Here is a 144,179-nt window from a genome sequence, read left to right on the forward strand (position 1 = left end):
TTACAATTGGTATCAGAGCAGGTCATATCTTCGACCTAGCCATGAAATATTATAAGTATTCCTTTCTACCTCATATGTGGGTTGTCATCATTGTCCTTGATGTTATATTCATAGTATTGAGCCTGATCAACCTAATTCTATTTGTATGACATTCAGGATCATGGATGACAGACGCAGAGGTCGTCGTAGACCCAGAACTCAGAATTCAGATTCCGAACCGCCAAGTGGTAGTGAAGGTTTCCAATGGCCTCAGTTTGTGCAACAGATGCAGCAACCACTGAACCAATTCATGCATCAGATGATGCAACAGTTGAATGATGGTCTTCATCCTCAAAGGGTTTCACAAGAAGCTGCAGGTTGTAGTTTTCGAGACTTCTTTCGCATGAATCCCCCTGAGTTCCATGGTGGATTAAATCCTGTGAAGGCTCATGACTGGGTTACCAGCATGGAGAGGATTTTTCAGATAGTGCATTGTAGTGAATAGAATAAAGTTGTGTTTACTTCTCACATGATCAAGGGTCTTACTGTGAGGTGGTGGGAGAGTGCTTTGACTCTTAGGACCAATCAAGGAGTACCTAGGGATTGGGAGCATTTTAAGACTACATTTCTAGATAAGTATTTTCCTAGCTCTTTGAGGACTCGAAAATAATTTGAGTTTCAGCAGCTTAGGCAGGGTACTATGTCAGTGACTATGTATGCTGAAATGTTTGAAGATATGGATGCTTATTCTCGACAGGTCGAGTACGCACCAGATGATAAGTGAAAGATCGATCAATTCCTTTTTGGTTTAAGAGGTGAAATTTCTCATTGTGTTTCTAAAAGAGAATTCACTACTTATTTTGAATTGCTAAGGCAATGCTATGTGGCTAAGAACAGTTTGAAGAAAGTTCAAGAAGAAATGGATCAATTTAGGATAGGACGGAAGGACCAGGGAATGCCGGGTAACCAGTTTAGGCCTAGACCTAAATCTTTCAAAGGAAAACAAGTGCATCATGCAAGACCTAACCATCCTCCGCAATGTCAAGTATGTAAGAAGTCTCATTTTGGAAGATGTGCCAGAAGTGGAATTAAGTGTTTTACTTGTTAGAGGGAGGGATACATGGCTAGGGATTATCCTCAAAATTGGAATAAGATGCAAGGAAGGAACACTGGTCGAGTTTATACTTTGGATGCAAGGAAGGCTAAGAGCAACAATGCTTTGATTACTGGTACGTGTCTCATCAATGATCACCCTTGTTTGGTATTGTTTGATTATGGGGAAACACATTCTTTTGTATCAATTCAGTGTATGAAGTGTCTTGGCTTGAAAGCAATTCCTTTGCCTCCTCCTATGGTGGTTACTATCGCCATCGATGATGTGGTTGAGACACCATTAATTTGTGAAAATTGTTCGCTCTGGTGAATGGTAGAATTTTCCAGATTGATCTTATTTGTTTACCACTTAAGAAGGTTAATGTGGTTTTGGGGATGGATTGGCTTTCCGCCAATTCAGTGTTTATTGGATGTAAAGAGAAGTTAATCATCATTCCATCTAGTGAAGCTACTCCAAAGTATGTATTAACTACTATCTTGGAAGGTACGGTTGGCATGGTTATTTTCTTATTTGAGAAGAAAAAGGCAGTTCTCTTGGTTCTCACCGAGGAACCTAGCGACAATCTAAATGTTACACAAATTCCTATAGTTTGTGAATTTCCAGAAGTTTTCCCTGAGGATGTCACTTCTCTTCCTCCTGAAAGGGAAGTTGAATTCTCTATTGGAAGAGTTGTTAACCAAGCACTTCATCCGACCAAGTGTCTCACCATGGGGAGCTCAAGTGTTATTAGTGAAGAAGAAGGATGGTAGTATGCAATTGTGTATCGATTATCGCCAGTTGAATAAAGTCACCATTAAGAACAAGTACCCCCTTCCAAGGATAGACAATTTGTTAGATCAGTTGAAAGGAGCTTGTGTGTTCTCGAAGATTGATTTATGATTGGGCTATCATCAAATCAGAGTTAAGAATTCCGATGTACCAAAGACCACGTTTAGAACCCGATATGGCCATTATAAGTTTCTTGTAATGCCTTTTGGTGTGACGAATGCCCTTGCTGTTTTCATGAACTATGTGAATCAAATATTTCAACCTTACTTGGACCAGTTCGTGGTGATCTTCATTAATGACATTCTTATTTATTCTTGTATTCCACAAGACCACGAAGAACATCTAAGGACTGTTCTATCAGTACTGCAAGAGAAGCGACTTTTTTCCAAGTTAAGTAAGTGTGAATTTTGGATGGATGAAATGAAGTTCCTTGGTCATGTTATATCACAAGGAAGAGTATCAGTAGATCCATCTAAAGGCGAAGCAATTATTAATTAGGAAAGTCCGAAGAATGCTTCCGAAGTCAAAAGTTTTTTAGGTTTGGCAGGCTACTATCAAAGATTTATTAAAGGGTTTTCTCAGTTAGCTTTACCAATGACTAAACTTACTCGAAAGGAAATTTCTTTTGAATGTGATTCGAAGTGCGAGCAAAGTTTCATGAGTTTGAAGGAAAAACTAACAACTGCTCATGTTTTAATCATCCCTGATCCTAGTAAGTCTTATGAAGTATTTCGTGATGCCTCTAAGAAGGGATTAGGAGGGGTGTTAATGCAGAGTGGTCATGTTGTAGCATATGCCTATCGTCAGTTGAAGACTCATGAAGAGAACTATCCAACTCATGATCTTGAATTAGCTGTTGTTGTTTTTACATTGAAGGTGTGGTGACATTACTTGTATGGAGTATGTTTTGAGATGTTTAGTGACCATAAGAGTTTGAAATACTTATTTGACCAGAAAGAGTTGAACATGAGACAGAGGAGATGGATGGAGTATTTGAAGGACTATGATTTTGAGCTTAAGTATTACGCAAGGAAAGAGAGTAAGGTTGCAGATGCCTTAAGTCATAAACAGATGCATAAAGCCGAATTATTGATGTTAGAATACGCATTGTTGGAAAAGTTCTGAGATCTTAACCTTCAGTTTGATTGGACGTAAGATGGTGTGATAATGGGAAATTTGAATGTTACTTCTAACCTAAAGGAAGAAATCCAGCAAGGACAAGTGATAGATGAGAAGTTACAAGAGATGTCGACTCAACTAGGCTTCGTTCAATCACTAGATGGAGTTGTTCTTTTTAGTCAAAGGATTTGTGTCTTGAATGATGTCGAACTGAAAATAAAAGTTTTAGAGGAAGCCCACGAGGGCGCATTTACCATACATCCCGGTTCCTCGAAGATGTATCAGAACTTAAAGAAAGACTACTGGTGGCCTGGAATGAAAAAGGATATCACAGAGCATGTGTCGGAATGCATCGTGTGCCAGCAAGTAAGGATTGAACATCAAAAGTCAGGTGGTTTATTGCGACCTTTAGAGATTCCAGTTTGGAAATGGGAAAGTATTTCAATGGATTTTGCAGTAGGGTTACCTCGTACCCAAGGTGGTTATGATTCAATTTGGGTGATTATGGATCGGTTAACTAAGTCCGCGAACTTCTTGGCCGTGAAAACTACTTACAAGGAAAGTCATCTTGCATGGTTGTTCATTTCAGAAATCATAAGACTGCATGGTGTTCCAACTAGTATTGTGTCTGACAGAGACCCAAAGTTTACTTCAAGATTTTGGAGGGAATTCCAACAAGCTATGGGATCGAAGTTGTGTTTGAGTACGTCTAAGAATCCTCAAGTGGATGGTCAAAATGAGAGGACGATACAGACGCTGGAGGATATGTTAAGAGCTTGTGTACTTGAAAGTGGGGGAAATTGGAAGGAGCTCTTACCATTGATTGAATTCGCATACAACAACAGTTACCATGCAAGTATCGGGATGGCTCGTTATGAAGCCTTGTATGGACGGAAATGTAGAACACCTTTGTGTTGGACGGAAGTTGGTGAAGAAAGAATCTTGGTACCGGAGATTATTCAAGAGACTACGGAAAAGATAAGGATGGTTCATGATAAGATAAAGAAAGCACAAGATCGCCAAAAGAGCTATGCCGATTACAGAAGAAGACCATTAGAATTTAATGAAGGTGATCATGTATTTCTAAAGGTGACTCCGAGATTGATACTGAAGGGACCGTTTAAGTCACGAAAGTTAAGTCCGAGATACGTAGGACCATACCAGATTATAGAGAGGATTGGTGAAGTGGCTTACAAATTAGCCTTACCACCTTCTCTCTCAGAAGTGCATGATGTTTTTCCAGTATCTCAACTTCGAAAGTTCATTCCAGATTCTCTTCAGCCTATTCTTCCAGATTCAATAGTAGTAAAAGCATGCATAACTTTCGAACCTCTACCAAGTCTTAATGCAGGACTGGAAATTAATGTATTGAGGAATAAGGAGATCCCTCTTGTTAAGGTTCAAGGGGATGAATCACATCCGGGCGATGCTACCTGGGAACTGTAGTCAGAAATGCGAGAAGTTTACCCTTATCTCTTCTAGGTAATATTTAAATTCGAGGATGAATTTTTATTTAAGGGGGGAGGATGTAATACCCCGTATTTCCTTAAATACTCAATTCCTATTAATTTAGATTAATTGAGTTCCAATGTGATCTAAAAGTTATCAATTGAGATAAATAGAGTAAATAGTGAATTCAGATTGACTTAATTAATATTAATTGGGACATTTTGGAAACACTAATAATGGGTCAATTGCTCTGGTAGAGTAATTATCTAAGTTTGGTATCACTCAAGACATTCTTTCTATTACTCCTACCCACTTTCTATCCACACAAATATTTCATGGCTTGTTGTCCACATGTTCTCACTTAGTGGTCTCTTACCAACCACTCTTATGCCATGCTCATTTTTCAACTTATCAGTAAAAAGGGAAGATAGAGAGAAAGAAAAAGCTTAAGGGAAGAAGAGGAAACAAGCTAGTAGAGAGAAGAAGGAGGAAGAAAAGCTTGGAATCCATCATCACCACTTCATCACCATCGCATCTCATCATCTTCTTCAACCTCCTCTTCTATTCTTAAGGTGGGTTCTAGGTAGAACTCTAGATTTAGAAGTTAGGGTTGATAAATCATGGAATTGATAGTAAGATAAATGATATTGTGATGAATTTTTCCATGAATCATGTGAATCTTTATTGATGATGCTTTTGTGTGTTCTTGTAGTATTTGGATTCTTGTGTTAAAATCATGTGGTTGTTTTCTTGAAAGTGTTGTTGATGTGTTTTCATGATTGTATCAAGAGATTGGTTGCTGGAGATAAAACAACGTTATGCAGGTTGGAAGTTGTGTTGTTATGCAGTAGAAATCATGTTTTGTGCAGGAACCGATTGATTGGTTCTTAGTAACAATCGATTGCACAAACTTTCTGTTTTGAAGAGAATGAAAATTTGGCAGGACCAATCGATTGATAGGGGGCTCCAATCGATTGCACAAACTTTCTATTTTGGAAAATGAGAGATTTTTCAGGTGCCAATCGATTGACACTGAGGATCAACCGATTGATCCTCTGCATTCTTTGAAAAACAGAAATGTGAGATGGACCAATCGATTGGGCTTCCACAACCAATCGATTGGCTCATACCAAAAACTTCAAAATTCATTTATTTAATGTTTCTAAGTGCATTTCGACAACCATTAATCACTTGTTATGTTATACTTGAATTGAATCAATGTTAAATGTGAGAATTACATATTGAATCTAGTGAGTTAACCTAGTGATCATCTTAGGCCATAAGTTAGACTTATAACTTAGATAACTTTAGGAAGCGACATTTGTTCATACGATGCTTATGTGAAGGTCATAAAAATCATTGAGAAATATATCTTAAATCTCCCTCTCAGATATCTTTGATCACATGTTCCTTGTAATACAACAATACATATGTGTCATATGGGCCTCCTAGATATATCTCTTCCCTAGTATCCTTCACTATAGGCGCATACACCTTAGGAAGCCCCAGTTTGGGTTACTTTCCTTAGCCTCTTGCACCTCAGACTCTTGAGGTTATGTTTATGGCTCAGATGATCTAACTTCATTAAGCCTCTTGCATTAAATCATATATTCAAACAAATATGTACTAACCTATTATGAAATATGAAAGTGATGGATACTTTAGTAATGTTCAGTATCAACTGATTCAGTTTTGAATTTGATGTGTTTCAGAGACTAGAATTGCTAACAAAACAAGATTCTTACTCTAAAATTCAAAGGACATTTTTATTATGTCAGAGGTTTCATGGTGAAAACAGAAAAACTCAATAAGATATACATATAATCAATGTTGATTTTCTATAACATATTTCGTTGAGGTTAGAAATTCTAACATGAAAAAATAAAATTGGTTCAAATATGTCATTTAAATTATTATTATGAAATGATCTAATTTATAATATAAATAAAACAGGAAACAATGCAATAGTTATAGAAGTTATTAATAGTTCATTTTGAACTATTTTTTAGGTATATTTTAGAATCACGAACGAGAGAAGCCCTTTTCTTTTTTATGATTAGTGCTAAATAAAAGATATATATATATATATATATATATATATATATATATATATATATATATATATATATATATATATATATATATTTAAAGTTTTATACTATCTGTATATCAAAATTATTCATAAATATAATTTTAAAGATAATTCAATATATAATTATTTAGTATTTATAATTGGCTGATTGAATAAAAACAATTTATACCAATAGCATTTATAAATTAAATTTTAAATAGAATGACATTAATGTTTATTGAATATATAACTAATCCCGTCGAGAGCTACATAATTGTGATATACATATTTCTTAATTCGCCTTACTAAACTATCTTGAATGCTTTCAGACTATTTGAAAAGGAGCTGGTTTAAGTGAGGGATAAGCAAAAGGTCATTCAACTAATCCTTTTGCTAATAGTTTATATGCTACTTCTGTAATGAACTCCATCCCAATTTATATTTTTAGAAGGGTCAGAGCAAACAGTTGTATTAGGACTTCCACACCCCATTCATGGATCAAAATTATGTGGCCCACCGCCTCCAAAACATGCCTTGAAAGTCTCATCCTTATCAAAACCTACATAAAAACTTGTACTTGATTTAAATATTGTACATGTATATATAAATAAAATTTGCAGAAAAACAATTATTAATATATAAATGAACAACTTAATTAACAATCATTATTGCTACCTGTATAATAAGTTAAATATTAAAAAAAATATCCACCGTATTTTTGCGGTTCTTCATACAAACGTTTGGCATTATTATAATAGTCAAAGTATATTATCTTGACATCAGGGTAAGTCTCTCTTAATATAGTTATAGAATAGACTAGATTGTCATTAAAATATTGTATGACAGTATTAAATGCCTTAAAGCATCCAAATTCATCGTAGTTTTTTGTATTATTAGTATTCACCACTGCCAAAAGGGAGGCACTACACCCCACTGGAAAGTTCCTTGGAATAACTATCTCTATAGCTCCCTCTTTGATTAATGACTATCACATGGAAAGAAAAAAAATAGTTACTACATTATTATAACTTATATTGAAGTAGTTATTAAAATACATAAATTTTATATAACTTACTATGGTTGTTTCTGTAATTTTATTAACCACTAAGGGAATAAGATTTCTGAAGTTTGAAAATTTTGGTGTAATATGAGAGAAAATATCATTTCCACCAATTTCTCCGACTAAAAATAATGATTTCTTAAAGTAGTTACGACAATCTGTATCATAAAAATAACAAATATTGTTAACTCTTTGATTAAAAAAAATATTTTGAAAATTACATTAAATGTATATGCAAAAGAAGATGTGACAATACCTTTTTTGTTTTTACATAGTGAAGGCTTGAGTCTTAAACATCTTAAGTTGAACACTCAATGAGTTATTAGTTCCAGGTAGAGCAACCATACTTTTATTGAAATAATTAAAATCAAGTGCAGTGGCACCAGCAAATGCAAAGTTCACTCCTTTCGTGATATCTTGGCTTTCAATGAGATTTTTATAGGCTGGCAAAAATGATAATCCATATGCTTGAGCTACAAAATAAAGTGAGTATCAGGGAATATATCTAATAAAATACTAATAACACAATATAAAGGAATATATCTTAATTCTCTTTAGCCTCACTTTTATATTCAGAAATATACTTTTACCCTCCAAGGTTAAAAGTATATACAAATAAAACTAAAAAATAATAAATTTACCTATGAAATCTATAATCAAGCGTCCATTTGACAAACGTCCTGAGGGATGTTTAAAATACGTTGATCCATAAGGACTATTGATAGGTATAGGTGGGTGAAGAGTTGCTTCATTTCCTGTGTCGCTTATTGAATCACCAAAATTAAATATAGCTTCATAGGGAAGAGGATTGACATTTGAAAGTACATTTCTGAATATAAAAGTGAGGCTAAAGAGAATTAAGAACTTCATGTTATTATTATAAGTCATGAGTTTATCAATGTTGATATATGTGATGATGGTAGATTGAATTTATATATATTATCTCACAAGCCACTTATCTTGTCATGCATCTTTTGATCTTACACATTAACTAATATTTTCCAACACATAAACAACTTTAAATACATATTTGTTATTTTTACCATATTTTTTCACCTTTGCTTTTGTTGTTATATAACTATAAATACACTCACATAGCATCCTATAAAAAGAACGATATTTTAAATAAAATGTTATATCCATGGTTTTGTATAGAATAGTCGATGACACCTTTATTCCCCAACAAACCATGTTGGATTTTTATTATTTTGTTATGACATAAAATTTGTGGCTCAATTGGGTTTGAGCTGTAACCATGGAGAACATGGGGGAAAGGTGGACACCTAAGGGTGTTAGAGTCCCATACGGTGAAAGATACTTAAAGTGCGATAGAGTCCCATACGAGTGACGGTCACTTGAACTGAGGATTAAGCCTCATAGAGGACCCGATATCCACCACGAAAGTCGAATCATATGAGCATGTGTGAACTGATCCTGGCTTAGACGTAGGTCCGTTCGGGGATTGATGTTTCCTGAATCCAAATAGTGATTTATTGAGTTATGAAAACTCAAGTGACATGTTTCCACACACTGTGAGTATCCCTCAGTTGCTTAAGTCATAGTTACATTGTATGAGTGATACACAAGTAACAGAAGGTGAATACTTGAGTTAGAAATCAGGAAGTAACCCTGTCGAGCCGAGTGGACCCATAGGATAGGGGAACTCACTAATATTATTATCTCACCCCATAAATGTTGTTATTTTTCAGGTGTTTTTGTAGGTACGATTAAGAGGATCGTTTTGATGATGTTTCGACGTTGTTGTGATGATGTGATCTTCCGCTGTGGATTTTGTATAATGGTAGATATTGTACATAGCTCTTAGATTTTAATTTAGGAACTTTCCATGTCTTGTACCATAGGTTGTATCTTTTATTTTGGTCAAGTATGTAAATGATGCCTCTCGACTCTTGTGTTGTATCAGTACCAAATAATAACACTTGTATGATATTATTCTAGATATATATTACACGGGTTGTTACATAATCAATCCTCTTAGGGATTATTCATAGTGATGGCCTTCTTCCTATTGTTTATACATTTTAAGGGGTCATTACTGGTCTAGAAGAATAATTAAATAAATTAGAGAGACAACATAAAATAGGAATAAAACAATAATTGAATATAAAAATCATTGAGAAATATATCATACATCTCCCTCTCAAGTATCTTTGATCACATGTTCCTTGTTATACAACAATACATATATGTCATATGGGCCTCCTGGATATATCTCTTCCCAAGTATCCTTCCCTATAGGCGCATACACCTTAGGAAGCCCCAGTTTGGGTTACTTTCCTTAGCCTCTTACACCTCAGACTTTTGAGGTTATGTTTATGGCTCAGATGATCTAACTTCTTAAGCCTCTTGCATTAAATCATATATTCTAACATATATGTACTAACCTATTATGAAATATGGAAGTGATGGATGCTTTGAGTAATGTTCAGTATCAATTGATATAATTTTGAATTTGATGTGTTTCACAGATTAGAATTGCTAACAAAACAAGATTCATACTCTAAAATTCAAAGGACATTTTTATTATGTCAGATGTTTCATGGTGAAAACAAAAAAACTCAATATAATATACATATAATCAATGTCGATTTTCTATAACATATTTCGTTGAGGTTAGAAACTCTAAGTTGAAAAAATAAAATTGGTTCAAATATGTCATTTAAATTATTAGTATGAAATGATCTAATTTATAATATAAATAAAACAGGAAACAATGCAATATTTATAGAATTTATTAATAGTTCATTTTGAACTATTTTTTAGGTATATTTTAGAATCACGAACGAGAGAAGCTCTTTTCTTTTTATGATTAGTGCTAAATAATATATATATATATATATATATATATATATATATATATATATATATATATATATATATATATATATATATATATATATATATATATATATATACTAATAATAAAAAAAGTTTTATACTATTTGTATATCAAAATTATTCATAAATATAAGTTTAAAGATAATTCAATATACAATTATTTAGTATTTATAATTGGCTGATTGTATAAAAACAATTTATACCAATAGCATTTATGAGTTAAATTTTAAAAAGAATGACATTAATGTTTATAGAATATATAACTAATCCCGTCGAGAGCTACATAAATTGTGATATACATATTTCTTAATTCTCCTGACGAAACTATCTTGAATGCTTTTAGGCTATTTGAAAAGGAGCTGGTTTAAGTGAGGGATATGCAAAAGGTCCTTCAACTAATCCTTTTGCTAATAGTTTATATGCTACTTCTGTAAAATGAACTCCATCCCAGTTTATATTTTTAGAAGGGTCAGAGCAAACAGTTGTATTAGGACTTCCACACCCCATTCTTGGATCAAAATTATGTGGCCCACCGCCTCCACAACATGCCTTGAATGTCTCATCCTTATCAAAACCTACATAAAAACATGTACTTTATTTAAATATTGTACATGTATATATAAATAAAATTTGCAGAAAAACAATTATTAATATATAAATGAACAACTTAATTAACAATCATTATTGCTATATGTATAATAAGTTAAATATTAAAAAAAAAAAACTACCCAACGTATTTTTGTGGTTCTTCATACAAACGTTTGGCATTATTATAATAGTCAAAGTATATTATCTTGACATCAGGGTAAGTCTCTCTTAATGTAGTTATAGAATAGATTAGATTGTCATTAAAATATTGTATAACAATATTAAATGCCTTAAAGCTTCCAAATTCATCGTAGTTTTTTGTATTATTAGTATTCACCACTGCCAAAAGGGAGGCACTACACCCCACTGGAAAGTTCCCTGGAATAACTATCTCTACAGCTCCCTCTTTGATTAATGACTATCACATGGAAAGAAAAAAAATAGTTACTACATTATTATAACTTATATTGAAGTAGTTATTAAAATACATAAATTTTATATAACTTACTATGGTTGTTCCTGTAATTTTATTAACCACTAAGGGAATAAGATTTCTGAAGTTTGAAAATTTTGGTGTAATATGAGAGAAAATATCATTTCCACCAATTTCTCCGACTAAAAATAATGATTTCTTAAAGTAGTTACGACAATCTGTATCGTAAAAATAACAAATATTGTTAACTCTTTGATTAAAAAAATATTTTGAAAATTACATTAAATGTATATGCAAAAGAAGATGTGACAATACCTTTTTTGTTTTTACATAGTGAAGGCTTGAGTCTCTTAAACATCTTAAGTTGAACACTCAATGAGTTATTAGTTCCAGGTAGAGCAACCATACTTTTATTGAAATAATTAAAATCAAGTGCAGTGGCACCAACAAATGCAAAGTTCACTCCTTTCGTGATATCTTGGCCTTCAATGAGATTTTTATAGGCTGGAAAAAATGGCAATCCATATGCTTGAGCTACAAAATAAAGTGAGTATCAGGGAATATATCTAATAAAATACTAATAACACAATATAAAGGAATATATCTTTATTCTCTTAAGTCTCACTTTTATATTCAGAAATATACTTTTACCCTCCAAGGTTAAAAGTATATACAAATAAAACTAAAAAATAATAAATTTACCTATGAAATCTATAATCAAGCGTCCATTTGACAAACGTCCTGAGGGATGTTTAAAATACGTTGATCCATAAGGACTATTGATAGGCATAGGTGGGTGAAGAGTTGCTTCATTTCCTGTGTCGCTTATTGAATCACCAAAATTAAATATAGCTTCATAGGGAAGAGGATTGACATTTGAAAGTACATTTCTGAATATAAAAGTGAGGCTAAAGAGAATTAAGAACTTCATGCTATTATTATAAGTCATGAGTTTATCAATGTTGATATATGTGATGATGGTAGATTGAATTTATATATATTATCTCACAAGCCACTTATCTTGTCATGCATCTTTTGATCTTACACATTAACTAATATTTTCCAACACATAAACAACTTTAAATACATATTTGTTATTTTTACCATATTTTTTCACCTTTGCTTTTGTTGTTATATAACTATAAATACACTCACATAGCACCCTATAAAAAGAACGATACATTAAATAAAATGTTGTATCGATGGTTTTGTATAGAATAGTCGATGACACCTTTATTCCCCAACAAACCATGTTGGATATTTATTATTTTGTTATGACATAAAACTTGTGCCTCAATTGGGTTTGAGCCGAAACCATGGCGAACATGTAGGAAAGGTGGACACCTAAGTGTGTTAGAGTCCCATATGGTGAAAGATACTTAAAGTGGGTTACAGTCCCATACGAGTGACGCTCACTTGAACTGAGGATTAAGCCTCCAAGAGGACCTAATATCCACCACGACAGTCGAATCATACGAGCATGTGTGAACTGATCCTGGCTTAGACGTAGGTCCGTTCGGGGATTGATGTTTCCTTAATCCAAATAGTGATTTATTGAGTTATGAAAACTCAAGTGACATGTTTCCACACACTGTGAGTATCCCTCAGTTGCTTAAGTCATAGTTACATTGTATGAGTGATACACAAGTAACAGAAGGTGAATACTTGAGTTAGAAATCAGGTAGTAACCTTGTCGAGCCGAGTGGACCCATAGGATAGGGGAACTCACTGATATTATTATCTCACCCCATAAATGTTGTTATTTTTCTGGTGTTTTTGTAGGTAAGATTAAGAGGGTCGTTTTGATGATGTTTCGAGGTTGTTGTGATGATGTGATCTTCCGCTGTGGATTTTGTATAATGGTAGATATTGTACATAGATCTTAAATTTTTATTTAGGAACTTTCCATGTCTTGTACCATAGGTTGTATCTTTTATTTTGGTCAAGTATGTAAATGATGCCTCTCGACTCTTGTGTTGTATCAGTACCAAATAATAACACTTGTATGATATTATTCTAGATATATATTACACGGGTTGTTACATAATCAATCCTCTTAGGGATTATTCATAGAGATGGCCTTCTTCCTATTGTTTATACATTTTAAGGGGTCATTACTGGTCTAGAAGAATAATTAAATAAATTAGAGAGACAACATAAAATAGGAATAAAACAATAATTGAATATAAAAATCATTGAGAAATATATCATACATCTCCCTCTCAAGTATCTTTGATCACATGTTCCTTGTAATACAACAATACATATATGTCATATGGGCCTCCTGGATATATCTCTTCCCAAGTATCCTTCCCTATAGGCGCATACACCTTAGGAAGCCCCAGTTTGGGTTACTTTCCTTAGCCTCTTACACCTCAGACTCTTGAGGTTATGTTTATGGCTCAGATGATCTAACTTCTTAAGCCTCTTGCATTAAATCATATATTCAAACATATATGTACTAACCTATTATGAAATATGGAAGTGATGGATGCTTTGAGTAATGTTCAGTATCAATTGATTCAATTTTGAATTTGATGTGTTTCACATACTAGAATTGCTAACAAAACAAGATTCATACTCTAAAATTCAAAGGACATTTTTATTATGTCAGATGTTTCATGGTGAAAACAGAAAAACTCAATATAATATACATATAATCAATGTCAATTTTCTATAACATATTTCGTTGAGGTTAGAAATTCTAACATAAAAAAATAAAATTGGTTCAAATATGTCATTTAAAATTATTATTACGAAATGATCTAATTTATAATATAAATAAAACAGGAAACAATGCAATATTTATAGAATTTATTAATAGTTCATTTTGAACTGTTTTTTAGGTATATTTTAGAATCACGAACGAGAGAAGCCGTTTTCTTTTTATGATTAGTGCTAAATAAAAGATATATATATATATATATATATATATATATATATATATATATATATATATATATATATATATATTGATAATAAAAAAAGTTTTATACTATTTGTATATCAAAATTATTCATAAATATAACTTTAAAGATAATTCAATAGACAATTATTTAGTATTTATAACTGGCTGATTGTATAAAAACAATTTGAAATTCTGGTGTAGTCATAGTTTAGATGTTCTACTCCAAGTAATGACATCTGGTCTAACATTGTTACTAATACAGCAAGACTGTTATACAAATTAAAACCTAGTACTGATATGCACACATTCACAGATGTCACGACATCTGCTAATATATCACCATAGAATGGAAGAACACCCAGTTTTGTCCATCTGGTACAAAGACACAGCAGAGATCAAACATAGCACTTACTTCTGTTGAGCCTGCACAGTTATCAGCATGATGTCTCAACATTGATTTGAACATCACCTGTTACAGCATTACAGGTTTACCTTATTTTATAACAGACAGAATTATAACGAACAGAAGGTAAAAACACAGGTAATTGCTAACCCAGTTCGGTGCAACATCACCTACATCTGGGGGCATACCAAGCCAGGAAGAAGATCCACTATCAGCAGTATTAATTCAGAGTTAAACTCCCACGTTTACAACTCTTCACTTAATCCCTACTCATTGCATTCTATACCTAGGAACTCCTAGATAGAAACCTTCAGTTTCCATTCCTATCACTACAATTCCAATGTAATGCTAAACAACTTGAACTTGCTTCACAGCTTCGTTCAAGAACATAATCACTCTTGCCTACAGGCTTTGAGTTACAAATACTCTCAGCTTTGAACACTGAGAAACACATGGTAACCTTCCCACAGATTGGGAGGTTTACCTCACACACACCCCTAAATTTTCATTCTAAGAGGCTTACAAAGACTAGGTTACAATATGCTATTTATAACCTAATCACCCAACTGGATTTGGGCCTTCAGAAATCGCAGTAAACTTGTTCTTTGCTGTTACAAAATCAGCAGAAAGTTTCTGCTACAATCAAGGTCTTCAATCTCTTAGTTCCTAAAATATCTCCATATTTAGTTCCTAAAATATCTCAAGGCCTCCACAAATAATGCCACATAGGATTCTAACTAATTTCCACATATTAGTGTGCTAACAAATAGGCTATTTGTTAGGTTCCTTAATTGTAGCTTGGTTGTTGGTCTCCTGGATTTTAGCCTGAGATAAATGCTGAAACAGAAAAACTAAACAACCTACAATATAGCATATGCTGTCAGGAATGAATGTCACAACATTCAGCTTGACATCAAGGTCCATATGCTAAGTCTGTTTTTCCTGAAAACAGACTGTACAAATTTGCTGAACTGTACAGGACCAATCTGTCCATTCTACAGTAACAACTTACATTAATAAATGTCAAAGCATCCAATTTGACATTTACACATTTAGCCTTAAGTCAGTTCTGTTATCCTCTTGAAGAACAGACTGATAAACATACTGAAGTGTAGCAGAACACCACTCTGTCTATTGTTCAGTATATGCTGTCAATGATGAATGTCATAACATCCAGTTTGACATTCAGACAGTAGGCCTTATGCCAGATCTGGTATTTCCTTGATCACCAGACTGAAAATAAATAATGAGTTCTAACAGAACACCAACTGTTATATTCCTCAGTATCTTCTGACAGGGATGAATGTCATAACATCCAGTTTGACATTCAATGAATCCTGTATTAGTTAATCCTGCAGTAAACTACTCAAGTGTGTCATGACATCAGTCAAGACATCAGAGTACAACTAGATATTCTAACCTACAATGCAGTCACACAAACACCTTCACAGCATGTCATGACATCAGTCAAGGCATTAGAATCCAGCTAGTGTTTTACCATACAATGCAGCCAATCAAACATCTACAAACTCCCCCTTTGGCAAATTTTTGGCTAAAACACTTTGGCTTCACAACAGAGTCCATAGCAGCGGAAAACACACATCTAGCAGGAAATTAACCTAGCTAATACACTCAGAGTAACATCACACTCACACAGATGGAAGTTAAATAAAAACTTCACATAACAGCACACATACAGAAGTTAAATAAAAACTTCTAATTGCAGCACACATACACATACTCACACTCATAGAAGTGGAACCTCAGCTGCAGCACTACCTCTGGCTTGGAGGATCTTCAATATCTGTTTAGCAAAACACTCTGTTGTCCTGGGGCATCACAGGTCTGGGGCATCACAGGTGTTACTCCCCCTTTTTGTCAAAAATGTTGCCAAAGCAACACTTTAAATTACAGACCAACATAAACAAAATTACACACAAGTGACAGATACACAATCTTGATTTTACTTCACAGTTTCAATCAAGAATACCCCCTCTTGATCTTGCTTTACAGCTTTGAGCAAGACACTACCCACTTGATCTTGCTTCACAACTTTGATCAAGTAGTCACACACTGTCTTCACAACAGGTATATCAGGTGTCATACACTATGCCAAATAAGGGAAAAGAGGGCGCTTTTTTTGGCCTATAACAGCGCTTTAAAGCGCCCTCTAATCTGGCGCTGGCATAGGTAAAGACAGAGCTTTTTTTCCTGGTGAATGCGCTCTATAAAGTGGCTCTTTAAGCCCTTTAAGGGCCACTTTAGAGAGCGCTTTAAAAAGTGCCCTCTAAAGTGGAAACTTTTAAGGGTTTAGAGGGCGCTTTTACTGGAAAGCGCCCTCTAAAGTGGAAACCTTTAAGGGTTTAGAGGGCGCTTTTACTGGAAAGCGCCCTCTAAAGTGGAAATTTAAAGGGTTTAGAGGGCGCTTATTTTGGAAAGCGCCCTCTAAAGTGGGTGGTTATTTAACATTTACATGCATCACATGTCTCTGTGACCATATTCTCATTTCAGGTTATGTTGCAGCCACAAGAGGTAACCAGAAGAAAATGGCATACAGCTGCTTGTTATAATTCACAAGAGCAACTAAAGGTTCTTTTTATGCTTTTATAATATTAAAATACAAATACTGATATATGCTTATTGTTTATATGATCCTCTTGCTATTTGAAATGTCATGAACCGAAACCACTGCTACTCTAATTGAAATGTATAATAACCACTCTCTTTCATTTATTTGTTTACAATCAATCAATTACAACAAAAATGCAAGTATGCTGCTAGATTAGAAAATCACACTGTTTTGGTATTTTTCATATTTAACAAGACCAAAGAGCACAAAAATGAATTGAGTTGATTCAGAAAAAAAAATATGAATGTGAATACATGAGTGAACACTAGCTGAAGTGCTACTCGAAAGGAAACTTCATCTGAAAAACTGTTGTATTTCTTCAAGAGTTTTTCCCTTTGTCTCGGGGACCCAAATGGCAACAAATCCTGCTGTGAAAACACACACTGCAGTATATATTATGAAGGTTCCTGATAAAAACATAGGAAGCTTCTGGTTAGAAACAATAGATATTTATAGAAAATTAACATAGGCAATGCACACAAACCTCCCGAACTCCAATCCAAGAGCAAATTTGTTGTTAATGTAACCAACCAGGAAAAGAACCAATTGGCAAGTGTTGCAAAACTTCCAGCTAGGCCTTTGATGTTAATCGGAAGAATCTATTATGTAAAATATATTCAACACATCAACTATCACATTATTACAATAAAGGTTTGTTCATATAGGGTTGTCATGCATATTATTATTGAAGAAAATTGTACCTCAGACATTATAATCCATGGCATTGCTCCTAATCCCAGAGAGAATGCAATAACCATGACCTGAAAGAAATTGAAAGTTTATAATAATGAAGTTAGGGAAACAAACAATAGAAACCATCATTTGTGTAATAAAGTTGTATTTACACACCACAACTCCAGCCACCGATACGAGGCTCAATGTCGCATATAAATCAGAATCTGGTGATATATATTCCTGAGAGCAAATTCAACATAAAATATATTATCCATATAAAAAACCAAAAATATAAAGAAGAATTTACTGATATATAATCCTGTGAATCTGTGTTACAAATTTCTGAACATTTATGCATGAATGCATGTGTAATATCTAGTTAATGTATTATGTATATATAAAAATAAACAAAAAAAAATGTTCAAAAAATATAACAAACAAAAAAATTATTATTACCTTCAAGTAGAATGATATTGAAACAACCAAAAGACTCAAAGCCATTGCAGATGAAGAAACCTGCAATAGGAGATTTTGATTAATCTCTTATTACCCTCCAAACAAATAGTAATGTGAATGCAAAAATTATCGAAAAAGCTCAAACTCACAATAAGTAAAAGCTGGCGACTAGATTTGTCTGCTAACCACAAAGTTAAAATCGTAGCAAGAACCTAAATGACATGTAAATATTGTTCAGATTATGGTCTGATAAATTTGGAACGTTACAAATTTAGTTTCCTTTCGGTCGAACCTGAACATCACCGACTCCAAATGTTGCTACATCACTCGAAACATGCGTCTAAATCTCGGAATAACAGGAAAATACCACAAGACTTTTGTTGGAGACAACTTGTTCTTATATCGCGAGACACCGCATTTAGGACACTCATTTAGCGAACGTCAGAAGAGAAACCAAGTAATATGAAGATTAGAAAAATACCTATGGTGTCAAAATCGAACAGCTAACAACGAATTAATAGAAGGAGGAAACGTCGTAGATCTAACAGAGGTGGAAGGAGAACGCCTTAGAAGTAGCAAAAATCGTAGCGGTGAGAACCCTAACGTGAAAAAGAACGAAAATAACAGAGAGTGAAATAACAAAACGCGCAGTATGTTATAATTTTAATGTTTACTAAAGGGGACCTTAGAGGGTGCTTGTGGAAAAAAAGCGCCCTCTAAAGGGGGCCTAAGAGGGCGCTTATGAAAGCGCTCTCTAAGGCTTTCCAAAAGCGCTTTATAAACTGGAAATGCACATGGACTTATAGAGCGCTTTTTTAAAAGTGCCCTCTAAGGGTAACCTTAGAGGGCGCTTTCTAGAAAGCGCCCTGTATTGTTGTCCCTCTATCTCCTCCTTATTTTTTCGCTTCACCTTAGAGGGCGCTTTATTACAAAAGCACCCTCTAAAATGCGCTGTCTATTCCAGTTGTTCGCTCCTTATTTTTTCGCTTCACTTTAGAGTGCACTTTTGTAATAAAGTGCCCTCTAAGGTGCGCTGTCTATTCCAGTTTTTGGCGTAGTGATACCTTGTTATCTGAGAACACATTGACCACAAGCTTGATGATTACTTGCAGCACAAAGACAAAACTCCCCCTGTCATGAACAACCAACTCTCCTCTTGAAACTTGGAGATCACACATGAACATATCCAACACCCCAAAGTTGGACCTTCACATACTTCCTGATTCAAAGAGAACCCAAACCACTTGATGAATGGAAAACATAAGACTCATCTTCATGTCTTCAAGAGCACACCCTCTGTTCAACCCTCTTGGCTGAACACATCCACACTCTGTGTCAATCTCTCTTCTAACCAGAACAGAAAACCACTTCACAAAATGTTCTAACATTCGTTTGGACATCCTTCACAACATAACAAGGAACACCATCTGATAATCTTCAGATATCACTGAGTCACCAACTTGATCCAAAAGAACCCAGACATAAATTGGGACATATACATTCTCATCCCATTACGAGAGATAATCTTCCATAGATAGCTCAGAGCTCCTACCACAAGCTCCAAGAGATGAATAGAAAACACCTCCTTTTGTCTTCAACTTACTACTTTTCTGCTCAAAAGTAATTTGTCTCAGACTTTCCTCAAGAATAATCAACTGCCATATGTGGATTATCTTGATTCTTCGAACTCACTTCTGAGATAGACCAAATGCCACTGGTTGATTACCTCCTTCATGAATCCTCATATGAGAAAGTCAAATGCCATTCTTTGACCTCTCCACGTCTATCAGACCTCTCCCAAAGATATTCTGACCTTCCAAGTGAGACTTGACCTTCAAGCTACATGTTGAACAAAACTTAGATTTTCTAAGACATGAACATGTAACATCCTTTCTATCCAGTAACTCCAAAGAACTGCAACGAGGACGACCTTTTTGAAGTATCCAATCTACAACCCTATAGACCCTTCTATCTCAAGTTGATGTGCCACTTCACCAACTAAGAATCTGATGTTGAACCAAATGTCACAACATTGTGTTTTGACATCTAGCTGTTGAATTCAGCTCCTTCTTCTGCCACTTGAAAGAACTTCCTCCCTTCATAGAACAAGAGTTCGATGTTCTCATAGACTTGATTGTGGAACCAAGTTTGAGTAAACAACCTCCATCCTGCAGGTTTGCAGTTAAGTCATCCAAGCTCACACCTTGATGAATTCCTGCTTCTTTTCCAAAGACATCAGACACTCTGATGCATGAGTCTTCAGAAGGACCAGTTAGAAACTAACCCTTCAGATATACCAAGGATTCCACTTCCTAAAGCAAGGTTGTTTCCATGATGTTAAGAGTGCTGCCACTTGTTCTTAACTTCACAGTGTGCATTAGCCAATGCACTTCCTTACTTAGATCAGAGATAAACTGATCCAAGTAACCACCATCAAGACTATGATGTCTTCTTCTTCTTGTACACACCAAGGCTGAACATGTTTCTTGCCAGGAAACCTTTTCAGAGATCATATGCTTTTGCTGCCACCAAAGAGATAGATCATAAACCAATGTACTATCCTTCTTGTGATTCTGCACAGGGTCTTGAAGAAGAGATGTTCCAACATCTTTAAGAACATCAGTTATCTTGAGCTCCAAGGATAATCAATTAAATACTTGTACTTGGCACAAGTTGACATTGATCTTAAATCCTTTCCCAATATTCCTTTCAAATACTTCCACCATAAGACTACTTTGAAAATACTCTTCTAGTGTCACATTTTCTGCTTGCAAGCACTTCAACAGTTTTGAAAATCTTCTCAGATTAAATTCACCCTTAGGAATGAGAGAGATGAATTCTTCCTTGCAAATGTGTCACACAACCACCAGAACCCATGTGACACAGGTCAACAGCCAACCAGACCCTAGGCTGACCAAATGTGAGGAGGTTAACCAAAACTCCCCCTCAAATTAACAATCATGGAAACTTCACACCAATATCCATGCATTGTACAGACATGTCTCAACATGACATACACCATCCCTACCAGTGGCACCTAACTCTATGAGTTATACCTATACATACTCCAATCACACCAATCAGACTTCAGCTGACCATAAGTACTAGTGAAACACAACAACACCAGTCCATATTAGATATGCATTGCCAGAGCATACTACCTCAACCAACCTCTGAATCTTCATATTCTCACTCCTTGAAAGAACTGCCACTTCTGATCGTGGTGTTTGAATAACAAGATTCATGGTCCCAATCCTCTTAAATGGAATAGCAGTCAGGTTACCCCATTATTGACTTCTATCATCCAGGGGACTTGTCTTCCAATACACCATAGTACTTCAGGGAATAACTATCCAACCCTGATCAGTCTACAGGAATAAGGCACACAGCAGGGATTGCACAATGTCACATCTCAACCAGCTCCACTTCTAGAGATCAAACTTCTAAAAGTGACCTTCTTGAGCATACACACAGTTGACCCTACCCTTGTCAACTTAGCTCACACAGATGTCTCCTCTTCCAGGTCAGGAGTAGGTTCCAAACAAAAGTATCTCTTTGTTTGACGCCTAAAAACATCTGCTCTTCAACCAGTAGGTGCATACTTGTTGAACAACATGTTCTAACATCACATAGAACATTAGTTCCACCTGCTTGGAACAAACCCTCCTTGAAAATCTTCAAGGTCTTCATATACACTACCCAAGAGTGTAAAAGAATCAGTGATCAGGTGATTCTTACCATCCTGAAGAGAGAACGTCATGATGGGTGGACTTGAGGAGACTCAAGTATCTTTGACATCTTCAGTAGGTTATGATGAAATCTTGAATACAGCAGCCTTTCATCCACAAGAGGAGAAACTACATCAGAGTTTGAGTTTTGCCAGGTATTATGCAGCGGAAATCATAATACAACTCAACTTATGTACACACCCTTCACCAGATCAGCCTCCAAGAACATACCAGGCTTGAATATGATTCAATACTAGCACAGCTGTTCCACACATAGGCCAATTGCCAACCTCCAGAGACAGGTACACACCATTCCAGTCATGAACAGTCCATCCACCTACTTCAAGGGACCATTCAGGGGAATCACAGAACCTTCCAACGGTTCCACCATCAGTACTAACATAACTCCTTGCAAGATACTAGAAAGTATCACCCATGGATCTCATCCAGAAACAGAACAGGATGCCTGCTCTGATACCATTTGAAATTCTGGTGTAGTCAGAGTTTAGATGTTCTACTCCAAGTAATGACATTTGATCTAACATTGTTACTAATACAGCAAGACAGTTATACAAATTAAAACCTAGTACTGATATGCACACATTCACAGATGTCACGACATCTGCTACTATATCACCATAGAATGGAAGAACACCCAGTTCTGTCCATCTGGTACAAAGACACAGCAGAGATCAAACATAGCACTTACTTCTATTGAGCCTGCACAGTTATCAGCATGATGCCTCAACATTGATTTGAACATCACCTGTTACAGCATTACAGGTTTACCTTATTTTATAACAGACAGAATTATAACGAACATAAGGTAAAAACACAGGTAATTGCTAACCCAGTTCGGTGCAACATCACCTACATCTGGGGGCATACCAAGCCAGGAAGAAGATCCACTATCAGCAGTATTAATTCAGAGTTAAACTCCCACGTTTACAACTCTTCACTTAATCCCTACCCAATGCATTCTATACCTAGGAACTCCTAGATAGAAACCTTCAGTTTCCATTCCTATCACTACAATTCCAATGTAATGCTAAACAACTTGAACTTGCTTCACAGCTTCGTTCAAGAACATAATCACTCTTGCCTACAGGCTTTGAGTTACAAATACTCTCAGCTTTGAACACTGAGAAACACATGGTAACCTTCCCACAGATTGGGAGGTTTACCTCACACACACCCCTAAATTTTCATTCTAAGAGGCTTACAAAGACTAGGTTACAATATGCTATTTATAACCTAATCACCCAACTGGATTTGGGCCTTCAGAAATCGCAGTAAACTTGTTCTTTGCTGTTACAAAATCAGCAGAAAGTTTCTGCTACAATCAAGGTCTTCAATCTCTTAGTTCCTAAAATATCTCCATATTTAGTTCCTAAAATATCTCAAGACCTCCACAAATAATGCCACATAGGATTCTAACTGATTTCCACATATTAGTGTGCTAACAAATAGGCTATTTGTTAGGTTCCTTAATTGTGGCTTGGTTGTTGGTTTCCTGGATTTTAGCCTGAGAAAAATGCTGAAACAGAAAAACTAAACAACCTACAATATAGCATATGCTGTCAGGAATGAATGTCACAACATTCAGCTTGACATCAAGGTCCATATGCTAAGTCTGTTTTTCCTGAAAACAGACTGTACAAATTTGCTGAACTGTACAGGACCAATTTGTCCATTCTACAGTAACAACTTACATTAATAAATGTCAAAGCATCCAATTTGACATTTACACATTTAGCCTTAAGTCAGTTCTGTTATCCTCTTGAAGAACAGACTGATAAACATACTGAAGTGTAGCAGAACACCACTCTGTCTATTGTTCAGTATATGCTGTCAATGATGAATGTCATAACATCCAGTTTGACATTCAGACAGTAGGCCTTATGCCAGATCTGGTATTTCCTTGATCACCAGACTGAAAATAAATACTGAGTTCTAACAGAACACAAACTGTTCTATTCCTCAGTATCTGCTGACAGGGATGAATGTCATAACATCCAATTTGACATTCAATGAATCCTGTATTAGCTAATCCTGCAGTAAACTACTCAAGTGTGTCATGACATCAGTCAAGACATCAGAGTACAACTAGATATTCTAACCTACAATGCAGTCACACAAACACCTTCACAGCATGTCATGACATCAGTCAAGGCATTAGAATCCAGCTAGTATTTTACCATACAATGCAGCCAATCAAACATCTACACAATTTATACCAATAGCATTTATGAGTTAAATTTTAAAAAGAATGACATTATTGTTTATTGAATATATAACTAATCCCGTCGAGAGCTACATAAATTGTGATATACATATTTCTTAATTCTCCTGATGACACTATCTTGAATGCTTTTAGGCTATTTGAAAAGGAGCTGGTTTAAGTGAGGGATACGCAAAAGGTCCTTCAACTAATCCTTTTGCTAATAGTTTATATGCTACTTCTGTAAAATGAACTCCATCCCAGTTTATATTTTTAGAAGGGTCAGAGCAAACAGTTGTATTAGGACTTCCACACCCCATTCTTGGATCAAAATTATGTGGCTCACCGCCTCCACAACATGGCTTGAATGTCTCATCCTTATCAAAACCTACATAAAAACTTGTACTTGATTTAAATATTGTACATGTATATATAAATAAAATTTTGCAGAAAAACAATTATTAATATATAAATGAACAACTTAATTAACAATCATTATTGTTATATGTATAATAAGTTAAATATTAAAAAAAAAACTACCCACCATATTTTTGCGGTTCTTCATACAAACGTTTGGCATTATTATAATAGTCAAAGTATTTTATCTTGACATCAGGGTAAGTCTCTCTTAATGTAGTTATAGAATAGATTAGATTGTCATTAAAATATTGTATGACAGTATTAAATGCCTTAAAGCATCCAAATTCATCGTAGTTTTTTGTATTATTAGTATTCACCACTGCCAAAGGGGAGGCACTACACCCCACTGGAAAGTTCCCTGGAATAACTATCTCTACAACTCCCTCTTTGATTAATGACTATCACATGGAAAGAAAAAAAATAGTTACTACATTATTATAACTTATATTGAAGTAGTTATTAAAATACATAAATTTTATATAACTTACTATGGTTGTTTCTGTAATTTTATTAACCACTAAGGGAATAAGATTTCTGAAGTTTGAAAATTTTGGTGTAATATGAGAGAAAATATCATTTCCACCAATTTCTCCGACTAAAAATAATGATTTCTTAAAGTAGTTACGACAATCTGTATCATAAAAATAACAAATATTGTTAACTCTTTGATTAAAAAAAATATTTTGAAAATTACATTAAATGTATATGCAAAAGAAGATGTGACAATACCTTTTTTGTTTTTACATAGTGAAGGCTTGAGTCTCTTAAACATCTTAAGTTGAACACTCAATGAGTTATTAGTTCCATGTAGAGCAACCATACTTTTATTGAAATAATTAAAATCAAGTGCAGTGGCACCAGCAAATGCAAAGTTCACTTCTTTCGTGATATCTTGGCCTTCAATAGATTTTTATAGGCTGGCAAAAATGGCAATCCGTATGCTTGAGCTACAAAATAAAGTGAGTATCAGGGAATATATCTAATAAAATACTAATAACACAATATAAAGGAATATATCTTAATTCTCTTTAGCCTCACTTTTATATTCAGAAATATACTTTTACCTTCCAAGGTTAAAAGTATATACAAATAAAACTAAAAAATAATAAACTTACCTATGAAATCTATAATCAAGCGTCCATTTGACAAACGTCCTGAGGGATGTTTAAAATACGTTGATCCATAAGGACTATTGATAGGCATAGGTGGGTGAAGAGTTGCTTCATTTCCTGTGTCGCTTATTGAATCACCAAAATTAAATATAGCTTCATAGGGAAGAGGATTGACATTTGAAAGTACATTTCTGAATATAAAAGTGAGGCTAAAGAGAATTAAGATCTTCATATTATTATTATAAGTCATGAGTTTATCAATGTTGATATATGTGATGATGGTAGATTGAATTTATATATATTATCTCACAAGCCACTTATCTTGTCATACATCTTTTGATCTTACACATTAACTAATATTTTAATACACATAAACAACTTTAAATACATATTTGTTATTTTTACCGTATTTTTTCACCTTTGCTTTTGTTGTTATATAACTATAAATACACTCACATAGCACCCTATAAAAAGAACGATACATTAAATAAAATGTTGTATCGATGTTTTTGTATAGAATATATAGTCGATGACACATTTATTCCCCAACAAACCATGTTGGATTTTTATTATTTTGTTATGACATAAAACTTGTGCCTCAATTGGGTTTGAGCCGAAACCATGACGAACATGGAGGAAAGGTGGACACCTAAGTGTGTTAGAGTCTCATACGGTGAAAGATACTTAAAGTGGGATAGAGTCCCATACGAGTGACGGTCACTTGAACTGAGGATTAAGCCTCATAGAGGACCCGATATCCACCACGAAAGTCGAATCATACGAGCATGTGTGAACTGATCCTGGCTTAGACGTAGGTCCGTTCGGGGATTGATGTTTCCTGAATCCAAATAATGATTTATTGAGTTATGAAAACCCAAGTGACATGTTTCCACACACTGTGAGTATCCCTCAGTTGCTTAAGTCATAGCTCCATTGTATGAATACTTGAGTTAGAAATCAGGTAGTAACCCTGTCGAGCTGAGTGGACCCATAGGATAGGGGAACTCACTGATATTATTATCTCACCCCATAAATGTTGTTATTTTTTAGGTATTTTTGTAGCTACGATTAAGAGGATCCTTTTGAAGATGTTTCGACGTTGTTGTGATGATGTGATATTCCGCTGTGGATTTTGTATAATGGTAGATATTGTACATAGATCTTAGATTTTTATTTAGGAACTTTCCATGTCTTGTACCATAGGTTGTATATTTTATTTTGGTCAAGTATGTAAATGATGCCTCTCGACTCTTGTGTGGTATCAGTACCAAATAGTAACACTTGTATGATATAATTCTAGATATATATTACACGGGTTGTTACATAATCAATCCTCTTAGGGATTATTCATAATGATGGCCTTCTTCCTATTGTTTATACATTTTAAGGGGTCATTACTCGTCTAGAAGAATAATTAAATAAATTAGAGAGACAACATAAAATAGGAATAAAACAATAATTGAATATAAAAATCATTGAGAAATGTATCATACATCTCCCTCTCAAGTATCTTTGATCACATGTTCCTTGTAATATAACAATACATATATGTCATATGGGCCTCCTGGATATATCTCTTCCCAAGTATCCTTCCGTATAGGCGCATACACCTTAGGAAGCCCCAGTTTGGGTTACTTTCCTTAGCCTCTTACACCTCAAACTCTTGAGGTTATGTTTATGGCTCAGATGATCTAACGTCTTAAGCCTCTTGCATTAAATCATATATTCAAACATATATGTACTAACCTATTATGAAATATGGAAGTGATGGATGCTTTGAGTAATGTTCAGTATCAATTGATTCAATTTTGAATTTGATGTGTTTCACAGACTAGAATTGCTAACAAAACAAGATTCATACTCTAAAATTCAAAGGACATTTTTATTATGTCAGATGTTTCATGGTGAAAACAGAAAAACTCAATATAATATACATATAATCAATGTCGATTTTCTATAACATATTTCGTTGAGGTTAGAAATTCTAACATGAAAAAATAAAATTGGTTCAAATATGTCATTTAAATTATTATTATGAAATGATCTAATTTATAATATAAATAAAACAGGAAACAATGCAATATTTATAGATTTTATTAATAGTTCATTTTGAACTATTTTTTAGGTATATTTTAGAATCACGAACAAGAGAAGCCCTTTTCTTTTTATGATTAGTGCTAAATAAAAGATATATATATATATATTGATAATAAAAAAAGTTTTATATTAATTGTATATCAAAATTATTGATAAATGTAACTTTAAATATAAATCAATATACAATTATTTAGTATTTATAATTGGCTGATTGTATAAAAACAATTTATACCAATAGCATTTATGAGTTAAATTTTAAAAAGAATGACATTAATGTTTATTGAATATATAACTAATCCCGTCGAGAGCTACATAAATTGTGATATACATATTTCTTAAGTCTCCTGACGACACTATCTTGAATGCTTTTAGGCTATTTGAAAAGGAGCTGGTTTAAGTGAGGGATATGCAAAAGGTCCTTACCCTAATCCTTTTGCTAATAGTTTATATGCTACTTCTGTAAAATGAACTCCATCCCAGTTTATATTTTTAGAAGGGTCAGAGCAAACAGTTGTATTAGGACTTCCACACCCCATTTTTGGATCAAAATTATGTGGCCCACCGCCTCCACAACATGTCTTGAATGTCTCATCCTTATCAAAACCTACATAAAAACTTGTACTTTATTTAAATATTGTACATGTATATATAAATAAAATTTTGCAGAAAAACAATTATTAATATATAAATGAACAACTTAATTAATAATCATTATTGCTATATGTATAATAAGTTAAATATTAAATAAAAAAAACTACCCACCATATTTTTGCGGTTCTTCATACAAACGTTTGGCATTATTATAATAGTCAAAGTATATTATCTTGACATCAGGGTAAGTCTCTCTTAATGTAGTTATAGAATAGATTAGATTGTCATTAAAATATTGTATGACAGTATTAAATGCCTTAAAGCATCTAAGTTCATCGTAGTTTTTTTGTATTATTAGTATTCACCACTGCCAAAAGGGAGGCACTACACCCCACTGGAAAGTTCCCTGGAATAACTATCTCTACAGCTCCCTCTTTGATTAATGACTATCACATGGAAAGAAAAAAAATAGTTACTACATTATTATAACTTATATTGAAGTAGTTATTAAAATACATAAATTTATTATAACTTACTATGGTTGTTTCTGTAATTTTATTAACCACTAAGGGAATAAGATTTCTGAAGTTTGAAAATTTTGGTGTAATATGAGAGAAAATATCATTTCCACTAATTTCTCCGACTAAAAATAATGATTTCTTAAAGTAGTTACGACAATCTGTATCATAAAAATAACAAATATTGTTAACTCTTTGATTAAAAAAAATATTTTGAAAATTACATTAAATGTATATGCAAAAGAAGATGTGACAATACCTTTTTTGTTTTTACATAGTGAAGGCTTGAGTCTCTTAAACATCTTAAGTTGAACACTCAATGAGTTATTAGTTCCAGGTAGAGCAACCATACTTTTATTGAAATAATTAAAATCAAGTGCAGTGACACCAGCAAATGCAAAGTTCACTTCTTTCGTGATATCTTGGCCTTCAATGAGATTTTTATAGGCTGGCAAAAATGGCAACCCATATGCTTGAGCTACAAAATAAAGTGAGTATCAGGGAAGATATCTAATAAAATACTAATAACACAATATAAAGGAATATATCTTAATTCTCTTTAGCCTCACTTTTATATTCAGAAATATACTTTTACCCTCCAAGGTTAAAAGTATATACAAATAAAACTAAAAAATAATAAATTTACCTATGAAATCTATAATCAAGCGTCCATTTGACAAACGTCCTGAGGGATGTTTAAAATACGTTGATCCATAAGGACTATTGATAGGCATAGGTGGGTGAAGAGTTGCTTCATTTCCTGTGTCGCTTATTGAATCACCAAAATTAAATATAGCTTCATAGGGAAGAGGATTGACATTTGAAAGTACATTTCTGAATATAAAAGTGAGGCTAAAGAGAATTAAGCACTTCATGTTATTATTATAAGTCATGAGTTTATCAATGTTGATATATGTGATGATGGTAGATTGAATTTATATATATTATCTCGCAAGCCACTTATCTTGTCATACATCTTTTGATCTTACACATTAACTAATATTTTCCAACACATAAACAACATTAAATACATATTTGTTATTTTTACAGTATTTTTTCAACTTTGCTTTTGTTGTTATATAACTATAAATACACTCACATAGCACCCTATAAAAAGAACGATACATTAAATAAAATGTTGTAATCATGGTTTTGTATAGAATAGTCGATGACACCTTTATTCCCCAACAAACCATGTTGGATTTTTATTATTTTGTTATGACATAAAATTTGTGCCTCAATTGGGTTTGAGCCGTAACCATGGCGAACATGGAGGAAGGGTGGACACCTAAGTGTGTTAGAGTCCAAGTGGGTTAGAGTCCCATACGAGTGACGGTCACTTGAACTGAGGATTAAGCCTCATAGAGGACCCGATATCCACCACGACAGTCGAATCATACGAGCATGTGTGAACTGATCCTGGCTTAGACGTAGGTCTGTTCGGGGATTGATGTTTCCTGAATCCAAATAGTGATTTATTGAGTTATGAAAACTCAAGTGACATGTTTCCACACACTGTGAGTATCCCTCAGTTGCTTAAGTGATAGTTACATTGTATGAGTGATACACAAGTAACAGAAGATGAATACTTGAGTTAGAAATCAGGTAGTAACCCTGTCGAGCCGAGTGGACCCATAGGATAGGGGAACTCACTGATATTATTATCTCACCCCATAAATGTTGTTATTTTTTTGGTGTTTTTGTAGGTAAGATTAAGAGGATCGTTTTGATGATGTTTCGACATTGTTGTGATGATGTGATCTTCCGCTGTGGATTTTGTATAATGGTAGATATTGTACATAGATCTTAGATTTTTATTTTGGAACTTTCCATGTCTTGTACCATAGGTTGTATCTTTTATTTTGGTCAAGTATGTAAATGATGCCTCTCGACTCTTGTGTTGTATCAGTACCAAATAATAACACTTGTATGATATTATTCTAGATATATATTACACGGGTTGTTACATAACCAATCCTCTTAGGGATTATTCATAGTGATGGCCTTCTTCCTATTGTTTATACATTTTAAGGGGTCATTACTGGTCTAGAAGAATAATTAAATAAATTAGAGAGACAACATAAAATAGGAATAAAACAATAATTGAATATAAAAATCATTGAGAAATATATCATACATCTCCCTCTCAAGTATCTTTGATCACATGTTCCTTGTAATACAACAATACATATATGTCATATGGGCCTCCTGGATATATCTCTTCCCATGTATCCTTCCGTATAGGCGCATACACCTTAGGAAGCCCCAGTTTGGGTTACTTTCCTTAGCCTCTTACACCTCAGACTCTTGAGGTTATGTTTATGGCTCAGATGATCTAACTTCTTAAGCCTCTTGCGTTAAATCATATATTCAAACATATATGTACTAACCTATTATGAAATATGGAAGTGATGGATGCTTTGAGTAATGTTCAGTATCAATTGATTCAATTTTGAATTTGATGTGTTTCACAGACTAGAATTGCTAACAAAACAAGATTCATACTCTAAAATTCAAAGGACATTTTTATTATGTCAGATGTTTCATGGTGAAAACAGAAAAACTCAATATAATATACATATAATCAATGTCGATTTTCTATAACATATTTCGTTGAGGTTAGAAATTCTAACATGAAAAAATAAAATTGGTTCAAATATGTCATTTAAATTATTATTATGAAATGATCTAATTTATAATATAAATAAAACAGGAAACAATGCAATATTTATAGATTTTATTAATAGTTCATTTTGAACTAATTTTTAGGTATATTTTAGAATCACGAACGAGAGAAGCCCTTTTCTTTTTATGAATAGTGCTAAATAAAAGATATATATATATATATATATATATATATATATATATATATATATATATATATATATATATATATATATATATATATATATATATATATATATATATATATATATTGATAATAAAAAAAGTTTTATACTATTTGTATATCAAAATTATTCATAAATATAACTTTAAAGATAATTCAATAGACAATTATTTAGTATTTATAATTGGCTGATTGTATAAAAACAATTTATACCAATAGCATTTATGAGTTAAATTTTAAAAAGAATGACATTAATGTTTATTGAATATATAACTAATCCCGTCGAGAGCTACATAAATTGTGATATACATATTTCTTAATTCTCCTGACGACACTATCTTGAATGCTTTTAGGCTATTTGAAAAGGAGCTGGTTTAAGTGAGGGATATGCAAAAGGTCCTTCAACTAATCCTTTTGCTAATAGTTTATATGCTACTTTTGTAAAATGAACTCCATCCCAGTTTATATTTTTAGAAGGGTCAGAGCAAACAGTTGTATTAGGACTTCCACACCCCATTCTTGGATCAAAATTATGTGGCCCACCGCCTCCACAACATGCCTTGAATGTCTCATCCTTATCAAAACCTACATAAAAACTTGTACTTTATTTAAATATTGTACATGTATATATAAATAAAATTTTGCAGAAAAACAATTATTAATATATAAATGAACAACTTAATTAAAAATCATTATTGCTATATGTATAATAAGTTAAATATTAAATATAAAAAACTACCCACCATATTTTTGTGGTTCTTCATACAAACGTTTGGCATTATTATAATAGTCAAAGTATATTATCTTGACATCAGGGTAAGTCTCTCTTAATGTAGTTATAGAATAGATTAGATTGTCATTAAAATATTGTATGACAGTATTAAATGCCTTAAAGCATCCAAATTCATCGTAGTTTTTTGTATTATTAGTATTCACCACTGCCAAAAGGGAGGCACTACACCCCACTGGAAAGTTCCCTGGAATAACTATCTCTACAGCTCCCTCTTTGATTAATGACTATCACATGGAAAGAAAAAAAATAGTTACTACATTATTATAACTTATATTGAAGTAGTTATTAAAATACATAAATTTATTATAACTTACTATGGTTGTTTCTATAATTTTATTAACCACTAAGGGGATAAGATTTCTGAAGTTTGAAAATTTTGGTGTAATATGAGAGAAAATATCATTTCCACCAATTTCTCCGACTAAAAATAATGATTTCTTAAAGTAGTTACGACAATCTGTATCATAAAAATAACAAATATTGTTAACTCTTTGATTAAAAAAAATATTTTGAAAATTACATTAAATGTATATGCAAAAGAAGATGTGACAATACCTTTTTTGTTTTTACATAGTGAAGGCTTGAGTCTCTTAAACATCTTAAGTTGAACACTCAATGAGTTATTAGTTCCAGGTAGAGCAACCATACTTTTATTGAAATAATTAAAATCAAGTGCAGTGGCACCAGCAAATGCAAAGTTCACTCCTTTCGTGATATCTTGGCCTTCAATGAGATTTTTATAGGCTGGCAAAAATGGCAATCCATATGCTTGAGCTACAAAATAAAGTGAGTATCAGGGAATATATCTAATAAAATACTAATAACACAATATAAAGGAATATATCTTAATTCTCTTTAGCCTCACTTTTATATTCAGAAATATACTTTTACCCTCCAAGGTTAAAAGTATATACAAATAAAACTAAAAAATAATAAATTTACCTATGAAATCTATAATCAAGCGTCCATTTGACAAACGTCCTGAGGGATGTTTAAAATACGTTGATCCATAAGGACTATTGATAGGCATAGGTGGGTGAAGAGTTGCTTCATTTCCTGTGTCGCTTATTGAATCACCAAAATTAAATATAGCTTCATAGGGAAGAGGATTGACATTTGAAAGTACATTTCTGAATATAAAAGTGAGGCTAAAGAGAATTAAGAACTTCATGTTATTATTATAAGTCATGAGTTTATCAATGTTGATATATGTGATGATGGTAGATTGAATTTATATATATTATCTCACAAGCCACTTATCTTGTCATACATCTTTTGATCTTACACATTAACTAATATTTTCCAACACATAAACAACTTTAAATAAATATTTGTTATTTTTACCGTATTTTTTCAACTTTGCTTTTGTTGTTATATAACTATAAATACACTCACATAGCACCCTATAAAAGAACGATACATTAAATAAAATGTTGTATCGATGGTTTTGTATAGAATAGTCGATGACACCTTTATTCCCCAACAAACCATGTTGGATTTTTATTATTTTGTTATGACATAAAATCTGTGCCTCAATTGGGTTTGAGTCGTAACCATGGCGAACATGGAGGAAAGGTGGACACCTAAGTGTGTTAGAGTCCCATACGGTGAAAGATACTTAAAGTTGGTTAGAGTCCCATACGAGTGACGGTCACTTGAACTGAGGATTAAGCCTCATAGAGGACCCGATATCCACCACGACAGTCGAATCATACGAGCATGTGTGAACTGATCCTGGCTTAGACGTAGGTCCGTTCGGGGATTGATGTTTCCTGAATCCAAATAGTGATTTATTGAGTTATGAAAACTCAAGTGACATGTTTCCACACACTGTGAGTATCCCTCAGTTGCTTAAGTGATAGTTACATTGTATGAGTGATACACAAGTAACAGAAGGTGAATACTTGAGTTAGAAATCAGGTAGTAACCTTGTCGAGCCGAGTGGACCCATACTCATATTATTATCTCACCCCATAAATGTTGTTAATTTTCTGGTGTTTTTGTAGGTAAGATTAAGAGGATCGTTTTGATGATGTTTCGACGTTGTTGTGATGATGTGATCTTCCGCTGTGGATTTTGTATAATGGTAGATATTGTACATAGATCTTAGATTTTTATTTAGGAACTTTCCATGTCTTGTACCATAGGTTTTATCTTTTATTTTGGTCAAGTATGTAAATGATGCCTCTCGACTCTTGTGTTGTATCAGTACCAAATAATAACACTTGTATGATATTATTCTAGATATATTTTACACGGGTTGTTACATAATCAATCCTCTTAGGGATTATACATAGTGATGGCCTTCTTCGTATTGTTTATACATTTTAAGGGGTCATTACTGGTCTAGAAGAATAATTAAATAAATTAGAGAGACAACATAAAATAGGAATAAAACAATAATTGAATATAAAAATCATTGAGAAATATATCATACATCTCCCTCTCAAGTATCTTTGATCACATGTTCCTTGTAATACAACAATACATATATGTCATATGGGCCTCCTGGATATATCTCTTCCCAAGTATCCTTCCCTATAGGCGCATACACCTTAGGAAGCCCCAGTTTGGGTTACTTTCCTTAGCCTCTTACACCTCAGACTCTTGAGGTTATGTTTATGGCTCAGATGATCTAACTTCTTAAGCCTCTTGCATTAAATCATATATTCAAACATATATGTACTAACCTATTATGAAATATGGAAGTGATGGATGCTTTGAGTAATGTGTTAGGGACCAATTAGTACTACTTTTTATACCATTTTATTGGTCCCTTTTGCCAAGTTTTGATGTAATTACACACTTTTATTCTCACTATTTTGTACAAATGCAATTAGGTTTAATTTATTTTGTTTTGAATAGTTATTTCACAATTTTTGTTAGTTTTGTAGAATTGTTGGATAAGCAGGACTTTGGGTTCAACATTACAATTTGGAGGAAGCTTGCCAAACAAGGAAGCTGGAGAAGCAACAGTTCGCGCCGCGAACTTCCTTCGCGCCGCGAAGGCTGCGAATCCAGCAAGCTGACCAAGGGTCAAATGTGTTGCTGTGCAGAAAAAGTAATTGCCATTTTGATGTCTGCCTGGGAAGTGCTTTTCTGCTGCTGATGACAATGTCCAATTAGGGAAATGCCAACCTTTTTGGTAGAGACAAAATAGTTTAACCTAGGGTATTGATGGATTATTCCAGACATTGATACATTGTGCTGTAGAGCTTTGGTAATGGAAAAAACCAGAGTTTTTCTGCAAAATCCTTCTGTTTTGTAACAATGGTGATGAGGAGCTAAACTCCTTTTGTCAAGATTGGAGGTAGTAGCTATTCTCATCTATCTATGTATTCACTTTGATTTATATATGAGATAAAGATTGTTGATGTATTGGAACTGTTTTTGCTTTACTTTGAAAACCAGATTTGAGTAGTTGTCGAGAGAGATTACTCGAGTTTAGACATAAAACAGATTTTCAAGTAATGAATAAGTTGTAGAGATAGATTTATTCATTACTATTCTTTGATATTGAACGTTCAAGGTTACTATATTGATAGTTAGGTGGAGAGATCGTCTAAGGATCAATATAGTAACTATCACGATATCATTTAGACATAAATGACTTTGAGGGGATATTTGAACATCATCAATAATCTTGAATCTAATTATTTAACATAGGGAATCATAGATATTTGAAATAGTGAACTCCAATCTTGCCAAGCTTTTATATTTGTCTAAAACCACTTAATAGTTTTTGTTAACATTTATTAACAAGATATTTTTCCAAACAAAACAACCTGTTACTTTCTAAACTTATAACATTTGAATTATAGAACGGCGGTAATATTACCCAATCTCTGTGGATACGATACAAAAATATTTGCCAAAGATATACTCTTTCAACAAATTGGCGCCGTTGCCGGGGATTGGTGTCGATATTACAAGCATTGCAATAATTCTTTGTTTTTAAGTTTTGTTACTTTTATTGTTATCCCTCTTTTGTTTCACTTGGTTTGTTAGTTTTGTAGATTCTAGTGCATGCGAGGAAAAGTAACCGAGGAGCAACTTCAATTCGATCCTGAAATTGAAAGAACACTTCGGAAGCTCAATAGCAAAACACGAAGAAGAAGGAAACTAGCCGAAGAGAGGAACCGGAGAGAAGAAGCATCTACTTCCGCACTTGTTCCAATCGAAGAAGTGGTTGTAGAAGCTTGTGAAGGAAACATGGCGGAGGATAATCGTACTGAAATGTCCGCTAATAGTCCAAGAAGGAATGCTCAATTTGCCCGTGGAGGAAGAAATACGGAGATGAAGACCGGAATCCTCCAACTTCTCTATGCAACTCCATTCACCGGAATGGATCACGAAGATCCGTATACCCATCTCATCAAATTCTATGAGATTGCGGGTTCTACGGGAATAGACGAGGCGGGTGAAGAGACGTTATTCAAGAGGATGTTCCCACACTCATTAGTGGGAAAAGCAAAGGAGTGGTACCTTGATCAAGAATCAAGAGTGATGACGGATTGGAATCTATTAGAAGAAAAGTTCTTAGAAAGATACTTCCCTCAATCCCGATTCATGGAAGCCAAGACGGCTATAGCTGTATTTACTCAAGGAGGAAACGAATCTCTAAATGAAGCTTGGGAGAGATTCAAATCAATGTTGAGGAAGTGTAAGGGACATGGTTTTGATGAGCTTACTCAAATCCACATCTTTTTGAATGGTCTCCAATCAACCCATAAGACACTTCTGGACGCCACTGCGGGTGGTTCGCTTATATCAAAAACTGCGGAGGAAGCTAAAGTCATTATTGAACGGATGGCCCGTAATGATCATCAAGGTCAACATGATCGTAGCCCTTCACAACGTAAGCCCGGAGTTTTAGAGTTGAATACCAATGATGCCATCCTTGCACAGAATAAGCTACTCTCTCAGCAAGTGGAGCTTCTTACTCAACAAATGGCCAAGCTTCCACAGCAAATAAAAGAGATTCAAGGTTTTCAAGTTCAGCATCAAGTAGCATGTTGTGAGTTGTGTCAAGGGGATCATCCTACTGGTTTTTGTCCCCCACCCCAAGAAGAAGTCAGTTATGTGAACAACCAAAACCAGGGATATCAAAGACAACAGCCTAACAATCAAGGCTATCAACCGAGAAACAATCAAGGGTACCAACCGTCAAGGTTCAACAACCAGAATTATCAACAGCAAAGCCCTTACCAACAACCAAATTCTCAAGGTCAGCAGTCGCAAGGAGGAAATTCCAAGCTAGAAGACACTCTTCAACAATTCATGCAAGCTTCTATGGCAAATCAGAAAAGTAACGAGGCGGCAATTAAAAATCTGGAAAATCAAGTAGGCCAACTCGCGAAGCAGCTGTCGGAACAAAATGCAGGGCCTTCTTTTTCTGCTAACACTCAACCAAATCCAAAGGAGCATTGCAAAGCAGTTGTCACAAGGAGCGGTAAAGCGTTGGTAAGTGAAAAAGGTGAAGAAATTGTAGAAGAGAACACCACTGATGGGATTCTGGAAGAAATAGATATAGTTGGTGAGAGGAAAAATGATTCTGGAAATGCTCAGTTCGCGCCGCGAACCACCTTCGCGCCGCGAAAAGAGCAGGTTCTGCCCACTGCTGTACAGACTGATTGTGAAGAGAAAAAAGATGCTGAATCGAAGAAAAAGAAGAAATCTGAGAAGGGAGTGAATGTCATCCCAACTCAACATCTACCCTACCCACATGCTCCATCAAGGAAAGACAATGCTAGGCACTATGCACGATTCATGGACATCTTCAAGCAACTCCAAATCAACATTCCATTTTCTGATGCACTAGAACAAATGCCACGATATGCTAAATTTATGAAAGACATTCTTACCAAGAAAAGGCGACATGTGGAAGATGAGACCATCATTCTTGATGCACGGTGTAGCGCAATCATCCAGAAGACTTTACCTCGGAAGGAGTCCGACCCGGGACGGGTTGTTCTACCGGTAACCATTGGAAGCACATACGTTGGGAATGGTTTGATAGATTTGGGCTCTAGTATAAATTTAATTCCCCTTTCCATTGTCAAACGATTGGGAAATGTGGAGATTAAATCAACAAGAATGACCTTACAACTAGCAGACAAGTCTACAACCTCACCATACGGAATTGCCCAAGACATGCTCGTAAAAGTGGACAAATTTTTATTTCCTGTGGATTTTGTAATAGTAGAGATGGATGAGGACCGCGATGTACCCCTAATCCTTGGAAGACCTTTTATGAAGACCGCTCGGATGATGATCGACATAGATGATGGGTTAATGAAGGTTAGAGTTCAAGACGAAGAGGTGACCTTTAACCTTTTCGAAGCAATGAAACATCCAACTGACAAGCATGATTCTTTTCGAATTGATGCAAGCGAAGAGGAAGTAGTGGAGGTCGTGAATCAAATCCATATTTCTAATCCTTTGGAAAGATCCCTAATCGGAGCATACAATGTGTTGACTGACAATGAGGAACGAGAGATTGAAGCGATGTTGCACGAGTTAGAATCTTGTGGTGAGTTGGCCTATCAAGAAGAATTAGTGGAAGATTTGGATGCAAAGAAGGAAACTGAAGAGCAAAAGTTAGAATTGAAGATGCTTCCGTCACATTTGAAGTATGTGTTTCTTGGAGAGGAGTGTACCAAGCCGGTGATTATAAGCAACACATTGTCCACGCAAGAGGAAGATAAGTTGATTCAAGTTTTGAAAAAGAACCAAGGTGCGATAGGATGGGTTTTATCCGATTTGAAGGGTATTAGTCCAGCATATTGCATGCATAAGATAATGATGGAGGAAAACTTCAAACCAGTTGCGCAGCCTCAGAGGCGTTTGAATCCATCAATGAAAGAGGTGGTTCGTAAAGAAGTTGTCAAACTTTTAGAAGCAGGAATGATTTATCCCATATCTGATAGTGCTTGGGTGAGTCCGGTACAGGTGGTACCCAAGAAAGGCGGAATGACGGTGATTAAAAACGATAAAAACGAGTTGATTCCGACGAGAACAGTGACAGGGTGGAGGATGTGCATCGACTATAGAAGGTTGAACCAAGCCACAAGGAAAGATCATTTCCCACTACCTTTCATGGATCAAATGTTGGAGCGGCTCGCCGGCAAAAACTTCTACTGTTTCTTGGACGGATATTCGGGGTATAATCAAATTTCAGTAAATCCGGCAGACCATGAGAAAACAGCTTTTACATGTCCCTTCGGCATCTTTGCTTACCGAAGAATGCCTTTTGGATTATGTAACGCACCGGCCACATTTCAACGGTGTATGCAAGCTATCTTTTTAGACCTGATAGAAGAATGCATCGAGGTGTTCATGGACGATTTTTCTGTTTATGGATCATCTTTTGAAATGTGCTTGAAGCAACTTGATGTAGTTCTAGAGAGATGCGTGGAGACCAACCTAGTGCTCAACTGGGAAAAATGCAATTTTATGGTCACTGAAGGTATAGTGCTTGGTCACAAGATTTCTTCTGAAGGGCTAGAGGTGGACAAGGCCAAGGTGGAAATTATTGAAAAGCTACCACCTCCAACCAACATTAAAGGAATAAGAAGCTTTCTAGGACATGCCGGTTTCTACCGGAGATTCATACAAGACTTCTCAAAGATCGCAAAGCCATTGAGTAATTTACTCAACAAAGGTACGCCTTTTCTTTTTGATGAGTCATGTCTTAAAGCCTTCTTAGATTTGAAACAAAAGTTGATCACCGCACCAATAATCGTAGCACCAAACTGGAACCTTGACTTTGAACTCATGTGTGATGCTAGCGATTATGCAGTGGGTGCGGTGTTAGGACAAAGAAGCGATAAAGTTTTCCATGCCATACACTATGCTAGTAAGGTGTTGAATGACGCCCAAGTTAATTACGCAACAACTGAAAAAGAATTGCTAGCCATAGTATATGCATTGGAAAAATTTAGAGCTTATTTGATTGGTTCAAGAGTTGTAATCTACACTGACCATTCTGCAATAAAATATCTGCTTACCAAGCCGGATTCAAACAAAGGCTTATTCGTTGGATCCTTTTATTACAAGAGTTTGATCTAGAGATACGGGATAAAAAAGGTTCCGAGAACTTGGTAGCAGATCATTTGTCTCGATTGGTCAATGTAGAAATTACAAACAAAGAAGAAGAGGTGAGAGAAGAATTTCCAGATGAAAAACTCTATGCGATTCAAGTGAGGCCTTGGTTTGCTGATTTTGCTAACTACAAAGCAACTGGTTTAACACCGGAAGACCTCACTTGCAATCAAAGAAGGAAATTCTTAGCTGATGCAAAATATTATGTCTGGGATGACCCTTACCTTTTTAAAGTAGGGGCAGACAATATTTGAGAAGGTGTGTAACAATAGAGGAATCAAGAGACATTCTGTGGCACTGTCACAACTCTCCGTATGGAGGTCACTATAGTGGTTTGAGAACAGCCACTAAAGTACTCCAATCGGGTTTTTATTGGCCATCTTTATTCAAAGATGCGCACGAACATGCGAAGAGTTGTGATGCATGTCAACGGAGTGGCGGAATAGGAAAACGGGATGAAATGCCTCTAACCAACATGCTAGAAGTAGAAGTTTTTGACTGTTGGGGTATTGATTTCGTTGGCCCATTCCCCTCTTCTTTCTCTAATGAGTACATTTTAGTAGCTGTCGATTATGTTTCGAAGTGGGTGGAAGCAATTGCCTCACCCAAGGCCGATGCCAAAACCGTGATCAAATTTTTAAAGAAGAACATATTCTCACGTTTTGGTGTGCCTCGAGTGTTGGTGAGTGATGGAGGCTCACACTTCTACAATACACCCTTAGAAAAAGTTCTACAACATTATGGTGTAAGGCATAAGGTGACCACTCCTTACCACCCACAAGCGAACGGTCAAACTGAGGTTTCAAACCGGGAAATCAAACGGATACTTGAGAAAACAGTTTCGAACTCAAGAAAGGATTGGTCTTTAAAACTTGATGAGGCTTTGTGGGCATATCGCACTGCTTACAAAGCACCTATTGGGCTGACTCCGTTTCAACTGGTGTATGGGAAGACTTGTCATCTTCCAGTTGAAATGGAACATAGAGCATTATGGGCTCTTAAGTTCTTGAACTTCGACTCCACTCTAGCTGGAGAGAGAAGGAAAGGTCAACTCCATGAGTTGGAGGAACTAAGGAACAATGCATACCATTCTAATAAGCTGTACAAGGAGAAGACAAAAGCATACCATGATGGGAAGGTCCGCCCCAAAGAGTTTCATGTTGGCCAGATGGTATTGCTTTTTAATTCAAGGTTGAAGTTGTTTCCGGGTAAATTGAAGTCTAAATGGTCTGGACCATTTGTGATCAAGGAAGTACGGAATTATGGAGCCATTGTGATAGAGGATCCAAAGTCGCAAGAAAGTTGGACTGTCAATGGTCAAAGACTGAAAGTCTATCATAGCGGTGACATAAACCGTGATGTGTGTGTTCTTTCCTTATCTGGATCAAGCTAATTGAGGTACCGTCGAGCTCTTAACGACGTTAAACAAAGCGCTGGTTGGGAGGCAACCCAACGTTGTTTGTGTGCATTTTAAATTTCTCTGTTGTGTGATTCTTAGCTCTGATTGAAGTTTTAAAATTTTTGAAGTTCTGTTTTTTGCAGTTCGCGCCGCGACCTCCTGTTCGCGCCGCGAACTGATTGAATAAATTTGAGTGCTTTCTGTTTTTTGCAGTTCGCGCCGCGACCCCCTGTTCGCGCCGCGAACTGAATGAAAAAATTTAATTGGTTCTGTTTTATGCAGTTCGCGCCGCGACCCCCTGTTCGCGCCGCGAACTTTGCGTGACAGAATTCATTTAAATACTGTTTAGGTCAATTCAGTTTCATTTCAAACTTCCTCATTTCAAACCCTTTTGCCGCGCTTTCACCCCAACCCCCAAATTCCACCATTTCTCAACGTTTTTCAGTGTTTCACTCTTCCAATCTTCTTCTTTTTACAAGTGTAGAGATTCTAAAGGTATGTAATCTTCATTTCCTCTTTTCCAATCCCTTTTTGGGGTTTTTCAATTTAGAGTTGGTTAGAGATCGTATTTTTCTGTGAATACTGTTTGGAATTGCTATGCTTGTGTGAATTAGAATAGGATTAGGTTAGGGTTGTGCATTTTGACTGGTTGGGTATGTTAAATCCCTCTTTGGTGAAACCCTAGGAAGCAATTGGGGATTTCCTGAAATCGCAGGGTTCGCGCCGCGAACTGTGAATTCCAGCAACCATTTTCTTTTTGCTTTTTGACTAATGCTGTCATTTGTTTTTTGTGGTTGTGCTGGTTTTGATTGCAGATGTCTAAGAGAACTAAGACCACAGCACCTCCTCAGGCCCGTGCTATCCGACGATTCATCAGTGAAGAACACGAAGCCCGCTTTGAAAGCCTTGTTAAGAGAACCATTCTACCTGAACGGTTTATCCGCCTGGCTCCAACTGGGGTGTATCACAGAGTGGTTGAGGCTTTCGAACAAAGAAAATGGATGAAGTTATGTGAGCCGGAAGCCGCAATCAACTACGACCTTGTCCGAGAATTCTACGCGAATGCGATGCATCGTGAGGAAGGTACGACCTTCATTTACCAGTCCAGAGTAAGGGGGAAGATTGTTTCATTTGGAAGGGATGATATTAATTCCTATCTAGGCCACCCCTTAACTCTTGGAGAGGGCGAGAGCTGTGAGTACAGTGTCATGGAGGTAGCCAACAGGTGGAATCTGGAAGAAGTCAATGCCACCCTATGTCTCCGTGGAAAATCATTTGAAGTGAACGATCAAGGGCATCCGAAATTGTGGAAGAGAGAAAATTTTAATTTGGATGCTAGGGCCTTTTTGGTGCTACTGTTAACCAATATCAGACCAAGAAGCCACACCACCACAATTCCCTTGGATGTCGGTTTTCTTTTGTACTGCATAATGATAGGGAAGACGGTGGATGTCGCGGCCCTGATTTCATGCGAGATGAGAAAGATTGTGTTAAGCGGAACAAATTTCGGGGGCAAAGCTGGTGTGCTAGCTTATCCAGGACTCATCATGGGACTGTGCCGTAAGGCAAATGTCCGCATCCCTGAGGAAGTGCACTTCTCGATCACCAGTGTGATCAGTGATGCTTATTTGAACAGGTTTCTGCAGAGCCCGAATGAGAAGACTGATGCATCTGGTACTTCTTCCTCTCGAGCCCGAGCCAGGTCTCGTTCTCAGCCTCAACCTCAGAGTACCCCAGGTTTTGATCAGATGGCTTTCGCCAACTACTGCTGTGAGAACTTTGAGGCTTCCAGGAGGTCTCAATCCTTTCTTTTTGATGCCATGCAGCAGCAGTTCCAGAACACGTTTCTGGCACCAGAGGCCCGCACTTTTCCATCGCAAGCTGACTATGCAGCTTATGCTAATTGGCCTGTGGGCAGGCCAAATTTTATGGGGGGTGCAGGAGGTAGTGCTGACCCAAATGAGGAGATGGAAGATGTTCTCGGAGGTGTAGGTGGTGATGAAGAGGAAGAGGATTGAATTTGTGGAGTTTTGAAGAGAATTGTTTGTTTGAATTTCTTTTGACTAATTCTGTTTTTGTTTTGGGAATTTTGTAATGTACTTTTTGGTGGCTCTAGTTCACCGTGACTTTATCTTAGCACTTTAATTTTTCTTTAGTATTTTTTAATTGCATGAGTACTTTGTGAAATTTAAGTGTGTTTTTAATCAAATTGGTTTACCAACAGTTCTAGTTAATTGTTCTTACGCTTAAGTCAAGCCTAAAGCAACCAAGAGTTGTTCGCAAAGAAAGAAGCATAGGATACTTCGAGTGGTGATGATAAGAATTAGTGTCGGCATTTCAAGGTACACTTTATCGCTTTTTAGACTTAACATGAGTAGGTTGATGTTGTGTGCAAATTCCATTTCATAAATTCATTGAAGTATATGTCAGTTTTGAATCAAAATAGGACTTAACCATTTGTGAGGAAACTTTCCATTGTGCACTAAAAAAAGCGGGAAACCGAGCATTATTTTGACTCATTCTTATCATGCTAAATCATGCATCAATCTAATGTTGTGTGAAATCTTTGAAAATGATAGAGGCAATTTTTGTGAGAAAAACCACTTGACCAAAAAGCTTAAATCAACGAACCTTGTGAGGAGTAATCCTTAGTTAACCCCCTTTGAGCTTGTTAGGATTCATTTGATTGATCATTGTAAAATCAATTGAAAATTGTGGAATAAATGAATCCTAATTTCTTTCGCATCAGTAGAAACCTCAAACCGAGTTGTTTGCAAAAATTTTGCCTTTTGCTTATGTTTAAGTAGGGAGCATTATTGAATAAATTTGGTTGTGGAATCTAAAGTTGGGGAGAGTAAAGTGTAGAGTTGATTAGGAGCTTGGAAAAGTGAGTCTCTATGGAAGGGTAAGAATATGAAAAGAAACAAGAAAAAGAAATCACCCTTGAAACCATAGAGCATAAAAAAAAAAAAAAAAAAAAAAAAAATGCTCATGGTTGTATGGATTTGAAAAGAAAAAGATAGGGACCAAGGAAAAGGAAATTGTGTAGAGTTGAGTCTTTGGGAATGCTCCCTTAGGATAGGCAATTTGGTTGAATTCTCTTAATTTTAGCCTTTCTTGTAACCTAAGCCACATTACAACCTTTGAAAGACCTCTTGATTCTCATTTTTCACATAATTTGGTACTTGTTGTGATAACCGCATGATTTGGGTTGTTGTTGATTTAATTGCTTGGATGAGTGAAAATAACCCTCTATGTTATTCATCATTATCATGATGTGTGTGTGTAAGTTTGATTCAATTTTGACATGTATGGCTTTGAATTCCTTGGAATGATTTTTGCACTTTACCGTTTCCCTTATTCATGTTTGTCTAGAATTGAGATAGGTGAATTGAGAAGAGGCCAAACACTTTTGAACCATTTGAAGGTCCTTGATTAATGCTTGTTTAAATCTTTTGTGTCATGACTTTGGTTGTAAGGGTGGAAACTTTTGTTTAGGGACAAACAAAATGCTAAGTTGGGGAGAGTTGTTAGGGACCAATTAGTACTACTTTTTATACCATTTTATTGGTCCCTTTTGCCAAGTTTTGATGTAATTACACACTTTTATTCTCACTATTTTGTACAAATGCAATTAGGTTTAATTTATTTTGTTTTGAATAGTTATTTCACAATTTTTGTTAGTTTTGTAGAATTGTTGGATAAGCAGGACTTTGGGTTCAACATTACAATTTGGAGGAAGCTTGCCAAACAAGGAAGCTGGAGAAGCAACAGTTCGCGCCGCGAACTTCCTTCGCGCCGCGAAGGCTGCGAATCCAGCAAGCTGACCAAGGGTCAAATGTGCTGCTGTGCAGAAAAAGTAATTGCCATTTTGATGTCTGCCTGGGAAGTGCTTTTCTGCTGCTGATGACAATGTCCAATTAGGGAAATGCCAACCTTTTTGGTAGAGACAAAATAGTTTAACCTAGGGTATTGATGGATTATTCCAGACATTGATACATTGTGCTGTAGAGCTTTGGTAATGGAAAAAAACCAGAGTTTTTCTGCAAAATCCTTCTGTTTTGTAACAATGGTGATGAGGAGCTAAACTCCTTTTGTCAAGATTGGAGGTAGTAGCTATTCTCATCTATCTATGTATTCACTTTGATTTATATATGAGATAAAGATTGTTGATGTATTGGAACTGTTTTTGCTTTACTTTGAAAACCAGATTTGAGTAGTTGTCGAGAGAGATTACTCGAGTTTAGACATAAAACAGATTTTCAAGTAATGAATAAGTTGTAGAGATAGATTTATTCATTACTATTCTTTGATATTGAACGTTCAAGGTTACTATATTGATAGTTAGGTGGAGAGATCGTCTAAGGATCAATATAGTAACTATCACGATATCATTTAGACATAAATGACTTTGAGGGGATATTTGAACATCATCAATAATCTTGAATCTAATTATTTAACATAGGGAATCATAGATATTTGAAATAGTGAACTCCAATCTTGCCAAGCTTTTATATTTGTCTAAAACCACTTAATAGTTTTTGTTAACATTTATTAACAAGATATTTTTCCAAACAAAACAACCCTGTTACTTTCTAAACTTATAACATTTGAATTATAGAACGGCGGTAATATTACCCAATCTCTGTGGATACGATACAAAAATATTTGCCAAAGATATACTCTTTCAACATAATGTTCAGTATCAATTGATTCAATTTTGAATTTGATGTGTTTCACAGACTAGAATTGCTAACAAAACAAGATTCATACTCTAAAATTCAAAGGACATTTTTATTATGTCAGATGTTTCATGGTGAAAACAGAAAAACTCAATTTAATATACATATAATCAACGTCGATTTTCTATAACATATTTCGTTAAGGTTAGAAATTCTAACATGAAAAAATAAAATTGGTTCAAATATGTCATTTAAATTATTATTATGAATGATCTAATTTATATTATAAATAAAACAGGAAACAATGCAATATTTATAGAATTTATTAATAGTTCATTTTGAACTATTTTTTAGGTATATTTTAGAATCACGAACGAGAGAAGCCCTTTTCTTTTTATGATTAGTGCTAAATAAAAGATATATATATATATATATATATATATATATATATATATATATATATATATATATATATATATATATATATATTGATAATAAAAAAAGTTTTATACTATTTGTATATCAAAATTATTCATAAATATAACTTTAAAGATAATTCAATAGACAATTATTTAGTATTTATAATTGGCTGATTGTATAAAAACAATTTATACCAATAGCATTTATGAGTTAAATTTTAAAAAGAATGACATTAATGTTTATTGAATATATAACTAATCCCGTCGAGAGCTACATAAATTGTGATATACATATTTTTTAATTCTCCTGACGACACTATCTTGAATGCTTTTAGGCTATTTGAAAAGGAGCTGGTTTAAGTGAGGGATATGCAAAAGGTCCTTCAACTAATCCTTTTGCTAATAGTTTATATGCTACTTCTGTAAAATGAACTCCATCCCAGTTTATATTTTTAGAAGGGTCAGAGCAAACAGTTGTATTAGGACTTCCACACCCCATTCTTGGATCAAAATTATGTGGCCCACCGCCTCCACAACATGCCTTGAATGTCTCATCCTTATCAAAACCTACATAAAAACTTGTACTTTATTTAAATATTGTACATGTATATATAAATAAAATTTTGCAGAAAAACAATTATTAATATATAAATGAACAACTTAATTAACAATCATTATTGCTATATGTATAATAAGTTAAATATTAAATAAAAAAAACTACCCACCATATTTTTGCGGTTCTTCGTACAAACGTTTGGCATTATTATAATAGTCAAAGTATATTATCTTGACATCAGGGTAAGTCTCTCTTAATGTAGTTATAGAATAGATTAGATTGTCATTAAAATATTGTATGACAGTATTAAATGCCTTAAAGCATCCAAATTCATCGTAGTTTTTTGTATTATTAGTATTCACCACTGCCAAAAGGGAGGCACTACACCCCACTGGAAAGTTCCCTGGAATAACTATCTCTACAGCTCCCTCTTTGATTAATGACTATCACATGGAAAGAAAAAAGTAGTTACTACATTATTATAACTTATATTGAAGTAGTTATTAAAATACATAAATTTATTATAACTTACTATGGTTGTTTCTGTAATTTTATTAACCACTAAGGGAATAAGATTTCTGAAGTTTGAAAATTTTGGTGTAATATGAGAGAAAATATCATTTCCACCAATTTCTCCAACTAAAAATAATGATTTCTCAAAGTAGTTACGACAATCTGTATCATAAAAATAACAAATATTGTTAACTCTTTGATTAAAAAAAATATTTTGAAAATTACATTAAATGTATATGCAAAAGAAGATGTGACAATACCTTTTTTGTTTTTACATAGTGAAGGCTTGAGTCTCTTAAACATCTTAAGTTGAACACTCAATGAGTTATTAGTTCCAGGTAGAGCAACCATACTTTTATTGAAATAATTAAAATCAAGTGCAGTGGCACCAGCAAATGCAAAGTTCACTCCTTTCGTGATATCTTGGCCTTCAATGAGATTTTTATAGGCTGGCAAAAATGGCAATCCATATGCTTGAGCTACAAAATAAAGTGAGTATCAGGGAATATATCTAATAAAATACTAATAACACAATATAAAGGAATATATCTTAATTCTCTTTAGCCTCACTTTTATATTCAGAAATATACTTTTACCCTCCAAGGTTAAAAGTATATACAAATAAAACTAAAAAATAATAAATTTACCTATGAAATCTATAATCAAGCGTCCATTTGACAAACGTCCTGAGGGATGTTTAAAATACGTTGATCCATAAGGACTATTGATAGGCATAGGTGGGTGAAGAGTTGCTTCATTTCCTGTGTCGCTTATTGAATCACCAAAATTAAATATAGCTTCATAGGGAAGAGGATTGACATTTGAAAGTACATTTCTGAATATAAAAGTGAGGCTAAAGAGAATTAAGAACTTCATGTTATTATTATAAGTCATGAGTTTATCAATGTTGATATATGTGATGATGGTAGATTGAATTTATATATATTATCTCACAAGCCACTTATCTTGTCATACATCTTTTGATCTTACACATTAACTAATATTTTCCAACACATAAACAACTTTAAATAAATATTTGTTATTTTTACCGTATTTTTTCAACTTTGCTTTTGTTGTTATATAACTATAAATACACTCACATAGCACCCTATAAAAAGAACGATACATTAAATAAAATGTTGTATCGATGGTTTTGTATAGAATAGTCGATGACACCTTTATTCCCCAACAAACCATGTTGGATATTTATTATTTTGTTATGAAATAAAATTTGTGCCTCAATTGGGTTTGAGTCGTAACCATGGCGAACATGGAGGATTGGTGGACACCTAAGTGTGTTAGAGTCCCATACGGTGAAAGATACTTAAAGTGGGTTAGAGTCCCATACGAGTGACGGTCACTTGAACTGAGGATTAAGCCTCATAGAGGACCCGATATCCACCACGACAGTCGAATCATACAAGCATGTGTGAACTGATCCTGGCTTAGACGTAGGTCCGTTCGGGGATTGATGTTTCATGAATCCAAATAGTGATTTATTGAGTTATGAAAACTCAAGTGACATGTTTCCACACACTGTGAGTATCCCTCAGTTGCTTAAGTGATAGTTACATTGTATGAGTGATACACAAGTAACAGAAGGTGAATACTTGAGTTAGAAATCAGGTAGTAACCTTGTCGAGCCGAGTGGACCCATAGGATAGGGGAACTCACTGATATTATTATCTCACCCCATAAATGTTGTTATTTTTCTGGTGTTTTTGTAGGTAAGATTAAGAGGATCGTTTTGATGATGTTTCGACGTTGTTGTGATGATGTGATCTTCCGCTGTGGATTTTGTATAATGGTAGATATTGTACATAGATCTCAGATTTTTATTTAGGAACTTTCCATGTCTTGTACCATAGGTTGTATCTTTTATTTTGGTCAAGTATGTAAATGATGCCTCTCGACTCTTGTGTTGTATCAGTACCAAATAATAACACTTGTATGATATTATTCTAGATATATATTACACGGGTTGTTACATAATCAATCCTCTTAGGGATTATTCATAGTGATGGCCTTCTTCCTATTGTTTATACATTTTAAGGGGTCATTACTGGTCTAGAAGAATAATTAAATAAATTAGAGAGACAACATAAAATAGGAATAAAACAATAATTGAATATAAAAATCATTGAGAAATATATCATACATCTCCCTCTCAAGTATCTTTGATCACATGTTCCTTGTAATACAACAATACATATATGTCATATGGGCCTCCTGGATATATCTCTTCCCAAGTATCCTTCCCTATAGGCGCATACACCTTAGGAAGCCCCAGTTTGGGTTACTTTCCTTAGCCTCTTACACCTCAGACTCTTGAGGTTATGTTTATGGCTCAGATGATCTAACTTCTTAAGCCTCTTGCATTAAATCATATATTCAAACATATATGTACTAACCTATTATGAAATATGGAAGTGATGGATGCTTTGAGTAATGTTCAGTATCAATTGATTCAATTTTGAATTTGATGTGTTTCACAGACTAGAATTGCTAACAAAACAAGATTCATACTCTAAAATTCAAAGGACATTTTTATTATGTCAGATGTTTCATGGTGAAAACAGAAAAACTCAATATAATATACATATAATCAATGTCGATTTTCTATAACATATTTCGTTGAGGTTAGAAATTCTAACATGAAAAAATAAAATTGGTTCAAATATGTCATTTAAATTATTATTATGAAATGATCTAATTTATAATATAAATAAACAAGGAAACAATGCAATATTTATAGAATTTATTAATAGTTCATTTTGAACTATTTTTTAGGTATATTTTAGAATCACGAACGAGAGAAGCCCTTTTCTTTTTATGATTAGTGCCAAATAAAAGATATATATATATATATATATATATATATATATATATATATATATATATATATATATATATATATATATATATATATATATATATATATATATATATATATATATATATATATATATATATATATATAATAAAAAAAGTTTTATACTATTTGTATATCAAAATTATTCATAAATATAACTTTAAAGATAATTCAATAGACAATTATTTAGTATTTATAATTGGCTGATTGTATAAAAACAATTTATACCAATAGCATTTATGAGTTAAATTTTAAAAAGAATGACATTAATGTTTATTGAATATATAACTAATCCCGTCGAGAGCTACATAAATTGTGATATACATATTTCTTAATTCTCCTGACGACACTATCTTGAATGCTTTTAGGCTATTTGAAAAGGAGCTGGTTTAAGTGAGGGATATGCAAAAGGTCCTTCAACTAATCCTTTTGCTAATAGTTTATATGCTACTTCTGTAAAATGAACTCCATCCCAGTTTATATTTTTAGAAGGGTCAGAGCAAACAGTTGTATTAGGACTTCCACACCCCATTCTTGGATCAAAATTATGTGGCCCACCGCCTCCACAACATGCCTTGAATGTCTCATCCTTATCAAAACCTACATAAAAACTTGTACTTTATTTAAATATTGTACATGTATATATAAATAAAATTTTGCAGAAAAACAATTATTAATATATAAATGAACAACTTAATTAACAATCATTATTGCTATATGTATAATAAGTTAAATATTAAATAAAAAAAACTACCCACCATATTTTTGCGGTTCTTCATACAAACGTTTGGCATTATTATAATAGTCAAAGTATATTATCTTGACATCAGGGTAAGTCTCTCTTAATGTAGTTATAGAATAGATTAGATTGTCATTAAAATATTGTATGACAGTATTAAATGCCTTAAAGCATCCAAATTCATCGTAGTTTTTTGTATTATTAGTATTCACCACTGCCAAAAGGGAGGCACTACACCCCACTGGAAAGTTCCCTGGAATAACTATCTCTACAGCTCCCTCTTTGATTAATGACTATCACATGGAAAGAAAAAAGTAGTTACTACATTATTATAACTTATATTGAAGTAGTTATTAAAATACATAAATTTATTATAACTTACTATGGTTGTTTCTGTAATTTTATTAACCACTAAGGGAATAAGATTTCTGAAGTTTGAAAATTTTGGTGTAATATGAGAGAAAATATCATTTCCACCAATTTCTCCGACTAAAAATAATGATTTCTTAAAGTAGTTACGACAATCTGTATCATAAAAATAACAAATATTGTTAACTCTTTGATTAAAAAAAATATTTTGAAAATTACATTAAATGTATATGCAAAAGAAGATGTGACAATACCTTTTTTGTTTTTACATAGTGAAGGCTTGAGTCTCTTAAACATCTTAAGTTGAACACTCAATGAGTTATTAGTTCCAGGTAGAGCAACCATACTTTTATTGAAATAATTAAAATCAAGTGCAGTGGCACCAGCAAATGCAAAGTTCACTCCTTTCGTGATATCTTGGCCTTCAATGAGATTTTTATAGGCTGGCAAAAATGGCAATCCATATGCTTGAGCTACAAAATAAAGTGAGTATCAGGGAATATATCTAATAAAATACTAATAACACAATATAAAGGAATATATCTTAATTCTCTTTAGCCTCACTTTTATATTCAGAAATATACTTTTACCCTCCAAGGTTAAAAGTATATACAAATAAAACTAAAAAATAATAAATTTACCTATGAAATCTATAATCAAGCGTCCATTTGACAAACGTCCTGAGGGATGTTTAAAATACGTTGATCCATAAGGACTATTGATAGGCATAGGTGGGTGAAGAGTTGCTTCATTTCCTGTGTCGCTTATTGAATCACCAAAATTAAATATAGCTTCATAGGGAAGAGGATTGACATTTGAAAGTACATTTCTGAATATAAAAGTGAGGCTAAAGAGAATTAAGAACTTCATGTTATTATTATAAGTCATGAGTTTATCAATGTTGATATATGTGATGATGGTAGATTGAATTTATATATATTATCTCACAAGCCACTTATCTTGTCATACATCTTTTGATCTTACACATTAACTAATATTTTCCAACACATAAACAACTTTAAATAAATATTTGTTATTTTTACCGTATTTTTTCAACTTTGCTTTTGTTGTTATATAACTATAAATACACTCACATAGCACCCTATAAAAAGAACGATACATTAAATAAAATGTTGTATCGATGGTTTTGTATAGAATAGTCGATGACACCTTTATTCCCCAACAAACCATGTTGGATTTTTATTATTTTGTTATGACATAAAATTTGTGCCTCAATTGGGTTTGAGTCGTAACCATGGCGAACATGGAGGAAAGGTGGACACCTAAGTGTGTTAGAGTCCCATACGGTGAAAGATACTTAAAGTGGGTTAGAGTCCCATACGAGTGACGGTCACTTGAACTGAGGATTAAGCCTCATAGAGGACCCGATATCCACCACGACAGTCGAATCATACGAGCATGTGTGAACTGATCCTGGCTTAGACGTAGGTCCGTTCGGGGATTGATGTTTCCTGAATCCAAATAGTGATTTATTGAGTTATGAAAACTCAAGTGACATGTTTCCACACACTGTGAGTATCCCTCAGTTGCTTAAGTGATAGTTACATTGTATGAGTGATACACAAGTAACAGAAGGTGAATACTTGAGTTAGAAATCAGGTAGTAACCTTGTCGAGCCGAGTGGACCCATAGGATAGGGGAACTCACTGATATTATTATCTCACCCCATAAATGTTGTTATTTTTCTGGTGTTTTTGTAGGTAAGATTAAGAGGATCGTTTTGATGATGTTTCGACGTTGTTGTGATGATGTGATCTTCCGCTGTGGATTTTGTATAATGGTAGATATTGTACATAGATCTTAGATTTTTATTTAGGAACTTTCCATGTCTTGTACCATAGGTTGTATCTTTTATTTTGGTCAAGTATGTAAATGATGCCTCTCGACTCTTGTGTTGTATCAGTACCAAATAATAACACTTGTATGATATTATTCTAGATATATATTACACGGGTTGTTACATAATCAATCCTCTTAGGGATTATTCATAGTGATGGCCTTCTTCCTATTGTTTATACATTTTAAGGGGTCATTACTGGTCTAGAAGAATAATTAAATAAATTAGAGAGACAACATAAAATAGGAATAAAACAATAATTGAATATAAAAATCATTGAGAAATATATCATACATCTCCCTCTCAAGTATCTTTGATCACATGTTCCTTGTAATACAACAATACATATATGTCATATGGGCCTCCTGGATATATCTCTTCCCAAGTATCCTTCCCTATAGGCGCATACACCTTAGGAAGCCCCAGTTTGGGTTACTTTCCTTAGCCTCTTACACCTCAGACTCTTGAGGTTATGTTTATGGCTCAGATGATCTAACTTCTTAAGCCTCTTGCATTAAATCATATATTCAAACATATATGTACTAACCTATTATGAAATATGGAAGTGATGGATGCTTTGAGTAATGTTCAGTATCAATTGATTCAATTTTGAATTTGATGTGTTTCACAGACTAGAATTGCTAACAAAACAAGATTCATACTCTAAAATTCAAAGGACATTTTTATTATGTCAGATGTTTCATGGTGAAAACAGAAAAACTCAATATAATATACATATAATCAATGTCGATTTTCTATAACATATTTCGTTGAGGTTAGAAATTCTAACATGAAAAAATAAAATTGGTTCAAATATGTCATTTAAATTATTATTATGAAATGATCTAATTTATAATATAAATAAAACAGGAAACAATGCAATATTTATAGAATTTATTAATAGTTCATTTTGAACTATTTTTTAGGTATATTTTAGAATCACGAACGAGAGAAGCCCTTTTCTTTTTATGATTAGTGCTAAATAAAAGATATATATATATATATATATATATATATATATATATATATATATATATATATATATATATATATATATATATATATATATATATATATATATATATATATATATTATAATAAAAAAAGTTTTATACTATTTGTATATCAAAATTATTCATAAATATAACTTTAAAGATAATTCAATAGACAATTATTTAGTATTTATAATTGGCTGATTGTATAAAAACAATTTATACCAATAGCATTTATGAGTTAAATTTTAAAAAGAATGACATTAATGTTTATTGAATATATAACTAATCCCGTCGAGAGCTACATAAATTGTGATATACATATTTTTTAATTCTCCTGACGACACTATCTTGAATGCTTTTAGGCTATTTGAAAAGGAGCTGGTTTAAGTGAGGGATATGCAAAAGGTCCTTCAACTAATCCTTTTGCTAATAGTTTATATGCTACTTCTGTAAAATGAACTCCATCCCAGTTTATATTTTTAGAAGGGTCAGAGCAAACAGTTGTATTAGGACTTCCACACCCCATTCTTGGATCAAAATTATGTGGCCCACCGCCTCCACAACATGCCTTGAATGTCTCATCCTTATCAAAACCTACATAAAAACTTGTACTTTATTTAAATATTGTACATGTATATATAAATAAAATTTTGCAGAAAAACAATTATTAATATATAAATGAACAACTTAATTAACAATCATTATTGCTATATGTATAATAAGTTAAATATTAAATAAAAAAAACTACCCACCATATTTTTGCGGTTCTTCATACAAACGTTTGGCATTATTATAATAGTCAAAGTATATTATCTTGACATCAGGGTAAGTCTCTCTTAATGTAGTTATAGAATAGATTAGATTGTCATTAAAATATTGTATGACAGTATTAAATGCCTTAAAGCATCCAAATTCATCGTAGTTTTTTGTATTATTAGTATTCACCACTGCCAAAAGGGAGGCACTACACCCCACTGGAAAGTTCCCTGGAATAACTATCTCTACAGCTCCCTCTTTGATTAATGACTATCACATGGAAAGAAAAAAATAGTTACTACATTATTATAACTTATATTGAAGTAGTTATTAAAATACATAAATTTATTATAACTTACTATGGTTGTTTCTGTAATTTTATTAACCACTAAGGGAATAAGATTTCTGAAGTTTGAAAATTTTGGTGTAATATGAGAGAAAATATCATTTCCACCAATTTCTCCGACTAAAAATAATGATTTCTTAAAGTAGTTACGACAATCTGTATCATAAAAATAACAAATATTGTTAACTCTTTGATTAAAAAAAATATTTTGAAAATTACATTAAATGTATATGCAAAAGAAGATGTGACAATACCTTTTTTGTTTTTACATAGTGAAGGCTTGAGTCTCTTAAACATCTTAAGTTGAACACTCAATGAGTTATTAGTTCCAGGTAGAGCAACCATACTTTTATTGAAATAATTAAAATCAAGTGCAGTGGCACCAGCAAATGCAAAGTTCACTCCTTTCGTGATATCTTGGCCTTCAATGAGATTTTTATAGGCTGGCAAAAATGGCAATCCATATGCTTGAGCTACAAAATAAAGTGAGTATCAGGGAATATATCTAATAAAATACTAATAACACAATATAAAGGAATATATCTTAATTCTCTTTAGCCTCACTTTTATATTCAGAAATATACTTTTACCCTCCAAGGTTAAAAGTATATACAAATAAAACTAAAAAATAATAAATTTACCTATGAAATCTATAATCAAGCGTCCATTTGACAAACGTCCTGAGGGATGTTTAAAATACGTTGATCCATAAGGACTATTGATAGGCATAGGTGGGTGAAGAGTTGCTTCATTTCCTGTGTCGCTTATTGAATCACCAAAATTAAATATAGCTTCATAGGGAAGAGGATTGACATTTGAAAGTACATTTCTGAATATAAAAGTGAGGCTAAAGAGAATTAAGAACTTCATGTTATTATTATAAGTCATGAGTTTATCAATGTTGATATATGTGATGATGGTAGATTGAATTTATATATATTATCTCACAAGCCACTTATCTTGTCATACATCTTTTGATCTTACACATTAACTAATATTTTCCAACACATAAACAACTTTAAATAAATATTTGTTATTTTTACCGTATTTTTTCAACTTTGCTTTTGTTGTTATATAACTATAAATACACTCACATAGCACCCTATAAAAAGAACGATACATTAAATAAAATGTTGTATCGATGGTTTTGTATAGAATAGTCGATGACACCTTTATTCCCCAACAAACCATGTTGGATTTTTATTATTTTGTTATGACATAAAATTGTGCCTCAATTGGGTTTGAGTCGTAACCATGGCGAACATGGAGGAAAGGTGGACACCTAAGTGTGTTAGAGTCCCATACGGTGAAAGATACTTAAAGTGGGTTAGAGTCCCATACGAGTGACGGTCACTTGAACTGAGGATTAAGCCTCATAGAGGACCCGATATCCACCACGACAGTCGAATCATACGAGCATGTGTGAACTGATCCTGGCTTAGACGTAGGTCCGTTCGGGGATTGATGTTTCCTGAATCCAAATAGTGATTTATTGAGTTATGAAAACTCAAGTGACATGTTTCCACACACTGTGAGTATCCCTCAGTTGCTTAAGTGATAGTTACATTGTATGAGTGATACACAAGTAACAGAAGGTGAATACTTGAGTTAGAAATCAGGTAGTAACCTTGTCGAGCCGAGTGGACCCATAGGATAGGGGAACTCACTGATATTATTATCTCACCCCATAAATGTTGTTATTTTTCTGGTGTTTTTGTAGGTAAGATTAAGAGGATCGTTTTGATGATGTTTCGACGTTGTTGTGATGATGTGATCTTCCGCTGTGGATTTTGTATAATGGTAGATATTGTACATAGATCTTAGATTTTTATTTAGGAACTTTCCATGTCTTGTACCATAGGTTGTATCTTTTATTTTGGTCAAGTATGTAAATGATGCCTCTCGACTCTTGTGTTGTATCAGTACCAAATAATAACACTTGTATGATATTATTCTAGATATATATTACACGGGTTGTTACATAATCAATCCTCTTAGGGATTATTCATAGTGATGGCCTTCTTCCTATTGTTTATACATTTTAAGGGGTCATTACTGGTCTAGAAGAATAATTAAATAAATTAGAGAGACAACATAAAATAGGAATAAAACAATAATTGAATATAAAAATCATTGAGAAATATATCATACATCTCCCTCTCAAGTATCTTTGATCACATGTTCCTTGTAATACAACAATACATATATGTCATATGGGCCTCCTGGATATATCTCTTCCCAAGTATCCTTCCCTATAGGCGCATACACCTTAGGAAGCCCCAGTTTGGGTTACTTTCCTTAGCCTCTTACACCTCAGACTCTTGAGGTTATGTTTATGGCTCAGATGATCTAACTTCTTAAGCCTCTTGCATTAAATCATATATTCAAACATATATGTACTAACCTATTATGAAATATGGAAGTGATGGATGCTTTGAGTAATGTTCAGTATCAATTGATTCAATTTTGAATTTGATGTGTTTCACAGACTAGAATTGCTAACAAAACAAGATTCATACTCTAAAATTCAAAGGACATTTTTATTATGTCAGATGTTTCATGGTGAAAACAGAAAAACTCAATATAATATACATATAATCAATGTCGATTTTCTATAACATATTTCGTTGAGGTTAGAAATTCTAACATGAAAAAATAAAATTGGTTCAAATATGTCATTTAAATTATTATTATGAAATGATCTAATTTATAATATAAATAAAACAGGAAACAATGCAATATTTATAGAATTTATTAATAGTTCATTTTGAACTATTTTTTAGGTATATTTTAGAATCACGAACGAGAGAAGCCCTTTTCTTTTTATGATTAGTGCTAAATGATATATATATATATATATATATATATATATATATATATATATATATATATATATATATATATATATATATATATATATATATATATATATATATATATATATATATATATATATATATATATATATATATATATATATATATATATATATATATATATATATATATATATATATATATATATATATGATACTATATATCAAAATTATTCATACTTTAAAGATAATTCAATAGACAATTATTTAGTATTTATAATTGGCTGATTGTATAAAAACAATTTATACCAATAGCATTTATGAGTTAAATTTTAAAAAGAATGACATTAATGTTTATTGAATATATAACTAATCCCGTCGAGAGCTACATAAATTGTGATATACATATTTCTTAATTCTCCTGACGACACTATCTTGAATGCTTTTAGGCTATTTGAAAAGGAGCTGGTTTAAGTGAGGGATATGCAAAAGGTCCTTCAACTAATCCTTTTGCTAATAGTTTATATGCTACTTCTGTAAAATGAACTCCATCCCAGTTTATATTTTTAGAAGGGTCAGAGCAAACAGTTGTATTAGGACTTCCACACCCCATTCTTGGATCAAAATTATGTGGCCCACCGCCTCCACAACATGCCTTGAATGTCTCATCCTTATCAAAACCTACATAAAAACTTGTACTTTATTTAAATATTGTACATGTATATATAAATAAAATTTTGCAGAAAAACAATTATTAATATATAAATGAACAACTTAATTAACAATCATTATTGCTATATGTATAATAAGTTAAATATTAAATAAAAAAAACTACCCACCATATTTTTGTGGTTCTTCATACAAACGTTTGGCATTATTATAATAGTCAAAGTATATTATCTTGACATCAGGGTAAGTCTCTCTTAATGTAGTTATAGAATAGATTAGATTGTCATTAAAATATTGTATGACAGTATTAAATGCCTTAAAGCATCCAAATTCATCGTAGTTTTTTGTATTATTAGTATTCACCACTGCCAAAAGGGAGGCACTACACCCCACTGGAAAGTTCCCTGGAATAACTATCTCTACAGCTCCCTCTTTGATTAATGACTATCACATGGAAAGAAAAAAAATAGTTACTACATTATTATAACTTATATTGAAGTAGTTATTAAAATACATAAATTTATTATAACTTACTATGGTTGTTTCTGTAATTTTATTAACCACTAAGGGAATAAGATTTCTGAAGTTTGAAAATTTTGGTGTAATATGAGAGAAAATATCATTTCCACCAATTTCTCCGACTAAAAATAATGATTTCTTAAAGTAGTTACGACAATCTGTATCATAAAAATAACAAATATTGTTAACTCTTTGATTAAAAAAAATATTTTGAAAATTACATTAAATGTATATGCAAAAGAAGATGTGACAATACCTTTTTTGTTTTTACATAGTGAAGGCTTGAGTCTCTTAAACATCTTAAGTTGAACACTCAATGAGTTATTAGTTCCAGGTAGAGCAACCATACTTTTATTGAAATAATTAAAATCAAGTGCAGTGGCACCAGCAAATGCAAAGTTCACTCCTTTCGTGATATCTTGGCCTTCAATGAGATTTTTATAGGCTGGCAAAAATGGCAATCCATATGCTTGAGCTACAAAATAAAGTGAGTATCAGGGAATATATCTAATAAAATACTAATAACACAATATAAAGGAATATATCTTAATTCTCTTTAGCCTCACTTTTATATTCAGAAATATACTTTTACCCTCCAAGGTTAAAAGTATATACAAATAAAACTAAAAAATAATAAATTTACCTATGAAATCTATAATCAAGCGTCCATTTGACAAACGTCCTGAGGGATGTTTAAAATACGTTGATCCATAAGGACTATTGATAGGCATAGGTGGGTGAAGAGTTGCTTCATTTCCTGTGTCGCTTATTGAATCACCAAAATTAAATATAGCTTCATAGGGAAGAGGATTGACATTTGAAAGTACATTTCTGAATATAAAAGTGAGGCTAAAGAGAATTAAGAACTTCATGTTATTATTATAAGTCATGAGTTTATCAATGTTGATATATGTGATGATGGTAGATTGAATTTATATATATTATCTCACAAGCCACTTATCTTGTCATACATCTTTTGATCTTACACATTAACTAATATTTTCCAACACATAAACAACTTTAAATAAATATTTGTTATTTTTACCGTATTTTTTCAACTTTGCTTTTGTTGTTATATAACTATAAATACACTCACATAGCACCCTATAAAAAGAACGATACATTAAATAAAATGTTGTATCGATGGTTTTGTATAGAATAGTCGATGACACCTTTATTCCCCAACAAACCATGTTGGATTTTTATTATTTTGTTATGACATAAAATCTGTGCCTCAATTGGGTTTGAGTCGTAACCATGGCGAACATGGAGGAAAGGTGGACACCTAAGTGTGTTAGAGTCCCATACGGTGAAAGATACTTAAAGTGGGTTAGAGTCCCATACGAGTGACGGTCACTTGAACTGAGGATTAAGCCTCATAGAGGACCCGATATCCACCACGACAGTCGAATCATACGAGCATGTGTGAACTGATCCTGGCTTAGACGTAGGTCCGTTCGGGGATTGATGTTTCCTGAATCCAAATAGTGATTTATTGAGTTATGAAAACTCAAGTGACATGTTTCCACACACTGTGAGTATCCCTCAGTTGCTTAAGTGATAGTTACATTGTATGAGTGATACACAAGTAACAGAAGGTGAATACTTGAGTTAGAAATCAGGTAGTAACCTTGTCGAGCCGAGTGGACCCATAGGATAGGGGAACTCACTGATTATTATCTCACCCCATAAATGTTGTTATTTTTCTGGTGTTTTTGTAGGTAAGATTAAGAGGATCGTTTTGATGATGTTTCGACGTTGTTGTGATGATGTGATCTTCCGCTGTGGATTTTGTATAATGGTAGATATTGTACATAGATCTTAGATTTTTATTTAGGAACTTTCCATGTCTTGTACCATAGGTTGTATCTTTTATTTTGGTCAAGTATGTAAATGATGCCTCTCGACTCTTGTGTTGTATCAGTACCAAATAATAACACTTGTATGATATTATTCTAGATATATATTACACGGGTTGTTACATAATCAATCCTCTTAGGGATTATTCATAGTGATGGCCTTCTTCCTATTGTTTATACATTTTAAGGGGTCATTACTGGTCTAGAAGAATAATTAAATAAATTAGAGAGACAACATAAAATAGGAATAAAACAATAATTGAATATAAAAATCATTGAGAAATATATCATACATCTCCCTCTCAAGTATCTTTGATCACATGTTCCTTGTAATACAACAATACATATATGTCATATGGGCCTCCTGGATATATCTCTTCCCAAGTATCCTTCCCTATAGGCGCATACACCTTAGGAAGCCCCAGTTTGGGTTACTTTCCTTAGCCTCTTACACCTCAGACTCTTGAGGTTATGTTTATGGCTCAGATGATCTAACTTCTTAAGCCTCTTGCATTAAATCATATATTCAAACATATATGTACTAACCTATTATGAAATATGGAAGTGATGGATGCTTTGAGTAATGTTCAGTATCAATTGATTCAATTTTGAATTTGATGTGTTTCACAGACTAGAATTGCTAACAAAACAAGATTCATACTCTAAAATTCAAAGGACATTTTTATTATGTCAGATGTTTCATGGTGAAAACAGAAAAACTCAATATAATATACATATAATCAATGTCGATTTTCTATAACATATTTCGTTGAGGTTAGAAATTCTAACATGAAAAAATAAAATTGGTTCAAATATGTCATTTAAATTATTATTATGAAATGATCTAATTTATAATATAAATAAAACAGGAAACAATGCAATATTTATAGAATTTATTAATAGTTCATTTTGAACTATTTTTTAGGTATATTTTAGAATCACGAACGAGAGAAGCCCTTTTCTTTTTATGATTAGTGCTAAATAAAAGATATATATATATATATATATATATATATATATATATATATATATATATATATATATATATATATATATATATATATATATATGATAATAAAAAAAGTTTTATACTATTTGTATATCAAAATTATTCATAAATATAACTTTAAAGATAATTCAATAGACAATTATTTAGTATTTATAATTGGCTGATTGTATAAAAACAATTTATACCAATAGCATTTATGAGTTAAATTTTAAAAAGAATGACATTAATGTTTATTGAATATATAACTAATCCCGTCGAGAGCTACATAAATTGTGATATACATATTTCTTAATTCTCCTGACGACACTATCTTGAATGCTTTTAGGCTATTTGAAAAGGAGCTGGTTTAAGTGAGGGATATGCAAAAGGTCCTTCAACTAATCCTTTTGCTAATAGTTTATATGCTACTTCTGTAAAATGAACTCCATCCCAGTTTATATTTTTAGAAGGGTCAGAGCAAACAGTTGTATTAGGACTTCCACACCCCATTCTTGGATCAAAATTATGTGGCCCACCGCCTCCACAACATGCCTTGAATGTCTCATCCTTATCAAAACCTACATAAAAACTTGTACTTTATTTAAATATTGTACATGTATATATAAATAAAATTTTGCAGAAAAACAATTATTAATATATAAATGAACAACTTAATTAACAATCATTATTGCTATATGTATAATAAGTTAAATATTAAATAAAAAAAACTACCCACCATATTTTTGTGGTTCTTCATACAAACGTTTGGCATTATTATAATAGTCAAAGTATATTATCTTGACATCAGGGTAAGTCTCTCTTAATGTAGTTATAGAATAGATTAGATTGTCATTAAAATATTGTATGACAGTATTAAATGCCTTAAAGCATCCAAATTCATCGTAGTTTTTTGTATTATTAGTATTCACCACTGCCAAAAGGGAGGCACTACACCCCACTGGAAAGTTCCCTGGAATAACTATCTCTACAGCTCCCTCTTTGATTAATGACTATCACATGGAAAGAAAAAAATAGTTACTACATTATTATAACTTATATTGAAGTAGTTATTAAAATACATAAATTTATTATAACTTACTATGGTTGTTTCTGTAATTTTATTAACCACTAAGGGAATAAGATTTCTGAAGTTTGAAAATTTTGGTGTAATATGAGAGAAAATATCATTTCCACCAATTTCTCCGACTAAAAATAATGATTTCTTAAAGTAGTTACGACAATCTGTATCATAAAAATAACAAATATTGTTAACTCTTTGATTAAAAAAAATATTTTGAAAATTACATTAAATGTATATGCAAAAGAAGATGTGACAATACCTTTTTTGTTTTTACATAGTGAAGGCTTGAGTCTCTTAAACATCTTAAGTTGAACACTCAATGAGTTATTAGTTCCAGGTAGAGCAACCATACTTTTATTGAAATAATTAAAATCAAGTGCAGTGGCACCAGCAAATGCAAAGTTCACTCCTTTCGTGATATCTTGGCCTTCAATGAGATTTTTATAGGCTGGCAAAAATGGCAATCCATATGCTTGAGCTACAAAATAAAGTGAGTATCAGGGAATATATCTAATAAAATACTAATAACACAATATAAAGGAATATATCTTAATTCTCTTTAGCCTCACTTTTATATTCAGAAATATACTTTTACCCTCCAAGGTTAAAAGTATATACAAATAAAACTAAAAAATAATAAATTTACCTATGAAATCTATAATCAAGCGTCCATTTGACAAACGTCCTGAGGGATGTTTAAAATACGTTGATCCATAAGGACTATTGATAGGCATAGGTGGGTGAAGAGTTGCTTCATTTCCTGTGTCGCTTATTGAATCACCAAAATTAAATATAGCTTCATAGGGAAGAGGATTGACATTTGAAAGTACATTTCTGAATATAAAAGTGAGGCTAAAGAGAATTAAGAACTTCATGTTATTATTATAAGTCATGAGTTTATCAATGTTGATATATGTGATGATGGTAGATTGAATTTATATATATTATCTCACAAGCCACTTATCTTGTCATACATCTTTTGATCTTACACATTAACTAATATTTTCCAACACATAAACAACTTTAAATAAATATTTGTTATTTTTACCGTATTTTTTCAACTTTGCTTTTGTTGTTATATAACTATAAATACACTCACATAGCACCCTATAAAAAGAACGATACATTAAATAAAATGTTGTATCGATGGTTTTGTATAGAATAGTCGATGACACCTTTATTCCCCAACAAACCATGTTGGATTTTTATTATTTTGTTATGACATAAAATTTGTGCCTCAATTGGGTTTGAGTCGTAACCATGGCGAACATGGAGGAAAGGTGGACACCTAAGTGTGTTAGAGTCCCATACGGTGAAAGATACTTAAAGTGGGTTAGAGTCCCATACGAGTGACGGTCACTTGAACTGAGGATTAAGCCTCATAGAGGACCCGATATCCACCACGACAGTCGAATCATACGAGCATGTGTGAACTGATCCTGGCTTAGACGTAGGTCCGTTCGGGGATTGATGTTTCCTGAATCCAAATAGTGATTTATTGAGTTATGAAAACTCAAGTGACATGTTTCCACACACTGTGAGTATCCCTCAGTTGCTTAAGTGATAGTTACATTGTATGAGTGATACACAAGTAACAGAAGGTGAATACTTGAGTTAGAAATCAGGTAGTAACCTTGTCGAGCCGAGTGGACCCATAGGATAGGGGAACTCACTGATATTATTATCTCACCCCATAAATGTTGTTATTTTTCTGGTGTTTTTGTAGGTAAGATTAAGAGGATCGTTTTGATGATGTTTCGACGTTGTTGTGATGATGTGATCTTCCGCTGTGGATTTTGTATAATGGTAGATATTGTACATAGATCTTAGATTTTTATTTAGGAACTTTCCATGTCTTGTACCATAGGTTGTATCTTTTATTTTGGTCAAGTATGTAAATGATGCCTCTCGACTCTTGTGTTGTATCAGTACCAAATAATAACACTTGTATGATATTATTCTAGATATATATTACACGGGTTGTTACATAATCAATCCTCTTAGGGATTATTCATAGTGATGGCCTTCTTCCTATTGTTTATACATTTTAAGGGGTCATTACTGGTCTAGAAGAATAATTAAATAAATTAGAGAGACAACATAAAATAGGAATAAAACAATAATTGAATATAAAAATCATTGAGAAATATATCATACATCTCCCTCTCAAGTATCTTTGATCACATGTTCCTTGTAATACAACAATACATATATGTCATATGGGCCTCCTGGATATATCTCTTCCCAAGTATCCTTCCCTATAGGCGCATACACCTTAGGAAGCCCCAGTTTGGGTTACTTTCCTTAGCCTCTTACACCTCAGACTCTTGAGGTTATGTTTATGGCTCAGATGATCTAACTTCTTAAGCCTCTTGCATTAAATCATATATTCAAACATATATGTACTAACCTATTATGAAATATGGAAGTGATGGATGCTTTGAGTAATGTTCAGTATCAATTGATTCAATTTTGAATTTGATGTGTTTCACAGACTAGAATTGCTAACAAAACAAGATTCATACTCTAAAATTCAAAGGACATTTTTATTATGTCAGATGTTTCATGGTGAAAACAGAAAAACTCAATATAATATACATATAATCAATGTCGATTTTCTATAACATATTTCGTTGAGGTTAGAAATTCTAACATGAAAAAATAAAATTGGTTCAAATATGTCATTTAAATTATTATTATGAAATGATCTAATTTATAATATAAATAAAACAGGAAACAATGCAATATTTATAGAATTTATTAATAGTTCATTTTGAACTATTTTTTAGGTATATTTTAGAATCACGAACGAGAGAAGCCCTTTTCTTTTTATGATTAGTGCTAAATAAAAGATATATATATATATATATATATATATATATATATATATATATATATATATATATATATATATATAATAAAAAAAGTTTTATACTATTTGTATATCAAAATTATTCATAAATATAACTTTAAAGATAATTCAATAGACAATTATTTAGTATTTATAATTGGCTGATTGTATAAAAACAATTTATACCAATAGCATTTATGAGTTAAATTTTAAAAAGAATGACATTAATGTTTATTGAATATATAACTAATCCCGTCGAGAGCTACATAAATTGTGATATACATATTTCTTAATTCTCCTGACGACACTATCTTGAATGCTTTTAGGCTATTTGAAAAGGAGCTGGTTTAAGTGAGGGATATGCAAAAGGTCCTTCAACTAATCCTTTTGCTAATAGTTTATATGCTACTTCTGTAAAATGAACTCCATCCCAGTTTATATTTTTAGAAGGGTCAGAGCAAACAGTTGTATTAGGACTTCCACACCCCATTCTTGGATCAAAATTATGTGGCCCACCGCCTCCACAACATGCCTTGAATGTCTCATCCTTATCAAAACCTACATAAAAACTTGTACTTTATTTAAATATTGTACATGTATATATAAATAAAATTTTGCAGAAAAACAATTATTAATATATAAATGAACAACTTAATTAACAATCATTATTGCTATATGTATAATAAGTTAAATATTAAATAAAAAAAACTACCCACCATATTTTTGTGGTTCTTCATACAAACGTTTGGCATTATTATAATAGTCAAAGTATATTATCTTGACATCAGGGTAAGTCTCTCTTAATGTAGTTATAGAATAGATTAGATTGTCATTAAAATATTGTATGACAGTATTAAATGCCTTAAAGCATCCAAATTCATCGTAGTTTTTTGTATTATTAGTATTCACCACTGCCAAAAGGGAGGCACTACACCCCACTGGAAAGTTCCCTGGAATAACTATCTCTACAGCTCCCTCTTTGATTAATGACTATCACATGGAAAGAAAAAAAATAGTTACTACATTATTATAACTTATATTGAAGTAGTTATTAAAATACATAAATTTATTATAACTTACTATGGTTGTTTCTGTAATTTTATTAACCACTAAGGGAATAAGATTTCTGAAGTTTGAAAATTTTGGTGTAATATGAGAGAAAATATCATTTCCACCAATTTCTCCGACTAAAAATAATGATTTCTTAAAGTAGTTACGACAATCTGTATCATAAAAATAACAAATATTGTTAACTCTTTGATTAAAAAAAATATTTTGAAAATTACATTAAATGTATATGCAAAAGAAGATGTGACAATACCTTTTTTGTTTTTACATAGTGAAGGCTTGAGTCTCTTAAACATCTTAAGTTGAACACTCAATGAGTTATTAGTTCCAGGTAGAGCAACCATACTTTTATTGAAATAATTAAAATCAAGTGCAGTGGCACCAGCAAATGCAAAGTTCACTCCTTTCGTGATATCTTGGCCTTCAATGAGATTTTTATAGGCTGGCAAAAATGGCAATCCATATGCTTGAGCTACAAAATAAAGTGAGTATCAGGGAATATATCTAATAAAATACTAATAACACAATATAAAGGAATATATCTTAATTCTCTTTAGCCTCACTTTTATATTCAGAAATATACTTTTACCCTCCAAGGTTAAAAGTATATACAAATAAAACTAAAAAATAATAAATTTACCTATGAAATCTATAATCAAGCGTCCATTTGACAAACGTCCTGAGGGATGTTTAAAATACGTTGATCCATAAGGACTATTGATAGGCATAGGTGGGTGAAGAGTTGCTTCATTTCCTGTGTCGCTTATTGAATCACCAAAATTAAATATAGCTTCATAGGGAAGAGGATTGACATTTGAAAGTACATTTCTGAATATAAAAGTGAGGCTAAAGAGAATTAAGAACTTCATGTTATTATTATAAGTCATGAGTTTATCAATGTTGATATATGTGATGATGGTAGATTGAATTTATATATATTATCTCACAAGCCACTTATCTTGTCATACATCTTTTGATCTTACACATTAACTAATATTTTCCAACACATAAACAACTTTAAATAAATATTTGTTATTTTTACCGTATTTTTTCAACTTTGCTTTTGTTGTTATATAACTATAAATACACTCACATAGCACCCTATAAAAAGAACGATACATTAAATAAAATGTTGTATCGATGGTTTTGTATAGAATAGTCGATGACACCTTTATTCCCCAACAAACCATGTTGGATTTTTATTATTTTGTTATGACATAAAATTTGTGCCTCAATTGGGTTTGAGTCGTAACCATGGCGAACATGGAGGAAAGGTGGACACCTAAGTGTGTTAGAGTCCCATACGGTGAAAGATACTTAAAGTGGGTTAGAGTCCCATACGAGTGACGGTCACTTGAACTGAGGATTAAGCCTCATAGAGGACCCGATATCCACCACGACAGTCGAATCATACGAGCATGTGTGAACTGATCCTGGCTTAGACGTAGGTCCGTTCGGGGATTGATGTTTCCTGAATCCAAATAGTGATTTATTGAGTTATGAAAACTCAAGTGACATGTTTCCACACACTGTGAGTATCCCTCAGTTGCTTAAGTGATAGTTACATTGTATGAGTGATACACAAGTAACAGAAGGTGAATACTTGAGTTAGAAATCAGGTAGTAACCTTGTCGAGCCGAGTGGACCCATAGGATAGGGGAACTCACTGATATTATTATCTCACCCCATAAATGTTGTTATTTTTCTGGTGTTTTTGTAGGTAAGATTAAGAGGATCGTTTTGATGATGTTTCGACGTTGTTGTGATGATGTGATCTTCCGCTGTGGATTTTGTATAATGGTAGATATTGTACATAGATCTTAGATTTTTATTTAGGAACTTTCCATGTCTTGTACCATAGGTTGTATCTTTTATTTTGGTCAAGTATGTAAATGATGCCTCTCGACTCTTGTGTTGTATCAGTACCAAATAATAACACTTGTATGATATTATTCTAGATATATATTACACGGGTTGTTACATAATCAATCCTCTTAGGGATTATTCATAGTGATGGCCTTCTTCCTATTGTTTATACATTTTAAGGGGTCATTACTGGTCTAGAAGAATAATTAAATAAATTAGAGAGACAACATAAAATAGGAATAAAACAATAATTGAATATAAAAATCATTGAGAAATATATCATACATCTCCCTCTCAAGTATCTTTGATCACATGTTCCTTGTAATACAACAATACATATATGTCATATGGGCCTCCTGGATATATCTCTTCCCAAGTATCCTTCCCTATAGGCGCATACACCTTAGGAAGCCCCAGTTTGGGTTACTTTCCTTAGCCTCTTACACCTCAGACTCTTGAGGTTATGTTTATGGCTCAGATGATCTAACTTCTTAAGCCTCTTGCATTAAATCATATATTCAAACATATATGTACTAACCTATTATGAAATATGGAAGTGATGGATGCTTTGAGTAATGTTCAGTATCAATTGATTCAATTTTGAATTTGATGTGTTTCACAGACTAGAATTGCTAACAAAACAAGATTCATACTCTAAAATTCAAAGGACATTTTTATTATGTCAGATGTTTCATGGTGAAAACAGAAAAACTCAATATAATATACATATAATCAATGTCGATTTTCTATAACATATTTCGTTGAGGTTAGAAATTCTAACATGAAAAAATAAAATTGGTTCAAATATGTCATTTAAATTATTATTATGAAATGATCTAATTTATAATATAAATAAAACAGGAAACAATGCAATATTTATAGAATTTATTAATAGTTCATTTTGAACTATTTTTTAGGTATATTTTAGAATCACGAACGAGAGAAGCCCTTTTCTTTTTATGATTAGTGCTAAATAAAAGATATATATATATATATATATATATATATATATATATATATATATATATATATATATATATATATATATATATATATATATATATATATATATATATATATATATATATATATATATATATAATAAAAAAAAAGTTTTATACTATTTGTATATCAAAATTATTCATAAATATAACTTTAAAGATAATTCAATAGACAATTATTTAGTATTTATAATTGGCTGATTGTATAAAAACAATTTATACCAATAGCATTTATGAGTTAAATTTTAAAAAGAATGACATTAATGTTTATTGAATATATAACTAATCCCGTCGAGAGCTACATAAATTGTGATATACATATTTCTTAATTCTCCTGACGACACTATCTTGAATGCTTTTAGGCTATTTGAAAAGGAGCTGGTTTAAGTGAGGGATATGCAAAAGGTCCTTCAACTAATCCTTTTGCTAATAGTTTATATGCTACTTCTGTAAAATGAACTCCATCCCAGTTTATATTTTTAGAAGGGTCAGAGCAAACAGTTGTATTAGGACTTCCACACCCCATTCTTGGATCAAAATTATGTGGCCCACCGCCTCCACAACATGCCTTGAATGTCTCATCCTTATCAAAACCTACATAAAAACTTGTACTTTATTTAAATATTGTACATGTATATATAAATAAAATTTTGCAGAAAAACAATTATTAATATATAAATGAACAACTTAATTAACAATCATTATTGCTATATGTATAATAAGTTAAATATTAAATAAAAAAAACTACCCACCATATTTTTGTGGTTCTTCATACAAACGTTTGGCATTATTATAATAGTCAAAGTATATTATCTTGACATCAGGGTAAGTCTCTCTTAATGTAGTTATAGAATAGATTAGATTGTCATTAAAATATTGTATGACAGTATTAAATGCCTTAAAGCATCCAAATTCATCGTAGTTTTTTGTATTATTAGTATTCACCACTGCCAAAAGGGAGGCACTACACCCCACTGGAAAGTTCCCTGGAATAACTATCTCTACAGCTCCCTCTTTGATTAATGACTATCACATGGAAAGAAAAAAAATAGTTACTACATTATTATAACTTATATTGAAGTAGTTATTAAAATACATAAATTTATTATAACTTACTATGGTTGTTTCTGTAATTTTATTAACCACTAAGGGAATAAGATTTCTGAAGTTTGAAAATTTTGGTGTAATATGAGAGAAAATATCATTTCCACCAATTTCTCCGACTAAAAATAATGATTTCTTAAAGTAGTTACGACAATCTGTATCATAAAAATAACAAATATTGTTAACTCTTTGATTAAAAAAAATATTTTGAAAATTACATTAAATGTATATGCAAAAGAAGATGTGACAATACCTTTTTTGTTTTTACATAGTGAAGGCTTGAGTCTCTTAAACATCTTAAGTTGAACACTCAATGAGTTATTAGTTCCAGGTAGAGCAACCATACTTTTATTGAAATAATTAAAATCAAGTGCAGTGGCACCAGCAAATGCAAAGTTCACTCCTTTCGTGATATCTTGGCCTTCAATGAGATTTTTATAGGCTGGCAAAAATGGCAATCCATATGCTTGAGCTACAAAATAAAGTGAGTATCAGGGAATATATCTAATAAAATACTAATAACACAATATAAAGGAATATATCTTAATTCTCTTTAGCCTCACTTTTATATTCAGAAATATACTTTTACCCTCCAAGGTTAAAAGTATATACAAATAAAACTAAAAAATAATAAATTTACCTATGAAATCTATAATCAAGCGTCCATTTGACAAACGTCCTGAGGGATGTTTAAAATACGTTGATCCATAAGGACTATTGATAGGCATAGGTGGGTGAAGAGTTGCTTCATTTCCTGTGTCGCTTATTGAATCACCAAAATTAAATATAGCTTCATAGGGAAGAGGATTGACATTTGAAAGTACATTTCTGAATATAAAAGTGAGGCTAAAGAGAATTAAGAACTTCATGTTATTATTATAAGTCATGAGTTTATCAATGTTGATATATGTGATGATGGTAGATTGAATTTATATATATTATCTCACAAGCCACTTATCTTGTCATACATCTTTTGATCTTACACATTAACTAATATTTTCCAACACATAAACAACTTTAAATAAATATTTGTTATTTTTACCGTATTTTTTCAACTTTGCTTTTGTTGTTATATAACTATAAATACACTCACATAGCACCCTATAAAAAGAACGATACATTAAATAAAATGTTGTATCGATGGTTTTGTATAGAATAGTCGATGACACCTTTATTCCCCAACAAACCATGTTGGATTTTTATTATTTTGTTATGACATAAAATTTGTGCCTCAATTGGGTTTGAGTCGTAACCATGGCGAACATGGAGGAAAGGTGGACACCTAAGTGTGTTAGAGTCCCATACGGTGAAAGATACTTAAAGTGGGTTAGAGTCCCATACGAGTGACGGTCACTTGAACTGAGGATTAAGCCTCATAGAGGACCCGATATCCACCACGACAGTCGAATCATACGAGCATGTGTGAACTGATCCTGGCTTAGACGTAGGTCCGTTCGGGGATTGATGTTTCCTGAATCCAAATAGTGATTTATTGAGTTATGAAAACTCAAGTGACATGTTTCCACACACTGTGAGTATCCCTCAGTTGCTTAAGTGATAGTTACATTGTATGAGTGATACACAAGTAACAGAAGGTGAATACTTGAGTTAGAAATCAGGTAGTAACCTTGTCGAGCCGAGTGGACCCATAGGATAGGGGAACTCACTGATATTATTATCTCACCCCATAAATGTTGTTATTTTTCTGGTGTTTTTGTAGGTAAGATTAAGAGGATCGTTTTGATGATGTTTCGACGTTGTTGTGATGATGTGATCTTCCGCTGTGGATTTTGTATAATGGTAGATATTGTACATAGATCTTAGATTTTTATTTAGGAACTTTCCATGTCTTGTACCATAGGTTGTATCTTTTATTTTGGTCAAGTATGTAAATGATGCCTCTCGACTCTTGTGTTGTATCAGTACCAAATAATAACACTTGTATGATATTATTCTAGATATATATTACACGGGTTGTTACATAATCAATCCTCTTAGGGATTATTCATAGTGATGGCCTTCTTCCTATTGTTTATACATTTTAAGGGGTCATTACTGGTCTAGAAGAATAATTAAATAAATTAGAGAGACAACATAAAATAGGAATAAAACAATAATTGAATATAAAAATCATTGAGAAATATATCATACATCTCCCTCTCAAGTATCTTTGATCACATGTTCCTTGTAATACAACAATACATATATGTCATATGGGCCTCCTGGATATATCTCTTCCCAAGTATCCTTCCCTATAGGCGCATACACCTTAGGAAGCCCCAGTTTGGGTTACTTTCCTTAGCCTCTTACACCTCAGACTCTTGAGGTTATGTTTATGGCTCAGATGATCTAACTTCTTAAGCCTCTTGCATTAAATCATATATTCAAACATATATGTACTAACCTATTATGAAATATGGAAGTGATGGATGCTTTGAGTAATGTTCAGTATCAATTGATTCAATTTTGAATTTGATGTGTTTCACAGACTAGAATTGCTAACAAAACAAGATTCATACTCTAAAATTCAAAGGACATTTTTATTATGTCAGATGTTTCATGGTGAAAACAGAAAAACTCAATATAATATACATATAATCAATGTCGATTTTCTATAACATATTTCGTTGAGGTTAGAAATTCTAACATGAAAAAATAAAATTGGTTCAAATATGTCATTTAAATTATTATTATGAAATGATCTAATTTATAATATAAATAAAACAGGAAACAATGCAATATTTATAGAATTTATTAATAGTTCATTTTGAACTATTTTTTAGGTATATTTTAGAATCACGAACGAGAGAAGCCCTTTTCTTTTTATGATTAGTGCTAAATAAAAGATATATATATATATATATATATATATATATATATATATATATATATATATATATATATATATATATATATATAATAAAAAAAGTTTTATACTATTTGTATATCAAAATTATTCATAAATATAACTTTAAAGATAATTCAATAGACAATTATTTAGTATTTATAATTGGCTGATTGTATAAAAACAATTTATACCAATAGCATTTATGAGTTAAATTTTAAAAAGAATGACATTAATGTTTATTGAATATATAACTAATCCCGTCGAGAGCTACATAAATTGTGATATACATATTTCTTAATTCTCCTGACGACACTATCTTGAATGCTTTTAGGCTATTTGAAAAGGAGCTGGTTTAAGTGAGGGATATGCAAAAGGTCCTTCAACTAATCCTTTTGCTAATAGTTTATATGCTACTTCTGTAAAATGAACTCCATCCCAGTTTATATTTTTAGAAGGGTCAGAGCAAACAGTTGTATTAGGACTTCCACACCCCATTCTTGGATCAAAATTATGTGGCCCACCGCCTCCACAACATGCCTTGAATGTCTCATCCTTATCAAAACCTACATAAAAACTTGTACTTTATTTAAATATTGTACATGTATATATAAATAAAATTTTGCAGAAAAACAATTATTAATATATAAATGAACAACTTAATTAACAATCATTATTGCTATATGTATAATAAGTTAAATATTAAATAAAAAAAACTACCCACCATATTTTTGTGGTTCTTCATACAAACGTTTGGCATTATTATAATAGTCAAAGTATATTATCTTGACATCAGGGTAAGTCTCTCTTAATGTAGTTATAGAATAGATTAGATTGTCATTAAAATATTGTATGACAGTATTAAATGCCTTAAAGCATCCAAATTCATCGTAGTTTTTTGTATTATTAGTATTCACCACTGCCAAAAGGGAGGCACTACACCCCACTGGAAAGTTCCCTGGAATAACTATCTCTACAGCTCCCTCTTTGATTAATGACTATCACATGGAAAGAAAAAAAATAGTTACTACATTATTATAACTTATATTGAAGTAGTTATTAAAATACATAAATTTATTATAACTTACTATGGTTGTTTCTGTAATTTTATTAACCACTAAGGGAATAAGATTTCTGAAGTTTGAAAATTTTGGTGTAATATGAGAGAAAATATCATTTCCACCAATTTCTCCGACTAAAAATAATGATTTCTTAAAGTAGTTACGACAATCTGTATCATAAAAATAACAAATATTGTTAACTCTTTGATTAAAAAAAATATTTTGAAAATTACATTAAATGTATATGCAAAAGAAGATGTGACAATACCTTTTTTGTTTTTACATAGTGAAGGCTTGAGTCTCTTAAACATCTTAAGTTGAACACTCAATGAGTTATTAGTTCCAGGTAGAGCAACCATACTTTTATTGAAATAATTAAAATCAAGTGCAGTGGCACCAGCAAATGCAAAGTTCACTCCTTTCGTGATATCTTGGCCTTCAATGAGATTTTTATAGGCTGGCAAAAATGGCAATCCATATGCTTGAGCTACAAAATAAAGTGAGTATCAGGGAATATATCTAATAAAATACTAATAACACAATATAAAGGAATATATCTTAATTCTCTTTAGCCTCACTTTTATATTCAGAAATATACTTTTACCCTCCAAGGTTAAAAGTATATACAAATAAAACTAAAAAATAATAAATTTACCTATGAAATCTATAATCAAGCGTCCATTTGACAAACGTCCTGAGGGATGTTTAAAATACGTTGATCCATAAGGACTATTGATAGGCATAGGTGGGTGAAGAGTTTCTTCATTTCCTGTGTCGCTTATTGAATCACCAAAATTAAATATAGCTTCATAGGGAAGAGGATTGACATTTGAAAGTACATTTCTGAATAAAAAAGTGAGGCTAAAGAGAATTAAGAACTTCATGTTATTATTATAAGTCATGAGTTTATCAATGTTGATATATGTGATGATGGTAGATTGAATTTATATATATTATCTCACAAGCCACTTATCTTGTCATACATCTTTTGATCTTACACATTAACTAATATTTTCCAACACATAAACAACTTTAAATAAATATTTGTTATTTTTACCGTATTTTTTCAACTTTGCTTTTGTTGTTATATAACTATAAATACACTCACATAGCACCCTATAAAAAGAACGATACATTAAATAAAATGTTGTATCGATGGTTTTGTATAGAATAGTCGATGACACCTTTATTCCCCAACAAACCATGTTGGATTTTTATTATTTTGTTATGACATAAAATTTGTGCCTCAATTGGGTTTGAGTCGTAACCATGGCGAACATGGAGGAAAGGTGGACACCTAAGTGTGTTAGAGTCCCATACGGTGAAAGATACTTAAAGTGGGTTAGAGTCCCATACGAGTGACGGTCACTTGAACTGAGGATTAAGCCTCATAGAGGACCCGATATCCACCACGACAGTCGAATCATACGAGCATGTGTGAACTGATCCTGGCTTAGACGTAGGTCCGTTCGGGGATTGATGTTTCCTGAATCCAAATAGTGATTTATTGAGTTATGAAAACTCAAGTGACATGTTTCCACACACTGTGAGTATCCCTCAGTTGCTTAAGTGATAGTTACATTGTATGAGTGATACACAAGTAACAGAAGGTGAATACTTGAGTTAGAAATCAGGTAGTAACCTTGTCGAGCCGAGTGGACCCATAGGATAGGGGAACTCACTGATATTATTATCTCACCCCATAAATGTTGTTATTTTTCTGGTGTTTTTGTAGGTAAGATTAAGAGGATCGTTTTGATGATGTTTCGACGTTGTTGTGATGATGTGATCTTCCGCTGTGGATTTTGTATAATGGTAGATATTGTACATAGATCTTAGATTTTTATTTAGGAACTTTCCATGTCTTGTACCATAGGTTGTATCTTTTATTTTGGTCAAGTATGTAAATGATGCCTCTCGACTCTTGTGTTGTATCAGTACCAAATAATAACACTTGTATGATATTATTCTAGATATATATTACACGGGTTGTTACATAATCAATCCTCTTAGGGATTATTCATAGTGATGGCCTTCTTCCTATTGTTTATACATTTTAAGGGGTCATTACTGGTCTAGAAGAATAATTAAATAAATTAGAGAGACAACATAAAATAGGAATAAAACAATAATTGAATATAAAAATCATTGAGAAATATATCATACATCTCCCTCTCAAGTATCTTTGATCACATGTTCCTTGTAATACAACAATACATATATGTCATATGGGCCTCCTGGATATATCTCTTCCCAAGTATCCTTCCCTATAGGCGCATACACCTTAGGAAGCCCCAGTTTGGGTTACTTTCCTTAGCCTCTTACACCTCAGACTCTTGAGGTTATGTTTATGGCTCAGATGATCTAACTTCTTAAGCCTCTTGCATTAAATCATATATTCAAACATATATGTACTAACCTATTATGAAATATGGAAGTGATGGATGCTTTGAGTAATGTTCAGTATCAATTGATTCAATTTTGAATTTGATGTGTTTCACAGACTAGAATTGCTAACAAAACAAGATTCATACTCTAAAATTCAAAGGACATTTTTATTATGTCAGATGTTTCATGGTGAAAACAGAAAAACTCAATATAATATACATATAATCAATGTCGATTTTCTATAACATATTTCGTTGAGGTTAGAAATTCTAACATGAAAAAATAAAATTGGTTCAAATATGTCATTTAAATTATTATTATGAAATGATCTAATTTATAATATAAATAAAACAGGAAACAATGCAATATTTATAGAATTTATTAATAGTTCATTTTGAACTATTTTTTAGGTATATTTTAGAATCACGAACGAGAGAAGCCCTTTTCTTTTTATGATTAGTGCTAAATAAAAGATAGATGTATATATATAAATATATATATATATATATATATATATATATATTGATAATAAAAAAAGTTTTATACTATTTGTATATCAAAATTATTCATAAATATAACTTTAAAGATAATTCAATAGACAATTATTTAGTATTTATAATTGGCTGATTGTATAAAAACAATTTATACCAATAGCATTTATGAGTTAAATTTTAAAAAGAATGACATTAATGTTTATTGAATATATAACTAATCCCGTCGAGAGCTACATAAATTGTGATATACATATTTCTTAATTCTCCTGACGACACTATCTTGAATGCTTTTAGGCTATTTGAAAAGGAGCTGGTTTAAGTGAGGGATATGCAAAAGGTCCTTCAACTAATCCTTTTGCTAATAGTTTATATGCTACTTCTGTAAAATGAACTCCATCCCAGTTTATATTTTTAGAAGGGTCAGAGCAAACAGTTGTATTAGGACTTCCACACCCCATTCTTGGATCAAAATTATGTGGCCCACCGCCTCCACAACATGCCTTGAATGTCTCATCCTTATCAAAACCTACATAAAAACTTGTACTTTATTTAAATATTGTACATGTATATATAAATAAAATTTTGCAGAAAAACAATTATTAATATATAAATGAACAACTTAATTAACAATCATTATTGCTATATGTATAATAAGTTAAATATTAAATAAAAAAAACTACCCACCATATTTTTGTGGTTCTTCATACAAACGTTTGGCATTATTATAATAGTCAAAGTATATTATCTTGACATCAGGGTAAGTCTCTCTTAATGTAGTTATAGAATAGATTAGATTGTCATTAAAATATTGTATGACAGTATTAAATGCCTTAAAGCATCCAAATTCATCGTAGTTTTTTGTATTATTAGTATTCACCACTGCCAAAAGGGAGGCACTACACCCCACTGGAAAGTTCCCTGGAATAACTATCTCTACAGCTCCCTCTTTGATTAATGACTATCACATGGAAAGAAAAAAAATAGTTACTACATTATTATAACTTATATTGAAGTAGTTATTAAAATACATAAATTTATTATAACTTACTATGGTTGTTTCTGTAATTTTATTAACCACTAAGGGAATAAGATTTCTGAAGTTTGAAAATTTTGGTGTAATATGAGAGAAAATATCATTTCCACCAATTTCTCCGACTAAAAATAATGATTTCTTAAAGTAGTTACGACAATCTGTATCATAAAAATAACAAATATTGTTAACTCTTTGATTAAAAAAAATATTTTGAAAATTACATTAAATGTATATGCAAAAGAAGATGTGACAATACCTTTTTTGTTTTTACATAGTGAAGGCTTGAGTCTCTTAAACATCTTAAGTTGAACACTCAATGAGTTATTAGTTCCAGGTAGAGCAACCATACTTTTATTGAAATAATTAAAATCAAGTGCAGTGGCACCAGCAAATGCAAAGTTCACTCCTTTCGTGATATCTTGGCCTTCAATGAGATTTTTATAGGCTGGCAAAAATGGCAATCCATATGCTTGAGCTACAAAATAAAGTGAGTATCAGGGAATATATCTAATAAAATACTAATAACACAATATAAAGGAATATATCTTAATTCTCTTTAGCCTCACTTTTATATTCAGAAATATACTTTTACCCTCCAAGGTTAAAAGTATATACAAATAAAACTAAAAAATAATAAATTTACCTATGAAATCTATAATCAAGCGTCCATTTGACAAACGTCCTGAGGGATGTTTAAATACGTTGATCCATAAGGACTATTGATAGGCATAGGTGGGTGAAGAGTTGCTTCATTTCCTGTGTCGCTTATTGAATCACCAAAATTAAATATAGCTTCATAGGGAAGAGGATTGACATTTGAAAGTACATTTCTGAATAAAAAAGTGAGGCTAAAGAGAATTAAGAACTTCATGTTATTATTATAAGTCATGAGTTTATCAATGTTGATATATGTGATGATGGTAGATTGAATTTATATATATTATCTCACAAGCCACTTATCTTGTCATACATCTTTTGATCTTACACATTAACTAATATTTTCCAACACATAAACAACTTTAAATAAATATTTGTTATTTTTACCGTATTTTTTCAACTTTGCTTTTGTTGTTACATAACTATAAATACACTCACATAGCACCCTATAAAAAGAACGATACATTAAATAAAATGTTGTATCGATGGTTTTGTATAGAATAGTCGATGACACCTTTATTCCCCAACAAACCATGTTGGATTTTTATTATTTTGTTATGACATTAAATTTGTGCCTCAATTGGGTTTGAGTCGTAACCATGGCGAACATGGAGGAAAGGTGGACACCTAAGTGTGTTAGAGTCCCATACGGTGAAAGATACTTAAAGTGGGTTAGAGTCCCATACGAGTGACGGTCACTTGAACTGAGGATTAAGCCTCATAGAGGACCCGATATCCACCACGACAGTCGAATCATACGAGCATGTGTGAACTGATCCTGGCTTAGACGTAGGTCCGTTCGGGGATTGATGTTTCCTGAATCCAAATAGTGATTTATTGAGTTATGAAAACTCAAGTGACATGTTTCCACACACTGTGAGTATCCCTCAGTTGCTTAAGTGATAGTTACATTGTATGAGTGATACACAAGTAACAGAAGGTGAATACTTGAGTTAGAAATCAGGTAGTAACCTTGTCGAGCCGAGTGGACCCATAGGATAGGGGAACTCACTGATATTATTATCTCACCCCATAAATGTTGTTATTTTTCTGGTGTTTTTGTAGGTAAGATTAAGAGGATCGTTTTGATGATGTTTCGACGTTGTTGTGATGATGTGATCTTCCGCTGTGGATTTTGTATAATGGTAGATATTGTACATAGATCTTAGATTTTTATTTAGGAACTTTCCATGTCTTGTACCATAGGTTGTATCTTTTATTTTGGTCAAGTATGTAAATGATGCCTCTCGACTCTTGTGTTGTATCAGTACCAAATAATAACACTTGTATGATATTATTCTAGATATATATTACACGGGTTGTTACATAATCAATCCTCTTAGGGATTATTCATAGTGATGGCCTTCTTCCTATTGTTTATACATTTTAAGGGGTCATTACTGGTCTAGAAGAATAATTAAATAAATTAGAGAGACAACATAAAATAGGAATAAAACAATAATTGAATATAAAAATCATTGAGAAATATATCATACATCTCCCTCTCAAGTATCTTTGATCACATGTTCCTTGTAATACAACAATACATATATGTCATATGGGCCTCCTGGATATATCTCTTCCCAAGTATCCTTCCCTATAGGCGCATACACCTTAGGAAGCCCCAGTTTGGGTTACTTTCCTTAGCCTCTTACACCTCAGACTCTTGAGGTTATGTTTATGGCTCAGATGATCTAACTTCTTAAGCCTCTTGCATTAAATCATATATTCAAACATATATGTACTAACCTATTATGAAATATGGAAGTGATGGATGCTTTGAGTAATGTTCAGTATCAATTGATTCAATTTTGAATTTGATGTGTTTCACAGACTAGAATTGCTAACAAAACAAGATTCATACTCTAAAATTCAAAGGACATTTTTATTATGTCAGATGTTTCATGGTGAAACAGAAAAACTCAATATAATATACATATAATCAATGTCGATTTTCTATAACATATTTCGTTGAGGTTAGAAATTCTAACATGAAAAAATAAATTGGTTCAAATATGTCATTTAAATTATTATTATGAAATGATCTAATTTATAATATAAATAAAACAGGAAACAATGCAATATTTATAGAATTTATTAATAGTTCATTTTGAACTATTTTTTAGGTATATTTTAGAATCACGAACGAGAGAAGCCCTTTTCTTTTTATGATTAGTGCTAATAAAAGATATATATATATATATATATATATATATCTATATATATATATATATATATATATATCTATATATATATATCTATATATATAGTATATATATATATATATATATATATAGATTATATATATATATATATATATATATATTGATATAAAAAAAGTTTTATACTATTTGTATATCAAATTATTCATAAATATAACTTTAAAGATAATTCATAGACAATTATTTAGTATTTAATTGGCTGATTGTATAAAAACAATTTATACCAATAGCATTTATGAGTTAAATTTTAAAAAGAATGACATTAATGTTTATTGAATATATAACTAATCCCGTCGAGAGCTACATAAATTGTGATATACATATTTCTTAATTCTCCTGACGACACTATCTTGAATGCTTTAGGCTATTTGAAAAGGAGCTGGTTTAAGTGAGGGATATGCAAAAGGTCTTCAACTAATCCTTTTGCTAATAGTTTATATGCTACTTCTGTAAAATGAACTCCATCCCAGTTTATATTTTTAGAAGGGTCAGAGCAAACAGTTGTATTAGGACTTCCACACCCCATCTTGGATCAAAATTATGTGGCCCACCCCGCCTCCAACATGCCTTGAATGTCTCATCCTTATCAAAACCTACATAAAACTTGTACTTTATTTAAATATTGTACATGTATATATAAATAAATTTTGCAGAAAAACAATTATTCATATATAAATGAACAACTTAATTAACAATCATTATTGCTATATGTATAATAAGTTAAATATTATATAAAAAAAACTACCCACCATATTTTTGTGGTTCTTCATACAAACGTTTGGCATTATTATAATAGTCAAAGTATATTATCTTGACATCAGGGTAAGTCTCTCTTAATGTAGTTATAGAATAGATTAGATTGTCATTAAAATATTGTATGACAGTATTAAATGCCTAAAGCATCCAAATTCATCGTAGTTTTTTGTATTATTAGTATTCACCACTGCCAAAAGGGAGGCACTACACCCCACTGGAAAAGTTCCCTGGAATAACTATCTCTACAGCTCCCTCTTTGATTAATGACTATCACATGGAAAGAAAAAAAATAGTTACTACATTATTATAACTTATATTGAAGTAGTTATTAAAATACATAAATTTATTATAACTTACTATGGTTGTTTCTGTAATTTTATTAACCACTAAGGGAATAAGATTTCTGAAGTTGAAAATTTTGGTGTAATATGAGAGAAAATATCATTTCCACCAATTTCTCCGACTAAAAATAATGATTTCTTAAAGTAGTTACGACAATCTGTATCATAAAATAACAAATATTGTTAACTCTTTGATTAAAAAAAATATTTTGAAAATTACATTAAATGTATATGCAAAAGAAGATGTGACAATACTTTTTTGTTTTTACATAGTGAAGGCTTGAGTCTCTTAAACATCTTAAGTTGAACACTCAATGAGTTATTAGTTCCAGGTAGAGCAACCATACTTTTATTGAAATAATTAAAATCAAGTGCAGTGGCACCAGCAAATGCAAAGTTCACTCCTTTCGTGATATCTTGGCCTTCAATGAGATTTTTATAGGCTGGCAAAAATGGCAATCCATATGCTTGAGCTACAAAATAAAGTGAGTATCAGGGAATATATCTAATAAAATACTAATAACACAATATAAAGGATATATCTTAATTCTCTTTAGCCTCACTTTTATATTCAGAAATATACTTTTACCCTCCAAGGTTAAAAGTATATACAAATAAAACTAAAAAATAATAAATTTACCTATGAAATCTATAATCAAGCGTCCATTTGACAAACGTCCTGAGGGATGTTTAAAATACGTTGATCCATAAGGACTATTGATAGGCATAGGTGGGTGAAGAGTTTGCTTCATTTCCTGTGTCGCTTATTGAATCACCAAAATTAAATATAGCTTCATAGGGAAGAGGATTGACATTTGAAAGTACATTTCTGAATATAAAAAGTGAGGCTAAAGAGAATTAAGAACTTCATGTTATTATTATAAGTCATGAGTTTATCAATGTTGATATATGTGATGATGGTAGATTGAATTTATATATATTATCTCACAAGCCACTTATCTTGTCATACATCTTTTGATCTTACACTTAACTAATATTTTCCAACACATAAACAACTTTAAATAAATATTTGTTATTTTTATTTTACCGTATTTTTTCAACTTTGCTTTTGTTGTTAATACTATAAATACACTCACATAGCACCCTATAAAAAGAACGATACATTAAATAAAATGTTGTATCGATGGTTTTGTATAGAATAGTCGATGACACCTTTATTCCCCAACAAACCATGTTGGATTTTTATTATTTTTGTTATGACATAAATTGTGCCTCAATTGGGTTTGAGTCGTAACCAGGCGAACATGGAGGAAAGGTGGACACCTAAGTGTGTTAGAGTCCCATACGGTGAAGATACTTAAAGTGGGTTAGAGTCCCATACGAGTGACGGTCACTTGAACTGAGGATTAAGCCTCATAGAGGACCCGATATCCACCACGACAGTCGAATCATACGAGCATGTGTGAACTGATCCTGGCTTAGACGTAGGTCCGTTCGGGGATTGATGTTTCCTGAATCCAAATAGTGATTTTATTGAGTTATGAAAACTCAAGTGACATGTTTCCCACACTGTGAGTATCCCTCAGTTGCTTAAGTGATAGTTACATTGTATGAGTGATACACAAGTAACAGAAGGTGAATACTTGAGTTAGAAATCAGGTAGTACCTTGTCGAGCCGAGTGGACCCATAGGATAGGGGACTCACTGATATTATTATCTCACCCCATAAATGTTGTTATTTTTCTGGTGTTTTTTTAGGTAAGATTAAGAGGATCGTTTTGATGATGTTTCGACGTTGTTGTGATGATGTGATCTTCCGCTGTGGATTTTGTATAATGGTAGATATTGTACATAGATCTTAGATTTTTATTTGGAACTTTCCATGTCTTGTACCATAGGTTGTATCTTTATTTTGGTCAAGTATGTAAATGATGCCTCTCGACTCTTGTGTTGTATCAGTACAAATAATAACACTTGTATGATATTATTCTAGATATATATTACACGGGTTGTTACATAATCAATCCTCTTAGGGATTATTCATAGTGATGGCCTTCTTCCTATTGTTTATACATTTTAAGGGGTCATTACTGTCTAGAAGAATAATTAAATAATTAGAGAGACAACATAAAAAGGAATAAAACATATTGAATATAAAAATCATTGAGAAATATAATCATACATCTCCCTCTCAAGTATCTTTGATCACATGTTCCTTGTAATACACAACCATATATGTCATATGGGCCTAATGGTCCTCCTGGATATATCTCTTCAAGTATCCTTCCTATAGGCGCATACACCTTAGGAAGCCCCAGTTTGGGTTACTTCCTTAGCCTCTTACACCTCAGACTCTTGAGGTTATGTTTATGGCTCGATGATCTAACTTCTTAAGCCTCTGCATTAAATCATATATTCAAACATATATTTACTAACCTATTATGACATATGGAAGTGATGGATGCTTTGAGTAATGTCAGTATCAATTGATTCAATTTTGAATTTGATGTGTTTCACAGACTAGAATTGCTAACAAAACAAGATTCATACTCTAAAATTCAAAGGACATTTTATTATGTCAGATGTTTCATGGTGAAAACAGAAAAACTCAATATAATATACATATAATCAATGTCGATTTTCTATAACATATTTCGTTGAGGTTAGAATTCTAACATGAAAAAATAAAATGGTTCAAATATGTCATTTAAATTATTATTATGAAATGATCTAATTTATAATATAAATCAAACAGGAAACAATGGAAATGGGACTTTTTTCTACACATCATATATGGTATTTTAGACTTGCTGGAATCCAATTGGAGCTGATATATGGACTGGTTTAGAGAAAGAGCAAAAAAGAGCCAAATTCACACATAAGCCAATTTTCACTAATTACCATTTTTCACTAATCTTGATTAATAGTTAGATTAAGAGCTTGATATATAAACCTAATCTCTAACAGAATTGCACTGGTTAATCACAATTCACAAATTCAACAAAAAATCTCAAGAACTCTCTCATTTTTCTCACTTTCCACACTTTGCATTTTCCATTTTTTTCAGAATTCACCAAGATTTCACCAGTTTTTGTGCGGTTTCTATGGTTGATCATCATATGCAGGTGAAGTTGGTGTACTGTTGAAGCAAGAAAGTGGAAGATCCTTGAAGAACCTTCACCATTGAAGCAAACGCGATTTACATGACAGTCGGCAATTTCTACCTGTTCAGACTTCGTTGAGCTAAATTGAACATTGCACCAGCCTCCTACAACGTTGAGCAACATCTGTTTTCATTCATTGAGCCAAAACGCGCGAGATTCCGACGGTAGCATTCATCAAGAGGTTAAATTCGAATCTTCTGATTGCTAAAATTGTGTAGTGGTTATTGTAGAGTGTGGATTGTAGATTGCGTAGCAAGTTGTGGATTGTAATTTCGTTAAGAATTGGCCGAGTTATCTTCAATTGAAGTTTAGATGCAATTCTTTCTTTCGTTCGATTTGTACTGTACATTAATTTCTGGATGAAATCGCTTGCGTATTCACGATCCTGAGCTCATGCCGGTTCCAACGACGTATGGATTGTTGATTTTCGTTAAGATTCGCTCGAAACCTAATCTGCAGATGAAGAACTCAAGAACAGCGTTGAAGCTTCATGAGTTCTGGAAATTCTTCGGCCAAATCCGTGTTTCGATCCATGCCTCCTGCGTTTCATTTCAAAATTGTGTTTCCCGCTTTGGACCGGCGAATAGCATGGCGCCACCTCATTTAATGGGGACGGTGCCGTTTTGGCCTCAGACTACGTTATTACGCATTTGCCATTTAGCTCCAATTAATTAATTAAATCATTGAAAAATCCAAAATAAATATTCAATAAATATTTTAAATCTTCAAAAAAATCATAAAATGACCAATAATCATCCAAATAATTCAAGACTTTTTTTGTTAGTCTTCATTTTTCATCTACTTTTTTTATAGAATCAAAAAATAAGATTGTGCTTGGTAGAAAAATAAATTGCCATAGAGATATCCATGATGTATGCCAAATTCACATGATTTACCATTTTAATTATAAAATCACCATACATAATCCAAATGAGTTGAAATTTTAGGTGTAGATTCCTGACACTCTTCTGGAATTTTTGACATAGGATTTGTGTTTTTTGGACCTCTGGTCTTTTAGTTGTGATTTATTGAACTTGAGTATGATAAAATGTGACACCATGTGATATACAGAATTCTCCAATTATTTTGCCATGCTTCCCTTTGGCCAATGGCCTTAATTTTTTGCATGTAGCACCATTAACATGTTAACTTTCACTGTGATTTTTTGTGGATTTTTATAATCCATTTCCTAATTGATTAGGATTTTTGAGTGCTGCCTAGCATATTTAGGGCCTTGTTTGTGACACATTCGTATATATGTTGCCATATTCTCATACCTTACCCTATGACCATGAAATTTGGTAGAGTAGTTCCTGACATGTGTAGCTTTCAATTGGCTTTGGTCCCATCCATTTACCATTTAATGCCACTGTTTACCATGTGATTGAAGTTAGCATACATTTTGTAGATTCATTTGATTGTGTTTTTGCATGCCTTGTCATGTTGAATTAATTCCCAGAGTTCCACTAGTCCAAATGGCTTAAAAATTGACATGTAGCTTGTTGAATGTCCTCTGTTTAGGATATAATTTTTGTGGAATTTTCCATGCTGTTTTGGTATTTTTTGTGATGTGATCTTGCTGACTGCTCATATGTGGTTTAACATTGCTCACCCTGCCTTAGATTGTACATAAAATGAAATAGGTGTATAGTTTGGATATGGGACCAATTGGGATCCCTTTGTAATTGAAATAGCTTGACTTTGATCATGAATTGGTTGCTGTTTTAGGATTTTTCCTTCTTTTGGACCCTAGGCTAGTCCTAGTGGTCTTGTCACTTACATTTGAACTTGTCTTTGGCTTTTCAGGTTAAGGAGTTAAGGCTTAAGGATATTGTTTCACATTTGGGATTATCTTACTTGACTTGTAAACTAATGTGGCTGTTTTGTAGGATGTTGGTTCACATTGAGCTTTGTGCTATGCACATTATTGTTTGATTATGATTGTACATTGTTGATTCTTGTATTGTTGTCTGATTATGAATGGGATGCTGATTATGTTGGATTGTTCTCAGGTACCCTTTAGTTGCTCAGTTCTCTTAAGAACTTGCATTGCTTTGCTTATAAGCAATTGGCATTGAGGTATAGAACTTTCTTCTTCATGTAGTCTGGAGACCCGGCTGTTACCGGGCCGGGCAAACTGTCTGAAGTCCTCCTTAAGAGGCAATGATTGTGTATGTTTATATTTGTCCCAAGCAGGAAAAGTCCTCACTTGAGGCAATTGGTGGAAGGTAGGGATAAGCAATCTATCCCCCACTATTCTGTGAGTCTTCTCCTTGCTCCCATTACATGGTTGTAGCATTGAGATCCAAGCCCAAGATCTTGTACATTGTACAGTCGAGTCTATGTCCTGAGCGTAGAAGGGTCCCCCCATTCTGGACCCACGCTCCCTTGTCTGATGCTCTCTCTGACCAGAGATAGAAGCAATGAGGCACACCCCTCATCACCTTTCATCTGGCTTCACCTTAGCCCCTCAATGGCAAGGTTAAGAGCTAACCTGACCCCGATACAGAGGCTTGTTTGTTGAGGTTGATATGACCCCTCGACTAAAGCCTAGCCCTGATGTTTGAGCCCCTTGCTGGTGTGTTTATTTCATGTTGTATATGTTTGTGTGGTGTGATTGTATCCCCTAGGTTTGCTAGACTCCGCGTAGTCTCGTTTGCATGACAATTAAGGTAGCACGGTTCCTTCGTATAGGACTTCCTTTCTTGCTTGAGCTTTCCTAAAACACAAACAAACATTATCCCCTCTTAAGGATACGTCAACTCCTTCTACTACAGGTGAGTAAGTCTCCAAAGGTCGAGCATCCGGTAGATTGCGTAGTGACGTTATCCACTCAAAAAACACAAACCAACAGGAATAGTTTAGCCGAACTACGGCAACTCTGATTCTCATGTTCAGATGAGATACGTAGGCACGAGATGCGATGTCTTGCCGAGTTTGACTAACCACTAACACTAATTCTCTTCTCTCGCCCTCGTTGCGATTGAGACATTCTTTTCTCTCGCCCTCGTTGCGATTGAGACCTTCCCTTTCTCTTGCCCTAGTTACAATCGAGACCCTTCTTCTTCCTGTGTTGGTGTTAGGAGGTGGATGTAAGCCCAGCGATTGGCATTCCACATCCTGTGTCTTGTTGTGTGCTTGGAAGCTGATGTAAGTCCATCGAGTGGCATTCGGGTTCCTGTGTGCGTGTGTTTGGTTCGGATGCCGACGTAAGTCCAGTGATTGGCAGTCGGGCTCCATGTTTGCCTTTTGAGTGCGTTTTGGTTCGGATGCTGATATAAGTCCAATGATTGGCATTCAGGCTCCACGTTTGCCTTTGCCTGCGTTTGTTTGTGTGCGTGTCAGCCGAGCTACGAATGCTCTGATTCTCCTTCGTCCAAAGGAGATACGTATGCATAGGATGCGATATCCTAGCGAGCATGTGTCGTTTCCCCAGTTCGAACTACTTAGACTCTGATGTCTATGCCTGATAGACTAAGTAGGCCCAGGATACGATGTCCTGCCGAGTCAGTTTCAGTCAGTTTCTTGTGTCTCTTTCAGCCAGTGTGTGTGTGTGTGAGCAGTGTTTTTAGCAACCATTTTCCTTCCTTTTGTGCGTGGATCCCGTCGAGTACGACGGATGCGTAGGGGTGCTAATACCTTCCCTTCGCATAACCGACTCCCGATCCCACTCTCTTTGGTCGCGAGACCACATGCTTTTTCCAGGTTTACTCTGAGCGTTTCCTTTCCCTCTTTTGGGATAAATAACGCACGGTGGCGGCTCTGTTGTTCTTGTTTTCCCACCGGTTTTTCGCGTAATGCGACAGCTGGCGACTCTGCTGGGGATTTTTAGAAGTTGACCTGTGCTGGTCCATCTTCCCTAAGCGAGTCTCTCCTAGCGCTCTCTAGGTTAGGGCCTTGGTTGCTTTGTGCTGTTATTTATTGCACTCATTGTATATATGTGCATTTATTGTTTGCATTTATTGTTTGCATGTATGTTTGCATGCATCATACTGTCATTGAACTGTCTCCTGTGCAGGTGGTTCTTCTGTCTGGGGTGGGTGTTCTGAGTGGGGCTAAAACCCAGGCCCGAGTATACACCTAGGATTAGTGTGGGTCTCACGTTCCTCATTTGCTAAATCAGCATGATGTTGTAACGTGACATACCACAAGCCGGACGAGGTTCATCTGATAGTGCTTTCCATTGTGGAATATTCCACTTTGGTTGAGTTACTTCATTTGAGCTGTTGACTCTGGTGACCGATCATTTCCCGGATCTTTGGTTTAGACGATCTCAGGAGAGCTACAATGGCACACCCGAAAGGGCAAACCCATTGAGTATCTCTGCCCGATTGTCAAGACTATTATCCGCCTTAGGATGACCTTGTTAGAATTCACCTGTGAGGGGAGGGTTTGATCTCTACAGATACGGTTTCTGTCAGCGGTGCTGTGATGGTGACTTTGGTTCAGCCGAATTTATGGACATTTATTTCTGGGACGCCAGAGTTCTGTCCGTGGTTTATCAGCAGGTTCCGTTTATTTCGGATCCCCGGGTTGAGTTGAGAGTACTTGTTCAGAGGATCTGGCTGTCATCCGTTCAGTGGATATTCCTGTGATGGTAGTGATGTAATCTCCAGTTCCGTTTATTTCGGAACTCCCCAAGTCGGATTTATGGTGACTCAGTTGACTGTGACTGGTTCAGAGAATGGGTCTTCAGATGACTTGGCGGCACAATGACCTGCATTCATGCATTTGCATCGGTCTCATTTCGCATTCATCTGCATTCAACCCATATCTATCCGTACTCAGGGTCCATTATTTTTGATTAAGACTCAGGTTGAGAGTCATCCAGATGTCATTGTTGATAAAATTTTATCTGTCTCGATGAAACCGGAATCAAAGGACAGATATTCCTGGTACGGGTAGACATTGCATGTGTGAGTCATACTAACCCATTTGCTGTTTTGTAGGTGTCATCCGGTGCGCATAGCCCGTCTGTTCAAATTTCCTGCTAGGGACAACAAATCCAAACTGATGGATCCACTCAACACCGGTAAAGGCAGACATGTTCGGGATTGGTTATCCGGATCAAGAGTCGTCTAGACCAAACAGAGGACGTCGTCCACCGTACATCTTCGTCAGTGCAGGAATGCTGAATTCTGATCAAGCTTGTTCAGTGAGTGAGGAGATCGACCGCGACCGCGAGCTAGAGCTGTGGATAAAGTCGTGCGTACCAGGCAACTGGAAGGCCTCCAAAAGCATCACTGTCGCTCATCCGGAAGAGTAGTTTTTCTGTGTTAATTTTGTTTGCATGAAAGCCATACGTTTTGCCCGAAACGTACTGGTCCATTGTAAGGGCCACCTCATGTGTTTCACTTTGCAACATTTTGCATCAGTAATGAATGGATGTTTTTGTGATCAAAAGCGGTGTTCCCTGTTTTTCATTTTTTGCAGTTTTAAAAAATAAAAATGGCAATGTTTTTCGTTTTTCTTTTGAACTTGTCTTGTTCCAACCACAAAAGTGATTACCCTCCTGATCTCATCGATAACAATTTGGTTACACCTCTGTATGACTTCGACACTCCGATCTATCATGCCGAAGAATAAGGCGAAGAAGATTGTGATCTGCTGGAACTAGCCAGGGCGTTGAAACAAGAGGAGAAGGTGCTTCAACTGCACGAGGAGCGAGTCAAGATTGTCATCCCAAGTACCGCCGAGGTCAGAAGGGAAATGAAAGTTGAGGCCGCTTCAGAGGCAAGTCAAGAACAGAATGGTAGCCCTGTTAAAAGAGCAGGTTGATATGTGCGCCTGGTTGTATCAAGCTACACCAGGGTGGAATACCCATGTTGTGGGGCACGAGCTACCATCGAGAGAAGACTATCCTCTAGTGAAGAAGAAGGCCGGTGCCACGAATCAAAGGGCTACGGTGACTTTGTTTCATGATATGACTCATCGTGAAAGCAAATGCCATGTTGATGACATGATGGCAAAGTCCCAAGCAGAGAGGGGCATCCGGTGGACTTGATCAAGTTGTTTGACAGGTAGAGATAACTCATACCGTTGAGTTCGAATCAGTGCACTTATGGAGTGCCGTCCAGCAAGCTGCCGAGGCATGTTGTGAATGAAAGAGGAATCGAGGTTTTTCCTGCAAAAAAAAAAAAAAAAAAAAAGAAAAAAACAGTGCAAGAAACGCCTGAACCAAAAACAAACAAAAAAAAAGAGAGAAAAGGAATCAAATGGTCAGGTGGAATGGTGACTGCCAAGGGGCATGGAAAGGAAAATGAGTAGCAGGAACCTCTGATTCTGATGCCTTCCTTGGAAGAAACAACTGTCAATATGGTACTTGACAGCCCTCAAGGGGTCTATTAGGTGTGTATTGGGTCAGCATGAATAGTCTTGTCGAAAAGAGCATGCAATTTACCTAAGCAAAAAGTTTATCGACTGTGAAACAATACACTCACTGCTCGAGAAAACTTGATGTACTTTGGCATAGGCTGTTCGCCGACTGAGACAGTATGCTGGTTCATACCACCTTGTGGATGTCCAAAATGGATCTGATCAAGTATGTGCTTGAGGAGATAGCGTTGAACGGACGGGTTGCGAGAGGGTAAATGGTGTCAACTGAATACGGTATTCGGTATACCTCCCAGAAAGCTATCAAGAAGAGGGTATTGTATGGTTATCTCGCCCAACAACCCATCGATGATTCTCAACCAAGGAAGTTTAAAGTCCCTGATGAGGACATCTCGAGGTACTAAAATCTAAAGATTGAGAGTGACCGATCCCGGAGGAGGGGCCTGACCCTGAATCCGAACGGGTTCTGATGTCTGATGGGGAGAGTTTAAAGTGAATGAGCTAGTGCTTCCCCGATAACAGTTGAAAGCACCAACGATGGTGGCTGAGTACGAAGTTGGTATCCTGAGGGTCGTACTTCGATACGTGCATCTACTGGGGCAACACCTTCCTCATTCAGTATGGGATGGAAGTGATATTGCCTGCTGGAGGCTAGATCTCATTGTGGAGAGTCCAGGTGGACATAGAATTGAAAAAGGCCGAGCGGATAAGGACTCGGTACGACGCATGGAGCCTGGCTGAGGAAGAGGGCTGACAGTTATTTGCCGTGGGGCAGTCGTACCCAGTGAAGGAAGCGGGTTGTTGACCGAGAAGTGCGACCTCGTGGGTGGCATGGAAGAGATGTGGTGTTGAAAAGGATCCTTCCTCCTCAAGACGATCGTGGGGCAAGTGGACACACAGTTATGAATGTCCATTCGTGGTCAAAAAAAAAAAAGGTTTCTCTGACGAAGCTTTGTCGTCGACGACCACGGGTGATGAAGATTTTCCATTCCCTGCGGATGCGGACGCAGTTAAAAGATACTTCGTGAAAAATTGACCCGCTGGACAAAAAAGAAAGAGTCCAGGCAAAAAAGGGGCATCCCGGCGAACCAAGAAAAAAAAGAGAAAAGGTTCGGGCAAAAGTTAGGGATAATGAGAAAAACTGTACACCCGACAAGTCGAAAACCCCACAAGGGCGACTTGGGCAAAAAAGGGTATCCCGGTGGACTGAAACCTGAAAGGGCGGTCCAGCCAAGAGAGGGATTGAAATGAACAACTGCGTCCAGCATGATCGTTTGTGCTTTGGTTAAGACATCACAGTTAGTCTCCGACGGAGGTCGATTGGAAGCGTCTTGTTCAGAAGGCCGAAAGTGCGGAAACTCTTGAGGACATGTGAGATGTAACCGAGTTGGAACCCGATGAGATCACGGTTCCGCATTGCCAATAGGATATATTTTTTCCTTTGTACGCAATCACCTCTTTCCAGGGTTTGCTTCCGGTGTATTGCTCAGTTCTGAGCCATCCTTTTTGTTTCAGTCAATAAATGCGTGTTCAGTCAAATAGTTTTGTTTTTGTTTTCATTACCGCTTTGATTACGAAAACATCCGTTCGTTTTGATAAGAATATTTGCATTTTGAAACATATAGGTCCCTTCCGATGCATGCTTATAAGATTGAGATCTGGAAATCTTATTCGGAGGTTTGAGTGACCTAGGTCTTGAAGCGTTGGCACGCCTGGGGCACGATTTTATCTGACAATCTCTTGTGCAGGTGCTGTTAGATATCTTCATTCACTGGCAAGTAGTGATATGAAATCTTTTGACAAAAAAAGATCCCCACAGAGTCCAACCAGGGGCAAGGGATAGACGAACAATGAAAGGACGACGAAAGAAGGACGACGATCCTGGAAGGTTTAATCAAGAAGACTCTTCAAAGTCTGAGGACTGGGAAGTTTGTATAATCCCAGGAGTGCGATCCCCGTGGAGTACGGAGGAGTCGGGAATACAAGGTGATGGATCAGAAAAGTCCAGATGAGTCTGGGAGTTCTCAAAAGCGGAAAGTCAACACTGTGGTAGGATGATGAACACCAGTGTTCGACGAATCGAAGGGCGGCCCGTGTCCGATAGGCCGTATTTCCCCAATGGGTTTGAGAGTGTCATCTCCCTAGCAGATTCGAGATCAGTGCCTCCTCAGCAAGCCTGAAGGTTACCGTATCCCCAGCGGAGTTATGATTGTTTTCCAAGTCTGAAGCTGTCTTCCCAGCAGAGTTTGTGTTGATGGTTTTCCCCCAGCAAGGTTCCCAAGCGGACCGAGTCCGGTGGAATCATCCCCAGTAGAGACAAGCATGGGTTGCCTCCCCTAGCAGGGTAATCGCCAAGCAAGTCCGGGTTCGATGGAGTTCATCCCCAGCAAGGTTTGTCTTTCCCCAGCAGGGTGGAAGTTGACGTGGTAAGGAGATCCTCAGCACAGTTCCTGGAGTTCCCCGGTGTTGTCTCTGGAGGAGACGTGTGTTTTATGCATTCATCATTTAGATAAGCATAGCATAGTGCATCATTAGTGCATAGCATTTCCATGATCATGGGGCATTGTGTAAAACAAAAACAAAAAACTCATGCATCAGCATTGCAAACGCATCCATTAGCCCGAGGCCGTGGTGACCAAGATAGGATTGTTGGAAAGAGTTTAGCATCGCTTGGATCGATTTCAGAATTGGGTTCCCCAGCAGGGTTGAGAGAGGGTGTTTCCCCAACAAGTGACTCCTTAGTCGAGTGGGTATCCCCAGCATTGTTACTCCCCAATTGGTAGCATCTTGCCAGCTTGGATCTTTTCCCCTAGCAGAGGTAGTCTTTGTGGTTTTCTACCCACTAGTCGGTAGTTGTAAAATCCCACTTTCATCCCCTTGGTGGAGTTAACCCTGTGTGCTCATCTTATCGATGACTGGTTACTTTTCCGTGGTTTTCTGCCTACTAACCGGTAGATGTAATCCCCTCTTTGCAGTTATCAGTATCCGGTTTGCGGTATTGATAGTCTTGTTCCCTCTGGATACTTGCCTTGATCAAGCAGTGTTGTCCCCAGTGGGTCTTCCCCTTCCTTTTGGATATTTGCTCCGAGTAAGCAACTTCATCCTCTTTTGATTGGTCATCTTTGCATACCTAGTCTGGTACCCCGATGCCTTTCTTTTCGGTCGTTTATCCATTTAACAACCTCCAATCCGGTTATGGATAATCTTCCATGCGAGTGTGTTATCTACGTTTTGACGGCTATAGATAATATGTCTCATGCACTCTCTGGTCAGTCTTTTGATTGTTTTCTCCAGCAGAGTAAGATTCGTATTCCTTGTGGAGTCGAATTTCCATCCTTTAACAAGTTTGCTTTCGCTCTCTTCAGGATGATTTCGGTCGTTTTATCCATCTAACAACCTACAACCCGGTTATGGATAATATTCCATGCGAGTCTATTATCTACGTTTTGACGGCTATAGGTAATCTGTCTCACGCGCTCTTGGGTCGAAGTCGTCCTCCCCAGTCGAGTAAGGTTCGTATTCCTTGTGGAATCGAATGTCCATCCTCTAACAAGACTGCTTTTCTAGCCCTCTTCAGGATGTTGAGTGTTTTGGAACAAACCAATTCACGTTTTGGTCGGTCACCGTTTCATACCTATAACCCGGTATCCTTGGTGTTCCTTCCTGTCTACTCTCTGTTGTGACCTTGATCCCCAGTGAGTTTCCTCCTCTCCGTTGGTGTCGATAAACGTCGAGTTTTTCCCCATCATCCATTGATGATTTGGTTGTGTTCGCTCTCCCTAGAAGAGTCCTCCTCTCCGTTGGTGTCGATAAACGTCGAGTTTTTCCTATGCGTCTGTTGGCGTATAGTTGATATCTTTCCCCACAGGGTCTTCCCCAGTTGAACCTCCTCTCCGTTGGTGTCGATAAACGTCGAGTTTTTCCTATGCGTCCGATGACGTATAGTTGCTTGTTCCCCGCAGATCATTTGGTAATACCATATGATTCCCCTCAGAGTTTTCTCCTCTCCGTTGGTGTCGATAAACGTCGAGTTTTTCCTATTCGTCCTATGACGTCTAGTTGTACCTTTCCCCAAGTGGATCTACCTCCCCGTTGGTTTCGATAAACGTCGTGTTTTTCTCATTCGTCCATGAACGTCTGATTGTATACCCTATTCCCAGTTCATTCATTAATGTCTGGTTGATTTCCCAGCCAGAATCCCCAGTAGACGTCCTATTTGGTGTCCGGTTGTGGTCTCCCTTTCCTCCTATGACGTCTGGTTGAGTTTTCTCCTTCTCCGTTGGTGTCGATAAACGTTGAGTCTCCCTTTCGTCCTATGACGTCTGGCTGAGTTTCCTCCTTCTCCGTTGGTGTCGATAAACGTTGAGTCTCCCTTTCGTCCTATGACGTCTGGCTGAGTTTTCTCCTTCTCCCTTTCGTCCTATGACATCTTGGCTGAGTTTCCTCCTTCTCCGTTGGTGTCGATAAACGTTGAGTCTCCCTTTCGTCCTATGACGTCTGGCTGAGTTTCCTCCTTCTCTGTTGGTGTCGATAAACGTTGAGTCTCCCTTTCGTCCTATGACGTCTTGGCTGAGTTTTCTCCTTCTCCGTTGGTGTCGATAAACGTCGAGCTTCTCCCTTTCGTCCTATGACGTCTGGTCGAGTCTTCCCATTCATCCTATGATGTCTGGTTACCTCTCCGTTGGTCTTGGTAAACGTTGAGTTTTTCCCCATTACGTCCGCTGACGTATGGTTGTATCTCTCTTCCCATTCATCCTATGATGTCTGGTTACCTCTCCGTTGGTTTTGGTAAACGTTGAGTTTTTCCCATTCCGTCCGCTGACGTATGGTTGTATATCTCTTTCCATTCATCCGATGATGATTGGTTACCTCTCCGTTGGTTTCGGTAAACGTTGAGTTTTTCCCATTGCGTCCGCTGACGTATGGTTGTATCCTTTCCTGGTTATCCCCAGTAGAGTTGATTTACCTCTCCGTTGGTCTTGGTAAACGTTGAGTTTTTCCTAGTTGTCCGTTGGCATCTAGTTGAGATGATTTCTGTTCCCATTCATCGTGTGTCGATGATTGGATGTGCTTGTACCTCTGAAAAAAAAAAAAAAAACAAGAAAGACAATTCCCAGCAGTGTGCAAATTTCTACGGTTCTTGGTATTCAATCCCTGTTTACCCTGAAAGTCTGACAGCCATTGCTCTCATCCATTCGGGTTCCCAGTTGATTGAATAGGGGCAGCTGTAGCACCTCAAATTTGCACCCTACCATTGAATACATTCATTTCATATTAGGTCATAGCATTAACAATGTCCACTGCATAACATTGCATTGTCCATTTGCCCAAGTGCAAGCTCAGCTGACCAATCAGAACAAACTGATCAGGAGAATCAGGCAATCAAGCAAGCAAGTGCCATTTTCATTAAGACAGAGCCCTAGGGTTGGTTTTTTCAAGCTCATATGGTCCAAGGATCATTTTGAAGTGGTTTGGCCAAAGGTTGGATGCTCAGAAGTCAACAGTCATTGTTCAGTCAACCAGAAACCCTAGAAAGTCAACTGTGGTCAACTGTGGTCAACTGTGCCCGAGTTTATGGATTGGAAGGTGGGAAATGGTTTGAAAGGCCTCATTCATGTCCATATAAGTCTCATTTGACATGCCAAAGACCAAGGTTGAAGATTTGGAGGTCAGACAGAAAGTTTCCAAAAATAGCAGATGACCTGTAATCTCAGCTGCCCAAAATGGAAACTTTTTCTCCTCAAAATAACTTCATCATACAAGCTTCAAAGGGAATTTTGTCCAACATGAAAGTTGAAGATCTTGTTCTCACCTTTCCAAAACGTCCAAGAACTTGAAAATCCCATGTGTGGTTTGCAAGATATGGTCAGATGAATTTCAAAAAAGACCCGTAATCAGGAGGCCATAACTACCACATGGTTGGTCCAAATTACAAGTTCTTTATATGCACAAACTCCATTTGACATGTACTTCAAGGATGCATCATTGGATTTTTCCAAAAGTGGCCAATGCAAAAAGTCACTTTTCAACTGGACTGTTAAATTGGATCAGGGGCAAAATTGTCCAAATGTCAAAATATTTGGAATTTTGAGATGGGACTTTTTGCAACACCTCAGGAATGGCATTTGGAATGTGTTTGAATCATCACTTTATGCATAGGCTTTGTAAATTGAGATTTGGTTTGAAAAATGCAATGGTTAAAATTGGACATTTTGCTATCAAATGGTGAAATTCAAAAATAAGCATCCAATGGAAATGGGACTTTTTTCTACACATCATATATGGTATTTTAGACTTGCTGGAATCCAATTGGAGCTGATATATGGACTGGTTTAGAGAAAGAGCAAAAAAGAGCCAAATTCACACATAAGCCAATTTTCACTAATTACCATTTTTCACTAATCTTGATTAATAGTTAGATTAAGAGCTTGATATATAAACCTAATCTCTAACAGAATTGCACTGGTTAATCACAATTCACAAATTCAACAAAAAATCTCAAGAACTCTCTCATTTTTCTCACTTTCCACACTTTGCATTTTCCATTTTTTTCAGAATTCACCAAGATTTCACCAGTTTTTGTGCGGTTTCTATGGTTGATCATCATATGCAGGTGAAGTTGGTGTACTGTTGAAGCAAGAAAGTGGAAGATCCTTGAAGAACCTTCACCATTGAAGCAAACGCGATTTACATGACAGTCGGCAATTTCTACCTGTTCAGACTTCGTTGAGCTAAATTGAACATTGCACCAGCCTCCTACAACGTTGAGCAACATCTGTTTTCATTCATTGAGCCAAAACGCGCGAGATTCCGACGGTAGCATTCATCAAGAGGTTAAATTCGAATCTTCTGATTGCTAAAATTGTGTAGTGGTTATTGTAGAGTGTGGATTGTAGATTGCGTAGCAAGTTGTGGATTGTAATTTCGTTAAGAATTGGCCGAGTTATCTTCAATTGAAGTTTAGATGCAATTCTTTCTTTCGTTCGATTTGTACTGTACATTAATTTCTGGATGAAATCGCTTGCGTATTCACGATCCTGAGCTCATGCCGGTTCCAACGACGTATGGATTGTTGATTTTCGTTAAGATTCGCTCGAAACCTAATCTGCAGATGAAGAACTCAAGAACAGCGTTGAAGCTTCATGAGTTCTGGAAATTCTTCGCCCAAATCCGTGTTTCGATCCATGCCTCCTGCGTTTCATTTCAAAATTGTGTTTCCCGCTTTGGACCGGCGAATAGCATGGCGCCACCTCATTTAATGGGGACGGTGCCGTTTTGGCCTCAGACTACGTTATTACGCATTTGCCATTTAGCTCCAATTAATTAATTAAATCATTGAAAAATCCAAAATAAATATTCAATAAATATTTTAAATCTTCAAAAAAATCATAAAATGACCAATAATCATCCAAATAATTCAAGACTTTTTTTGTTAGTCTTCATTTTTCATCTACTTTTTTTATAGAATCAAAAAATAAGATTGTGCTTGGTAGAAAAATAAATTGCCATAGAGATATCCATGATGTATGCCAAATTCACATGATTTACAATTTTAATTATAAAATCACCATACATAATCCAAATGAGTTGAAATTTTAGGTGTAGATTCCTGACACTCTTCTGGAATTTTTGACATAGGATTTGTGTTTTTTGGACCTCTGGTCTTTTAGTTGTGATTTATTGAACTTGAGTATGATAAAATGTGACACCATGTGATATACAGAATTCTCCAATTATTTTGCCATGCTTCCCTTTGGCCAATGGCCTTAATTTTTTGCATGTAGCACCATTAACATGTTAACTTTCACTGTGATTTTTTGTGGATTTTTATAATCCATTTCCTAATTGATTAGGATTTTTGAGTGCTGCCTAGCATATTTAGGGCCTTGTTTGTGACACATTCGTATATATGTTGCCATATTCTCATACCTTACCCTATGACCATGAAATTTGGTAGAGTAGTTCCTGACATGTGTAGCTTTCAATTGGCTTTGGTCCCATCCATTTACCATTTAATGCCACTGTTTACCATGTGATTGAAGTTAGCATACATTTTGTAGATTCATTTGATTGTGTTTTTGCATGCCTTGTCATGTTGAATTAATTCCCATAGTTCCACTAGTCCAAATGGCTTAAAAATTGACATGTAGCTTGTTGAATGTCCTCTGTTTAGGATATAATTTTTGTGGAATTTTCCATGCTGTTTTGGTATTTTTTGTGATGTGATCTTGCTGACTGCTCATATGTGGTTTAACATTGCTCACCCTGCCTTAGATTGTACATAAAATGAAATAGGTGTATAGTTTGGATATGGGACCAATTGGGATCCCTTTGTAATTGAAATAGCTTGACTTTGATCATGAATTGGTTGCTGTTTTAGGATTTTTCCTTCTTTTGGACCCTAGGCTAGTCCTAGTGGTCTTGTCACTTACATTTGAACTTGTCTTTGGCTTTTCAGGTTAAGGAGTTAAGGCTTAAGGATATTGTTTCACATTTGGGATTATCTTACTTGACTTGTAAACTAATGTGGCTGTTTTGTAGGATGTTGGTTCACATTGAGCTTTGTGCTATGCACATTATTGTTTGATTATGATTGTACATTGTTGATTCTTGTATTGTTGTCTGATTATGAATGGGATGCTGATTATGTTGGATTGTTCTCAGGTACCCTTTAGTTGCTCAGTTCTCTTAAGAACTTGCATTGCTTTGCTTATAAGCAATTGGCATTGAGGTATAGAACTTTCTTCTTCATGTAGTCTGGAGACCCGGCTGTTACCGGGCCGGGCAAACTGTCTGAAGTCCTCCTTAAGAGGCAATGATTGTGTATGTTTATATTTGTCCCAAGCAGGAAAAGTCCTCACTTGAGGCAATTGGTGGAAGGTAGGGATAAGCAATCTATCCCCCACTATTCTGTGAGTCTTCTCCTTGCTCCCATTACATGGTTGTAGCATTGAGATCCAAGCCCAAGATCTTGTACATTGTACAGTCGAGTCTATGTCCTGAGCGTAGAAGGGTCCCCCCATTCTGGACCCACGCTCCCTTGTCTGATGCTCTCTCTGACCAGAGATAGAAGCAATGAGGCACACCCCTCATCACCTTTCATCTGGCTTCACCTTAGCCCCTCAATGGCAAGGTTAAGAGCTAACCTGACCCCGATACAGAGGCTTGTTTGTTGAGGTTGATATGACCCCTCGACTAAAGCCTAGCCCTGATGTTTGAGCCCCTTGCTGGTGTGTTTATTTCATGCTGTATATGTTTGTGTGGTGTGATTGTATCCCCTAGGTTTGCTAGACTCCGCGTAGTCTCGTTTGCATGACAATTAAGGTAGCACGGTTCCTTCGTATAGGACTTCCTTTCTTGCTTGAGCTTTCCTAAAACACAAACAAACATTATCCCCTCTTAAGGATACGTCAACTCCTTCTACTACAGGTGAGTAAGTCTCCAAAGGTCGAGCATCCGGTAGATTGCGTAGTGACGTTATCCACTCAAAAAACACAAACCAACAGGAATAGTTTAGCCGAACTACGGCAACTCTGATTCTCATGTTCAGATGAGATACGTAGGCACGAGATGCGATGTCTTGCCGAGTTTGACTAACCACTAACACTAATTCTCTTCTCTCGCCCTCGTTGCGATTGAGACATTCTTTTCTCTCGCCCTCGTTGCGATTGAGACCTTCCCTTTCTCTTGCCCTAGTTGCAATCGAGACCCTTCTTCTTCCTGTGTTGGTGTTAGGAGGTGGATGTAAGCCCAGCGATTGGCATTCCACATCCTGTGTCTTGTTGTGTGCTTGGAAGCTGATGTAAGTCCATCGAGTGGCATTCGGGTTCCTGTGTGCGTGTGTTTGGTTCGGATGCCGACGTAAGTCCAGTGATTGGCAGTCGGGCTCCATGTTTGCCTTTTGAGTGCGTTTTGGTTCGGATGCTGATATAAGTCCAATGATTGGCATTCAGGCTCCACGTTTGCCTTTGCCTGCGTTTGTTTGTGTGCGTGTCAGCCGAGCTACGAATGCTCTGATTCTCCTTCGTCCAAAGGAGATACGTATGCATAGGATGCGATATCCTAGCGAGCATGTGTCGTTTCCCCAGTTCGAACTACTTAGACTCTGATGTCTATGCCTGATAGACTAAGTAGGCCCAGGATACGATGTCCTGCCGAGTCAGTTTCAGTCAGTTTCTTGTGTCTCTTTCAGCCAGTGTGTGTGTGTGTGAGCAGTGTTTTTAGCAACCATTTTCCTTCCTTTTGTGCGTGGATCCCGTCGAGTACGACGGATGCGTAGGGGTGCTAATACCTTCCCTTCGCATAACCGACTCCCGATCCCACTCTCTTTGGTCGCGAGACCACATGCTTTTTCCAGGTTTACTCTGAGCGTTTCCTTTCCCTCTTTTGGGATAAATAACGCACGGTGGCGGCTCTGTTGTTCTTGTTTTCCCGCCGGTTTTTCGCGTAATGCGACACACATTAACTATTATTTTCCAACACATAAACAACTTTAAATAAATATTTGTTATTTTTACCGTATTTTTTCAACTTTGCTTTTGTTGTTATATAACTATAAATACACTCACATAGCACCCTATAAAAAGAACGATACATTAAATAAAATGTTGTATCGATGGTTTTGTATAGAATAGTCGATGACACCTTTATTCCCCAACAAACCATGTTGGATTTTTATTATTTTGTTATGACATAAAATTTGTGCCTCAATTGGGTTTGAGTCGTAACCATGGCGAACATGGAGGAAAGGTGGACACCTAAGTGTGTTAGAGTCCCATACGGTGAAAGATACTTAAAGTGGGTTAGAGTCCCATACGAGTGACGGTCACTTGAACTGAGGATTAAGCCTCATAGAGGACCCGATATCCACCACGACAGTCGAATCATACGAGCATGTGTGAACTGATCCTGGCTTAGACGTAGGTCCGTTCGGGGATTGATGTTTCCTGAATCCAAATAGTGATTTATTGAGTTACGAAAACTCAAGTGACATGTTTCCACACACTGTGAGTATCCCTTAGTTGCTTAAGTGATAGTTACATTGTATGAGTGATACACAAGTAACAGAAGGTGAATACTTGAGTTAGAAATCAGGTAGTAACCTTGTCGAGCCGAGTGGACCCATAGGATAGGGGAACTCACTGATATTATTATCTCACCCCATAAATGTTGTTATTTTTCTGGTGTTTTTGTAGGTAAGATTAAGAGGATCGTTTTGATGATGTTTCGACGTTGTTGTGATGATGTGATCTTCCGCTGTGGGTTTTGTATAATGGTAGATATTGTACATAGATCTTAGATTTTTATTTAGGAACTTTCCATGTCTTGTACCATAGGTTGTATCTTTTATTTTGGTCAAGTATGTAAATGATGCCTCTCGACTCTTGTGTTGTATCAGTACCAAATAATAACACTTGTATGATATTATTCTAGATATATATTACACGGGTTGTTACATAATCAATCCTCTTAGGGATTATTCATAGTGATGGCCTTCTTCCTATTGTTTATACATTTTAAGGGGTCATTACTGGTCTAGAAGAATAATTAAATAAATTAGAGAGACAACATAAAATAGGAACAAAACAATAATTAAATATAAAAATCATTGAGAAATCTATCATACATCTCCCTCTCAAGTATCTTTGATCACATGTTCCTTGTAATACAACAATACATATATGTCATATGGGCCTCCTGGATATATCTCTTCCCAAGTATCCTTCCCTATAGGCGCATACACCTTAGGAAGCCCCAGTTTGGGTTACTTTCCTTAGCCTCTTACACCTCAGACTCTTGAGGTTATGTTAATGGCTCAGATGATCTAACTTCTTAAGCTTCTTGCATTAAATCATATATTCAAACATATATGTACTAACCTATTATGAAATATGGAAGTGATGGATGCTTTGAGTAATGTTCAGTATCAATTGATTCAATTTTGAATTTGATGTGTTTCACAGACTAGAATTGCTAACAAAACAAGATTCATACTCTAAAATTCAAAGGATATTTTTATTATGTCAGATGTTTCATGGTGAAAACAGAAAAACTCAATATAATATACATATAATCAATGTCGATTTTCTATAACATATTTCGTTGAGGTTAGAAATTCTAACATGAAAAAATAAAATTGGTTCAAATATGTCATTTAAATTATTATTATGAAATGATCTAATTTATAATATAAATAAAACAGGAAACAATGCAATATTTATAGAATTTATTAATAGTTCATTTTGAACTATTTTTTAGGTATATTTTAGAATCACGAACGAGAGAAGCCCTTTTCTTTTTATGATTAGTGCTAAATAAAAGATATATATATATATATATATATATATATATATATATATATATATATATATATATATATATATATATATATATATATATATATATATATATATATATATATATATATATATATAATATATATATATATATATATATATTGATAATAAAAAAAGTTTTATACTATTTGTATATCAAAATTATTCATAAATATAACTTTAAAGATAATTCAATAGACAATTATTTGGTATTTATAATTGGCTGATTGTATAAAAACAATTTATACCAATAGCATTTATGAGTTAAATTTTAAAAAGAATGACATTAATGTTTATTGAATATATAACTAATCCCGTCGAGAACTACATAAATTGTGATATACATATTTCTTAATTCTCCTGACGACACTATCTTGAATGCTTTTAGGCTATTTGAAAAGGAGCTGGTTTAAGTGAGGGATATGCAAAAGGTCCTTCAACTAATCCTTTTGCTAATAGTTTATATGCTACTTCTGTAAAATGAACTCCATCCCAGTTTATATTTTTAGAAGGGTCAGAGCAAACAGTTGTATTAGGACTTCCACACCCCATTCTTGGATCAAAATTATATGGCCCACCGCCTCCACAACATGCCTTGAATGTCTCATCCTTATCAAAACCTACATAAAAACTTGTACTTTATTTAAATATTGTACATGTATATATAAATAAAATTTTGCAGAAAAACAATTATTAATATATAAATGAACAACTTAATTAACAATCATTATTGCTATATGTATAATAAGTTAAATATTATATAAAAAAAACTACCCACCATATTTTTGTGGTTCTTCATACAAACGTTTGGCATTATTATAATAGTCAAAGTATATTATCTTAACATCAGGGTAAGTCTCTCTTAATGTAGTTATAGAATAGATTAGATTGTCATTAAAATATTGTATGACAGTATTAAATGCCTTAAAGCATCCAAATTCATCGTAGTTTTTTGTATTATTAGTATTCACCACTGCCAAAAGGGAGGCACTACACCCCACTGGAAAGTTCCCTGGAATAACTATCTCTACAGCTCCCTCTTTGATTAATGACTATCACATGGAAAGAAAAAAAATAGTTACTACATTATTATAACTTATATTGAAGTAGTTATTAAAATACATAAATTTATTATAACTTATTATGGTTGTTTCTGTAATTTTATTAACCACTAAGGGAATAAGATTTCTGAAGTTTGAAAATTTTGGTGTAATATGAGAGAAAATATCATTTCCACCAATTTCTCCGACTAAAAATAATGATTTCTTAAAGTAGTTACGACAATCTGTATCATAAAAATAACAAATATTGTTAACTCTTTGATTAAAAAAATATATTTTGAAAATTACATTAAATGTATATGCAAAAGAAGATGTGACAATACCTTTTTTGTTTTTACATAGTGAAGGCTTGAGTCTCTTAAACATCTTAAGTTGAACACTCAATGAGTTATTAGTTCCAGGTAGAGCAACCATACTTTTATTGAAATAATTAAAATCAAGTGCAGTGGCACCAGCAAATGCAAAGTTCACTCCTTCCGTGATATCTTGGCCTTCAATGAGATTTTTATAGGCTGGCAAAAATGGCAATCCATATGCTTGAGCTACAAAATAAAGTGAGTATCAGGGAATATATCTAATAAAATACTAATAACACAATATAAAGGAATATATCTTAATTCTCTTTAGCCTCACTTTTATATTCAGAAATATACTTTTACCCTCCAAGGTTAAAAGTATATACAAATAAAACTAAAAAATAATAAATTTACCTATGAAATCTATAATCAATCGTCCATTTGACAAACGTCCTGAGGGATGTTTAAAATACGTTGATCCATAAGGACTATTGATAGGCATAGGTGGGTGAAGAGTTGCTTCATTTCCTGTGTCGCTTATTGAATCACCAAAATTAAATATAGCTTCATAGGGAAGAGGATTGACATTTGAAAGTACATTTCTGAATATAAAAGTGAGGCTAAAGAGAATTAAGAACTTCATGTTATTATTATAAGTCATGAGTTTATCAATGTTGATATATGTGATGATGGTAGATTGAATTTATATATATTATCTCGCAAGCCACTTATCTTGTCATACATCTTTTGATCTTACACATTAACTAATATTTTCCAACACATAAACAACTTTAAATAAATATTTGTTATTTTTACCGTATTTTTTCAACTTTGCTTTTGTTGTTATATAACTATAAATACACTCACATAGCACCCTATAAAAAGAACGATACATTAAATAAAATGTTGTATCGATGGTTTTGTATAGAATAGTCGATGACACCTTTATTCCCCAACAAACCATGTTGGATTTTTATTATTTTGTTATGACATAAAATTTGTGCCTCAATTGGGTTTGGGTCGTAACCATGGCGAACATGGAGGAAAGGTGGACACCTAAGTGTGTTAGAGTCCCATACGGTGAAAGATACTTAAAGTGGGTTAGAGTCCCATACGAGTGACGGTCACTTGAACTGAGGATTAAGCCTCATAGAGGACCCGATATCCACCACGACAGTCGAATCATACGAGCATGTGTGAACTGATCCTGGCTTAGACGTAGGTCCGTTCGGGGATTGATGTTTCCTGAATCCAAATAGTGATTTATTGAGTTATGAAAACTCAAGTGATATGTTTCCACACACTGTGAGTATCCCTCAGTTGCTTAAGTGATAGTTACATTGTATGAGTGATACACAAGTAACAGAAGGTGAATACTTGAGTTAGAAATCAGGTAGTAACCTTGTCGAGCCGAGTGGACCCATAGGATAGGGGAACTCACTGATATTATTATCTCACCCCATAAATGTTGTTATTTTTCTGGTTTTTTTGTAGGTAAGATTAAGAGGATCGTTTTGATGATGTTTCGACGTTGTTGTGATGATGTGATCTTCCGCTGTGGATTTTGTATAATGGTAGATATTGTACATATATCTTAGATTTTTATTTAGGAACTTTCCATGTCTTGTACCATAGGTTGTATCTTTTATTTTGGTCAAGTATGTAAATGATGCCTCTCGACTCTTGTGTTGTATCAGTACCAAATAATAACACTTGTATGATATTATTCTAGATATATATTACACGGGTTGTTACATAATGAATCCTCTTAGGGATTATTCATAGTGATGGCCTTCTTCCTATTGTTTATACATTTTAATGGGTCATTACTGGTCTAGAAGAATAATTAAATAAATTAGAGAGACAACATAAAATAGGAATAAAACAATAATTGAATATAAAAATCATTGAGAAAAATATCATACATCTCCCTCTCAAGTATCTTTGATCACATGTTCCTTGTAATACAACAATACATATATGTCATATGGGCCTCCTGGATATATCTCTTCCCAAGTATCCTTCCCTATAGGCGCATACACCTTAGGAAGCCCCAGTTTGGGTTACTTTCCTTAGCCTCTTACACCTCAGACTCTTGAGGTTATGTTTATGGCTCAGATGATCTAACTTCTTAAGCCTCTTGCATTAAATCATATATTCAAACATATATGTACTAACCTATTATGAAATAATGAAGTGATGGATGCTTTGAGTAATGTTCAGTATCAATTGATTCAATTTTGAATTTGATGTGTTTCACAGACTAGAATTGCTAACAAAACAAGATTCATACTCTAAAATTCAAAGGACATTTTTATTATGTCAGATGTTTCATGGTGAAAATAGAAAAACTCAATATAATATACATATAATCAATGTCGATTTTCTATAACATATTTCGTTGAGGTTAGAAATTCTAACATGAAAAATAAAATTGGTTCAAATATGTCATTTAAATTATTATTATGAAATGATCTAATTTATAATATAAATAAAACAGGAAACAATGCAATATTTATAGAATTTATTAATAGTTCATTTTGAACTATTTTTTAGGTATATTTTAGAATCACGAACGAGAGAAGCCCTTTTCTTTTTATGATTAGTGCTAAATAAAAGATATATATATATATATATATATATATATATATATATATATATATATATATATATATATATATATATATATATATATATATATATATATATATATATATATATATATATATATATATATATATATATATATATATATATATTGATAATAAAAAAAGTTTTATACTATTTGTATATCAAAATCATTCATAAATATAACTTTAAAGATAATTCAATAGACAATTATTTAGTATTTATAATTGGCTGATTGTATAAAAACAATTTATACCAATAGCATTTATGAGTTAAATTTTAAAAAGAATGACATTAATGTTTATTGAATATATAACTAATCCCGTCGAGAGCTACATAAATTCTGATATACATATTTCTTAATTCTCCTGACGACACTATCTTGAATGCTTTTAGGCTATTTGAAAAGGAGCTGGTTTAAGTGAGGGATATGCAAAAGGTCCTTCAACTAATCCTTTTGCTAATAGTTTATATGCTACTTCTGTAAAATGAACTCCATCCCAGTTTATATTTTTAGAAGGGTCAGAGCAAACAGTTGTATTAGGACTTCCACACCCCATTCTTGGATCAAAATTATGTGGCCCACCGCCTCCACAACATGCCTTGAATGTCTCATCCTTATCAAAAAACCTACATAAAAACTTGTACTTTATTTAAATATTGTACATGTATATATAAAAAAAAATTTGCAGAAAAACAATTATTAATATATAAATGAACAACTTAATTAACAATCATTATTGCTATATGTATAATAAGTTAAATATTATATAAAAAAAACTACCCACCATATTTTTGTGGTTCTTCATACAAACGTTTGGCATTATTATAATAGTCAAAGTATATTATCTTGACATCAGGGTAAGTCTCTTTTAATGTAGTTATAGAATAGATTAGATTGTCATTAAAATATTGTATGACAGTATTAAATGCGTTAAAGCATTCAAATTCATCGTAGTTTTTTGTATTATTAGTATTCACCACTGCCAAAAGGGAGGCACTACACCCCACTGGAAAGTTCCCTGGAATAACTATCTCTACAGCTCCCTCTTTGATTAATGACTATCACATGAAAAGAAAAAAAATAGTTACTACATTATTATAACTTATATTGAAGTAGTTATTAAAATACATAAATTTATTATAACTTACTATGGTTGTTTCTGTAATTTTATTAACCACTAAGGGAATAAGATTTCTGAAGTTTGAAAATTTTGGTGTAATATGAGAGAAAATATCATTTCCACCAATTTCTCCGACTAAAAATAATGATTTCTTAAAGTAGTTACGACAATCTATATCATAAAAATAACAAATATTGTTAACTCTTTGATTAAAAAAAATATTTTGAAAATTACATTAAATGTATATGCAAAAGAAGATGTGACAATACCTTTTTTGTTTTTACATAGTGAAGGCTTGAGTCTCTTAAACATCTTAAGTTGAACACTCAATGAGTTATTAGTTCCAGGTAGAGCAACCATACTTTTATTGAAATAATTAAAATCAAGTGCAGTGGCACCAGCAAATGCAAAGTTCACTCCTTTCGTGATATCTTGGCCTTCAATGAGATTTTTATAGGCTGGCAAAAATGGCAATCCATATGCTTGAGCTACAAAATAAAGTGAGTATCAGGGAATATATCTAATAAAATACTAATAACACAATATAAAGGAATATATCTTAATTCTCTTTAGCCTCACTTTTATATTCAGAAATATACTTTTACCCTCCAAGGTTAAAAGTATATACAAATAAAACTAAAAAATAATAAATTTACCTATGAAATCTATAATCAAGCGTCCATTTGACAAACGTCCTGAGGGATGTTTAAAATACGTTGATCCATAAGGACTATTGATAGGCATAGGTGGGTGAAGAGTTGCTTCATTTCCTGTGTCGCTTATTGAATCACCAAAATTAAATATAGCTTCATAGGGAAGAGGATTGACATTTGAAAGTACATTTCTGAATATAAAAGTGAGGCTAAAGAGAATTAAGAACTTCATGTTATTATTATAAGTCATGAGTTTATCAATGTTGATATATGTGATGATGGTAGATTGAATTTATATATATCATCTCGCAAGCCACTTATCTTGTCATACATCTTTTGATCTTACACATTAACTAATATTTTCCAACACATAAACAACTTTAAATAAATATTTGTTATTTTTACCGTATTTTTTCAACTTTGCTTTTGTTGTTATATAACTATAAATACACTCACATAGCACCCTATAAAAAGAACGATACATTAAATAAAATGTTGTATCGATGGTTTTGTATAGAATAGACGATGACACCTTTATTCCCCAACAAACCATGTTGGATTTTTATTATTTTGTTATGACATAAAATCTGTGCCTCAATTGGGTTTGAGTCGTAACCATGGCGAACATGGAGGAAAGGTGGACACCTAAGTGTGTTAGAGTCCCATACGGTGAAAGATACTTAAAGTGGGTTAGAGTCCCATACAAGTGACGGTCACTTGAACTGAGGATTAAGCCTCATAGAGGACCCGATATCCACCACGACAGTCGAATCATACAAGCATGTGTGAACTGATCCTGGCTTAGACGTAGGTCCGTTCGGGGATTGATGTTTCCTGAATCCAAATAGTGATTTATTGAGTTACGAAAACTCAAGTGACATGTTTCCACACACTGTGAGTATCCCTTAGTTGCTTAAGTGATAGTTACATTGTATGAGTGATACACAAGTAACAGAAGGTGAATACTTGAGTTAGAAATCAGGTAGTAACCTTGTCGAGCCGAGTGGACCCATAGGATAGGGGAACTCACTGATATTATTATCTCACCCCATAAATGTTGTTATTTTTCTGGTGTTTTTGTAGGTAAGATTAAGAGGATCGTTTTGATGATGTTTCGACGTTGTTGTGATGATGTGATCTTCCGCTGTGGGTTTTGTATAATGGTAGATATTGTACATAGATCTTAGATTTTTATTTAGGAACTTTCCATGTCTTGTACCATAGGTTGTATCTTTTATTTTGGTCAAGTATGTAAATGATGCCTCTCGACTCTTGTGTTGTATCAGTACCAAATAATAACACTTGTATGATATTATTCTAGATATATATTACACGGGTTGTTACATAATCAATCCTCTTAGGGATTATTCATAGTGATGGCTTTCTTCCTATTGTTTATACATTTTAAGGGGTCATTACTGGTCTAGAAGAATAATTAAATAAATTAGAGAGACAACATAAAATAGGAACAAAACAATAATTGAATATAAAAATCATTGAGAAATCTATCATACATCTCCCTCTCAAGTATCTTTGATCACATGTTCCTTGTAATACAACAATACATATATGTCATATGGGCCTCCTGGATATATCTCTTCCCAAGTATCCTTCCCTATAGGCGCATACACCTTAGGAAGCCCCAGTTTGGGTTACTTTCCTTAGCCTCTTACACCTCAAACTCTTGAGGCTATGTTAATGGCTCAGATGATCTAACTTCTTAAGCTTCTTGCATTAAATCATATATTCAAACATATATGTACTAACCTATTATGAAATATGGAAGTGATGGATGCTTTGAGTAATGTTCAGTATCAATTGATTCAATTTTGAATTTGATGTGTTTCACAGACTAGAATTGCTAACAAAACAAGATTCATACTCTAAAATTCAAAGGACATTTTTATTATGTCAGATGTTTCATGGTGAAAACAGAAAAACTCAATATAATATACATATAATCAATGTCGATTTTCTATAACATATTTCGTTGAGGTTAGAAATTCTAACATGAAAAAATAAAATTGGTTCAAATATGTCATTTAAATTATTATTATGAAATGATCTAATTTATAATATAAATAAAACAGGAAACAATGCAATATTTATAGAATTTATTAATAGTTCATTTTGAACTATTTTTTAGGTATATTTTAGAATCACGAACGAGAGAAGCCCTTTTCTTTTTATGATTAGTGCTAAATAAAAGATATATATATATATATATATATATATATATATATATATATATATATATATATATATATATATATATATATATATATATATATATATATATATATATATATATATATATATATATATATATATATATATATATATATATATATATATATATATATATATTGATAATAAAAAAAAGTTTTATACTATTTGTATATCAAAATTATTCATAAATATAACTTTAAAGATAATTCAATAGACAATTATTTAGTATTTATAATTGGTTGATTGTATAAAAACAATTTATACCAATAGCATTTATGAGTTAAATTTTAAAAAGAATGACATTAATGTTTATTGAATATATAACTAATCCTGTCGAGAGCTACATAAATTATGATATACATATTTCTTAATTCTCCTGACGACACTATCTTGAATGCTTTTAGGCTATTTGAAAAGGAGCTGGTTTAAGTGAGGGATATGCAAAAGGTCCTTCAACTAATCCTTTTGCTAATAGTTTATATGCTACTTCTGTAAAATGAACTCCATCCCAGTTTATATTTTTAGAAGGGTCAGAGCAAACAGTTGTATTAGGACTTCCACACCCCATTCTTGGATCAAAATTATGTGGCCCACCGCCTCCACAACATGCCTTGAATGTCTCATCCTTATCAAAACCTACATAAAAACTTGTACTTTATTTAAATATTGTACATGTATATATAAATAAAATTTTGCAGAAAAACAATTATTAATATATAAATGAACAACTTAATTAACAATCATTATTTGGTTCAGCTAAGGCTCCGCCAATACCTCTTCCTCCCGAGTATGACATGAATGTCAGTTATGAGTACCACTCTGGGACGCCAGGGAAATCGATCGAGAATTGCAATGTCTTAAAGCACAAAGTACAAGACTTGATTGACTTGAAAGATATATTATTCAAGCCAGTTGTTCCAAACAACCCCGTGCAGGCAAGTACATCTGCAATGCCGTAGTCAGCAGTAGATCTGAAGGATTTGCATCAGTGGGACTGTCTCGTCAGCTATTTCCAGAACCAAGACCCCAAGCAGTGGGAGAATAAAGCGGATCACTCCAACAATCATTGGTTAAATCATGTTCATGTGTGATTTTCTTGACTGTCATTTGTAACATTCATTTGTAATAAACTCGTTTGTTTTTGAATAATAATTACATTGAAATGAATATGCATGTTTTAAATAAATCCATTCGCGGTCCCTCATACTTTATCTTGTCAATATTAAAATGTTAGTTTTAAGAGGAGGATGATGAAATTAAAAAACGTGAAGTCACTGCTCGTACGCTTTTGAATAAAACCTTGCTGATGATGTAAGGCATTGTTTCAAATCCCCAAACACCGGAGGTATAAGGAAGATAATCCCTAGACAAACCCTTCGAGCCAAGGAGTAAAAGTTTCTTTCTGAATATAAAACCCCCAATCTTAAAACCGGGGCAGGGTAGTCGTTAGTTAGTTTGACCAAGCGTTCAAACTTCAAAAGAGAAGTGTCCTATATGAGGATCAAGCATATCTTATCCATCACAAGAGGTTGGAAACCGCAAAATTCCAAATGGTTGTCCCTCACCCACAGAGGCACGAGGTAGTCACAACATTCCCATTAAACGGCCAGATGCCACATGATTTGTTTCAACAAAAGAGAATAAATAAATAAAGAAAACAAAAATGAAAAGAAAGAAAGCCTGCTAAGTCAAAAACTTGAAGACAAGTGACTTAAGCAAAAAGTAGGGCATCCTTGTGGATTGTAAATCAGAGCCAATCCAACAAGAATAGGGAAATTGTAAAAAACAAAAATGCAAAAGAGGAATCAAAAGAAAATCCTCAGCAAGAACAAATTCGTGTGGCTACAAACCAAAAAAAATAAGGATGACTGCCACACCGAAAAACCTCGTGGGTTCATTTTCATTCCCAAATCCCTTTTGGAAGAAGAGCGCTTGTATCGAACTAGCTGAACGTAGGACTGGAGAACATCACGAAGAGCGGGTAGGTTAGGATAGGTTTGAGCCTTATATCCTTTCTTTCTAAAACCGTGAACCATACCACATTATAACCCTCAAAAGACCTAATTGAAGCAAGGGTTTATTTCGAAGGCGTACTATAGTCGATACAGTCGTGTCAAAACTGACTCTTCATCAATTTACTCATATGTATTGATATTGATATGAAATGTGTTATCAGTGATGCATTCATTATATGTCATAATTTCAGTGAACATGCTTGGATTTCAAAACTGTATAAAAATGAGAGTGCATTATCAATTCCAAAATGAACTTGTCTTACTCGTGAGTAAGCATCTGACATTAAGAGATTCACCACAATGAACGTGAATTGAGGAACATGATGATATCAAAAGTGTAGAACGCATAAGACCTCCATTGAGTCGGGGCAAGCCACTTCTTTTGATTATGTCAGTCAGAATGTTTGAAGACTCTGTCGAGCAGAAAGACAAACCGCTTCGAGATCCTGTCAATCTGAGGCAATCACATTGAGAAATCTCTACAAGATTCAGTCAATCTGAGGTAGTGAAGTCAAGATTCAATCAATCTCTCTGAAGATCGGTAGGTCAGGAGCATTCCCTCAAAGATCCCCCAACCAGAGGCAAAGTTACTTCAAGGCTCGTACTGGGGAAGCCCACCCCAAGAGCACAAGAAGTCAATCTCCCCGAAATGGTTAATCAGAGGAATGCAGTTCAATGGCAATGGGGCAGGTCCGATTGAGATAATCCACGATGAAGTTGCTTCCTAACTTGTGATTGGGGTAATCCATGCAAATACCCAATAGATTAGGGAAAGATGATCCAAAGAGAGGAAGGTTCTCCCCCTTCCTATGAAAGCTTTTCATATCCAGCTTGGGGCATCCAAAGATCTACATCAGATCCATCCTCTAGCAACACCATGAAGTCAGATGTCGGGAAGTCATTCAAGACGCAACCCACTCTCTATAAATCAGAATCCTCGCAACCCGAGCAAATTTTTCTCAACATTCATTGCACCGTACCCAAGATTGGGGCATCCGTAGATTCTCATATCATTGTATCAACCTGTCATGCATAATTCATATCATTTCATTCACACATATCATCCAACATGGTACAAATATCTCTAACAAGGAAGAATCAAGCCCAACACTCTCTTGGCACTATTCAACAACCCATTTCCGTTGGCAAACCTCTCGCAAAGTCCAATTATCATTGGCAAGACCCATATCTCTCAAATTTGAAAAACCAATCAAGCCATCATCAGTGTCTATCACCTTTTTCGATACCCTTCGATATTGATATCTCTTTTCGCCAACCATATAGTTGTAGATAATCACCCTTCACTCAGTTTCTGACTTAATGATGCCATTGCCTCTAACCCCAGATTTGAGAGACCCTCCCATACCGAACCTCAGAGTTGATGCCAATTTGTACCCCAGCCTCAGAGTTATTGTATATTCCTCTTATCCCCAACCTCAGAGTTGTTATCTTTCTCTTACACCCAACCTCAGAGTTGATATCAATCCCTACTTCAGCCTCAGAGTTCTTGTCTATTTCTCTTATTCCCAACCTCAAAGTTGTTATCTATCAATTTCATGTCCGACCTCAGAGTTGTGTGTTTCTCCTTTCCAACGGAGTTGTATGTCTCCCTTTTCCAACCTCAGTGTTGTCGCCCTCCTCCAACCTAAGTGTTGTTACCCCGTTTCCAACCTCATAGTTGTTGTCCCTTCTTACACCCGACCTCAGAGTTGATGGTGGTTCCTTCTCCAGCCTCAGAGTTGTTGTCGTTTTCTCTTATATCCAACCTCGGAGTTGTGTGGTGCTCTTTCCTTACCCCAACCTCAGAGTTTTCACCCTTTTGCAACCTCAGTGTTGTCTCCCTTTTCAACCTCAGTGATGTCGCCCTTTCCCAACCTCAGTGTTGTCGCCCCTTTTCCAACCTCAGTGTTGTCGCCCCTTTTTCAACCTCAAAGTTGTCATCACTTTTCCGACCTCAGAGTCGTATTACCCCAACCTCAGAGTTATTGTTCCTTTTCCAGCCTCAGAGTTGTTGTTTACCGTTTCATTTCCAACCTCAGAGTCGAGTATCTGCTTTCTTCCAACCTCGAAGTTTACGGTTACCATTTTTTTGCTCCCAGCCTCAGAGTTGAGCAACTATCCTTTTCCCAACTTCGGAGTCGGTATATCTCTTTTTAGTCTTAGAGCTTAAACCCCACTTTTTCCAACCTTAGAGTTGACGATTACCATTCTTTTCCGGCCTCAGAGTTGAGTATCTACTTTTTTTCCACTTCAGAGTGAATGTACCGTGTTATCCCCAGCCTCAGAGTTGAATGGCTATCATTCCCCAGCCTCAGAGTTGAATAGCTATCTTTTCAGCCTTAGAGCGTAGTATATACCTTTTTTCAACCCTAGGGTTGACGATCTATCTTCATCCTCAGAGTTGAATAGCTATCTTTTCAGCCTCAGAGTGTAGTATCTACCTTTTTTCAACCCTAGGGTTGACAATCTATCTTCAGCCTCAGAGTTGAAGGACTGTCTATTTTCAACCCTAGGGTTGACGATCTATCTTTTTCCGGTCTCAGAGCTAAATGCCTACCTTTTTCCAACATTGGAATTGATATACCTTTTTGCCTCTAGCCTCAGAGCTGAATGGCTACCTTTTTTCTGACTTGCAAGTTGCGGTATTATTTTCTTATTCTCCAACCTCAGAGTTGACATCTACGAATCTGACCTCAGAGTTGACGCCTACATTTGTCCCCGACCTTAGAGTCAATGTCCATCCCACTATACTCAACCTCATGTTTGACGCCTATCATTTCTCCAATCTCAGAACTGATGTTGATCACGATTTGTTTCCAACCGCAGAGTTGAGAATGTCCAGTTTTACCCCAATCGCAGTATTAAGGTCAGAATGCTTCAATTCCCAGCAATCAGTGTTGCTCTGTTTCTGTCTCAAACCTCATAGTTGACGACCAACTATTTTCCTTCCCAATTTCCCTACTGTCGTCCTCAGTGAGGTCATCTGCCATCCCAAATCCTAGGATTTTCCTGGCGAACCTTTTCATATTCCCAAAAAACAATCATCATATATCCCCCAGCGGAAAATTCTTTCTCGATGCCTTCTAAAAAAAACTTGTTAGTAGAGATAAAATGAAAAAAATAATCAATCATACTGTATTAGCATACTGCATACGTCATGCATATCCAACCGCTCATATACCCATATACCACATGACATTCCTATTCCTTGTAGTTGCCCTGCACAATATACTAGCTTGTTCATCCCATACCCCAGTGGTGAATGCCTTGTGACCTATCTTCACATAGCTTTCCATTTATTTCTCGTGGGCAAATTTTCCAGTATTTAATCCTCTCCTACCTTGATTGTCTAGAAGTCGTTGCTATCCATACATTCAGGTCCGAGAAGATTAAATAGGGGCAGTTGTCATACCCCAAAATTCGCCCTACCCTTCACATCGATCATATAGGTCACTAACCCCAAACATTTGCATATCATCCTCATCCATTCATTTCATTTGAATAAGCATGGTTCAATCCGATTTACAAGTCACGTCAGTTGGATTCACCAACCCATTGTATATACAATCATTATTTCATCATGTCAATAATTGTTCTGATTAATTCTAATGTCGTATTTATTTCAACTTCAAATTAAATTTTGAAGTTTAATTTGATTCTGTGGTTAAAGTTATTTGAAAATAAATTTGGTTTAAGAAATCATTTCGTTCTTTTTTGAATTAATTTTGGAAATTAAAGTTGAGTTGGACGATTCAAATTGATTCTTGAAAAGTCGAATTGATTTTGGAAATTTAATCATTTTTGTATTGAGACCATTCATTTCCTTTTGATAAGCCCAACTTGATAAGTCCATTTCCATTGTTAATATCCAAATAAATCCAATTATCCATATCCATTTCATCCATTTTCCAATTTGTATTCATTAATTAAATTACCCAAAACAAAAATCCAATTTTCTAATTTTAAATCTATTATCCAATTCAATCCCATTTTTACATTTAAACCCGATCCATATTTACCCAAACCATTATCCAATTCGCACTTTAATATCTAATTCCCGTGTCAATATCCAATCCATAATCCATAAGTCAATTTTACTCCATATTCACATAAAACAAAAAATGTGAGATAAGCCAGAACGCACGTGCAACAACTCTGCGGTGAAAAAACCAAACACAGCCGTCAATCCCAAACGAAGCTAACGCACAACAAGCCATTTGGAAAATAGAAAAGCTCACAAGCTAAGCCAGTTGCATAAAAAATACAACGCAAAATAACTAGCAGCTACAAGCTTCCATCCAAACGCCAACGATTCAAAAAGCGCCAAATCGAAGCTACTTCCAATAACCTGAAAAATGCAAATGAAGTAACAAGCTTCACGAATGCAAAGCACTAACGACAACAGCTATAAAACGAGCTCCACAAGCTTCAAAAGCCGCACGCAGCTCACACAGCAACCAACAGTAAAAGCGCTTCGTGACATCATTATTCTTTCTTGGATTAGCTGAGATATTTGGAAATCATCTTTTGTTGCTTATTGGTTTAAGCTATACTAATCCAACTTAAGCTATAAAACGAGCTCCGCAAGCTTCAAAAGCCGCACGCAGCTCATGCAGCAACCAACAGTGAAAGCGCTTCGTGACATCATTCTTATTTCTTGGTTAAGCTGGGATATTTGGAAATCATCTTTTGTTGCTTATTGGTCTAAGCTATACTAATCCAACTTAAGCTTCCAAAATGCAGTACGTGAACTGCACCAAACCACAATCCAAAACGCACCAGCTACCACGCAAAAATAGGCTACTTCCACAACCTGCATAAGCCACCAAGTTTGCCGTACCAACTACTGAGCAAACAAACGCCAACAGCAGAACGCAGCAACGACAAGCTGCAAAAACTCAGCTCAAAGCCAAGACACTTCCAACAACTGCAACAGGCTAACACACCCAAGCCAATACCAGCTGCTACAACACGCATGAAAGTGCATAAGCGGCAACGCAAAACGGCTTCTAAAACGAGTTGCTATCCAAAAATAGCTAAACGCGCAGCTAACGTGAAAACAAAAGCGAACAAATGAAAACGCAGAAAATTTTTTATAAGAACATGACCATACAGTGAAGCTAGAGGGATTTTTCTTTTTATTTCTTTGAAACGAAACAGAATTATTTCTACAGAAAAATCACGCTTCTTCCTCCTTCCTCTCCGTACCCGTACGTTGTGACCGATCTTCACTTGCATAACAGAAAACCATGGTCGCCGTTTCCACCATGATTCAATCCGCTAACGAATCTCTACTCCGCCACATTCGTTCCGCAATAACCACTGCATAATGAGACCTCTCGCCGGAATCCGTATCGGAGCATAATGCTTCCATCAATCCTGCAAACAAGAGCAACTCGCAGCAGCAGAGGAAGCGAAGAAGAGTGTGATAATGAACCGTGCTTCTGAACGCCTTCTTAGAGCTGCCGACAGATCCGATTCCAGCATGGCCAGTAAACTCTTCCTATCTTTCGTGTTATCAATCTATTACGGAGCTTCTCTGTTTGTCGAGCCAGTCGAGATCGCCACGTGGTGGCACCGTTTATAGTTGGTGAGAGTCGCGTTCCGTTGCGATTGGGAGAGTTGGACGCGGAGGTTAGGATGAAGTGTGTCCTCGGAGGGACTTGCCGCTGCCGGTGTCAAAATTTGGCACGACCATCGCATCCTAGTTTTTTCTTCCATTTTGCTGAAATGCAGAGTGAAGATGTAAGAGGTGAGGACCATTTGTTTGGTGTTTCTACCTTGGGCCTCTAATTGAGGTCCAAGCATAGTTTTCTGCTTGCCATATCTCTCCCCATAACCTATGTACCTCCTGCGATTGGGCTTAAGAATTGATTCCAAAGCCCATCCTGATATTTCTGTTTGTTTTTAGTTTTATTAACAATTCTGGTTAGATTCAATTGATAATTTTGTTAATTTGGTTTAGATTTTAATTGATGATTTGATCTTAGAATTAATTTATAATTTTGTGTAGAATTTTATTTGTTAATGGTTTAGATTTGAATGGACAATTGCTTGGGATCAATTTTTGTTAGCAAATTAGACTTTATGTAATTTGCTAGACTTTCATCGGTTGATTAATTGTGTAGATTTAATTTTGTTAATAGTTTAGAATTAATATTTTGCTATTTGTTTTGGATTTAATTCTCTTATGGTTTCTACTTTGATCTAATTCTAACATCTAACAATTAACATCTAATTCTTTCAATTCCCGCATTCTAACATCTAATTTTTTACAATTCCGCTTCTAACATTTATTTTTGTCATTTACTTTACCTTGCTTTATGCTTTGTATTTGTACATTCTCACTTAACCTTGAAAATGAAATAAAAATGGCAAGGACTTGAAAAAATACAAAAAATTAAGATAATTCCCGAGCATGTAATGGACATTGGAATGGACTTAGAGATTGTTGTTAGGATCCTTGCAAAAGGCCTTGGAAAAATATTCAACCCGAACATGGAAGGAGCATTCAAGAATTCATGACTTGTAATTTTTTATGCGCTTTCTAGTTTAGGACACAATCACACACACGACTTTAACTTGGGCTACCTGACAATGAGACCTTTTATTTCCTGCACTCCCTTGTACTTTACATGTACCCCCTCCCCTTTCCTATGTATGCTTTTACTTGATTTCTTCTATGGCTTGATAGTTACTCCTTAGGCATTAGGAGCGATCACTTTTTCATCATCAATAATCAAACCCTTGATCCAATGTCAAGCGGTCTTTTCTTAATTCAAAATCATTAATCAAACCCTTGATCCAATGTCAATCGGTCTTTTTCCAAATCAAACTCAAAAACACAATAAATGGCGATTAGGATTGTACGTTACGAGCCTTAAGTGGTAAAGAAGGGATGAGACTGGAGTTTTCCTACACTCATTCTGAATGCTTCGAACACAAGACGTTAGGCTTGGTAGTTCGAGGTATTCACTTTTATCCATAGTCTTTAGTGCAATCCGAAATCAAGAACACATTTCTCAAAACATAAAAACAACTCAACATGTTCAAACCTTTGTTTGAGCCTTAGGACGACACAATCGAAAACCCTTCTTCAAGGTAATAAAATCAACAAAACACACAAACATTTTAAACCCACGAACTATGGGGCTCTGATTTCTCACTTCAACAAATGGGCATACGTAGGCACGAGGATCCAATCCTTGGCGAGCACACTAATTTAAAATCTACCGCCACTCCGCAAACCTTTGGCAAGCAAACATTCGATAAACAATACACATATAAGCGCAAACATCCTAGATTGTTCCCCATGGAGTACCATGGATGTGAGGGGTGCTAATACCTTCCCCTTGCATAATCGACTTCCGAACTTGTTCGTGGTTGTGACGACCACTCTTTGGGGTTTTTTCGATATTTTCCCATTCCTTTGGAATAAATAAAAAACCGATGGAGACTCTGTATTTTTCGCGTAGCGACACATATTTTTTGTTGAAGTAGGTTGATGTTTTAGTTAGGTATGTTGGTAAAAGTTATTTTTATTGTATGATGTGTTTGTATATGTATGTTAATGTTTATTTTATTGTTTTAAGATATTGATAATGTTATTACTTGGACATTGCAACTATCATGTTGTTTGTTCAACATGTCCTAGAAGATGTGTGTATTATATCATATGCGGTTTCAGTATTTTTCCTATCCCTTATTTAATTAGAAAATAATAATATAAGAAATTAAGTTATGTTAGAAAACAACTTACATTAATAAATGTTTTACTTACTTTCTTCAAGCCATTATTTGTATCTCGTTCTTTGAATGTTAGAATTTTGTTTAATGCTTCTAGTTATTCAATCATCACTTCTTTTTTACTCGTTCGTTCTGCAAAGTTAATGTGTTGCAAAATGAGCTAGTAAAATAATAAAGTATTGATTGAAGAACTACAAGCATCGAACCAAATTCTAACACTCAAAGAGCGAGATACAAATAATGGATTGTAGAAAACTCAAAAACATTGATTAATGTAACTTGTTCTTCTAATATAAATTAATTTGTCATACTATTAATTTCCAATTCAGATTGAAATGTAACATGTTTATAGACAAGTGAGTGAAATAAACATTCCACATAAGTTATAATAAACTCAATTATACATATCACAACTCTTAGAAATGAAAATTCATATATAAAATATATAAAATATCATTTAATATATAAAATGAAGGAGAGGAGAATCCTAAAACTAATTATAAGATCTTAATCATAGTCTCAAACTCAAGCTTAATAAGGAACACATGTTCAGGGCCAAACTCAAGGTGCATATGCTACAGAAACTCAAACTGAAAAAGGAATACATGGTGCAACTGCAACAGAACCAAAGCAATCTAACTCATAAGTTCCAAAATTAAACTTAAGGAGAGCACAAAATCAGAAATGTGAAGCGCCAATAAGAACTTTGCAAAATATGGCCCCAACAACTTAAAAAGTGAAACAAGTCAAAACAAAACACCAACAAAAGGAAAATATTAACAAATAAAAAACAAAGAAAAGTACCTCTTGATCAAACTAATAAAATTACTTTTATGAAGTTTTGTTCAACATAAGAAAACACCAACAAAAGGAAAACATTAACAAATAAAAAACAATAAGAAGTTCTTTTGAAATAAATGTATTTTGGATTACATATTTGACCATTTTGAATAATATGTATGTTGATTACATCTATTTTAGATATTGCATTTGGGTTACATCTATTTTTGTTATAATCATTTTTGATGCTGTATATTTCGATGAACAACAAGTTACATAAGAAACAATGTTTTATCATTTTGTATACACTAATTTAATCAATCCTGATGCAACATAACATAATATACAGTATACAACCGAGAAAAAAAATCATATATTTGGGAGAAGGAAGATTCATTGAAATTAAAGGATTGAAATGATAAACTAGTATTGAAGATAAGGGACCAAAAATATATTTTAGTCTTTTTTTTAAAGAAAAATTTAGATTTCAAACTTTTTTGTTGACAAAAAATAATTTTCTTAATTATATTTTTCACCATTAGTTTTTATCGAATATTCATTTTTTCATATTTATTTTTATCCGTTTTATCCTTTTGTATATTCAAAGTTTTTATGTATGATGTATCTTCATAAAAAGTTTTGAACACAAAATTATTTGTTTATAATATTCTTTACAAACAATTGTCACTCTTACTTATTTATTCTTTATTATGTTTATATTATCATTGACATGAATAATATAAGTCATTAGTTACTCCCTTAAAATTATCTATTCTTGCAAAATGTATGTTAAATTATTATTTATGATCAATCATATTTTTAGTCAATTTAACCATTAAATTGTAAAATGTATGTTAAACTATCATTTATAATCAATCATATTTTTAGTCAATTTAACCATTAAATATTTAAACTTTTATATTTACGTTTGGTAATAGAATAACTAATGATCAACATTTTATTTTTGGTTGTAAGACCAAATAAAAGTAAATCCTAAATTCTTAAACAAAAGGTTCATTTTGTGTCACCTACTAGGAAGCATCTAAGATCTATAAGAGGATAAGTGTGAACTAGAAGATCCTGAATAGAAGAAGCATATTGGCTACCTTTGTGAGTGATTTTTCGTTGATAATTATCATGTAACATATCTTTAATATCTTGAGTCAAAACAACATATTTGTGACACTTTTTGTGAGAGACTCGATAAGGCTGATATAATGGGATGAATTTATGCAGCAAACATACTAACCGAATTTCAAGTCTTTTGGGATGAGAAATAAATATTAGTATAGACATGTTATATTTTATTTTAGAGTTAAATATGTTTTTTGTCTCTCTAAATATGATCATTTTCACTTATTTCCTTCAAAGAATGATCTTCATAATATTTTCCATCCACACTTTTGGTCCCTCATGCTAACGATAGTTAACAGAATTTGACGTGACATGCCACGTGGAACTTTTTTGATGATTAGGCATACACGTGGCAATGCCAGCGGTGCAAAAAAATGCTGATATGGATGTCACATGACAATTGTTTCCATTTTTATTTTTTATATTCATTAAAACTATAGCGACAGAAAGTCCATCATTAAAACTATAGCGACAAAAAGGCCATCATTAAAACTATAGAGACATAAACAGAAAATGATTATCCTGGTAGATTGAAAACCTGAAAAGGTAATCTAAGAAAAAACAAAGGATTATGGCAAGTAACTGCATCAGATCAGATTGGATCACTTGAAGCAACGCCTGCCTGTCAAAGCTCTCAACTGGCTCTTATTAGAAGCCCAAATACATATGGAATTCAAATTTGTTAGGGAGAATAATTTCATTGTATTTTAATGTAGCCTTTTACCATATTACCATTTTTCTAAATTTGTAAATATCCATGGGAACACGCCATTTGCGGATCACCATTCTATCAATAAAATTCAAGACTTATCCATTTATTGACAATCCTTATTTTATTCCTGCTCCACAAAAATATCATTTTTACTTTGATAACGATTCTTGAAACGAATATTTGATAATTTGTGTTTTTAAAAATGAAATTTTGTTTTCTTTTGATTTGTGAATGAAAAAATATGTCCATAGTTAAATCCCCAAGCGGCGAGTAAGTTGTGAAGTGTTGGATGTTGGAACTCAATGTTCCCTAGCAAAGTGCTAAGCCTGGATTTTCTATCAAGCTTTAAAATAAACAGTCAAGCTTTTTCAGCGATCTTCATTATCCCCAGTGGAAGCTGCAAATTTTGATGATGTCCCTGGAAGAATCATTTTGAAGGTTTTCCTGACCAATCTACACCCGTCCTTGGTAGAGTCTACATGTTTTTTTTATTTCCTAAGTGAAGTCTTCTTCTTCAGAGAAATTGGAACCCTACAACAAGATCTTTGCTCCATCAAAGATTCACATTTCATCCCCAGTCGAAGCATCTTCCTCTCCCTAGAGAGAATTGGACCTCGTGACGATACTTTTCTCCTTTGATGACCTTTAACTCATCTCTAGTGATGTTTTCCATCTTAATGAGACTAGCCAAGCTCATGTTGAGCTATGAAACATATTATGTCCTCAGCGTGTCTGTTTTGTCTATTTTTGTCAGCATAAACATAATGTGCGTACATGCATATACATATACATGCATATATATCATGAATAACCAAATTCACATCCATTTTGAATTCCTTGATGACATTTACCTTAATTTCTTTGACTATGTTAATCCTTGGGTGTTATGTTTCCTTCCCCATAGGAGTCATCAACCTTAAGCAGAGAGTTTATATCCTTTCTAATTCCAACACCGAGTTCATTCCTTGTGGAAGATGGTTGCTTTAGTTGTCCTTTTCCATCTTTGGATAGGATAAAATCTCAATTGAGCTTCATTCTCCATTGGTAGCGTCTTGCTTGATTGTTTTCTTTCCAGTTGTTCATGGAGTGAGCCAAATATTTGGAAATTAATGGTGAATCTCTCTAGGCTGTTAAACCTAGATCGAGAGTGCATTTATTTTGCATTGTCTCCCAGGAGATACATCTTCATTATCGCCATTGAAGACATATCCTTTTCCCCAATATGGACACAAGTGGTTATCTCATTTGAGAAGATTGTCTATCTCGAAGGAATTATCAACATATAAGTTTTCTTCCATCAGATGGTTTCCTCTCCAGAGAAGTTTGATGAAGACTTCCAATAGGTAGATGTCTCTTTATTTGAGAAGCCTATTTCATGATCTATGATCCCCAGTAAGTAGATGTTTTTTCCTAAGAAGCTTATTCTATTTCTGGACGCCCATTTTGGATAACAAATGGCAGACTCTTTTTGAGAAGTTTGTTTATCCCCAATGAAGTTATCCACATATCAAATGTTCTTTCCAATAAATGGCCATCTCCCAAGAGAATTTCGTCAGAGAAGTTTGTTGAAGAATACTACAAGCACCTTTCTTTTATCACATGACTATATCTCCCTGGTGAGGTGTTCCGTTACAAGAACTTATATCACTAGTGAGGTGTTAATCACAACCAATGGTACTTTCCCTAGTAAATCACGGTGGAAGTCTGTTGAAGATCCTTACTGTGATTTTCTCTTTATTTGAGAATTCCAATTTTTTATAAGATTAATTGATCCGCATCCTTCGAAGATCCCCAATGAAGTTACTTCTCTTTCCCTAATAAGTGGTCACCTATTTAGGAGCCCGTTCATTGATCCTTTCCGAGAGAAATACTTGGTTAAAGAAGAAACCAAGGCCCACTCACTGGCTTATGAACCGAATCATGGATAAGTTTATTTTTCCTTTTCTAAGTGGAATACTTAAGTAAAGAAGAAGGTGAATCATGTTTTGATCATGTAAGCTTATTTGGACTCGTTATTTGAACAAACAATCATCTCTACCTTTGAGAAACCTATTGCGAAATCCGTAACTCGTTATTTGAACAGGCGTTCATCTCTACCTTTGACAAACCTATTGCGAAGATATTCCTCAATGAATCATACTTTTATTTGGACTCGTTATTTGAGCAGGCGGTCATCTCTACCTTTGAGAAACCTATTGTGATCCAATATATTTCTAACAAGATGATACCTTTACTTAGGATACCACATGTTTGGTAGTAGGTAATATACTTCCCTTCTTGAGCTACCATATTGTTTAAGATGCCCCGTGATTGGTAGTCGGTAGTCTCATTCCCTAGTAGGGTTGATTATCTCATCCCCTTGGAGCCATCACCCATTCCTCAGTTTAAGTCACGATCCTTTGGAATGATATATTCCATAGGAAGCCCTGATCCATTAGAATTTGAAAATCTTCTTCCTCGGCTAAAGTTGTAATCTTTTCCTCAATGGAATTTCCTTTTGTCTGTCCCCATAGTGGTGTTCCTTTATCCTTGTGTGTTTTCTCAACTAATATTACTCCCCTGTGACATTGTTCCTCACAAAATTCCTGAGTCCTGCATGCATATCATATCATAAGCATTTGGTGGTCTCTTAGGGCCAAAAATTGTGCATGTTTGTCTTTAAGTCTCTCCAATCCCGTCGAGATGAAAATTCCAATTTTCATATCTCCGGATTGAAGAAACTTAAATCGGGGCATCTGTCATACCCTAATTTTGAACCCTAAGATGCCACCAAAACTTGTATCATTTGCATTACATCTAGCATCTTTGCATTACTAACCTATTGAAAATACAAAAAGATTTTTTACTTTGTTTGTCTTAAGCTATGGTTTTGCACCAAGAGCTTTCAAAGATTGATCAATCAAGACTTGGCATGCATTTTAACATTTCAAACTCCTCATCCTTCCCAAGTTATCAAGTGACTTCCATCAATAAAAATCAAGTTCAAGATCATTCCATCTCATATTCATCAAGGCCAAAGTTCATTTGCTACCCTCAACTAGGGTTTTGACCCAAAATCAACTAGTTGACTTTTTAGCCAAGGCATGATCCCAAAGATTTAAGTATGGTTCAACGAATTCAAATAAATAAAAAATAATCCATTCACATAATCAATGTAGCCAAGAGATCTCATGTTGGAGAATTGCCATCCAAGGCGCAGCGGAATTTAAAAATTTCTCCATTTAGTGATCCTTACGAATGGGCATGATCAGTGATAGAATCGTTACCTCTTGTGGCGATTCAAACCTTTGGTGCAGATCTCTGATAATGATCAAAACCTTTGATACAGATCCACGGGGCGATCACGAACGTTGAACGATGACAACGTCTCTACTCAGTCCACACGAACGGATTCCTTCAATCGCAGTGCTAGCTGTTATGAATGAAGGCTTTGAGTGAGAGAGAGATACGAAATTCCAACTCTTCAGTTGTGTTGTATTCCCATACAAAGCTTCTGCACAAGAGCTCTATTTATAGAACCACTTGTGTGGGCTTCAAGCCAAAAAGCCCACTTAAGTGCATTTTGGCCTATATCTCATAATATGCCAAAATCACTTAAGTATTTGGTACCTTACCATATTTCGTATTCTGCTTAAGTACACCGTACCTTACGATGTTCCTTAAGTATTTTATCTCTCATCAATCCGTCCTTTGTGTGTGACCCTATAGGTTTTCGCGACGTTGGCAATTATATTAAATCACACATTTAACATAATAAACAGTGAGCGGTATCTAGCAACACATCACTGCTACCCAAGTCACGAAAATGTCATGTGATCTGACAAAACCTCCTGTGATAATAATTATGTGTATAATTACCCCTTTGCCCTTATGTCTATATTGAACACAAGGTATAAACCGTGTCACCCTTGTCCAGTTCAATATTGGGCCCATAGACATTTATCCTGTTACGCAGGATTGGCAAATTCCATCTAGGACACTCATGTCCCTCAGCATGCTTCGTGGAGTACCCATTAACTGTCTTTATGGTTATCCAGTTACGGACAACGTTGGATCAGCAATAAAGCACTCGACTCTACATCTAGGATCCATAGTGCTTTCAGGTCGAAGGGTGGTATACACTATTATCACCATGAGAATAACTTATGACACTTTGCATAACTTTCTATATAGTATTCTCATAGCGGGTCAATCCGGTATAAATATTACTCCTAATATTCATACCTATGTTTAAGACTTGATAACTCTTTATCCATGATCCATGAGATGTGATCATCAGTCTACAAACATAATAGTCTTAATGCTTTAATGTTATCCCACTTCACACTAAAGCTCGACTACGGATACTTTAAGAATAGTGTCCTTATGTTTAATGTGTTCTCATGATTAAGTCACACTTAATACATTAAACGGACTATCTATTCCAGGGACTTTATTAATAAACCATAATAAAGAAATTGCCTTTAAATAATTCGATACAAGTACCAAAAATATTGGCCTCTAGGGCTTACACCAACATCTCATTCATTAAAGATTGCAAGAATTGGACTCATTTGATACAAAGTCAACTGAGGCAAAGTCAAAGTTTGACTTTTGACATTTTTGGTCAACCATGGACTTATCAAATCAAGGATCATGAAAATATGGTTTATGGATGCATTTGATCAAGAGAAAACAAGAAATTGTAGGTTACTTGCAAAAAGGGCAAGATTTGGTTTTGTAAAATTTTCTAAGTTATGAAAACAAACACATGTTTAAGGAGTCAACTTTCCAAGTTCATAACTTCCAATCCAAGCAACCATTTTATTTTCTCTAAAGTTCAACTTAAATCTCTCTTACATACTACAACTTTGTCCTTGATGATTTATTCCCAAAAAATTCAAGGATTTCAAGTTATGAAGTCATGAAGTTGGTACCGTAAAATTGAAACACTTAGAAAAAATTTCAACCAAATCTGCCTTCAAAAAGTGACTTACTTGATCATCATTTTTCACCATGATCCATATTGATTAAAGGAAAAATCCCAACATGAAAGTTGTAGAGGATGGTCTTAGCTTTCCAAAAAGTCCAAGATCATGAAATGATCGTTTTTGAGCTAGGAGTTTCGAAGATATGAAGTTGGCTCTCCAAATTCAAATTTTTGGTCATTTTCATGGCAAGTTCATCATGAAACCTTGAGACAAAGCTACATAATCTCACTTTAAAGGCTATCTTGCTTATAAATCTCATTCTAATTAGAAGATATCACAAGTTTTAGGCTATTATCCAAGAATCTAAATCACTACACAATGAATTATTCCATTTTTGCATAAAGATCACACTTCCATTCATGTAAAGTAGCTTTAATCAAACAAGAAATATCATTGAGCTCCCAAATGGCTTTTGTTATGATGCATACCAACTCTAAACCTAAAGTCAACTCCTATGCTCCAGAAAAAACTCAACAAAACACTCCATGTACTCCATGCTTTTTCCATGCTTCCCACTTGGTGATTTGTGCAAGAACCAACCAAGCAAACAAACCAAGACAAGCCACAATTATTTTATGATATCTGAAGCTTCCTAAACTCTCAAGGATCACATAAATAGAGGACAAATCCTCATCTATCTACACACCAATCTTGCCAAGCAAAATATTATTTTTGCAAGCTTTTTACCTTAACCTCCATTTCTCACATTTGGTTCGAGCATTCTGCAAACCAAAGAGTTCAACCATCTCCTGGGAACTCATAGACATTGTAAGAGACATCAAATAGTAGCTGGAAGTGGTATTGAAGAGGAATTGGACCTTTCTTCAATAGGTATATTCTTTCACTTCGAAACTCATTACACATGCATCATTTCCATGTGATTTCTGAAGCAAACATGTAGCATTTATTGTGTTAAGGTTGCTCATTAACTCACATGACATTTATCTTGTTGTTTATATCAATTTAAGTTGCATGAAACCTAAAGTTTCAGTTCTAGTTTTGGCCTTCGTTCATCTTCATCTTTGAGTATTAGCTAAAACATATCGTACCATTGTGTTCCTTACATTTTTTTAAGCAATTTTGATCTTTATTTCATGAAAAATAGTCGAGAAATAAGAGAGATATGTTTGTTAGAAAATCTGAAAAAATGATGAAAGAAAAAAATGAAAATAAGAAGCTAGAGGTTGAAGAAGATGCTGACATGGCATGGAAAAGTAAAACCAATCGCGTTTTTATAATATATACAATTCCTTGTATTATAATGTGTAATACCCTGTATTTCCTTAAATACTCAAATTCCTATTAATTGAGATCAATTGAGTTCCTATGTGCTCTAAAAGTTATCAGTTGGGATAAATAGAGTAAATAGTGAATTCAGATTGACTTAATTAATATTAATTGGGACTGACCTTTTATTAATTGGGATATTTTGGTAACACTAGTAATGGGTCAATTGCTCTGGTAGAGTAATTATCTAAGTCTGGTATCACTCAAGATATTTCTTTCTACTACTCCTACCCACTTTCTATCCACACAAATATTTCATGGCTTGTTGTCCACATGTTCTCACCTAGTAGTCTCGTACCAACCACATGTAGTAATACATGTTCTATGTCTCATTTTCTCATATCAATAGAAGCGCTTGCAGAGGAAAAAGGGGAAAGTTAGAAAGTGAAGGAAGATAAGCTTGAGAGATTAGGAGCAAGAAGGACTTGGAAGAACAAGATCATAATCTTAACTTCATCACCTTATCCTCAACAACTTCTCCTCTTCCATACCTAAGGTGGGTTCTAGGTAGAACTCTAGATTTAGAAGTTAGGGTTGATAAATCATGGAATTGATAGTAATATAAATGATATTGTGATGAATTTCTCCATGAATCATATGAATCTTAATTGATGATGCTTCTATGTGTGTTCTTGTAGTTGTTGGATTCTTGTGTTATAATGATGTGGTTGTTGTTTTGAAAGTGTTGTTGATGTGTTTTCTTGATTGTATAAAGAGATTGGTTGTTGGAGATAAAACAATGTTATGCAAGTTGGAAGTTATGTTGTTATGCAATGGAAATCGTATTTTATGCAGGAACCAATCGATTGGTCCTGAGTAACAATCGATTGCACAAACTTTTTGTTTTGAAGAGAATGAAAATTTGGAAAGACCAATTGATTGACAGGGAGCTCCAATCAATTGCACAGACTTTATGTTTTGGAAAACTGGAGATTTTTCAGCTGCCAATCGATTGAGACTCAGGACCAATCGATTGATCCTCTGCATTCTTTGAAAAACAGAAATGTGAGGTAAACCAATCGATTGGGCTTCCCCAACCAATCGATTGGCCTATGTCTAAAACTTCAAATTTCATTTCTTTAATGTTCTTAAATTCCTTTCATAAATTATTAATCACTTGTTATGACATACTTGTATTGAATCAATGTAGAATGTGGGAATTACATATTAAATCTAGTGAGTTAACCTAGTGATAATTTTTAGGCTATAAGTTAGACTTATAACTTAGATAACATTAGAAAGCGACATTCATTCGTACGATGCTTATATGAAGGTCGTAAATGAATGGTTGCCATAGTTGAGACTGAGACGCTTTGTATGGAACGTGCATGGTTATTGCTTGTTTATTGGTGACTGAGGTCACCAGTGATTGATGAATCTAGTTATGATTTATGCAACCGATCACGTATTCAGAAGGTTTTGCCCTTGGTGTTGTGCATCCCTATTTGATATGCTTAGATGAGTAAGCAATAGGATGTGACACCAATGATTCGTGCCTCAGTTGGGTTCGAGCCCCAACCATGGTGGACACCAAAGTGGGTTAGAGGCCCATACGATGAAACATACCCTAAGTGGGTTAGAGTGCCATACGGGTGACGGTCGCTTGGATTGAGCTTGGAACTCATAGAGGACCCGATATCTACCGCGAAAGTCGAATCATACGAGCATGCATGAACTGATCTTGCCCTAGACGTAGGTCCGCTCAGGGAATCTGAATAGTGATCTTATTTGAGTTGTGAGAACTCAGGAGCATGTTTCCATACATTGGGAGATTCTTCCCCATCACTTAAGTCTCCTTTCCCTTGTTGAATTAAGTTGGATATTGATTAGAAAACCCTATAGATCCGAGTGGACCCATAAGATAGGGAACTCACTGGGATTATTATCTCACCCCATGTTTTTGATTATTTTTCAGTGGGTTCCGACCAGACGAAGGGTAAGGATAAGATAGAGTGATGTCTTGCTTACCTGATGTTTTGGATGGCGTCTCCACTGTGTAGATAATTTTTAAATCATTCTACAATGATCTAGTTCCTAGTAATATTTTGGGCACCTTTGTGTATATTTTGTTCCATGTAGCGTTTCTTTTGGGCATGTAATATGTACAATGTTGCCGCCAGGCACTTATGTATTTCAGTACCAGTATTACACTATGTATAATATGCATTCTAGATATATATTATATGTGGGTGTTACAACTGGTATCAGAGCAGGTCGTATCCTCGACCTAGCCATAAGATATTATAAGTATTCATGTCTGCCTCATATATGGGTTGTCATCATTGTCCTTGATGTTATATTCATAGAATTGAGCCTGGTCAACTTAATTCTATTTGTATGACATTCAGGATCATGGCTGACAGACGCAGAGGTTGTGGTAGACAAGAACTCAGAATTCAGATTCAGAACCGCCAAAGGTAGTGAAGGTTTTCAATGGCCTTAGTTTGTGCAACAGATGCAGCAGCAACAAAACCAATTCATGCATCAGATGATGCAACAGTTGAATGGTGGTCTTAATCCTCAAGGGGTTCCACAAGAAGCTATAGGTGGTAGTTTCCGAGATTTCTCTCGCATGAATCCCCTTGAGTTCCATGGTGGATTAAATCCTGTGAAGTCTCACGAGTGGGTAACCAACATGGAGAGGATTTTTCAGATAGTGCATTGTAGTGAAGAGAATAAAGTTTTGTTCGCTTCTCACATGATGAAGGGTCCCGCTGTGAGGTGGTGGGAAAGTGCTTCGACTCTTATGACCAATCAAGGAGTACCTAGGGATTAAGAGAATTTTAAGACTACTTTTCTAGATAAGTATTTTCCTAGCTCTTTGAGGGCTCAGAAAGAATTTGAGTTTCAGTAGCTTAGATAGGGTACTATGTCAGTGGCTATGTATGCTGAAAGGTTTGAAGATATGGATGCTTATTCTAGACAGGCCGTGTACGCACCATATGAGAAGTGGAATATCGATCAATTCCTTTTCGGTTTAAGAGGTGAAATTTCCCATAGTGTTTCTCAAAGAGAATTCACTACTTATGCTGAATTGTTAAGGCAATGTTATGTGGCTGAGAACAGTTTGAAGAAAGTTCATAAAGAAAGGGATCAATATAGGATTGGACAAAAGGACCAGGGAAGGCCAGGTAACCAGTTTATGCCTAGACCTCAATATTTCAAAGGAAGACAAGTGCGACATGCAAGACCTAACCATCCTCCGCAATGTCAAGTATGGAAGAAGTCTCATTTTTGAAGATGTATTGGGAGTGTGATTAGGTGTTTTACTTGTCAGAGGGAGGGACACATGGCTAGGGATTGTCCTCAGAATAAGAATCAGGTGCAAGGAAGGAACACTGGTTGAGTTTATACTTTGGATGCAAGGAAGGCTAAGAGCAACAATGCTTTGATTGCTGGTACGTGTCTCGTCAATGATCGTCCTGATGGTGTAAGCCCTAGAGGCCAATACTTTTGGTACTTGTATCGAATTATTTATTAATAATAAAAGGCTTTTTCTTTATTACGTTTGTTTAATAAAGACCCTAGAATAGTTAGTCCGTTTAATGTATCAAGTGTGACTTGATCATGAGATCACATTAAACATAAGGACACTATTCTTAAAGTATCTGTAGTCGAGCTTTATTGTGAAGTGGGATAATATTAAAGCATTAAGACTATTATGTATATAGACTGATGATCACATCTCATGGATCATGGATAAAGAGTTATCAAGTCTTAAACATAGGTATGAATATTAAGATTAATATTTATACTGGATTGACCTGCTATGAGAATACTATATAGAATGTTATGCAAAGTGTCATAAGTTATTCTCATGGTGATAATGGTGTATACCACCCTTCGACCTGAAACCACTATGGACCCTAGATGTAGAGTCGAGTGCTTTATTGCTGATCAAACATTGTCTGTAACTGGATAACCATAAAGACAATTGATGGGTACTCCATGAAGCATGCTAAGGGACATGAGTGACCTAGATGGAATTTTCCCATCCTGCATAACAGGATAAATGTCTATGGGCCCAATATTGAACTGGACAAGGATGACACAGTCTATGCCTTGTGTTCAATATAGACATAAGGGCAAAAGGGTAATTATGCACATAAGTATTATCACAGAAGGTTTTGTCAGATCACATGACATTTTCGTGTCTTGGGTAGCAGTAATGTGTTGCTAGATACCACTCACTGTTTATTATGTTAAATACGTGATTTAATATAATTGCCAATGCCGTGAAAACCTACAGGGTCACACACAAAGGACGGATTGATGAGAGATAGAGTAACTAAGGAACACCGTAAGGTACGGTGCACTTAAGTGAATTATAGAACATCGTAAGGTACGGCGTACTTAAGTAGAATACGAAATATGGTAAGGTACCACACGCTTAAGTGATTTTGGGCATATTATAAGGTATGGGCCAAAATACACTTAAGTGGGCTTTTTAGCTTGAAGCCCACACAAGTGGTTCTATAAATAGAACCCTTGTGCAGAAGCATTCGTTGCGGTTGCATTTTCGTTTTCTCTCTCTCTCTCTCTCTCTCTCTCTCTCTCTCACACACACACACACACACACACACACACACACACACACACTCAAAGCCTTCATTCATACCAGCTAGCACTGAGATTGAAAGAATCTATTTGTGTGGACTGAGTAGAGACGTTATCATCGTTCAACATTCGTGATCGCTTCGTAGATCTGCATCAAAGGTTTCAATCGCCACAAGAGATCTGCATCAAAGGTTTCAATCGTCACAAGAGGTAACTATTCTATCACTGATCATGCCCATTTGTAAGGATCTCTAAAGGAGAAAATTTTAATTTCCGCTGCGTTTTGGATCGCAATTCTCCTTTAGAGGTATCAGAGCCACTTACGAAACCATGCATCGGATAGATGTTTATTTTCTGTATTAATATGATTAAAAGACAGAATGAATCAATTAATTAAACGAGTAATTAAATTTGGCATCATGAGTGTACGAGTTGGATGGTTGATGTTGACTATGCTTTGGAACCGACATTAGTATGGTGAAGCAGCGATACATCGATCGTCCATAGGTTACGCAATTGAGACCGATCAACTTATATATATGATATAAGTAATCCTAATGCAAAGTACGGTATATATGATATACTGTTTCTGTTTCGTTCATTCAAACACTAAATGGTTGTTTTCCTTTGAGCGATCAATGGTCATTTGCTTCGGAATCCGACATTAGTATGGTGAAGCAATGACCTGTTGATCAATCATACTGAATCAACAATCGAGATGTGTTTGACGGTCTGAAATTGGTGCATTAGGGTTAGTGATGGCGCAAGGGTTGTACCGTCAAGGAGTTGTGAGTTGAGGGCTTGTTGGAACACGTCTGTTGACTGTTTCAAGGTGCTGGTTTTTTGGCCGCGTGACGATCGTCATGGATCTGTGACGATCGTAACAAGCTGGACGTGATGGTCGTCACATGCTTTGTGACGGTCGTCACATTCACAGATCCAGAATTCTAGGCGTTTCTGTTATTTTGGCCGCGTGACGTTCGTCATGGACCTGTGATGGTCGTAACAAGCTGGACGTGACGGTCGTAACATGCTTGTGACGGTCGTCACATTCACAGAATCATAATTCTCGGGGTTTCTGTTTTGTGACTGCACAAGAGTTGTGTTGATGCAAAACAACGTCGATTTTAAATGAATTGTTCATTAAAATTTCGGAAACCCCGTTCCCGCTGACCGGACAGCGGACCCCCGGCTAACTCTGCATAGTGTGATCGGTCGCCGAAATTTAATTTGGTTTTAATTAATTAAAGGAATTAAAATTAATAATAATAATGTGTTTATTATTATTGCCTTGTGGTGATCAGTTATGACCTTAGTTATCCTTTATTTTGTTTTGGGTTTTAAATACGACCTGCGTGTTGTGCCTCTCCTTTTAATCTCTTAATGTAACTTCTTTTCTCATCTCAATCCCTCGTATGTAAAACGAGTTTCTTCTGTAATGTAATGTTATGAAGAAAGAGAAGAATTCAATATCAAAGGAGGACAACCTTGAAGATCTTGCTTGGAGAAGCTTAGAGAAGAATTCAATATCAAAGGAGGACAACCTTGAAGATCTTGCTTGGAGAAGCTTAGATCGTTATTAGGTTAGCTTAGGTTCTCTCATTGGCTTGGGAGAATAATTGCGCTAGGGGCCATAACTGTTTCATAATGTATGTTGATGCATGTGAAAGACGATTTATATGCTAAATAAGCCGGTGAGATCAGAATAATTGCAATTCCCTCAAATTAAAATATTAAGTTTATGCTTTCCAAGTTTTAGCACTCATCAAGACTAGTATCGAATAATGTAGGTTTCGCCTACGCGAGGTGCATGTTCTATATTAGTAAGGTGTGATGGGATAATTGTAATATCCAACTGCTAAAACAGTGGGTCAAACTTAACTAAACAAATTATAATAAGATTATATATGTTTAGAAGCAAGAGTTGGGAATGATCCATATGATGGATTGGAATAAGGAGTTATTCACCCAACTGAAATTTTCGAGAGTTGTATTAGATACAATTGGAAGGAGTTCCTACCTAAATAACCTAGTTTTGTGTAATTTGCCTACACGGACTTAGAACGAAGTGAAATATGGATCTCGACCCACTAGAAAATCTTCCAACGGGATTTTCCGAATCAAATGATGAGGGTCATTTGTTTTGAGTAAAATAGTGGGAGCATATTTAATTAAAGGCCTAATTAAATATGTTATTGATACTTATATTTTCATTAATTCTCATGTAGATTACCATGACAACAAACACCTCTAACAACATTTTACGATCAATCCTTGACAAGGAAAAATTGTCTAGGACAAATTTTCTGGATTGGCACCGAAATTTGAGGATTGTCCTCAAACATGATAAAAAGCTGTATGTCTTGGAGAAACCTGTTCCTGAAGAGGAACCTCCTAGTTCTGCACCTAAGGCAGAAAGAGATGCTTATAAGAAGCATGTCGATGATGCCAATGAAACTGCTTGTCTCATGCTAGCTACCATGAACTCAGAATTGCAAAAGCAACATGAGAACATGGCAGCGTTCAATATGATTGAACACCTGAAGATGCTCTATCAAGAGCAAGCAAGGCATGAGAGGTTTGAAGTTTCAAAAGCCCTTTTTCAAGGCAAGTTAGCTGAGGGAGCCCCTGTAAGTCCCCATGTGCTCAAGATGATTGGGTATGTGGAAAACCTTGAAAGGTTGGGTTTTCCCCTCGGAAAGGAACTTGCGACTGATTTGATCTTGCAATCGTTGCAAGATAGTTTCATTCAATTTGTCCTAAATTTCAATATGAATGATATGGACAAATCTCTTCTTGAACTGCTAGCCATGTTAAAGACTACTGAGCAGAACCTGAAGTCAAAAGGGAATTCCATTCTGATGATCAGAAATGGAAAGAGACAGAACAAAAGGCCCATCAAGCAAGGTGATAAAGGGAAAGGCAAGGAAGTTTCCAAACCCAGACCCATTGTTGCTGCTTTGAAGCCTAATGGAGGCATAGCAAAGGCAGACACCTGCTTCCATTGCGGTAAGACCGGACACTGGAAGAGAAACTGCCCAAAGTACCTGGAAGATATGAAGAATGGAGTAAAGACTTGAACTTCAGGTATTTTTGTTATTAAAATAAATTTATCTACTTCTGCATCATGGGTATTAGATACTGGATGCGGTTCTCACATTTGTACAAATGTGTAGGGGCTGAAAAGGAGTAGAGATTTGGCAAAAGCTGAAGTTGACCTACGAGTTGGCAATGGAGCAAAGGTTGCTGCTTTAGCCTTAGGAACTTATGTATTGACTTTACCTAGTGGTTTAATAATTCAGTTAGAGAACTGTTATTATGTACCTGCAATTAGCAGGAATATTATTTCCATTTCTTGTTTGGACAAGTTTGGTTTTTCATTTATAATAAAGAACAATTGTTGTTCAATTTATTTGAATGATATATTCTATGCTACTGCATAAATGAGCAATGGACTATATGTCCTTGATCTCGAAATGCCTATTTATAACATTAATACTAAAAGGGTGAAACCTAACGAGTTAAAACCAACTAGGTAAGAATATTAAAACTCTTCGACCAGATCGAGGTGGTGAGTATTTAAGCCTAGAGTTTGATGACCATCTGAAAGAGTGTGGGATCTTATCCCAACTTACTCCTCCTGGAACACCCCAATGGAATGGTGTATCTAAGAGAAGAAATCAAACCCTGTTGGACATGGTCCGATCCATGATGAGTCACGCCAATCTTCTAAACTCCTTTTGGGGACATACACTATTGACAACAGCTTACACACTTAACCGTGTTCCATCCAAAAAGGTTGAGAAGACACCACATGAGATATGAAGTGGTAAGAAACCACATATGTCTTACATGAAGATTTGGGGTTGCGAAGTTTATGTGAAATGACAAGTTTCAACTAAGCTTGAGCCCAAATCTGACAAATGCTTATTTGTGGGGTATCCTAAAGAAACAAGAGGGTATTACTTCTACAATCCTTCTGAGGGCAAAGTGTTTGTCGCTTTAACTAGAGTTTTCCTAGAAAAGGATTTTATTTCCAAAGGAATCAATGGGAGGAAAGTAGAGCTTGAAGAAATTCAAGAATCACAAAGCATTGATATACCCATGGAGGAATTAGAGCAGGAAACACAAGTAGTTGTGGAAGAGAAACCTGCTCAAGTAGAACAAGACCAGCGTAGGTCAGGAAGGATACGTCACCTACTTGAGAGATATGGATATCTCATAACTAATCAAGGTGATGTATTACTCATGGATCAAGAACAGAGATAAGCCTTGTGTCTACAAGAAGGTTAGTGGGAGCATGATCATTTTCCTGGTATTATATGTAGATGACATATTACTCCTTGGAAACGATGTCCCTACCCTGCAACAAGTAAAGTCTTGGTTAGGGAAATGCTTTTCTATGAAGGACCTAGGTGAATCAGCCTATATATTAGGAATCAGAATCTATAGAGATAGATCACAAAACTGCTTGGCCTAAGTCAGAGTACATACATAGACAAAGTGCTGAGACGCTTTAATATGCATGATTCCAATGGTTATGTGTTTTTGCTTAAATGGTGGCACTGTGAGCTGGAAAAGTTCAAAGCAAGATACAGTTGTTGGCTCTACAACTGAGGCCGAGTATATTGTTGCCTCAAGTGCAGCAAAGGAAGTTGTTTGGATCAAAAAGTTCATTAGTGAACTTGGCATAGTTCCTAGCATTGTGGATCCCATTGGTCTCTATTGTAATAACAATGGTGCTATCGCACAAGCTAAGGAGCCTAGATCTCACCAACGATCCAAACACATACTTAGGCGGTATCACCTCATTCAAGAGATAATAGATAAAGAATATGTGAAAATATGCAAAGTACCTACACTTGACAATATTGCAAACCCACTGACAAAGCCTCTTGCGCAAAAGAAGCATGATGGCCATACTAGATCTATGGGCATTAGGGGTATGCCTGATTGGCTCTAGTGCTAGTGGGAGATTGTTGGTGTAAGCCCTAGAGGCCAATACTTTTGGTACTTGTATCGAATTATTTATTAATAATAAAAGGCTTTTTCTTTATTACGTTTGTTTAATAAAGTCCCTAGAATAGCTAGTCTGTTTAATGTATCAAGTGTGACTTGATCATGAGATCACATTAAACATAAGGACATTATTCTTAAAGTATCTGTAGTCGAGCTTTATTGTGAAGTGGGATAGCATCAAAGCATTAAGACTATTATGTATATAGACTGATGATCACATCTCATGGATCATGGATAAGGAGTTATCAAGTCTTAAACATAGGTATGCATATTAAGAGTAATACTTATACTGGATTGACCCGCTATGAGAATACTATATAGAATGTTATGCAAAGTGTCATAAGTTATTCTCATGGTGATAATGGTGTATACCACCCTTCGACCTGAAACCACTATGGACCCTAGATGTAGAGTCGAGTGCTTTATTGTTGATCAAACGTTATCCGTAACTGGATAACCATAAAGACAGTTGATGGGTACTCTACGAAGCATGCTGAGGGACATGAGTGACCTAGAGGGAATTTGCCTATCCTGCATAACAGGATAAATGTCTATGGGCCCAATATTGAACTGGACAAGGATGACACGGTCTATGCCTTGTGTTCAATATAGACATAAGGGCAAAAGGGTAATTATGCACATACATATTATCACAAAAGGTTTTGTCAGATCACATGACATTTTCGTGTCTTGGGTAGTAGTGATGTGTTGCTAGATACCGCTCACTGTTTATTATATTAAATACGTGATTTAATATAATTGCCAATGCCGTGAAAACCTACAGGGTCACACATAAAGGACGGATTGATGAGAGATAGAGTAACTAAGGAACACCATAAGGTACGGTGCATTTAAGTGAATTATAGAACATCGTAAGGTACAATGTACTTAAGTAGAATACGAAATATGGTAAGGTACCACACGCTTAAGTGATTTTGGGCATATTATAAGATATGGGCCAAAATACACTTAAGTGGGCTTTTTAGCTTGAAGCCCACACAACTAGTTCTATAAATAGAACCCTTGTGCAGAAGCATTCGTTGCGGTTGCATTTTCGTTTTCTCTCTCTCTCTCTCACTCAAAGCCTTCATTCGTACCAGCTAGCACTAAGATTGAAGGAATCCGTTCATGTGGACTGAGTAGAGACGTTGTCATCGTTCAACATTCGTGATCGCTCCGTAGATCTGCATCAAAGGTTTCAATCGCCACAAGAGATCTGCATCAAAGGTTTCAACCGTCATAAGAGGTAACTATTCTATCACTGATCATGCCCATTCGTAAGGATCTCTAAAGGAGAAAATTTTAATTTCCGCTGTGTTTTGGATCGTAATTCTCCTGACATCCTTATTTTGTATTGTTTGATTTTGGGGCAACACACTCTTTTATATCAATTCAGTGTATGAAGCATCTTGGCTTGCAACCAATTCATTTGTCTCCTCCTATGGTGGTTACTACCGTCATGGATGATGTGGTTGAGACACCGTTAATTTGTGAAAATTGTTCGCTCTCGGTGAATGGTAGAATTTTCCAGATTGATCTTATTTGTTTACCACTTAAGAAGGTTGATGTGGTTTTGAGGATGGATTGGCTTTCCGCCAATTCGGTGGTTATTGGATGTGAAGAGAAGTTGATCATCATTCCATCAAGTTAAGCTAATCCAAAGGATGTATTGACTACTATCTTGGAAGGTACGTTGGCATGGTTAATTTCTTATTTGAGAAGGAAAAGTCAGTTCTCTTGGTTCTCACCAAGGAACCTAGCGACAATCTGAATGTTACCCAAATTCCTAACGTTTGTGAATTTCCAGAAGTTTTCCCTAAGGACATCACTTTTCTTCCTCCTGAAAGGGAAGTGGAATTCTCAATTGATCTGATACCTGGGACGACTCCAATTTCCATTTTTGCATATCGTATGGCACCACTCAAGTTGAGAGAGTTGAATGATCATTTGGAAGAGTTATTAACCAGGCATTTCATCCGACCTACTATCTCACCATGGGGAGCTCTAGTGTTATTAGTGAAAAAGAAGGATGGTAGTATGCGGTTGTGTATCGATTATCGCCGGTTGAATAAAGTCACCATTAAGAACAAGTACCCCCTTCCAAGGATAGA

The 144,179-nt window shown here is 34.5% G+C and overlaps 13 protein-coding genes and 5 pseudogenes across 13 annotated transcripts; 1 reads left to right on the forward strand and 17 right to left on the reverse strand.

The window, feature by feature from the left end:
• The first annotated feature begins 679 nt into the window (after positions 1-679).
• Positions 680-1,842, forward strand: LOC127088339 (uncharacterized). The gene is made up of 4 exons (XM_051029293.1): positions 680-741; positions 853-1,024; positions 1,088-1,360; positions 1,450-1,842. Exons 1-4 carry the CDS (start codon positions 680-682, stop codon positions 1,840-1,842), a joined length of 900 nt encoding a protein of 299 aa, XP_050885250.1.
• A 4,983-nt stretch (positions 1,843-6,825) lies between these two features.
• On the reverse strand, positions 6,826-8,448 carry LOC127088355 (GDSL esterase/lipase At5g45910-like; annotated as a pseudogene).
• A 2,310-nt stretch (positions 8,449-10,758) lies between these two features.
• LOC127115377 (GDSL esterase/lipase At5g45910-like) lies at positions 10,759-12,389 on the reverse strand. Its single transcript, XM_051046942.1, has 5 exons — positions 12,143-12,389; positions 11,756-11,974; positions 11,516-11,658; positions 11,148-11,425; positions 10,759-11,011 (listed from the first exon to the last, which is right to left on the reverse strand). The coding sequence occupies exons 1-5, from the start codon at positions 12,387-12,389 to the stop codon at positions 10,759-10,761; spliced, it is 1,140 nt and encodes a 379-aa protein (XP_050902899.1).
• A 12,223-nt stretch (positions 12,390-24,612) lies between these two features.
• Positions 24,613-26,242, reverse strand: LOC127115378 (GDSL esterase/lipase At5g45910-like; annotated as a pseudogene).
• A 2,215-nt stretch (positions 26,243-28,457) lies between these two features.
• LOC127115379 (GDSL esterase/lipase At5g45910-like) lies at positions 28,458-30,091 on the reverse strand (annotated as a pseudogene).
• Positions 30,092-32,395: 2,304 nt separating this feature from the next.
• Positions 32,396-34,028, reverse strand: LOC127115380 (GDSL esterase/lipase At5g45910). Its single transcript, XM_051046943.1, has 5 exons — positions 33,782-34,028; positions 33,395-33,613; positions 33,154-33,296; positions 32,790-33,063; positions 32,396-32,631 (listed from the first exon to the last, which is right to left on the reverse strand). Exons 1-5 carry the CDS (start codon positions 34,026-34,028, stop codon positions 32,396-32,398), a joined length of 1,119 nt encoding a protein of 372 aa, XP_050902900.1.
• Positions 34,029-47,773: 13,745 nt separating this feature from the next.
• LOC127115381 (GDSL esterase/lipase At5g45910-like) lies at positions 47,774-49,451 on the reverse strand. Its single transcript, XM_051046944.1, has 5 exons — positions 49,159-49,451; positions 48,772-48,990; positions 48,531-48,673; positions 48,168-48,441; positions 47,774-48,009 (listed from the first exon to the last, which is right to left on the reverse strand). The coding sequence occupies exons 1-5, from the start codon at positions 49,403-49,405 to the stop codon at positions 47,774-47,776; spliced, it is 1,119 nt and encodes a 372-aa protein (XP_050902901.1). The 5' UTR covers positions 49,406-49,451.
• A 2,296-nt stretch (positions 49,452-51,747) lies between these two features.
• On the reverse strand, positions 51,748-53,425 carry LOC127115382 (GDSL esterase/lipase At5g45910-like). The gene is made up of 5 exons (XM_051046945.1): positions 53,133-53,425; positions 52,746-52,964; positions 52,505-52,647; positions 52,142-52,415; positions 51,748-51,983 (listed from the first exon to the last, which is right to left on the reverse strand). The coding sequence occupies exons 1-5, from the start codon at positions 53,377-53,379 to the stop codon at positions 51,748-51,750; spliced, it is 1,119 nt and encodes a 372-aa protein (XP_050902902.1). The 5' UTR covers positions 53,380-53,425.
• A 2,277-nt stretch (positions 53,426-55,702) lies between these two features.
• Positions 55,703-57,380, reverse strand: LOC127115383 (GDSL esterase/lipase At5g45910-like). The gene is made up of 5 exons (XM_051046946.1): positions 57,088-57,380; positions 56,701-56,919; positions 56,460-56,602; positions 56,097-56,370; positions 55,703-55,938 (listed from the first exon to the last, which is right to left on the reverse strand). Exons 1-5 carry the CDS (start codon positions 57,332-57,334, stop codon positions 55,703-55,705), a joined length of 1,119 nt encoding a protein of 372 aa, XP_050902903.1. The 5' UTR covers positions 57,335-57,380.
• A 2,326-nt stretch (positions 57,381-59,706) lies between these two features.
• LOC127115384 (GDSL esterase/lipase At5g45910-like) lies at positions 59,707-61,419 on the reverse strand. The gene is made up of 5 exons (XM_051046948.1): positions 61,093-61,419; positions 60,706-60,924; positions 60,465-60,607; positions 60,101-60,374; positions 59,707-59,942 (listed from the first exon to the last, which is right to left on the reverse strand). Exons 1-5 carry the CDS (start codon positions 61,337-61,339, stop codon positions 59,707-59,709), a joined length of 1,119 nt encoding a protein of 372 aa, XP_050902905.1. The 5' UTR covers positions 61,340-61,419.
• A 2,219-nt stretch (positions 61,420-63,638) lies between these two features.
• LOC127115385 (GDSL esterase/lipase At5g45910-like) lies at positions 63,639-65,350 on the reverse strand. The gene is made up of 5 exons (XM_051046949.1): positions 65,024-65,350; positions 64,637-64,855; positions 64,396-64,538; positions 64,033-64,306; positions 63,639-63,874 (listed from the first exon to the last, which is right to left on the reverse strand). Exons 1-5 carry the CDS (start codon positions 65,268-65,270, stop codon positions 63,639-63,641), a joined length of 1,119 nt encoding a protein of 372 aa, XP_050902906.1. The 5' UTR covers positions 65,271-65,350.
• Positions 65,351-67,550: 2,200 nt separating this feature from the next.
• On the reverse strand, positions 67,551-69,263 carry LOC127115386 (GDSL esterase/lipase At5g45910-like). Its single transcript, XM_051046950.1, has 5 exons — positions 68,937-69,263; positions 68,550-68,768; positions 68,309-68,451; positions 67,945-68,218; positions 67,551-67,786 (listed from the first exon to the last, which is right to left on the reverse strand). Exons 1-5 carry the CDS (start codon positions 69,181-69,183, stop codon positions 67,551-67,553), a joined length of 1,119 nt encoding a protein of 372 aa, XP_050902907.1. The 5' UTR covers positions 69,184-69,263.
• A 2,258-nt stretch (positions 69,264-71,521) lies between these two features.
• Positions 71,522-73,234, reverse strand: LOC127115387 (GDSL esterase/lipase At5g45910-like). The gene is made up of 5 exons (XM_051046951.1): positions 72,908-73,234; positions 72,521-72,739; positions 72,280-72,422; positions 71,916-72,189; positions 71,522-71,757 (listed from the first exon to the last, which is right to left on the reverse strand). Exons 1-5 carry the CDS (start codon positions 73,152-73,154, stop codon positions 71,522-71,524), a joined length of 1,119 nt encoding a protein of 372 aa, XP_050902908.1. The 5' UTR covers positions 73,155-73,234.
• A 2,208-nt stretch (positions 73,235-75,442) lies between these two features.
• Positions 75,443-77,075, reverse strand: LOC127115388 (GDSL esterase/lipase At5g45910-like). The gene is made up of 5 exons (XM_051046952.1): positions 76,829-77,075; positions 76,442-76,660; positions 76,201-76,343; positions 75,837-76,110; positions 75,443-75,678 (listed from the first exon to the last, which is right to left on the reverse strand). Exons 1-5 carry the CDS (start codon positions 77,073-77,075, stop codon positions 75,443-75,445), a joined length of 1,119 nt encoding a protein of 372 aa, XP_050902909.1.
• A 2,270-nt stretch (positions 77,076-79,345) lies between these two features.
• LOC127115389 (GDSL esterase/lipase At5g45910-like) lies at positions 79,346-80,977 on the reverse strand (annotated as a pseudogene).
• Positions 80,978-83,326: 2,349 nt separating this feature from the next.
• Positions 83,327-84,953, reverse strand: LOC127115390 (GDSL esterase/lipase At5g45910-like; annotated as a pseudogene).
• Positions 84,954-106,241: 21,288 nt separating this feature from the next.
• LOC127115392 (GDSL esterase/lipase At5g45910-like) lies at positions 106,242-107,875 on the reverse strand. The gene is made up of 5 exons (XM_051046953.1): positions 107,629-107,875; positions 107,242-107,460; positions 106,999-107,142; positions 106,636-106,908; positions 106,242-106,477 (listed from the first exon to the last, which is right to left on the reverse strand). Exons 1-5 carry the CDS (start codon positions 107,873-107,875, stop codon positions 106,242-106,244), a joined length of 1,119 nt encoding a protein of 372 aa, XP_050902910.1.
• A 2,359-nt stretch (positions 107,876-110,234) lies between these two features.
• Positions 110,235-111,869, reverse strand: LOC127115393 (GDSL esterase/lipase At5g45910-like). The gene is made up of 5 exons (XM_051046954.1): positions 111,623-111,869; positions 111,236-111,454; positions 110,995-111,137; positions 110,627-110,904; positions 110,235-110,472 (listed from the first exon to the last, which is right to left on the reverse strand). The coding sequence occupies exons 1-5, from the start codon at positions 111,867-111,869 to the stop codon at positions 110,235-110,237; spliced, it is 1,125 nt and encodes a 374-aa protein (XP_050902911.1).
• Positions 111,870-144,179: the final 32,310 nt, after the last annotated feature.

This window comes from Lathyrus oleraceus, chromosome 1, assembly GCF_024323335.1.
Source record: "Lathyrus oleraceus cultivar Zhongwan6 chromosome 1, CAAS_Psat_ZW6_1.0, whole genome shotgun sequence".
NCBI lineage: Eukaryota > Viridiplantae > Streptophyta > Magnoliopsida > Fabales > Fabaceae > Lathyrus > Lathyrus oleraceus.

Bases quoted from the DNA above. Each gene is read 5' to 3' on its own strand.
- LOC127115381 (XM_051046944.1), bottom strand. From the start codon at position 49,405: ATGACTTATAATAATAACATGAAGTTCTTAATTCTCTTTAGCCTCACT. The intron at 48,991-49,158 runs GTAAATTTATTA...TTTATTTTGTAG, and splicing joins CTTGATTATAGATTTCATAG to CTCAAGCATATGGATTGCCA. The intron at 48,010-48,167 runs GTGGGTAGTTTT...GTTTTTATGTAG, and splicing joins CGAAGAACCGCAAAAATATG to GTTTTGATAAGGATGAGACA.
- LOC127115385 (XM_051046949.1), bottom strand. From the start codon at position 65,270: ATGACTTATAATAATAACATGAAGTTCTTAATTCTCTTTAGCCTCACT. The intron at 64,856-65,023 runs GTAAATTTATTA...TTTATTTTGTAG, and splicing joins CTTGATTATAGATTTCATAG to CTCAAGCATATGGATTGCCA. The intron at 63,875-64,032 runs GTGGGTAGTTTT...GTTTTTATGTAG, and splicing joins TGAAGAACCACAAAAATATG to GTTTTGATAAGGATGAGACA.
- LOC127115386 (XM_051046950.1), bottom strand. From the start codon at position 69,183: ATGACTTATAATAATAACATGAAGTTCTTAATTCTCTTTAGCCTCACT. The intron at 68,769-68,936 runs GTAAATTTATTA...TTTATTTTGTAG, and splicing joins CTTGATTATAGATTTCATAG to CTCAAGCATATGGATTGCCA. The intron at 68,452-68,549 runs GTATTGTCACAT...TTTATGATACAG, and splicing joins ACTATGTAAAAACAAAAAAG to ATTGTCGTAACTACTTTAAG.
- LOC127115382 (XM_051046945.1), bottom strand. From the start codon at position 53,379: ATGACTTATAATAATAACATGAAGTTCTTAATTCTCTTTAGCCTCACT. The intron at 52,648-52,745 runs GTATTGTCACAT...TTTATGATACAG, and splicing joins ACTATGTAAAAACAAAAAAG to ATTGTCGTAACTACTTTAAG. The intron at 51,984-52,141 runs GTGGGTAGTTTT...GTTTTTATGTAG, and splicing joins TGAAGAACCGCAAAAATATG to GTTTTGATAAGGATGAGACA.
- LOC127115392 (XM_051046953.1), bottom strand. From the start codon at position 107,875: ATGACTTATAATAATAACATGAAGTTCTTAATTCTCTTTAGCCTCACT. The intron at 107,461-107,628 runs GTAAATTTATTA...TTTATTTTGTAG, and splicing joins ATTGATTATAGATTTCATAG to CTCAAGCATATGGATTGCCA. The intron at 106,478-106,635 runs GTGGGTAGTTTT...GTTTTTATGTAG, and splicing joins TGAAGAACCACAAAAATATG to GTTTTGATAAGGATGAGACA.
- LOC127115393 (XM_051046954.1), bottom strand. From the start codon at position 111,869: ATGACTTATAATAATAACATGAAGTTCTTAATTCTCTTTAGCCTCACT. The intron at 111,455-111,622 runs GTAAATTTATTA...TTTATTTTGTAG, and splicing joins CTTGATTATAGATTTCATAG to CTCAAGCATATGGATTGCCA. The intron at 110,905-110,994 runs GTAAGTTATAAT...TTCATGTGATAG, and splicing joins AAATTACAGAAACAACCATA to TCATTAATCAAAGAGGGAGC.
- LOC127115387 (XM_051046951.1), bottom strand. From the start codon at position 73,154: ATGACTTATAATAATAACATGAAGTTCTTAATTCTCTTTAGCCTCACT. The intron at 72,190-72,279 runs GTAAGTTATAAT...TCCATGTGATAG, and splicing joins AAATTACAGAAACAACCATA to TCATTAATCAAAGAGGGAGC. The intron at 71,758-71,915 runs GTGGGTAGTTTT...GTTTTTATGTAG, and splicing joins TGAAGAACCACAAAAATATG to GTTTTGATAAGGATGAGACA.
- LOC127115377 (XM_051046942.1), bottom strand. From the start codon at position 12,389: ATGACTTATAATAATAGCATGAAGTTCTTAATTCTCTTTAGCCTCACT. The intron at 11,975-12,142 runs GTAAATTTATTA...TTTATTTTGTAG, and splicing joins CTTGATTATAGATTTCATAG to CTCAAGCATATGGATTGCCA. The intron at 11,659-11,755 runs GTATTGTCACAT...TTTACGATACAG, and splicing joins ACTATGTAAAAACAAAAAAG to ATTGTCGTAACTACTTTAAG.
- LOC127115383 (XM_051046946.1), bottom strand. From the start codon at position 57,334: ATGACTTATAATAATAACATGAAGTTCTTAATTCTCTTTAGCCTCACT. The intron at 56,920-57,087 runs GTAAATTTATTA...TTTATTTTGTAG, and splicing joins CTTGATTATAGATTTCATAG to CTCAAGCATATGGATTGCCA. The intron at 56,603-56,700 runs GTATTGTCACAT...TTTATGATACAG, and splicing joins ACTATGTAAAAACAAAAAAG to ATTGTCGTAACTACTTTAAG.
- LOC127088339 (XM_051029293.1), top strand. From the start codon at position 680: ATGTCAGTGACTATGTATGCTGAAATGTTTGAAGATATGGATGCTTAT. The intron at 742-852 runs GTACGCACCAGA...TGAATTGCTAAG, and splicing joins GCTTATTCTCGACAGGTCGA to GCAATGCTATGTGGCTAAGA. The intron at 1,361-1,449 runs GTTGAGACACCA...CCACTTAAGAAG, and splicing joins CTATCGCCATCGATGATGTG to GTTAATGTGGTTTTGGGGAT.
- LOC127115380 (XM_051046943.1), bottom strand. From the start codon at position 34,028: ATGACTTATAATAATAACATGAAGTTCTTAATTCTCTTTAGCCTCACT. The intron at 33,064-33,153 runs GTAAGTTATAAT...TCCATGTGATAG, and splicing joins AAATTATAGAAACAACCATA to TCATTAATCAAAGAGGGAGC. The intron at 32,632-32,789 runs GTGGGTAGTTTT...GTTTTTATGTAG, and splicing joins TGAAGAACCACAAAAATATG to GTTTTGATAAGGATGAGACA.
- LOC127115384 (XM_051046948.1), bottom strand. From the start codon at position 61,339: ATGACTTATAATAATAACATGAAGTTCTTAATTCTCTTTAGCCTCACT. The intron at 60,375-60,464 runs GTAAGTTATAAT...TCCATGTGATAG, and splicing joins AAATTACAGAAACAACCATA to TCATTAATCAAAGAGGGAGC. The intron at 59,943-60,100 runs GTGGGTAGTTTT...GTTTTTATGTAG, and splicing joins TGAAGAACCACAAAAATATG to GTTTTGATAAGGATGAGACA.
- LOC127115388 (XM_051046952.1), bottom strand. From the start codon at position 77,075: ATGACTTATAATAATAACATGAAGTTCTTAATTCTCTTTAGCCTCACT. The intron at 76,661-76,828 runs GTAAATTTATTA...TTTATTTTGTAG, and splicing joins CTTGATTATAGATTTCATAG to CTCAAGCATATGGATTGCCA. The intron at 75,679-75,836 runs GTGGGTAGTTTT...GTTTTTATGTAG, and splicing joins TGAAGAACCACAAAAATATG to GTTTTGATAAGGATGAGACA.